This window comes from Dasypus novemcinctus, chromosome 14 (genome assembly GCF_030445035.2).
Source record: "Dasypus novemcinctus isolate mDasNov1 chromosome 14, mDasNov1.1.hap2, whole genome shotgun sequence".
Taxonomy (NCBI): domain Eukaryota; kingdom Metazoa; phylum Chordata; class Mammalia; order Cingulata; family Dasypodidae; genus Dasypus; species Dasypus novemcinctus.
In genome coordinates, this window is record NC_080686.1 from 47,771,397 (window position 1) to 47,893,292 (window position 121,896).

The 121,896-nt window shown below is 37.1% G+C and overlaps 1 protein-coding gene, 1 non-coding gene and 2 pseudogenes across 3 annotated transcripts; 2 read left to right on the top strand and 2 right to left on the bottom strand.

Annotated features, from left to right (window-relative positions):
* Positions 1-63,163: 63,163 nt before the first annotated feature.
* Positions 63,164-114,527, top strand: LRRCC1 (leucine rich repeat and coiled-coil centrosomal protein 1). Of its 2 annotated transcripts, none has more exons than XM_004474767.4 (19): positions 63,164-63,473; positions 66,419-66,624; positions 66,920-66,985; positions 71,259-71,426; positions 73,514-73,689; positions 73,778-73,987; positions 78,067-78,260; positions 79,174-79,321; positions 80,589-80,737; positions 83,012-83,216; positions 83,687-83,826; positions 85,124-85,325; positions 87,656-87,841; positions 88,575-88,749; positions 90,062-90,225; positions 92,357-92,565; positions 92,654-92,791; positions 112,236-112,371; positions 114,077-114,527. In XM_004474767.4, the coding sequence occupies exons 1-19, from the start codon at positions 63,379-63,381 to the stop codon at positions 114,197-114,199; spliced, it is 3,090 nt and encodes a 1,029-aa protein (XP_004474824.1). In that variant the 5' UTR covers positions 63,164-63,378; the 3' UTR covers positions 114,200-114,527. The 2 variants fall into 2 exon arrangements, with proteins under 2 accessions (XP_004474824.1, XP_058131672.1); XM_058275689.2 differs by having other exon boundaries at positions 63,292-63,929.
* On the top strand, positions 96,272-96,378 carry LOC111759494 (U6 spliceosomal RNA). Its single transcript, XR_002793462.1, has one exon. It is a non-coding gene; the product is annotated as a U6 spliceosomal RNA (small nuclear RNA).
* On the bottom strand, positions 99,241-99,870 carry LOC139436460 (AN1-type zinc finger protein 3 pseudogene; annotated as a pseudogene).
* A 4,957-nt stretch (positions 114,528-119,484) lies between the features above and the next one.
* On the bottom strand, positions 119,485-119,964 carry LOC111759487 (large ribosomal subunit protein eL24-like; annotated as a pseudogene).
* Positions 119,965-121,896: the final 1,932 nt, after the last annotated feature.

Below are 121,896 nucleotides of genomic sequence, written 5' to 3' on the forward strand. Positions count from 1 at the left end.
TTGCTGTATAAATAAATCTCTCCTATTGATGTGGGCTATGGGTGGAAGGCTCTTTGTCTCTTCAGAGATAACCTAAGCTGTTTGACTTGTGGGTGTGGAACAGTAAGAGGCTGCAGTCCTGCTCTTAGTGACAATGGCAAGGACTCCAGTCCCAGGAAACAGTTTAACAATGCAAGGTCTATAAACTTTAAGTATTTAGGGGAAATGCAAACAAAATATGCTAAAAGCTTACCTAGAATGTCTGAAGTCCATGCTAAAAGCTTACCTAAGATGTGGAAGACATATATGCTAATTCAAGCCTATTGAGAACTGAAACAAAGGGACCATTTGGGCTTTCCTCTGTATAAAAGAAATTTGAAAATCTTGTTTGTGGCTCGGGATTCAAACAGAAAGCTCCCAAGTCCGGCCGGCCGTCAATAAACCATTTTTCCTTCTCAAAATCATTCCTGAGTCCTGGCCTCTCTATCGCAAATAACTGAACCTCTCTCAAATTCTACAACATTTTTGGCGACTGTGGCTGGACTGCAAACGAAGGCCAGAGACGGTAGCATTTTGCTGCCCCTTCCAAATCCCCAAGGAAGCCGGGAGGACCCGGGTGAACCCCAAATTTGGGCGCCCCTGGATTAAATTTAATCCAGAAAAGATGTGGGCTCCACCAAAATCTTCCCGACAAAAATTGAGGGCAATGGAAGAGCTGAAGAGGAAGATTCTGGGAATGAAAAAGAACTCCAAACATGGAAGAAGGTAAGACTCCCTGGGTGAGCACAGTCTGGAAAGCCCTAGCTTTAATTGCTAGGAAGGGGAGGCTGATCACCTCCCGAGAGAACCCTAGTAGCCCCAGAAAATTGGGGGGAAGCCGTTCTCTCTAGGCCTGGGAAAAGGAAAAAAATCAGGGAAAAGCCCTGGTGTTTTAGGTTTGTCTAACTGCATGTTAAAAGCTGGTACTGGTCTCACATCCACTGAAGGAGTGGAGTCTTGATTTTAATAGGAAGGGTTGTTTATAGGTTTGAGTCCTAATGTCCTGGAGGAAAACTGGGAAAAAGCCCTGGTGTTTTGGGTTTGTCTAACTACATGTTAGAATCTGGTACTAGTCTTATATTCACTAAAGGAGTGGAGGCTCGATTTTAATAGAAAGGGTTGTTTATAGGTTCAAATCCTAACATCCTGGAAATTGGTCTAGATTGGAAAAAAAAAAAAACTTGGTTACAGAAAAATGGATCGGCTTTTCTAGTGGAGCTTGGTCTGGGTGTAAAATTAAACAGTGGAAAAAGTCTAGCTGAAATCTTTTGTTATGGTGCTAAATTGTGAATGAATTCATTTTATACCAAATGTTAAGTGTTCTGAGGTTTGTGATGGCTGTGGGGGCAGCCATGCTGAAAATATATATATAGAACTTGTAGTTCAGATTAGTAACCTTTGTGCTTCTGTCTGTGTCAGCTCAATGCTAGTTGTGTGGTTATGTAAAGAAGAATTCAGGTGAGCTGGAGCCCTCCCTTGCCATTGGCAAAGGGGTGAAATGATTATGGGGCAAAACTGTGAGGAGTCTGGATGTTCGCAGAGTCTAGACGTTTGTGCATGCTCTGCTGTCTTGTCTCTGGTCTGCCCCTTTGCCGGGACTTGGAGGCTGTCTGTGTCTGTACCACACACCCGTTTGTTGGGGCTGCCCCAGTCAGGGTGGTTGGGTCCCTGGGAGAGTTGCTGAATTTGAGTAGGTTCTGTCTGCCCATTTTGGCCTGAAAGCTGGAAAGGGGGGAGGGGCTTGCCCCTTTCCAGTGAGTTCACACTTCCTATTCATAAGCTGCATTCCTGTTTAATTGTTGTGCACCCCACTGCCTGGAAGGGGGAAGTGAAGGGGGTGAAAAGCTGAATCAGAATAAATGCAGTAAAGTTCCCTCCATAGGATGTCAAAGCCAAAATACGTTTGCATTCTGCCCAGGTTCTTAGAAGGTATTGTAGTAACTTTTAAGTGAGAGAATGTGTTCTGTGAAGGTAAAATTTGTCTTAAAGGTATAAATAATTACAAAAGTTTAACAAAGCATTGTTTAAATTAAGGTATTTAAGTAGCTAATTGCAGAAAGTCATTATTAAACAAAACCTGAATTGATAATAATAATAAAAGGTAATTTTGTAACAAGAAAATGTTTCTTCGGCAACCAGCCTCCCCTGCCAACTTGCTTCCAAAAAACTTTCTGGTATTACATGCTACTAAGTATTTAAAATGAAGAAAAGTTCATTATTTTAACAAGCTTGTTTAATATTAATAGCAATTATATGTTGTAAGAAATTTGCCTGGTAACTTAGTATGTGGGATATATGGAATGTGTTTTTATTGTTAGGAAACAGAAGATGATTTTGTCCTAAGATAAAATGATTGATTATTGGAAAGAGTAGAGTGTGGGACAAAACCTGAATGAATACTGAAAGTGTAGAAGGTTTGTGGAAGGAAAATTTTTATGATTAAAATTGAGTAAGATCAATATACAAAGAAAATCTTTTATCAAAATAGCTTCTTATGCTTTAACCTCATCATTTCCTCAGTGTTTGAAGAAGAAAGGGTCTTATCTCTTTTTAAAAAAAAAACAAAAAAACATTATGTTCTAGAAATCAAATCCTGAAAAGTAGCTTTTTATTTCAAACTAACTGCAAGAGATTTATTCTTTTACCTTAAAAGAAAAATTAAAGTAATGGTTAAGTTCATTTAATACGCTATAAGTTGAATAAAGGTGTTTAAAGGTGTTATAAAATTAACAGGTTTTTAAAAAAAATTAATAAAAACTGTAACTAAGAGTTAAAATCATTTATAAATGCATTTATATTATAAAACAGTGAAAATAACTGAAATTATAGCTGAGTGAATTTAGGCTGAAACTATTATTTAAGTGTAAATTCTACACTAACCTTTCCTTTGTTTATGGTTACTTCAAGCCTAACCTCACCCCTTGCCTTTGCCTCTGGTTATTTCATAATAGCTTCTGCCCCTACAGGCCAGAGAAGAGCTGGGACATCACTGTCTCCTGTCCTGGTATTAGTAACCCTTTCTCTCATGAATTCAAGTGTAAACTAAATAAATTGCTTCCTGATGGAATAAGGTTAAATGACCACTGGAGTTTTATTATCTCCAAAATCAGAAGGGGGCGGAGGGGGAGAAGTCTCCTGCCCTACCGGTCAGTGTTCCTAAGAGTAGTAATTCATGAGAGAAACCAGTCTGTCTCCCTGAGGCTTCAAATAGCCTCAGTAAATACATATAAAATTAATCTTGTTGCTTATCCAAAATTCTGCTAAATTCAAAGTAAAATATAAAGTTCTGAAACAAAAAATAGTGCTAAAGCATTGAGAACATTTTGGTTACAATCCATTAATTAAGAAGGAAAATTCTTGTGTAAAACTGAATGGTCAAAGTGTAAAACTGCACAGTCATAGTGCAAATTAAGAAAAGTTTCAGGAGTCTTTGAAATGTTTTGCAGTCACACTTGTTTTGTAAAAATTAGAAGTTTAAAGTAACTAAAGTTATGTTTTTGTGTCAAACTATTCATGTCTGCCTATTTGCTCAAATTGTTGAGGTTAAATATGCAGTTATATAAGTAATATATATTTCTGGACCCCATATTAAGCTAAAGAGTACATAAAATAATGCAAATTATAAGTAATATCAATGAGTTGTGTTTCTGTGTCTAACTCTTTGTGTCTGCCCATTTGCTCAGTGTATGCTTCATAGATCAGGATAATATCAAATTAACAAATGAAAATTCTTAAAAGAGCTCTATTCAAATTGTTAAAAATTAAATATACAGTTATATATGTAAATTATTCTTAAAGCCCAAATCAAACTAAGCAGGACGAAAAAGTCATATAGAAATCTGATTATAGAAACAATTGGGAAAGGGCCTCCTCTTTGCAAGAGCTTTAAAGGCAAGACTAGGTATGGCAGATTAAACCTATCTACTAGGCTAGGGAATTAAGAATCAGTTTGCCAGGTAATTTCCCAGTTTAAACCTTTTGTCAGCCATAAAATGTAAAAAAACAAAGATTAGGTTAGTTTTCACATTTAAAAAAATGTTGATTGGTGTAACCTGGTGGCCTGCTGTCTCAGTCTCCCACTCCCGGGTTGGACAGCAGTGGAGGAGACCAGCTTAGGCCAGTCCTATGGGCAGTGAAAGGATGCCCAAGAAGGAGCTAGGTCGGTGCCATTTCAGCACTAAATTCTATTCCTTATTTAACAAAGGGAAACAGGTAAAAACTAGAGGAAGCAGTTAAATCACAAACTTTTGCACAGGAAAGTTAGATCTTCTCAGATAAGCTGTAACTTCTGAAGTATCCAATCTATGGAGAAACAGAGGAAGAGCTTGCATGCTAGGCTTAGGGGTATAAATTGTGTCATTTTTCTTTGTTCGGGGCGCCAGCCATATCTGGCTCTGCGCCCCTTCTTGCAAGATTGAGAATAAATTATTTTCTTCTTCTCCACAATCTGGTGAGCCTTATTTTCTTTCTTTCCAACAAAATAAAGGTAATTAGTGGCTCTATTAACAAATTTCAGAAAGTGAAGTCCATAAAAACTATGGAGAGATCTTCCCTGGATTATGATTAAACAAATTAAGTAATTGTGTAATGTGTTTTAAAACCTGTTAGTCAGTATGCTTTTAAGTTATTCATTTTCATAACTTAAAGAAAAGAAGTTTTTAGCTTCCTGTAAGGGAAAAAGAGAACATTCCTTGCATAAACTATAATGGTTTCAATTTTATCTAACTTGAGTGTAATCTTCCATAGTTGATTTATAAACTAAATTAACATTATATGTACGAAATCTTTAGAGTAATGAAATTGTAAATTCACACTGGTGAAATTAGGCTAAAGGAAAAAGATTGTAGATATGCTCTCTTAAATAGATAAATTTCTTTGGTTGGTAATTGTAATTTAATAAGTTTATTTAAACATGAGGTGGCTAGTCAATGTGCTTATAGTAAATTATAAGGAGTTTGTAAAACATCTTCCAAACTGAAAATGTTTAAATAGTTCTAGAAGTCATTGTTAACTAAAAGCTTAAATTGGTATTTGTAGCAGAAATAACTTCGTGATAATAAAACCTGTCTGAAGGTCACCACAAAGTACATATTTAAGTAAATGGTAATAAAAAGTTATCTTGATTCTATTAGAAATCTTCTGTTTTCATTTTAACAATGAAAAATAATTTTTTTCCTCTATTACTAAAGTAAAGTACCTACTGTTATCTTCATGGTAAATTTGTGTAAGTAAACAGTCATTTGATATATGGTGTGTTGCATTAAATTGTTTAAAATATATATATATAAACAAGGAATAAACTTTAACATTATCAGACTCTTTTGTGCATTCAAACCAGGCCTTGTATACACATTGCATTTTGCCTCTCCATGTGAGTTATTGGCTAGGCTGGTCACTGACCCCTCAATTAAAATTATTTGCTATATCAGCCTCTGGTTCTGCTCCTGAAGTCAATGGAAACTACTTTTGCAGTTTCAAGCTCCTGCAGCAGCCAATGATGACTCAGTACCGCCACGTGTACAATGGACATCTCCTCCAGACTGGCCCTGTTCCATAGTGCCAGAGAGCACTATGCACCAGGCTAGTAGAACACTGGAAACTCTCTCTAGAATCAACGATGCTGCCACTTGCTCACTGCGTGAAGAACATGCTAAATGGAGCCATGGTACCAGGATACTACTGTAAGTGAAACTTAAACACAATTGGCATTATGGCCTGCTCTCATGGAGAGATAACATGTAAACTATTACAAACCTGAAACTTAAAACTAATAATTGCAACTCTGAATCCTTATGCATTAAGTAATACATTAGTTAATATTAAGTGCTGTACTTTTATCTTGTACTAAATATATGCCTAATAATTATAACATTATCTTTTCTATTTTCGATCAAGTGCAGAAGTATATTAGATATGTTAAATTCCTAGTAAATTCCTTTTCTAAACAGTTAATAAACATGTCTATAGAATAAGGTGGCAGTCTCAGCCAGGCTCAGTCAACTTACTATATTCTACTGTACTCTACTGTGTAGCAAAGGTGAGGCTTGCTTGCTGATGGGAGTCACCTATTGAACAAGCCAAAATTGCTAGAAATTGTACAATTAAAACCAAGATGTAAAAAACCTTTATTCTGTAGTTCTGATCACTCCCACAGCTGAAAACTAAGAGAATTTCCAACTTAGTGTTCTAATCCTGAATGAAGCCAGTTGCCCAAGGAGTGCCAGTTCACCAGGAGCATCTGACAGAGCAAATGAGTGCCAATCATTGAACAACTTGGAATGTGTCTTCAGACAAAGCTAAGTGTCTGCTGCAATTTCTCTCTAAAGATGAATAACTTAAAAAGAATGTATATGCTGTTCCCACCAGCTTTTAAGGAGTGCCATCTTTATAGGCACCTAACCTTGTCTACCTCTGTAATCCAATGTCCTCTTTTAAAAATGGGTATTCCAAGTTTTTAATTAAGTTTGTTTCTTTCAGAGTGAACATCTTATTAACCATATGAAAACTTCATCCAACTTCGTACAAAATGCCGGATCCATCTTCCAGTTAAAATAAGAGGTTTATACCTTGTTAGTCAATGACTACAGCCCATGGCCAGCGGGAAGCAGTTACAGAAAAGAGATCATCTCCCTTCAGCACCCCTTTTAAATTAAAGGTGTAAACTCTTTAAGGGTAAAATAAAACTAATAGATGGATCTGGAACCTGACTGGAAATCCACGTGAGCGCCAGTGGTCGCAGGATAACTGCAGGAGGCCCCTGCCCCAAGATTTTGCTGTCCAGAATGAAAAGTTCTAACTTCTAAAAACAGTCCTGGATGCTGCACTAAAGAATGATAAATAATCAATCAAAACAACAAACAGCCATCCACCTCATAGCTCCAACAATAATTATGCCAAAGCTTAGCAAGTTAAACTTTGGCAAAGGGGGGAAATGATGTGGGCTATGGGTGGGAGGCTCTTTTTCTCTTCAGAGATAACCTAAGCTGTTTGACTTGTGGGTGTGGAACAGTAAGAGGCTGCAGTCCTGCTCTTAGTGACAATGGCAAGGACTCCAGTCCCAGGAAACAGTTTAACAATGCAAGGTCTATAAACTTTAAGTATTCAGGGGAAATGCAAACAAAATATGCTAAAAGCTTACCTAGAATGTCTGAAGTCCATGCTAAAAGCTTACCTAAGATGTGGAAGATATATATGCTAATTCAAGCCTATTGAGAACTGAAACAAAGGGACCATTTGGCCTTTCCTCTGTATAAAAGAAATTTGAAAATCTTGTTCATGGCTCAGGATTCAAACAGAAAGCTCCCGAGTCCAGCCGGCCATCAATAAACCATTTTTCCTTCTCAAAATCATTCCTGAGTCCTGGCCTCTCTATACGCAAATAATTGAACCTCTCTCAAATTCTACAACAGTATCCCTTATGACAAAGTGCATACATTTACAAAATGTATAGGGTGAGATCAGAAATATAGTCTGGTCCCTAAATAGAATTTTCAAGTCTATTTCAAATCAACTGACCTATTTTGTGATCCAACTTATTAACCTGTACTTATTATAATACTACATTCCAATCCAGTAAGATAATAGTTAAGCCTTACAAAGACTTGGTAACTGATAATGATAGCATAGAAATGCAAAAAAGAGCTAAATTCATTTGTTAAAATACATCATGCATTAAGAATTTTTCCAAAATATTACTTGTTAAACACAGGAAACAAAAGTAGATTTTACTGCATGAGTAAGTGGTGGTTTAATGTTAACAAGGCTGATCAAACTTTGTTCTTGGCATGACTTGAGGCTGCCTTGACCAGGAGTGCTAGACCTTAAGCCCTCTCTGAGCTTCCCTCACTGTTTCATCTTGAGCCCAGACCTCTCCCTGTCCCCTTCCAGCTTCATATTCCTGACTGGAAACATTTCCTGCCTTGATTTTCCTGTTATTGCTAAGTTTGACTCAGTTCTTTTTAAGTTTTACAGCCCCTCTAGCTGTTTTTAAAACCTTTCCACACCCACCTATCACATGATTTCCATGGATAAAAACTTTGCAACCCACACCTTCCCTGAGATGTTTCTAACTTAAACTTTGACTATCTCCCTATTGTGACAGTCCCTATAATAATGTCTTTCTTTACTAATTAATATCTGCATTTGGATTTTTTTCATCAATTATATAAAATTCTCTAAGCAATCTAGTCTTTCACCTTCTTCCTTCCCAGTTTATGGGAATGCAGTGTTACTCTGAGAAAACAACTCCTCCTCTTGAGACCTCTCGATTTACTTAATAGGGTGATGTCAGCAAGATGGCAGAGTAAGAAGATTCTAAACTCAGTTCCCCCAGGGAAACATTGAAAAACAAGCTGAAATTGGCAGAACCAACTTTCTCAGAGCTCTGGAAAGCCCTCAAAGGGTTACAGTAACTAATTAAACACTGTAGCAGTTTAATATTATTGATGAATTCCAAAAAGAAATATTGGATTATGCTTATAATCTGATCTGTACCTGGACATTGAGGTATGATTAGGGCACAGTCGGTGGGGACTCACAGATAAAAAGCATGGCAAAGAACAGACTTGAGAGTTTCTGATGTTGGAATTTTGATGTTGGAGTTTGATGCTAAAGACTTAAGCTGGAGCCCCAGGAAGTCAGTATGCAGAGGAAAGAGAAGCCAGCCCCAGGAAGAAAGGAAGCTTGGACCCAGAGAAAAGCAAGCCCCAGGAGTGTAGGAACCCAGGAAGCCTAAACCCTTACAGACGTTAGCAGTCATCTTGCTCCAAATAGACTTTGGTAAGGGAAGTAACTTATGCTTTATGGCTTGGTATCTGAAAACTCATACCCCAAATAAATACCCTTTATAAAAACCAACCAATTTCTAGTATTTTACATCATACCCCTTTGGCTGACTAATACAAACACCAAATCAAGGAAAAAGCAACTTAAAAACTGTAGGAAAACCTCTTGATGCCTTTACTAGCCCATTCCCCAAGACTTACCTGGCTGTGTGTGGCACCAGCCTGTGCTTCCTCTAGGGGTCCTTGGCCCAGGGTTCCAGAGGGAACAAGTAGCCCTTCTCCACATTTTGGGGTCATGTATATCTGCACCTGGTTGGGCTAGCAGGACTCAACTCTGAAAAGGGGCGACCAGGCTCTTTAGAACTTGGCCTCCACGAGCCCACAGTCAAAGTAAACATTGGGGGCCAAACAATGACTTTCATGGTAGATGCTGGAGCCGAACATTAGGTAGTAGCCATGCCAGGTGTCCCCTTTTAATGGACAAAGAGCTAATATCATAAGGGGAACTGGAAATCAGTCCAACCAGCAGCTTTTCTACCAGTCCAGAACCTGCCAGTTGGGTGGCCACAAAGTAACTCATGAATTTCCGTATCTACCTGACTGCCCAATTCCACTGCTGGGCACAGACCTTCTAACCAAACTGGGAGCCCAGATCACCTTTAGACCTGAGGGGTCAACAAGTTTAAACCTAGGGACCAGCCTTACTCTCCTTGTCACCGTTCCCCGGAGCAAGGAATGGAGACTGTACAAAGAAGAAACTTCAAGTCAAAATCCAGAGAGATTATTAGAACTGTACCTTGAGGTCTGGGCTGAAAATAATTCACCAGTAATGGCCCAGAACCTTGCTCCTCTCATCATAGACCTAAAACCTGCGGCCACCCTGGTCCAACAAAGGCAATATCTGATCCCCTGTGAGGCGTAATTGGGCATGGTTGAACACATAAACTGCCTAAGAAAAGAAGGGATCTTGATCAAATGCCAATCACCCTGGAATGCTCAGCTGCTGCCAGTGAAAAAGGCTGACATGTCGGGATATCATCCATCCAAGACCTGCGGGCCATCAACAATGCTGCAATCATCCAGTATCCAGTAGTTTCTAACCTATATACCTTAATGGGGCAATTACAACCTGGGCTGCCTGGTTTACTTGCCCAGATTTAAAGGACACTTTTTTTCTGCCTGCAGGTAGCTCCCCAGAGCCAGTCACTATTTGCTTTTGAATGGGAAAATCCCAGGACACAACAAAAGACTCAATTAACTTGTACTCGACTCCCACAGAGTTTCAAGAACTCTCCTACCCTTTTCAGAGAGCCCTGGTGATGGATCTGACTTCCTACCCACAGGAAAGCTTAAATTGCACTGTACTTCAGTATGTAGATGACCTCTTGCTGGCTAGCAAGACAAAAGAAAATTTCTGGGAAGGAACTCAGGCTCTTCTGCAACTTCTAATGCAAACTGGCTATAAAGTGTCTTGGGAAAAGGCTCAGATTTGCCAGCAACAGCCTAGGTGTAGGGTGGCACCATGTGGGAGCGCAGCGACAGCAAGGGTCGGCTCGTCTCCAGGCGCCAGTGCGAGTCGGACCCGGGTGGCGGGAACAGGCGTTAAGGCCCTCCACTTGGGGTTCGGGCGTACTGCCCGCCCCTCTGCCCAGCTGCACCCGCTTCCCCCTCGCTGGCCTAACCCCGCCTCTCCCCCGAGGGCCACCGCCACGCCATGACAGCCCCGCCTCGCTGCCGCCGAGAACCCTGGCTACCCTGTCTTCTGCCCGCAACCAGTGATGCACCCCTGCACGAACCTATCAGCCGTCTGCCGCCCCCCGGCCACGCCCCCTGCCCCTCCCCCATCTTCGCCCTATATTAACCGCTGTACTTCCTGAATAAATCAGACTTGCGCACAGATCCTGGTCTCCTCTGTAGTCTTCTTCCTACCGCGCGTCCTCCGCACCTTGCCGGCCCTGGAGCGCCTTCTCGGAAGGCCCCTCCATGTGTTGCAGCCCTCCGCCTGAGCCCACACCGCCCCTGCAGCGGCCCTCCGGGCGAGCCCACACTGCGACAGCTAGGTATCTAGGGTTTGACATTTCAAAAGGGCACCAGACACTAGGCGGGAATGAAAGTAATTTGCACTATCCCAACACCTACCACTAAAAGATAGCTCCGTGAATTTCTGGGGGCAGCAGGATTCTGTCACATCTGGATCCCCAGTTTTGCGGACATGGCTAAACACTTTTACAAAGTCCTCACAAGCCCAGATAAAGAACCTGTTGCCTGGAGCATAACCCAACAGAAAGCCTTCAGAGAAATTAAAAAACAGCTCAGTGGGACCCTGCCCTAGGACTTCCAGATATATCTCAGGACTTTAACCTGTTTATGTAGGGAAAAAATAAGGTGGCCTTAGGAGTCCTCACTCAAATGGTCAGCCGTTGGCAGAGACCTATTACCTATCTATCAAAACAGTTAGATACTATAGCTGCCAGGTGGCCTCCTGCCTGAGGGCTTCAGCAGCAGCAGTAGCCCTTGTCAAAGAAGCCAACAAGCTGACTCTTGGGCAAGCCATTCATGTTATGGTGCTGCACGTTGTTACCACTTTAATGAACTCATACAGTCACATTGGCTATCCAACCCCAGACTTACTCATTACCAAGGACTGCTTTGTGAAAATCCCAGTATAACAGTAGAAACCGCGCACACCCTGAATCCTGCCACTTGCCTGCCAACCGAAAGAGGAACTCCTGAACACGACTACACAGAAGTAACAAAAGAAGTGTATGCCAGTTGCCCCAACTTCCAGGACAGGCCACTTCCTTGCCTAGACCAAACCCTATTCACAGACGGCAGCAGTTTTATCAGAGATGGAGAGAGGCTTGTTGGATGTGCAGTGACCACAGCTGAACAAGTAGTAGAAGCAGCTCCCCTACCTAAAGGGTGTTCTGCACAACAAGAAGAACTCTGGGTGCTAATTCAGGCCCTACACTTGGCTGCCAGGCAAACAGTAAACATGTACACTGACTCTAAGTGTGCATTTGCTACTGTACATAGTAATGGAGCAATTTCTAAGGAGAGGGGACTCCTAACTGCAGGGGGAAAATAAATTAAAAATGAAGAAGAAATCCTTCAACTATTGGATGCAGTCTGGAAGCCAAGCCAGGTTGCCATCATCCATTGTCAGAGACATCAGAAGGGAATGGATGCAGTTACTAAAGGTAATACCCTAGCCAATGAGCCGTTCAATGGGCAGCCAAGGAAGCCCTCAAACTACAAGCCACATCACCGTGTCTCCCCTGCCCCTTTTAGGGCAACACATTGAAAACCTAAACTATACCCAGGAGGAACAGGAGTGGGCAAAGAAAGAAGGAAGGCACCAGACCCCAGAGGGAAACTGGTTACTCCTGTATGACCAAGTCTTCATCCCATAGGGGGACACCTACACCCTAGTTCAACAGTACCACCAGCTCACCCACCTGGGATAAACTGCTTTAGGAGCCCTGCTCAGAAAATATTACTACATTGACTGGATGACATCACTCTGCACCACCATTAGCAGCTGTTGCCAAACCTGTGCTAAAAACAACCCCTCCCAAGGTCCCCAGGCCCAGGCCGGCATCCACCACACAGGAACTGCCCCTTTTGAAAACTTAACAATGGACTTCACAGAAATAAAACCAAGTCGAGGGTATAGATACTTACTAGTAATATTGTGCAGCTTCTTGGGCTGGGTCTAAGCCTTTCCTGCCCGCACTGAAAAAGCAAGAGAAGTAACTAAAGCTTTACTGAGAAATAGTTTTCTGGCATGGGATACCCTTGCCCATATGCAGGACAATGATCCGGCTTTTGTAGCAGCCATTGTCCAAGAGCTAGAAAAAACGTTAGGAATTAAGTGGAAGCTTCACACAGCATATAGGCTCCAGAGCTCAGGGAAAGTAGAACTCATGAATCAAACCCTCAAAACCACTTTGCCAAGTTCTGTCAGGAAACTAGCCTCCCATGTGTAGATCTGCTCCCATTAGCCCTCCTTAGAGTTACATTCACCCCCAGGCCCTCAGGCTATTCACCTTTTGAAATTCTGTTTGGATGACCACCCCCAATTATTCAAACCTTCAAGGGAAATCTCAGACTCCTAGGAGAGACTAGCCAGGATTCCACCCTCCAGCAGTTGGGAAAAACCCTGGCACAAATACACAAAATTGCCCTGTCTCAGGATCCCATCCCATTAGGCCACCCAGTACACCCACACTTAACTGGAGACCTAGTTTAGGTAAAAGACTGGAAAAAGGAGCCCCTCCAACCCACCTGGACAGGTCCACATACCATTATCCTTGTAATCCCCACTGCTCTCAAAGTTTTAGGTATTGCCTCTTGGATCATCATACTAGAGTTAAAAGGGCACACTCCAACGAGAAACAAGACAACTGAACAACTCACCCCATACCTGACTGTCCCTTGAAAATCCAAATTATCTGGAGCCACCCAGAATTGCCATCATCAGACTAGAAGGACTCCTGTTCCCTGTGGTTCCTGCTCCTCTTTGGACTGCTCGGCTTACTGTTTGGGACTGGACTGTCAGCTACAGCTCCCAGAAACTGAAGTGTAACTGAAAAGATACTAATCTTAATAGTTTACTTGTGTCTTGTAGGATGCTTTGCTACTTTAAGTTGTTTTTCCTCACTTGGCTTGGGGCCACTGTCAACCCCTACCCCCACTGTACTGGGTGCTACAGAGCCATAGTATCTACCACTATGCAGAGGCTAAAGCAGCTCAAGGGACAATGGTCTGCTGTCCCTGCCTTTAGCTATCACATCTATGTGCCAGCAAAATGTTATGATATCTGAACTGTTACCCTATGTTCAGAAAACAGGCAAAAGTTCTGGACAGGTGCAATGAAACACCGGGGCAACTGCAAAACCTGGGGTGACCCAGGGGAAACTATATGCTGGACCTATCTCCCACAAATAGGCATGTCCAATGGGGGAGGGGTGCAGGGCCAAACCCAAGAAAAGGTCTTAAAACAGGTCCATGCCAAACTTGTCCAACTAGCCAAAGGCCCCAAATATCAGTATCAGCAGGCAAACCTCACAGGACTCCACCAACTTACTCAACTTATAGCCCCCATTCAGCAGGTGGAGCAGCTAGTCAACACCACTTAAATCCTCCTACTTAACACTCACCCACACGCCAACATCTGTTGGCTGTGCCTGCCCCTCTTGAGAAAACCTTTATAGACACCCCACCTCCTCCAGGGTGGACCCCCAACCAAACCTTAGCTAAGATTAGAAATGAAATTGCCCCTATTGGCCCCCTGGCCCTCAACATCTGGCTAGTTCTCTCAGAAGACAATAAAAACAATATAACCTTTTATCGGGGTAAAAACTCCGATCTAACATCAGAATCGGTCAGAACCATCCTTGCAAACCTGTGTACTGCCAATAGAACCCTAGCAAACATCCTGAACCAGTGTAGCCTCCCAGGATTGTTCTTCCTATGCAGAAGTACTGCATATAGATGCTTAGAAGCCAATTGGACAGGGACTTGCATCATGATGTTCTTAAGACCAGAAATATCATCATATTCTGAAAATGAGCTAGAACAAGCCCTAAACCTGCACCAAGAGTAGGCCAAATGAGCTCTGCTTGCCACCGTCACAGAAATAGGAACTGGACTGGGAGGATTAGGTTCTTCCTTTGACTTTTATTACAAACTCTCCTGAGAATTAAATGAGGACATAGAACGAGCTGCTGACTTCTTAATTTCCCTCCAGAGCCAAGTTAACTCAGTAGCCATAGTAGCCCTGCAAAACAGGAGAGCCTTAGACCTATTAACAGCAGAAAAAGGAGGAACATGCATCTTCCTCGGGGAAGAATGCAGTTACTACATCAACCAATCAGAATAGTTTATACCAAAGTAAAAGAGCTAAGAGACTGGATTCAGAGAAGAAGAAGGGATCTAGAGGACTCATGGAGTTGGAATCTGGGACAATTGTCCTTTGGTTCCTTCCCCTAGCAGGTCCCCTAATCACTTTACTCATGTTAGACACATTTGGCCCCTGCATAGTTAATGCCCTTATGAGGTTCATTGAAACAATAGTAATCCAGAGAGCAACAGCAAGAGTCTGGCCCTAAGAGAATATGAGACACTTAGCATGAGTGATGCCCTATAAAAAAACTTTTAGGGGTGGCAGACTTGGCCCAGTGGTTAGGGCATCCATCTACCACATGGGAGTTCCACAGTTCAAACCCCAGGCCTCCTTGACCCGTGTGGAGCTGGCCTACGCACAGTGCTAATGCGCGCAAAGAGTGCTGTGACACGCAGGGGTGTCCCCCGCGTAGGGGAGCCCCACATGCAAGGAGTGCACCCCATAAAGAGAGCCGTCCAGTGCAAAAGAAAGTGCAGCCTACCCAGGAATGGTGCTACACACACAGAGAACTGACACAACAAGATAACACAGCAAAAAGAAACACAGATTCCTGTGCCACTGACTACAACAGAAGCAGACAAAGAAGATGCAGCAAATAGACACAGAGAACAGACAACTGGGGTGGGGGGGAAGGGGAAAGGAATAAATAAATAAATCTTTAAAAAAAAAAAAACGTTTAGGGACATTAAAGGGTAGGAAATGTTGAGAAATAAAAGCATAGCCTTACAAAAATATCTAACAAGTTACTTCTGCCCCTGCTTCTGTAAATCAACTTGTGAAAACATGGCCTTGCAGGAAAATATCAAGTGAATGACTCCTGCCCCCTGCTTCTGTAATCAGCCTGTGAAAACATGGCCTAGCAGGAGGATAGCTAGCATGTAACTCTTGCCCCCATGTCTGTAAATCAGCCTGCAAAAGCACAGCCTTGCACCTGAATTCTGCTTCTGTAACCCTGCTTGCAAAATTTCACCTAGCAATGCATTAGCCAATGAGCAAAAGTTATGCTGATCCCACCTGAAATCCTATATAAGCCTATGGAAACTGAAAAATGGGCCTCAGAATTTGGAGATTGACTCTCCTCTGGGCCTGCACATAATATATCAGTTCCTCCACTTCTCCTGAGTGCCAGATTTGGATTTCTCTGTGGTTCAGTACTCCTGGCTTTGCTACAACAAAACAACCATGCACATGTGTGGAATTCCCATAGAACATCCTTCTACCAACTACATTGTTGTGGAACATTTGTTACAGATCATGAGAAAATATCATCAGATTATTACCATAACTATAGTATACATTTGGTATATTTTTTCTATACTATAGTATACATTTGGTATATTTTTTTCCATACCTTCCTATTTTAACATGGTACATCTTTGACATTGATGTAAGAATATTAAAGTATTGCTATTAACTATAGTCCATAGGTTACATTAATTGTATTTTCCCATGTTCTCCACATTCTTAACACCTTGCAGTAGTGATGTACATTTGTTGTAGTTCATAGAAGGAAATTCTTGTATTTGTATATTAACCACAATTCTCATCCACCTCTGGGTTCACTATGTTATTCAGTTCTTAGATTATTCTCTAGCTTTCTTTCAATTGACATTTACATCCCTAACCTACCCTTTTTAGCCACAATCCCATTTATAGACTAGCAGCAGTAGTTCTGCTCACTATAATGTGTTACTGTCAACTCTATCCATTTCTACACTTTTATAGTCACATTAATTAAAACTTCTACATACATTAAGCATCAGTACCCCTTTGCAGCCCTCCTCTTATCTCCTAATAACCTATACACTGGGTTTGAACTCCATGCATTTATTCTTCATTTACTTCCTATTAGTAAGACCATGCAATATTTATACTTTTATGTCTGGCTTATTTTACTTCAAGGTTCATCCATGCTATCATACATGTCCCAATTTCTCTTCTTCTCACAGCAGCATAGTATTCTATTGTATGTCTATATCACATTTTGGTTATCAATTCATCAGTTGATGAACACTTGTATTGTTTCCATCTTTGCAGTTGTGAATAATGCTGCTATGAACATTGGTATTCAAATGTCTGTTTGCGTCACCATTTTCAGTTCTTCTGGATGTATTCCTAGTAGAGGAATTGCTGGATAATACAGCAGTTTTATATTTAGCTTCCTGAGGAACCACCAAACTGTCTTCCACAGAGCCTGAACCATTTACATTTCCACCAACAGTGAAGGAGTGTTCCTATTTCTCCACATCCTCTCTAGCACTTATTGTTTACTGTTTTTTTAAATAGTGGTCATTCTATGCTGTGTGAGATGATATCTTACTGAGTTTTAATTTGCATTTCCCTAATAGCTAGTGATATGGAATGTTTTTTTCCATGTTCTTTTTGGCAATTTGTATTTCCTCTTGGGGAAAATATCTATTTAACACTTTTGCCCATTTTTAAATTGGATTGTTTGCTCTTTTATTGTTGAATTGTATGATCATAGAATGGAAAGCAAACCCTATTCAGCTATGTGGTTTCCAATGATTTACTCCCATTTGAGTGGGCTGTCTTTTCACCTTCTTGAAGTAGTCCTTTGAATCATAATAGTGTTTAAGTTTGAGGAGGTTCCATTTACCCATGTTTTCTTTTGTTGCTCATGTTTTTGGTATAAGGTTTAAGACCTACCACCAGGTCTTGAATATGTTTCCCTACATTTTCTTCTAGGAGCTTTATGGTTCTAGTTTTTATATTTAGGTCTTTGTTCAGTTTGTTAATTTTTTTATGTGTGAGACTGGGATCCTCTTTCTTTCTTTTGGATATGGATATCCAGTTTACCCAGCACCATTTGTTGAATAGACTATTCTGGCCCAGGTGGGTGGGTTTGAAAGCCAAAATTATTTGACCCATAGATGTGAGGGTCTGTTTCTGAACAATAAATTTGGCTCCATTTGTCTATGTGTCTATCTTTATGCCAGTACCATTCTGTTTTTAACCTCTGTACCTATGTAATATGATTTAAAATCCAGAAGTGAGAGTCCTGCAACTTCTTTCCTTTTTTTTTAAATAAGTTAATTTTATTGAGAGATATTAATAAAGCATACAATTTATCCAAAGTGCACAATCAGTGGTATTTGGTATGATCACATAATTGTGCATTCCTTACTTCACTCATTATTAAAGCATTTTCATTATTTCAATAATAATAATAATAAACCAAAAACAGACAAACAAGAAAATTCCTCACCCCTCAATCTCTCTATTTCCCCTGCTATACATAGCTACTATTTCTGGTTATTTTGCATAATTATTTATTTGTTTATTAAGCAGTTTTACTGAGATACATTCTCATGCCAAATGATCTATCCAAAGTGATAATCAATGGCTTTTTTTTTGTAGCTGATAAAAAGTTTTTATTGTAAAATTGGAAAATAAATAGAAAAATAGATTAAAAGAAATTACAAATTTTAAAAGCAAATGCAAGGCCAGGTTAGATTTAATATAATCGATTACTTAAAAAATAGCAGAGCAACAAAACTTTATAATCTAAAAAATAATTCAAATGCAATAGAAATTAATTATAACATAATTCTAATTTCTATATTATAGCTCTAACTATTGGACATAATAATCTCCAAAAATGAAATTAGGTATTGGTTTAGTTATTTAATTTCCATTTAGGCCATAATTCTTTCTAGATAATCAAATTCCTATTTGGGAATTCGTCACATCTTATTAGAATGAATTACAGCAGAAAACAATTTCCCAATTCATAATTTTATGAGGCAGAAAAATCCAAAGTTTTGTTCAACAGTAGTCATGCTAAATCATTATTGAACCAGATAGATTATTTTGATTAAAGAGTATGAATAAGAAAGATTTAAAGAAAAATGAAGTATCCAAAATTATATTTCTTCTCCAGGTCTCCTCAGTTAAAAGCAAGTGTTTATTTTGTATCTTAAAAATTACAGAATACTGATCACAGGAACAATTTGCCAGTTGCACTGAGTAGCTAATGTTCATATAATACAATGTTGTTATTTTACATTTATCTGGTCTACTCTAGCTCTTTTTTGGTTACTATTTGCATAGAATTCCTTTTTCCAAACTCTCACTTTTAACCTGGTTTTTTCCTTACATCTGAGATGGGTCTCTTTTAACAACAACAGACGGCTCATATTTTTTTGTCCATTCTATCAGTCTATGTCTTTTGATTGGGAAATTCAATCCATTAACATTCAATGTTATTACTGTAAAGGCATTACTTTGCCCATTTTGGACAATTACTTTGTCCATTTTGTCCTTCAGCTCTCTGCTCTCACGTTGTTCTATTGTTTGTCTTCTTATCCTTAGTTTACCCTTCCTAATAATCTTCATTTCCATATCTCTCACTCTCATTTTTTCCTTTCAGGCTGCAATACCCCTTTAGTATACCTTGTAAATTTGGTCTCTTGGTAACATATTCTGTCAGTTTTTGTCTGTTTGTGAAGACTTTGAACTCACCCTCATTTTTGAAGGATAGATTACACAAAATTCTTGGCTGGCATGTTTTCTCTCTCAGGACCTTAAGTACATCATACCACTTTCTTCTCTCAGTCACAGTTTCTGATGAAAGGTTCACACTTAATCTTATCGAGTTTCCCTTGTATGCTATGCTTTGCTTTTCTCTTGCTGTTTTCAGAATCCTTTCTTTTTCTCTGATATTTGTCATTCTGCATAGTAGGTGTCTCAGGGTAGTTCTATTTGGATTTTTTCTCTTTGAGGTGCATTTTCCTTCTTGGATATTGATATTTAGGTCCTTCATAAGGGTTGGGAAGTTTTCAGTTATTATTTCCTCAAATATTCATTCTGTCCCTTTTTCAGTCACTCCTACCTCTGGGACACCAATAATGTGAATGTTTTGCATTTTACATTGTCATTCAATTTCCTGAGACTCTGTTCCATTTTTTCCATTCTCTTCCCTTACTATTCTCCTCTCTTTTCCAGCTCAGATGTTCTGTCTTTGAAATCACTAATTCTGTCTTCAAGCAATTCAAATCTGCTTTCATATGCCTCTATTTTTTTTTAATTTTTCTTTTTTTTTTCTTTTAAATGTTACATCCAAAAAATATGAGGTTCTCATTTACCTCCCACCCCCTCTACCCCACTCCTCCCACATCAACAACCTCTTCCACCATTGTGGCACATTCACTGCACCTGGTGTATACATTTTGGAGCACTGCTGCACCACATGGACAGTGGTCTGCATTGCAGTCTATACTCTTCCCCAGTCTACCCAGTGGGCCATGGCAGGACACACAATGTCCAGCATCTGTCCCTGCACCACCCAGGATAACTCCAAATCCTATGATGTGGAGGCATTTTCTAATGTATTTTTAATTTCATCCATCATGTCTTTCATTCCCATGAGATCTGTTAATTTTCTTTGCAGGCTTTCAAATAGCTCTTTACACTCTCCCAGTGTCTTCTCTTACTATTCTTTATTTCTTTAGTCATATTTTCTTTAAATTCTTTGAAGTGATTTAGGAGAATTGTGTGATTATCACTGATTAATTGTATTAAATACCGTATCTCTTCAGGATATTTGTTTTGGTCTTTTTGCTGGGCTGACTCTTCCTGTTCCCTAGTATGCCTTGTAATTTTTGCTGATGTCTAGGCATCAGAATATGTTGATAAATTTATTCTGATGGCTAATTTCTCTCTCTTGCCTGTTTTTTTCCACAGCTCTTCTTTAATATTTGGTTCAACTTAGTCTCTATCTTCAAAATTGCCCAGCTTAAGTTGTCAAAATTGGGCCAGGGATTCACTAGTGGGGCACAGATTTTCTGCCAGGGTTGGATACAGAGATGGTGAAGAACAGTTTTTGTCCATGCAATTTCCAGGTGAGCCAGGGGATGACACTAGTCAGTGCACCTTTCCAAGGAGGTGTTTCAGTCTTGGCTTTCCTGTGTTCCTTTTTTCAGTCTCTAGATAAAAGATTCAAAGTGGGCTCTGCTGACTGAATTCACTGAAGGAAAGAACCCCGACCTCTCCTCCCTTTTCCCTTTGAAACAATTGACAGGAGGAAGATGTCTCTTCTCCTCTCAGTCGGCTGCAGTGAACCAGATGTTCTACCCCAGTTTAATATTTTGGTAAGTGGGGACAGGAACCTTTCCAGGCCCTCATGGGGGCTTGGTAACTCATGTTTGTCATTTTGGCTTCTTTGTCTTTCTTTCCACTCTCTTGTAAAGCACTGACCTGGTCTGCTGACCCCCACAGTAGGTCCCTCAGACAGCTTTTGGCTCTTCTCCATTGTTTTTGTGAGATTATTCAGCTCTGCCTGTTAGTCCATTACCATCTTCCCACAATCCTCCCAACTTCACTCTTTTTAAAATGTTTCTGGCTATTTGGGGCCCATTGCCCTTCCAAACAAATTTAATAATTAGGCTTTCTGGAATTTTATCACAACTGCACTGAATCTATACATCAATTTGGGTAGAATTGCATCTTAATAATATTTAGTCTTCCAATCCATGATCTCAAAATGTTCTTCCATTTATTTAGGTCTTTTTAAATTTTCTTATAACAAAGCATTGTAGTCTTCTGAATACAAGTGTTTTATATACTTGGTTAAATTCATTCCTAAATATTTGATATTTAGTTTCTATTGTAAATGGAATTTTTTTTCCTGACTTCCTCCTCAGATTGCACATTGTGTATAGAAGTACTACTCATTTTTGTGTATCAATCATATATCCTGCCACTCTGCTGAAATTGCTTATTAGCTCTAGAAGCTACATTTTATGGGATTTTCTCATATTATTTTTGAATAGCAAAGTTTTTATTTCTTCCTTTCTCATTTGGTCACCTTTTATTTCTTTTTCTTACCAGATTGCTATACTTAGAACCTCTAGCACTATATTGAACATCACTGGTGACAGTGAGTATCCTTGTCTTGTTCCTGATCTCAATGGGAAAGCTTTCAATCTTTTGCTATTGAGTACAATGTTAGCTGTGGGTTTTTCATATATGGCCTTTATCATGTTGAGAAAGTTTCCTTCAATTCCCTTCTACTGTAGTATTTTATCAAAGGAGAATGCTGTAAGGAAGAGGATGTGGCTCAAGTGATAGAGCTTCTGCCTACCATATGAATTCAATCCCTGAGGTCTCCTGGTGAAAAAAGAACAAGAGAAAGTGTGCCTGCACAATGAGCCAGCACTCATGCAAGTGCCCATGTGGTGAACATGAGTGCCCACATGGTAAGCATGAGTTCCCACGCAGTGAATGCAAGTGCCCATGTGGTAAGCCAGTGCCCACACAAGTGAGTCACAAAACAAGATGCAACAAAAGAGAGACAAGGGAAGAGTCAAGATGAAGCCCAGCAGAAACCAGGAACTGAGGTGGCTCAACTGACAGGGAAACGCTCTCCACATCAGGAGTCTCCAGGTCAAATCCCAGTGAATCCTAGAAGGAGAGAAAATGAGAAGAGAAGACAACACAGACAGCAAAAACAGCAGGGTGGGTGGAGGGGAAGGGGGAAAAATAAATAAATAAATAAATAAATCTTTTTAAAAAGAGAGAGAGAATGCTATATTTTGTCAAATGCCTTTTCTGTGTCAATCAATAAGATCATGTGGTTTTTCTTCTTTGATTTATTAATGTGGTATATTATGCTGATTGACTTTCCTGTGTTGAACCACCCTTGCATGCCTAGCATAAAACCCACTTGATTATAATGAATAACTCTTTTAATGTGTTGTTGGATTTGATTAACAAGTATTTTGTTGAGGATTTTTCTTCAGTATTCATTAGGAAATGTGCCTATACTTTTTTTTCTTTGTAATGTCTTTATCTTGCTTCAGTATTAGGGTGATATTGGCTTCATAGAATGAGTTTGGTAGCATTCCTTCTTGTTCAATTTTTTAGAAGAGTTGAGTAAAATTGATATTAAATTGCTTTGTAGAACTCACCTATGAAACAATCTGGTCCTGGGCTTTTCATTTGGAGAGTTGTTTGATGACTGTTACAATCTCTTTGTTTGTGATTGGTTTGTTCAGGCCTTCTATTTCTTCTAGGGTCAGTGTAGGTTCGTACATTCATAGATTTTTTTCCATTTCATCTACAATGTCTAGTATGTTGGAATACAGTTGTTCATAGTATCCTCTTATGAGCTCTTTTATTTCTGTGGGCTCAATAGTAATGCCCTCATTTTAATATCTGATTTTATTTATGTGCATCTTTCTTTTTTTCTTTGTTAGTCTAGTTAAGTGTATGTCAATTTTTTTAATCTTCTCAAAGAACCAACTTTTGTTTGTTTTTAATTCTCTATACTGATTTCTTTCTTCTCAATTTATTTATTTCTACTATGATCTTCGTAATTTCATTCCTTCTGTTTCTTTGGGAATAGTGTGCTGTTCTTTCTCTAGTTTCTCTAGCTGTGTAGTTAGTTAATTTATTTTGTCTCTTTCTTCTTTTTTAATGTAAGCATTGAAGGCTATGCATTTCCCTCTCAGCACTGCCTTCACTGCATCCCATAGGTTATGATAAGTTGAGTTCTCATTTTCATTTGTTCTGAGATACTTACTGATTTCTCTTGCAATTTCTTTTTTGACCCACTGATTATTTAAGAGTGTGTTGTTTAATCTCCATATATTTGTGAATTTTCTCTTTGTTTATCTTTTGTTGATTTCCAACTTTATTCCATTATGATCAGAGAAAGGGCTCTGTATAATTTTGGTCTTGTTGAATTTATTGACATCTGTTTTGTGACCCAAAACACTTGAGAAGAATGTATATCCTGCTCTTTGATGGTTCAATGATCTGTATATGTCTATTAGGTTTAGTCCATTTATAATATTATCCTCTGCCTCTCTGTTTTTTACTGACCTCCTGCCCAGCTGTTCTATCCAATGCTGAGAGTGGTGTATTGAAGTCTCCAATTATCACTGTTAAGGCACCTATTTCTCCCTTCAGTTTTGCCAGTGTTTGTCTCACATGAGTAGGAAATCCTGGTTAGGTGCATATACATTTATGATTGTTATTTCTTCCTGAATAATTGTCCCTTTTATTAATATACAATGTCCTTCCTTGTCCCTAGTAATAGTTTTGTTTTTAAAATCTATTTAATTAGATAAAAGTGTAGCTAATCCAGCTTTCTTTTTTGTTCTTGTTTTGTTTTGTTTTGTTTTTAACTGCATGTGTGGAATATCTTTTTCCAGTCTTTCACATTCAGTCTTTTGATATCCTTGGGTCTAAAGTGAGTCTCTTGTAGACAGCTTATAGATGGATGATATTTTCTTATCCATTCCACCAGTCTGTGTCTTTTGATTAGGAAGTTTAATCCATTAACAGTCAATGTTATTACTGTATAAGCAATTCTTACTTCAACCATTTTGACAATTGGGTTTTACCTGTCATATTTTATTTTCACTGTTCTTTTTTTTTTAATGTGCTCTTTTTTTAAAAAAGATTTATTTATTTCTCTCCCCTCCCCCACCCCACCCTGGTTGTCTGTTCTCTGTGTCTATTTGCTGCATCTTGTTTCTTTGTCCGCTTCTGTTGTTGTCAGTGGCATGGGAATCTGTGTCTCTTTTTGTTGCGTCATCTTGTTGTGTCAGCTCTCCATGTGGGTGGCACCATTCTTAGGTAGGCTGCACTTTCTTTCACGCTGGGTGGCTCTCCTTACAGGGTGCACTCCTTGTGCGTGAGGCTCCCCTACATGGGGGACACCCCTGAGTGGCATGGCACTCCTTGCGCGCATCAGCACTGCACATGGGCCAGCTCCACACAGGTCAAGAAGGCCTGGGGTTTGAACCACAGACCTCCCATGTGGTAGACGGATGCCCTAACCACTAGGCCAAGTCCGTTTCCCATTTTCACTATTCTTTTTACACTTTTAGTTATTTCTACTGATATAAGCATTTCTAGACTTCCTTCCAAGCCTCTCTCTCCTGTATTTTCTTTTTAGGCTGTAGCATTCTGTAGCAGTTTGATATGGTTATGAATTCAAAAAATAGATATTGGATTATGTTTGCAATCTGGTCTGTACCTGGGCATGATTATATTGTGATTAGGGCTTTGATTGGGCCATGTCATTAGGACGTTGCATTCCCACCCTTTGATGGGTGGGGACTCACAGATAAAAGGCATGGCAAAGGACAGAGTTGAGGGTTTTTGCTATTGGAGGTTTTTTTTATTTTTTATTTTTATTTTTATTTTTATTTTTATTTTTTTTATTGACTTTGTAATAATATTACATTAAAAATATATATGTGAGGTCCCATTCAACCCCACCCCCCCACCCCCCCTCTCCCCCCCCCCAACAACACTCGTTCCCATCATCATGACACATCCATTGGATTTGGTAAGTACATCTTTGGGCACCTCTGCACCTCATAGACAATGGTTCACATCATGGCCCATACTCTCCTCCATTCCATCCAGTGGGCCCTGTGAGGATTTACAATGTCCGGTGATTACCTCTGAAGCACCATCCAGGGCAGCTCCATGTCCCAAAGACGCCTCCACCTCTCATCTCTTCCTGCCTTTCCCCATACCCATCGTCCACCATGTCCACTTTTCCCAATCCAATGCCACCTCTTCTATGTGGACATTGGATTGGTTGTGTCCATTGCACCTCTATGTCAAGAGGAGGCTCAAATTCCACATGGATGCTGGATGCAATCCTCTCATTTTCAGTTGTAATCACTCTAGGCTCCATGGTGTGGTGGTTGTCCTTCTTCAACTCCATCTTAGCTGAGTGTGGTAAGTCCAATAGATCAGATTGTAGGTGCTGGAGTCTGTTGAGGCTCAGGACCTGGCTATCACATTGTCAGTCCAGAGATTCAAATCCCCTAAATATATCTTAAACCCCAACATTAACTGCACCTCCAGCACATTAGCATGAAAGTCTTATGAAGGGAGATCCCATCTGAGTCCAGATTCATCACACATAAACACCATTTCCAAAGAGGGGCCATCTGCCCTGGTAGTTAACCCCATCGGCCATGACCATAACTCCCATGGGTCTCTTTAGCCCTCAAAGGAACCAATATCTGGGGGTTGTATCTGCTTTATCTGTCTCTCTGACTCTTCTCAGTTGTGCATGAGGGCAATCCTTCTGCCAGCCTCCAGACTCTTTTTTAGAAACTCGTAGCCATATAGACTCATTTCTCCTTTCCATTTCCCCCTTACTTTAGGTCAAACAGCATTTTAAAGTCATGGTATTTTATGTAGAGTTTTGATGTTAGAGTTTGATGCTGAAACCTTAAGCTGGAGCCCCAGGAAGTAACCTCACAGAGGAAAGAGAAGCCAGCCCCAGGAAGAAGCAAACCCTGGGAAGAGAGGAATCCTGAACACAGAGAGAAGCAAGACCCTGGAAGGGAGGAACCCAGGAAGCCTGAACCCTTGCAGATGTCGGCAGTCATCTTGCTCCAATATGTGAAAATAGACTTTGGTGAGGGAAGTAACTTATGCTTTATGGTCTGGTACCTGTAAGCTCCTACCCCAAATAAATACCCTTTATGAAAACCAACCAATTTCTGGTATTTTGCATCAGCACCTCTTTGACTGACTAACACACTCCCTTTAATATTTCCTGCAAATCTGGTCTCTTGGTTACAAATTCTCAGTGTCTCTTTATCTGTGAATATTCTAAACTCACCATCATTATTGAAAGATTGTTTTGCTGGATATAAGATTCTTGGCTGGCAGTTTTTTTTCTTGCAGTACTTTAAATAGATTATACCACTGCCTTCTTGCCTCCATGATTTCTGATCAGAAATCAGGACTTAAACTTATTGAACATCATTTGTGTGTGATGCATCACTTTTCTCTTGCTGCTCTCAGAATTCTCTCTGTCTTTGGCATTTGACATTTTGATTAACAAGTGTCTTGGAGTAAATCTATTTGGATTTATTCAGATAGGAGTACGTTGTACTGGATATCTATGTCTTTCAATAAGATTGGGAAATTTTCTACCATTATTTCTTCAAATTCTTCTTTGTGCTCACCCAGTGTCTTCTTAATTGATTTAATATCTTCAGTCATCTCATTGAATTAATTAAGGAGATTTGTTTGACCATGATTAGTTGTCTCAACTCCTTTATGTCATCGGGAAGCTTATCTTATTCCTTTGACTGGGCCATATCTTCCTGTTTCTTGGTATGGATTGCAATTTTTTTTTTTTTTTTTTTTTTTGGTATCTTGGCATCTGGTTTACTAGATGTATTTATTCTGGGCACAGTTTCTCTCTTTTGTTTAGGGCTTTCTTGCCCTTTCTCCCTGCTGATTGTGTAGCGGAAGCTGAGGATGTTGTTGTTACTGTAAGCTGTGGAAACTTGAGCTTCCTGCATTGCCCCAGGAACTGATGAAGCTTCTTTCAACTTTCTCCTCTGCCAGGGTTAGGGATGGAGCAATGGCTGTGTGTAGTAATCCAAGCTGTGCAGGACAAGATTGTCTGTAGTTGCCCAGAAAGACTGATGAAGCTTCACGCCCCTTCCTTCCCTGTCTGGGGCAGGATGGATCTGCAGGTCTGGCCAGCAAACTAAGCTGTGCAGATCAAAACTGACTACAGTTGCCCAGATAGACTGACATAGCACCGGCCCCCCTCTTCCCCTGCCAGTGCCCAACAATCTAACCTGTCTGGGCTGAAAGCACCTGCAGTTGCCCTGAGAGACTGAGGGAATACTGTCCCTTCTGACCTTTAAGGGGTGGGAATGGAACCACAGGCATCCAACAAATCAATCTGTTCAGGCCAAAAGTACCTGCAGTTGGACAGGAATAGAGCCCCAGGTGTCTGACTATCCAGTCTGTGCCAGCAGAAAGTACCTGAGAGGCTGGTGCAGGTCTCCCCAGCTTCCTCCCTGTGGTGGTGGAGCTGGAGCCTAGGCTAGGGCTGCAATCCAATCTGGGTGGAAAGAAGCTAGTCCCTACCATCACTGTGATTTTCAATCAGCTCCGCTTTACCTCATGTTGGTGGCAGAGATAAATGGCAGCTACTAGCCTCTTTCCAACTTGGACAGGTTCAAAACTTTAGCTGTAAATATTATACTTTAGCTGGCTGAATTTACTAATCAGTGGGTAAAGTTAGGGCCCGGCTGTCTCTTCCTTCCCCGTTTTTGGGAATTGGAGCTTCCAAGTCCAGCCACAGAATAGCTCCCAAGCCGGCTTTTGTGCCGTCAGTGAATGTTGGGCACCAGCCTCTGTGGCATGGAATGCTCTACTCAAGAATCTTCCTGCAGATGTGCAGGCTTCTCCTTCCATTCTTTCAAAAATGTTTCAGGATGCCCTTTGGGTCTCCTGGGCCCCCACATAAGTGCTTTAGATAGCTCTGGAAGATTACTAACTACCCTGTAGGATGAGCTGGCCAGGATCTTGTTCTTTTTTCCTTGGGTTGTTTTTCAGGCTCACTATAAGGCTGGCTAAACACTGGGGGAGAGCACCAGAACAGAGACAATATGCAGACTGAGAAAGTCTTTTGTTGCTGTTGTTTGCTCCTGGCATTCAAGGAACTCTCTGCACAATACTAGCTGAATACAAGCTTAATAAACAGAGGCTTTAGTTACTACATACATCAAGGGATATAATATTTGCAAAAATAGTTCAGGAAAGCCACTAAACAAGTACACTTCCATAGCCTTCAACAAAAGAAGAAAAAACAAAGCCTGAAAAAAAGAGAAAATATGATTTCCAGAGATAACACATTAAAATATTCAAACCTCCAGATTTTTAAAAACCATTACAATGTATACAAAAATCAAGAAGAGATGGCCTCACGTGCAGTGCTGCCACAAGCAAGGAGTGCTGTGCCATGCAGGGGTGTCCCCCATGTAGGGGTGCCCCACGTGCAAGGAGTGCACCCCGCAAGGAGAGCCACTCCATGCAAAAAAAGCACAGCCTGCCCAGGAGTGGCGCCGCACACACGGAGAGCTGATGCAGCAAAGATGATGCAACAAAAAAGAGACCCAGATTCCCGGTGCCACCGACAAGAATACAAGGAGACACAGAATAACACACAGCGAATGGACACAGAGAGCAGACAACAGGGGAAGGGGAGCAAAATAAATAAATAAATCTTAAAAAAAAAAAAAAAAAAAGAAGAGCTGGCCAATTCAACAGAACAAAATAAAGTGACAGAAAACATTGAAGAGAACACTCAGACATTGGGCACAACAGTAAAAGACTTAACAGTCTTAAATATTCTCAAGGAACTAAGGGTAAACATGAACAAAGCAATGAAGGAAATCAAGAAAATTATATATGAAAAAAAATAAGAACTTCAATTTCCTCACTAGAAAAATGGAATTTGGATGGGAATTAAGTAGTCCCTAGGGTTCTCTCTTACACCACGGTTCTATGAATCTGGCATAGCAGTTGTCCCCAGGGTAATCCAAGATCAGTCTCACAACAAAGAATCAGGTTTTACCTGCTTTGCTTATTGCTGTCTCCATAAACCTTGTTGTTTGCTCCTTTACACTCTAACGGATTTAAGTTGCCATAATAATCTATCCTTTATGGAATGGGGGAGAGTGTGGGCCATGATGTGGACCAATGACCATGAGGTGCTGAGATACCCAGAGATGTACTTACCAAATGCAATGAATGTGTCACGATGATGGGAGTGAGTGTTACTGGGGGGGGAGGGGTGCGGTGGGGGTGGTGGGGTCGAATGGGACCTCATATTTTTTTTAATGTAATATTTTTACAAAATCAATTAAAAAAATAAAAAAAAAAAGAATTAAACAATAAAAATAAATAAATAAATAAATAAATCTATCCTTTAAGGAGCCTAAATTTCACAACTCAGGGAACACATGCTAGAACACAAACAAAATGTTTGCATGCCACACAAGATAAACAGATGAGGCAAATCAAGGATGGAGACAAATATTCCAGGGGGCCCTGCTCCCACCAGGGTCCTCGTGTAAGAACCAACCCCTCACCACATCTGTATTTCACTAATAGTACACCAGTGCACACTGGTACAAAGATCAGAAAGCTCTTCTGATCTGGAATGTTGGAGCCTGTTCTGTACATTCAAGTATACAAGGACAGGTCTGGAAAATCAGTTGTCTTGATTGATCTCTCTGAGATTGATCATTCCCCCAAAGTTTGAAATCCCATGAAATGAGAGAATTTCATGAAGTCTTTTAGTGTGCCTAAATTGCTTTGGAGATGTAAATGTAGTGAGGACCCTCTTTCATCTTTCCCCACAGCTTTTTCCTCAAATGCAATTGTGAATTAAAAGAGAATAGCACAATTACCAAATCAGAATATGACTGTGGTACTGAGGATAAAAGTCCCCATATTTGGAAACAGACAAGTTTGGGCTCTTAGATCAGACAGATGCTAATACAAATCCCAATTCCTCCTTCTATTGAGTGAACCTAGGTAAATTAACTAATCTCTAAGCCACAGTTTCTTCATCTCTAAAGTAGAAAGAGGGCGGCGGACTTGGCCCAGTGGTTAGGGCGTCCGCCTACCACATGGGAGGTCCGCGGTTCAAACCCCAGGCCTCCTTGACCTGTGTGGAGCTGGCCCATGTGCAGCGCTGATGCGCGCAAGGAGTGCTGTGCCACGCAAGGGTGTCCCCCGCGTAGGGGAGCCCCACGCGCAAGGAGTGCGCCCCGTAAGGAGAGCTGCCCAGCGCAAAAGAAAGTGCAGCCTGCCCAGGAATGGCGCCGTCCACACCGAGAGCTGACACAGCAAGATGACGCAACAAAAAGAAACACAGATTTCCGTGCCGCTGACAACAACAGAAGTGGACAAAGAAGATGCAGCAAAATAGACACAGAGAACAGACAACGGAGGGGGGGGTGGGAGGGAGAGAAATAAATAAAATCTTTAAAAAAAAAAGGGTAGAAAGAATGATAAAGCCTACTTCTTAGTGTCATTTGGCAGATTAAATGAGAGAATTCAACGTAAGTACTTAGTAAAGGTGGCTTACAGAAAGTCTTCAATAAGTTTACTTCCAGTTTCAATAGCTAATTCTCTTTCTCTGCTTCTTAGATTTCTGTCTTTCTTAACAATGATTAAACTGTGCAAATAGTATTTGATCGTACAGCTTCTACATAGAAAAACATTACTGAAGTGTGAAGATTCTAAACAGGAATAACCTTTATTGAGATTCAAATACTGTCAGGATTTATTCAAAGTTTAATATAAACCAGGCTCTTCACTTGATGCCTCCACATATTCATTTCATTTAATCCTAACCACAAATCCGTATGGGGTATCTTTATGCCATTTATAGAAACAGAAACTTAAAGTCAGAGATTTAAAGAAGGTCCCAAAACTAATAAGGGGAAATGTCAGACTTCAATACTTTACCAGGGATTCTAAAGCTTGTGAGAGAGTCCATAAAGAGAATTTTTCCCACTTGTCCCTTTTCAGAGAGCAGAAAATGTCTCCTACCTAAGTAGTGAGGTCTTTGAACAGCGATATAAGTAAAGCTTTCTTCAAATTCAAAGTTCAAGGAAGTATTTTAACTACCTTTCTGAGCTCCTTGGTCTAGGTGTTACATTATAGTTCAGTCTATTTCTGTTCAAATGGCTCAAGGATCAGCATCTTCTCCCTCCTCCCAACAATACAGTTTTACATACATTTCCTGCACAAATTGATTCTCTGGCAGAACGAGGGAAATTTCAGGAAGGAAGGAAGATGAGAAACTTCAGCACAAGCTGACTGCTTCCCCTTCTCTCTTAAAATTTCCTATCTCTGAGACCAGCATCTATACCATTTGGATCCAAATATACTATGATTTTTGCTTCCTGTTTCTCCTTCCAACCCCATGTGTACCTTGTCCTGGCTCCTATACTCACTTCCCACTTTTTTCATCACTGTATCTGGCTCTATCTCCAGCCATAGGTGCATCTACATGCAATTTTTAAATTGTTAAAATAAAATCACTTATTTTAGATGATGCAATTTTTAAAATAAGATCACTTGAAAGTATGAGAAGGACCAAGGTCTGTGTGACTCTCTCTTTCTACCATTTCTTGCTGTAGATAGAATACAGTCTATGAGACAAAACTAAGATGAAGGACCTGAAAATATATGCATGCCTAAAGTTCAGTAAGAATTTCTCATTTGTATTGTGGAATGACAATAATCAAAGAGCTTATCTTTGGCTGTTCTCCTTTCTGTCATCAACTGTGTCCTCCTCTCTCTTGTGGATGGGTTAGAGGGACAGGCATTAAGGTCAACGACAAGGTCACTCCGTTGGAATGGTGTATATTCTTTCTCCATGACTTTCATTTCCCTAATCGAAGTTGAGCAGAGTAAGGAACTCCTAGAGTCAGCTAGTGCTACAGGGCAGTTAGTAATCATCCAGAGCTATCTACAACACCTGTTTGGGTCTCTAGGAGACCAGAAGAGCACCCTTCAACATCCTTGAATGAATGGAAGGAGGAGATAGCTTATCTGCAGAGAAAATTCGTGAGTAGAGCACTCCAAGTCCCTACCCAGAGGCTGGTGCCCATTCTCCCCTGGAGGCACAAGCCGCCTCAGGAGCTATTCTGTGACTGGAATTAGAAATTCCACTTCCCAAAAATGGGAGAGGAAGAGATGGTTCAGCACCAACTTCAGCTACTGATGAGTAAATTTGTCTGGCTAAAGTATAATCCTAAGAACAGCTAAAATTTGAACCTGTCCAAGTAGGAAAGAGGCCAGTCGCTGCCATTTTAACTCTGCCCCCACCATGAGGGGAAGTAGGGCTGACTGAAAATCACAGTGACCATAGGGACCAATTTCTTTTACCCAGATCAGCCTGCAGCCCTAGCTTAGGTTTCAGCCTCAACTCTGATGGGGAGGAAGCTGGTGGGCCCTGCACCAGTCTCTCCCAGTAACTGCAGGTACATTTGGCTGAACAGAGTCAGAGGTCTACTGGGGCAACTGCAGTCATTTTGGACCCAAACAGCATAGATTGCTGCCCATACGTGCAGCTCCATTCCCACCCCAGGCAGGGGAGAAAGGGGTGTGAAGCTTCATCAGTCTCTGGACAACTAAAGTCTAGGTCTGCACAACTTGGATTATTACACACAGCTGGGGCTCTGTCCTTACCCCTGGCAAAGGAGAAAGGTGAGAGAAGTTTCATCATCCCCTGGGGCAATGAGGGCAGCTTAAGCCTCGGACAATTTACAGTAACAATTACATCCTTGGCTCTACTATACAACCACCAAGGGAAAAAGGCCAAGAAAGCCCTAAACAAAAGAGAGAAATTGCACCCAGAATAAATACATCTAGTAAGCCAGATGCCAAGACACCAACAAAAAATTACAATCCACATCAAAAAACAGGAAGATAAGGCCCAGTCAAAGAAAAAAGATAAGCCTTCAGATGACATAAAGAAGTTGAGACAATCATAGACGTTCAAACAAGTCTCCTTAATAAATTCAGTGAGAAGGTTAAATAGATTAAGGATATTAAGAAGACGTTGGTAAACACAAAGAAGAATTTGAAAGCATACATAGAAAAATAGCAGATCTTATGGGAATGAAAGGTGCAATCAATGAAATTAAAAATACACTGATATCATATGATAGCCAATTTGAGGAGGCAGAAGGAAGGATTGGTGAGCTTGAAGAAATGGCCTCTGAAAGCAAACATACTAAAGAACAGATGAAGAAAAGAATGGAAAAAATTGAGCAAGTTCTCAGGGACCTAAACAACACCAAGAGACATGCAAACATACATGTCATGGGTGTCCCAGAAGGAGTAGAGAAGGGAAAAGTACCAGAAGGAATATTTCAGGAAATAATGGTAGAAAATTTCCCAACCCTATTACAGGACATAGATATCCATGTCCAAGAAACACAATATACTGCTATCTGAGCAAATCTGAATAGACCAACTCTAAGACACATACTAATCAGAAAGTCAAATGCCAAAGACAAAGAGAAAATTCTGAAAGCATCCAGGGAAAAGCAATGTATAATATATAAGGGATACCCAAAAACATTAAGTGCCAATTTCTCATCAGAAACTATGAAGGCAAGAAAACAGTGGTATGATATATTTAAGATACTGCAAGAGATAAATTTTCAGCCAAGAATCTTGTATCTGACAAGATTTTCAAAACTGAGGGCAAGTTTAGAATATTCACAAATAAACAGAAACAGAGAGTTTGTAAACAAGAGACTGGCTTTCAGCTTTGCAGTAAACACTAAAGGGTGTGCTACAGCCTGAAAAGAAAAGACAGGAGAGAGAGGCTTAGAAGAGAGTCTAGAAATGACGATTACATCAGTAAAATTACCTAAAAGTACCAAAAGGTGGTGAAAGTAAAATATGACAGATAAAACCCAATTATTTAGGAATAAACTTAACCAATTATGTAAGCACTTGTATCCAGAAAACTACAACTCATTGTTAAAAGAAATAAAAAAGACCTAAATAATTGGAAGAACATTCCATGCCCATGGATTGGAAGACTAAATAGCATTAAGATGTCAATTCAAAAAAAAAAAAAAAAAAAAAGATGTTCTACTCAAATTGATGTATAGATGTATAGATACAATGCAATCCTGAATGATAAAAAAATTCCACCACCATTTTTAAAATAAATGGAAAGCATGATTATCAAACTTATTTGGAAGTGTAAAGGGTCCTGAATAATCAGAAACATCTTAAAAAGGAAAAGCGAAGCTGGAGGACTCTCACTTCTGTACTTTAAATTATATTACCTAGCTACAATGGTAAAACAGCATGGTACTAGCATAAAGAAAGACACATAGACCAACAGAACAGAATTGATGGTTCAGAAACAGACCCTCACATCTATGGTCAAGTAATTTTTAACTAGCCTGTCAAACCCACCCAGCTTGGGCAGAACAGTCCATTCAACAAATGCTGCTGGGAGAACTAGATATCCATAGCCAAAAGAAGAAAAGAGGACCACTATCTCACACCTTATATAAAAATTAAGTCAAAATGGATCAAAAACCTAAATATAAAAACAAGAATCATAAAGTTTCTAGAAGAATATGTAGGAAAATATCTTCAAGACCTGGTGGTAAGTGGTGGATTCCTAAAGGAGATAAGAGGAGAACTGAGATGAACTACTGATGTTTAATGCATGTAGAAGTAGAAGTTTTAATTAACTTTACTGTAAAAGTATAGAAACATATAGAGTTGGTGGTAATATATTATAGTATGTAACAACTGATTTATAAATTAAAACAGGTGAACTCAAACTTAAGCAGCTTAAAATTCCATGGCAGTTGCAATTTTTTTTCAATTGAGCAAATATTTTATCAGTCTACCCTATTCTGTTACATGAATATCTGACCATTAATATTATATTTTAAAGATTCATTTTTTTATTTCTTTCCCTTTCCCTTCCCCCCCCCCCAAGTTGTCTGCTCTCTGTGTCCATTTGCTGTGTGTTCTTCTGTGACCACTTCTATCCTTATCAGCGGCACCAGGAATCTGTGTTTCTTTTTGTTACATCATCTTGCTGTGTCAGCTCTCCGTGTGTGCAGCACCATTTTTGGGCAGGCTGCACTTTCTTTGGCGCTGGGTGGCTATCCTTAAGGGGGGCACTCCTTGCATGGGGCTCCCCTACGCGGGGGACACCCTTGCGTGGCAGGGCAGTCCTTGCACTCATCAGCCCTGCATCTGACCATTATTTAACTACTCTCCTATTGTTGGATCTCAAAGTTGTTTCCAGATTTTTTTTATACTTTTAAATTTTATACATATTACTGATCAGCATCCTTCTATATAAATCTTTATTGGAGCTCTGATTGCTTAATCAGAAAAAGATCTTGAAGAAAATTACTAAGTGAAGGAAATGAATGTTGAGACATATCTTAAGAAATATTGCTAAATTGCCTCCCAGGAAAGCTCTAACAATATACCTACTAGAGTGGATTAAAATGACATATTATTTTCATTCTTCTGCCACTTAGATTTACAGAGATCATATCTCAGTATTAGAATTCTCTTTTTCTTCCATTACTAATGAGTGAAGAGTTTTGCAAATATTTATGACTATGTATATTTCTTCCTTGTAAGAGGGCATTCCAAAATTATCCCATGTGTTCTTCACTTTTCAACTTTATTCAAGTTTTTTACACTATAATTATAATGCCTGTAATATCAAGCTATAGATCTTTTAATGTTTCAGTGTTTTTATATTTGAAAAATCTTTCCCCATCTCAAGATCTAAATTAATATATATGTCCACATTTTTTCCTAAATCTTTATTGTCTTGCTTTTTACTCTTTAACACATATGAGTTATTTTAAGGGGTTTGTGGTGTGAATTAATGATAAAATTTTTTGTTTTCCAAATAGTTAAAAACTTAAGTCAGCGATTTGAAATCATGCAAATCACTGTTTTGCTGAAGGCAATGTACTCCCAAGTTTGGTCCAAGATTTAACTAGTCAAAAAATGGAATCTAGGGAATAAAAAGAGCAGGGAATGTATTATCTTACTGATACAAATTAATTAGAATAAAGAGAAAAGATCAGGGAAGACTACCGTAATGTCATAGAACATTATAGCAGGAAAACAAATAAGCTAGTCTAACTCGTCATTCAATGTAATCACAATTCTATCGTCTTGGTTACAAGGTAGAGGGAGATTAGCTCCCGTTCTCCTGACCTAAACTTCTCTATTCTCAACCAAAAGACTCCTTTTGAGGATCTCAGGGACACAGTATTGAAATCTCAGTACTTAACACAATTCTGATGGTGCTTGAATCAATAATTCACCCAGCACCCAGGACATAGTAAGCATTCAGTGCATCAAATTATCTCTTGCTGTTAGTGGTCATTTTCTTTCCAAATTATATATTTTAGTGAAGTCACTTTCAAAAGTTATACAAGAAGGCGTTTTTGAGTGTTTTTTTTTTCCAGAAGAGCTGAAAAAGCCTAGTGAAAATATGTTCAAGTGTGTGATTGCTGCAACTACCCTTGAGTCACTGATCTACTTATTGGTTAATATTTCCCACTTAACTGTTCTGACTTCAAAGGAAATTATGTCCTTAGGTCTGACTACATAGAACCAAAGGGAAGATACTCTCTCTCCTATTATCCTCAAGAAAAAGGTCTCTGATGTATATTATGTCTCTTTGCATACTATAGGTCATAAGAGAAATATACTATATTTGTTCATGTGTGGGTTACTTGTTTATTTAAAGATAAAAGTTTAGAAGTTCTAATCAGTATTTAATTTGAAGCATATATTAATGGCATAGTTTAGCAGCAGAAAAATGGAAAGCATCAAGAATTGGAAAAGGGAAAAATAGCAGACTACACCAGAGTAAATATAATAGAAGAGGAAATATAATACTATCTAACAAAACCCTTTGGGACACACTCTTTAAGGCCGTCATGGACTGCTCTGAGTTAACATCTGCTTTCCAGGAACTCATATGTTTTATCTCTAGGCACATTCCCCCAAATCTTTAGGGGTGATGAAGTTTAAGTACTTAACTTTCCTATCACTAAATGTATGAATTCTTCTGCACTACAAAACTATATGTATGTGAGTGGATGCAGCTCAAGCAGTTGAGTAGCCACCTCCCACATGGGAGGTCCCAGTTCAGTTCCCTGTGCCTCCTTAAAAAAAAACAAAAAAACAACCAAACAACAAGCAAAACAAACAAAAAAAACAATGTAGCTCAATGGTTGAGCACCGGCTTCCCACACACCAGGTCCCAGGTTCAATCCCCCATCCCTAGTACCTCAAAAAAAAACCCAAAACTATAGGCATATAATTTCAGTTTACCATAAATTATTCATATTTCCAAGATTTGTTTTAATTACAAATTTATAGTTAAAGAAATGGAATTTTATTTTCCCTAAAAAATAGACAAATTAAAGGAGCCTCAATTCTTAATTGAAACTAACATATCTTGACAAATATATTTTTAAAATTTTATGCCTTTTATCACAGTATCCTAAAAGTAAAGGATAATTGGAAGTCAACTCTCAGGAAAATGAAAAAGAGTAAAAAAAGAATATAAGGTTTAATACTACAATATGGTATAAATCCTAGTCCCACATCCAAACTTTCTATTCCTCAATTATCTCAACTCTGAGATGAGATACCAGTGTCTGGTTTGCTCACCTTACACATTAGTAGCGATAATCAAATGAGAAATATATGTGAAGATACTCTGGAAATCCTAAAGCATACGAATATTCTGCTATGGGAGCATGGCTTAATGAAAACAGCCATATATTTGGAATAAGATAACCCAATTTCAAATGTTGCTTTTCAGAGTTAACATCTATGTAGAGTGGATAAGCATACAATGACTCTTGTTTTCAATTCTCAAATCAATGAAATGGGGATTATAATACTTCCCTTCCTATTGCATGGGATAATTAAGTTAAAGTAAGGAAAATAAATTTACAAAATTTATAAAATTGAGTTATGAGAGTTACATTTTTTTCTAATACTGAAGTGTAGGGTTTATAAACTACATAGATGTAATATATATGCCAATAACAGTGCAAAGGAAAGGGGAGGAAATGAGCTATATTGGAACAAAGGTTCTGTATTTTACTGTAATTAAACAATTAGCTTTAAATCAATCCTGATGTATTGAAAGATACATATTATAATTACCAGACTGACCATTAAGAAAATAATTACAAAAAATATAGATTAAAAATTTAACCGAGGGGAAACAAATGTGGCTCAAATGACCGAGCTCTCGCCTACCACCATGGGAGGACCTGGGGTCAGTTCCCAGTCTCCCCTGGAGAAGACAAGCAAGATAGTGAATTGGCACAACGGGCTGGTGTGACAAGCTGATGCAACAAGAAGACACAAAGAAACAATGAGAGACACAGCAAAGCAGAAGGGAAACTGGCTCAGGTAATTGAGTGCCTCTCTCTCACTTGGGAAGTCCCAGGTTTGATTCCCAGTGCCTCCTAAAGAGAAGACAAGCAGACACAGAGAGTGTATAGTGAATGGACACAGAGAACAGACAGTAAGCACAAACAGTGGGGTGAGCAGTTAATGAATCTTTTTTAAAAATCAACAGAGAAAAACAAATAAAAAAGAAAAAAAGAAAAAATCAACAGAGAAATTAAAATGGCAAATTTAAAATATGTGCTTACTACAAAAGAAGGTAGTAAAGAAAGAAGAGAAAAAGAAAAAAGATATGACAGAAAAAATAGTAAAATGGCAGATGTAAATGCAGGATCAAAATTTAAATTAAATGGAAATGTGCTAAACACTCCAACCAGAAGGCAGACATTGTCAAACTTATAAAATAATCAATCCAACTATATGCAGTCTGCATGAGACACACTTTAGATTTAAAACCACAATAATAATCATAAAAAAGCTGAAATGGTTATATTAATAACAGAAAAAAATATACTTTAAGGCAAAAAATATTACAGGAAACAAATAATTACCTTTCATAAAGATAAAAGGGTCAATGCATGAGGAACATGTAACAATTATAAATGTTTATACACCTAACAACAGAGGCCCAAAATACATAAAGCCAAACAAACACAACTGTAAAGAAATAGTCAAACCAACAATTATATTTGCATATGCCAGTATAGCACTCAAAAACTAGTTAGGACAACTATACAGAAAATCAGTAAGAGTATATATGACTTGAGCAGCACTATTAACTAAACTAATCTAATTCATACGTATGGAAGACTACATTCAATTGAAGCACACGTGTAACATTTGCTAGGATGAATCACATGCTAGGATGTAAAACAAGTATCAAAAAATGTGAAGAAATTGAAATCACACAAACCATGTTCTTCAACCACAATGAAATCAAATTAGAAATCAACAACAGAATTTGGGAAATCCCAAATATTTGGAAATTAAAAAACATGCTTCTCTAAACCTAAGGGTCAAAGAAGAAATCACACAACTCTCAAGAACAGTAAAAGATCTAAGACGTAACCCTTAGTGCAAGCTAACAAAGTGGGTCTCCACAGTTTTGTGGATACTGGCAGAAACACACAACCTGGGATGAAGACTAATATGATTTATTATTCATCTCAATAACAGTAGCTAGAATGTCTCATTTTTGTGCTGGGTGACCACACCTCAGTTTTCACCCAGCAATGTGAAGAGAGTCAGATGAGAGTTGAACATGTCAGTAGAGAAAGCACAGTTTAAGAAACCCATATCATTTACAATGTACAACAGGCTTTCCTGAACTTTGCCCTGAATAGAAACATTGTCTTTATTGTACCGGACAATAAAGAAACCTGCCCTTTGACCCAGAAACCTCTTTCTTACACAGTTATTCACTATACAGACATCCTTGAAAATACAGTCCAAGACAAAGGCAACCAGTCCTTTTCCTCAGTTGCTGTGCAAAAATACTGGAGACCCATGAAAAACTAACTTCCAATAATATCCTCCTCTCTTGTCTGAACTTGACTTCTGGCGAATTTTCCCAAAGTGTGCTACTCTACCAGCCATTCTGACAACTCTGACTACCAGAGGCAGGGACTAATTACATTTATTTTGTTTCAACTTTTGTTTGATGCTATTAACAAGATTCCAAGCAGCAAGATGAGACTAGCTGGCAGTATTGACCTCAACTATGAGTTTCAGACCCAGCCAGATGTAAAATATCCATTATCCATTAGAAACTATTTTAGAAATCTAGGCGGCTTTCCTCTTAAGTTTCTGTATTGACTTTTCTTTTGGCCTGAGACATTAATTCAGCTACAGCAGGTGATGGCATAGCAATTGCATAGACCTCCGCCTTGATCTGCAAGAAGGAAGTCTGTTGTAATTCTATCATACATGACAACCCTGGCCAGTAGTGCTTTCCAGGGATGCGGTGATGTCATTGATCGCCTCAGGTAAAGTCAAGAACAGATTTTATACCATATTTTCTAATTAGATGACTTCCATTGCAAGGAAAACAGCAGAGACAACCTGTTGATATGGGCCCCAATCAAAGAATGGAGCTTGTGAGTTAGCCGGTAACTAGACTGATGTGGAGGGAGGCAGCCACACCCTCAGTCTTCATCTGGACACAGTTTTCAGGGACTTCCTGCCCCTTTTACCTCACTCCAGTTCTCTGGCCACTGAACTCCCATCCCTTCCAGGCCCCAAGCATAGGAGCAGCATGTGGAAAGACGAGCAGCTGGGCCCTGCTGCTCCCCATGACTGAAGGGACAATACGTGGAGCTGTGGAATGAAAGGGCTGCGATCATGGGCAGTATTCAAACTGGTTTTTCATATGGTCAATAAAGCTGTTTAGGAAAAAAAGTGGCATTCTAGATGAGGGACCTCATGACCTGGCATCTCACTTTTTTATAGAAAATTTGGAGCAGAGTAGGGTCACCCAACTATGTAGGAAGACTCTGAGCTTAACTGTTGGAGTGTCAATCATCAGTCATGACCTAGGACAACTAACATGGAAGAGACGATGGACAACTACCATACCAAGGAACTGAGAGAATCTACAACTGCAAGCAAGAGAGTCCCACCCATCAGCTCTATGGGATCACAGCCCCCTCATTAGAGGTGGAGTGGACATCACCATCCCAGAATCCTCAGGATTGGGGAATAAAATACAGACTAAAGTAGACTTACTGGTATTCTACTATAGACTTGCTGTGATTCTAGCAATGGAATAAATTATATTACTGATGTGGAGGCAGTGGCCTCTGCAGGTTCTGAGGGCAGGGAGAGGGAAAAACAGGTGTAATACAGGGGCATTTTGGGGACTTAGGAATTGTGCTGAATGACATTGCAATGACAAATACAGGGCATTATAAATCTTGCCATAACCTACAGAATTGGGTGGGAGAGAGTGTAAACTACAATGTAAACTTTAATCCATGTTTAGTGGCAGTGCTCCAAAATGTGTTCATCAATTGCAATGAATGTACTTCACTAATGAAGGATGTTGTCAATGTGGGAAAATGTGGGAGGTGTGGGTAGCAGGGCACATGAGAATCCCCTATATTTTTTATGTGACATTTGTATAATCTAAGTATCTTTTAAAAAATTAAATAAAAAATAAAATAAAACAGAGGGAAAAAAACAAAAGCAAAAAAAAACCCAAAGTCATGAGCAATGTCCCAAATATAAAATAGTTTTATCATTCCACAGTTCTCCCCCTCACTCCTGGCTAATGTAGCTCATTAAACAGAAAAGGAGATGTCAAGGCTGATATGTAATAAGAAGGTTGAGAGAGTCATTCCTATCTATTTCATTTTCCAGGTTTGTGATGTGCCCATGCCTGACCAAAGTCTGTCATCCCACTCACATTGATCCAGCCCATCCTTTCCCTGGAGGAATGTCCACATAGTTATACTCAGTCAGAAAAGCAAGAGCCCTAGCCACAGGTTAGGCAGGAAAAAACATTACCTGAATCTCCCATTCACAGGTAACACCACCAGTCCTAAAACAAAAAGGAATTAATTTACTGGAGGGCTTTTCAAAGTCAGGGATAACAGTCACTTAGGATCCTTTCTCAGGCTACCCTAATATTGCATGGGATTACCCACATTTTCAAAATACATGTAGCCCTGGAGAGTCAATGTATAAGGCCCAGTTTTGGGTTGAAAGAACTCAAATCAAGGCATGGGGTGCTCTAACATCTGGACTAGGATACTCATTGGGAAACAGTGTGGGAGTTCTGGATTATCCATCAGCCAAGAATTCAAGTAAATGAAAGGAACAAGAACAAATGACTTTAATCCCTAAAGGAGAATCCTCCCCAGCATCTTTGTCCCAATCTTCCACTTGTGCCTCTTCTAATAATTGCCTTTGGCGTTAACTCCTTCCATTGGTCAGTGCTTTCCTTGAACCCTCCTTTGGTCCCTTTTGCAAAGAGCCAACATCATACCTTTTTGTGTGAGAGAGCATCCTTGGAGTATCCAGTCCTACAGCCATTCCTCTTTTTTGCCACCGCCCCCTCCTTTATTTCCAGCTCAGACATAGACCTGAATCTTCTGAATTCTGTCTCCACCTTTGGTGCAGGGTATATATAGGCCTAGAAAGCAACCCATTTGCCAGTGCAGTAATGGGAAGTTCTGTCTGTTCACTGGGCTTCAACAGCAAAATCATAAGCTGCCTTATAATTCCCACGTTTCCCTTGCATGTTGGACCCACCGCTCCAGAGTTTCAGTGTTCCAGAGACAAAGGTTCGGAAACCAACAAGTCACTGACCAGGCTACTTGGCCAAGTGTCTTGTCCTTGCCTTCAAGAGCAATTTTTCCCAAACCCTAAATAGCCTAGTTAACCATGATGCTGCTTCCAAAAGGCCATTTCACCAGGAAAATATATCTACATATACATCTCAAGGTGCACAGAGTAAAGTCACTATCAACACTGTATATGGTACAGGGTCAAAGAAGCTTATAGCTATAGGGCTGGTGCATAACATGAGGCCCCCCAGCTCTTGACAGTCCATGGTACCAGGAATGTGCCCTGAGAAGAAGCCCTCACTCTTATATCACGTCATACACTTGTAGATGAAAAAGTGGGAAGAGGGTTCACCCAAACAATTCCAAAACCTCTGACTTTGGCCATGAGAATTCTAATTCTCCCTTTAAATGCATCCTTACTGAAATACATGTAAAATCTCTTCGGCAATATAAAGAGTCAGTCCCTTTATTTCTGCCACCAACCAGTAATTGCTAAATTGAAAAAAAAGGGGAAAACTGTCATTATTTACAGATGTAACTATTATCTATATTTATTAGAATCATTAAACAATTATTCAGCAATGAAGTTGGGTCTAAGACCAAGATTATACAAAGATAAATTATGAATTATATATTAGCAATGAATAGTAAGAAAATGTTTAAAAGAATTTGCAAATGAGAATAAACATAATGTACCTAAGTCTAAATTTAACCAAAAAAAAAAAGGAAGGATATTGTGATTTACTTTTAGAGAAAGGGCCAGAATCTAAAGCTGATAGATGAGTTCACTGAATTTTTACAGTTACCCAAGAGAAAAGTGATAGTGACTGAGACAAAGATGTTTGAAGTAGAATTTTAGAAATAGTATCAAGAAGATTTGGTGATGGATTGAATGTAGGAAGTGAAGAAAACATCACAGATATCTGAATATGGTCTTGAGTAATTGAGTGATAATGAGTTCTACTGAGACTTTGGGTGAGGAGACATTGGAATAGTGACAAGAGTTCCACACTGATGTATAAATGTTGAAGATATACAAGTAGATATACCACATTGAGATTTCTTCTTCCAATGGCGTGAATTAGTTTGTATCAAAATAATCCTCTCACACAAAAAAGCAATTAACATTGCTGGTGGCAATGTAAAATGGTGCAGCTGCTGTGGAAGACAGTTTGACTGACGGTTCCTCAGAAAAATAAGTATCAAACTACCATGTGATCCAGCACTCCCACTTCTAGGTATACACCCCAAAGAATTGAAAGCAGGGACTCGAACAGATATTTGCACACCAATGTTCATAGCGGCATTCTTCACAATCACCAAAAGATAGAAGCAACCCAAATGTCCATCAACCAATGAATGGATAATTCAGGTGTGGTTTATACACACAATGGAATATTATTCAGCACTAAAAAGGAATGAAGTCCTGATACATATGACAACTTGGATGAACATACTGAGAGTAATAAGCCAGACACAAGTGGATAAATATCATATGATTTTACTGATTTGAAACAATTAGAATAAGTAAACTCATAGAGCCAGAATCTAGAATCTGGGTTACCAAGGGACAGAATGGGGGTAGGGAATGGAAGTTAAGGCTTAAAAAGTACAGGGTTCCTATTTGGAATGATGGAAATATTTTGGTAATGGATGGTGGTGATGGTAGCACAACAATGTGGACACAATTAACAACATTGAATTATATATCTCAACATGATTAAAAGGGAAAATGTTAAATTGTATATACAATAACAGAACAAGAATATTTTAAAAATCCATGAAACTACACTACACAGTGAACCTTAAGTAAACCATGAACTTTAATAATACAATTTATAAAAATGTGCTATTATCAGTTGTAACAAATATTCCATACCAATGCAAGGCGATTGATGGGTGGTGTATGGGAATCCTGTATTTTATGCATGATTGTTCTGTAAACCCACAACTTCTCTAAAAAGGGGGGGAAAAGCTGTATAAAACATAAAAATACTGGTTTGAAGGAATTAGAAAGAAAGCAAAACTGCAAGGATTCAAAGGATCAAAACTCTAAAGAAAAGGAAAACCTAGAGAGGTGAACCTCATGTTCAGCATCACTTTTCCATAGAAGCATTTGCCAATTTGTAATCAATGAACTAGAATATACATCAGAATAAAATAACTAGGTAGAATCATGGATAGAAAAAAAAATTGGAAAACAGAAGAAAGAAGAAGAGGTATGTGTAACATGGGAAAAAAGATCTAATATGCTTTACATCCAAAATCTGAGAAAGGGAGGATAAAGAATGGAGAAAAAGTTTTATTTGAATAGGTAGTGACCAAAAATTAAATTTCATTATCAAGAAGCAGGACCAAGCTGTCAAGCAGTTGTTTGGAAATACGATAACAGAGATCTTGAGCAAAGTCTGGGTGTAAATATAAATCTGTGCAGTATCAACAACATTTGATCATATTTACAGTCATGGAATTGAATCAAACAGCCTACAGTAAAAGTATATGGAGAGAGAAAAAGGAGATCCCTACAGCGCTCCAATATTTATAGGTCCAAAATGATAGGAGAAACCAGTAAATATGTACTCAATAAGATGAGGAAAATAAACAGTGTGAGGTGTGATGCAAGCCAAAAGAGGAGAACACTTCAAAGAGAAATAAGTGGACACCTAGATTAATGCTGCTGTCAGCTAAGTATATCAGGACAGAAATAATTTCAAGAGGTTTGGCTTTGTGGAACTCAATGCTAATTTTAAAAGGACAATTTTGGTGGGATGGTGGAAATGGAAAGCAAAGAGGAGTGTTTTGAAGATTGAACATGCGTATAAGAGCAGCGTAAATAATAAATTTTAGTCTTTAACAGCAGCAACAACAAAAAAATTGGGCAATGTAATTTTTAAAAACATAATAGCACCAGAGAAGATATCTATGAATAAAAATCTAAAATCTATATGTTTAAGCTCTTTATGTATGCAATTAAAAATTTTTATTAAAAAAATCCAAATTAAAGGAGCAAGTCCATGTTTATGGATGGGGAGACACAATATTATAAAAATTTAAATTCACAAAATAGTCTAAAAATTCAGTGAAATTCTAAACAAAACCCAAATAAGGTTTTTGTATAACTTAACAAAAGCCAAAAATATTTGAACAAAAAGAAGTTAGAAAGACAGATTCTTGCATTTATCATATTTTATTATAAAAATAAAGCAAATAAGAGGGGCAGTTTTAGGACATGGATAAATGAAGGACAAACAGAACTGGGATCCAAAAAAAATGCCTATCCATATGTAGATATTTGAAGTGTGCCAGAGATAGCATTACAAAGCAAAATAAAAGCAAGACATGATGCTGGCACAATTGATTATGCTCAAGGAAGAAAATGAAATTAGATCCCTAAATCACATTAGATACAAAAATAAATGCCAGATGTAATAACTAAATGTGAACAGTTTTAAAATTAAATTTAGAAAGAATCATATGAGAATAAATTAAGATATTAGAATAAGATGGATTTGTCAAGCAAAACACAAAAAGAAAAAATCATAAAGGAAAATGTTGATACTTTGAACTACATTAAATTTAAATAATGTTTAAACAGAAAGGATAGCATAAACAGTGAAAATGCAAGCAATGAACAAGTAAAATATATTTGTAATTAAAAGTAAAATGGATTGATATCTGGAATATATATATATATAGAACTCTTACAAATCAATTGGAAAAAAAGCAAAGAGCTCAGAAGAAAAATGAGCAAGAAGAGCACATGACCAATAAATATAGGAAAAGATGCTTAAAAGCAGCAAAACATAGGAGAGACAAAATAAAAGCATGGTGGTATCTAATTTCACTCATCACATCAATAAAAACTAAATCTGACAATACTAAGTATTGACAAAGATGTCCAATTTGGAACTACCTTATGTATACAACAGTAGTACCATAGGTACCAGCAATTCCACTCCTACAAATATTCTAGAGAAACAAAAATGTGTATCTAAGAAGAAATTATTAAAAATATTCCCTGGGGGAGAGTGTAGACTACAATGTAGACCACACCACTGTCCATGTAGTGCAGCAGTGCTCCAAGATGTATGTGCCACCATGATGGAAGAGGTTGTTGATGCGGAAGGAGTACGATGAGGGGTGTGGGCTCTAAACTTAAATACTCATTAGGACTCTATTACTTGAAAAGATGCATACCCAGATCACGGTTCCCGTAGAAAAACTACAAATTATACAGCAAATAATCCAGACAACCAGCTTCAGTATGCTTAGGAACATCCTTGGGTAAGTATTCAGTACAGAACAAAATCAGCATGCCCTCATTCTTTCCAATGGATCCAATTCCCTTTTGATATTGCAAAAAGTTCAATTCAGGGTAAAACTGTCTTCAAGTGTCCCTTTTTCTGTGGTTGGGGTGGGGCGGAAACTAACTGTTAACCCTTTCCTTGCACACAAGCACCACCATTACCACCACCATCACCATTCGTTACTCACCCCACATATTATATATGTATATGCTTGTGTGTTTACTTCTCTCTTTTCTCTGTCTAGGATACAAAAATTTCTGTCGATTTAGAGCCTCCAGTTCCGTGCAGGCCAGCCTGGTCCCAGATCCCACCTGCTGAGATGGGCTTGTGCCCTGGCTCCCTTTTGGAGGTTCCTGGAGCCCTAAGAAGTTCCATCTCAAAAGATGTAGTAGCATATGTTGAAGTGTGGTCATCCAATGGAACAGAAAATTATTCAAAGACATTATAAACAAACCTACAGATATGAGGGCAATGGTCTCAAAAACTTTTAACAAGCAAGAAGCTCATGCTGCATTCAAAGATGGATACCAGAGCGCTTGGGACAATGCACAGAGGAAAGGGGTAAAGCTGTTTCAGTGCTCAGAGTTGAAAAAGCCATTTAACGGTGAATTCTGGATTTGTTAGACTCAAGTTCTTTATTCAACAAATAAACCAGCAAGTCCATGATAGGTGCCCTGGAAAACTGGAATGAATGTGTTAAGAGGACAGAAGAATTTATAACCTAGGTGAGAGAGGCAAGTAAAATACCAAGGGTGAAGCTGTCAGACCACTGTGATATACAACACCCATTTACACTGTGCAGCCTCAACCTGGAGACATTTACTTTAAAAGATAAAAGTTCCTCCCAGGGTTGAATGACCATGACTTATTTTCACTTTGCTGCTTTAATTTAAGTATATTCTCATATCCTAAAAGGGCAACAGTATGACTCCTCTTCATCTGTAGATTTCAAGATATATTCCGGTGCATTCTTCAGAGCTATTTATCATAGTTTACCTATCACCAAAGACAGTCAGAAAATTGCCACTATTAGTTGTTCCTATCTTGAATAGTCAGTTAAGGGAACAGGGCAGAAGGAAAACCCCACAGAGATTCTAATTATTGTAAGATTCGAGCATCATTTTGCAGTCTATTTTTTAGAGGAGTTGTAGGTTTACAGAGAAATTATGCAGAAAACACTGAGTTCCCTCTATACACATACACACAAGCGCAGACAACTTCCCTATTATAAATATTCTGCATTTTAATGTGCTACATTCGTTATAACTGAGGAACCAAAGTTACTAGAATTATATTACTCACTAAATTCCATAGTTTACATTAGGGTTCATTCTTTATGTTATATGGTTCTATGGGATTTTTTAAAATTTTTATTGTGATAATGTATTACAAAAAAAAAATTGTCAAATTGGCCACTTTCAAATACACAATTTAGTGGTGTTAATTGCATTTACTATGTTATGCTACCATTACTACTATTATCAAAGTTTTTCCATCACTCCAAACAGAAACTCTGTACCCAACTAAGCAATAATTCCCCATTTCCCCTCTCCCCACTGCCACATTGATACTTGTAATCTACTTTCTGTCTCTTTGAATTTGCATGTCTAGTTATTTCATATGAGTGGGATCATGCATTGTCTGTTTTTTTTGTGTCTGCCTTATTCCACAAAGCATGATGTCTTCAAGGTTCATTCTTTCATTTTGTAGCATGTCTCAAAATGTCATTGTTTTTTATGGTTTAATAATAAATATTCCATTGTATATACATAAAAATATATTTCTGTCTGTCTTGACTAGAACATAAAATCTCTTTGTCTTTGACCTTGCTCATAGCAGGTGTTCAATAAGTATTGGTTGCATTAAGTGACCAAAACACCAAAACAAAAACAAAGCGTAAGTTAATTTCCCTATAGCCTATCCTACTACAAAAAACTAATGGATGAATGAATACAGGAATTGAACAAGTATACATTGGATGAATGCATACACATATACAAATTATGCTTACCAGGGGTCTGAGTAGGATAGGGAATAGAGAGTTAATGTTTAATTGGTACAGAAGTTCTGTTTGGGAAGATAGAAATGTTTTGGTATGGATGGTAGTGATGGTTACTGCACTGTGAATGTAGTTAACACAACTGAATTGTATATTTGAAAGCAGTTAATTTTAGGTTGTACATATGTTACCACAATAAAAATGTATAAAAGTCATATGAATTACAACACAGTGAACCCTAATATAAACTGTGAACCAACGTTAATAGTATAATTATAATAATATTTTTCCATCAATTGTAACAAAAGTACCACATTAATGCAAAGGTCAGTAATAGGGGAAACCAGTGTGTGTGAGGGGCTGATATATGGGGACTGTATATTTTCTGAATTTTTCTGTAAACCTACAATTTCTCTAATAAATGATACAGTAGAAATTTTAAAATTTAATAGAAGAATAAGATAATAAACAAGGAAATCTCACAGAAACATATAAAATTACCATGAGATTGATAACAGAGAAGATAAACTTATATCAGTTTAAAAAGTCCATAAGTGGGAACAAAGAATATGAGACAATGTAAGAAATTTTCCTGTAACTGAAAGCCTTCAGTCTCCAGACAAGTAGAGACCAGAGTGCCTACACCAGAACAAGGCACATTCTGCTGGAATTTCAGAACTAAACATTTCCAAAGAAAAGCAAATTGCCTTTTCTAAAAGTTATAACAATTTACTTGGTAAAGAGAATGAAACTGATTATACTAAGCATCATTATTTTGTTTTTATTCTTTGACAATAAGGTTTGTAGAAATAAGATCTTAGGTTTAAAACTCATTTTTCTTCAATTACCATAAGTTGAAGAGTTTTTCTTATGTTCTTGACCCATTTAGAGTTCTTTGTGAAGAATACATGCCATTGTTGTTTGCTTTCTAATTTTTGTTTAGGTGTTTTTAACACTGTAATGTTTAATTTCCATAGGATCAAAACTGTCAAACTTTGAATTTTTATCCTTTTCCCATGTTTATAAACCTTGCAAGCCCTTCCCTACCCCATGACTTAGATAAATATCAGTTTATATATTTTTCCTAATCTCTATGATCTCAATTTTATATTTAACTCCATAATACATGTGAATTACTTTAAGGGATTGTAAGGTGCGAGTTAATAATATATAACTTTATGTTTTCCAAGTGAATAAACACTTCTCTCAATGATTGGAAATGCATCCTTTATTAGTTTGTATTTTCATTATCAACAGTGTACTGTCAAGTTTAATCCAAGGTTTAACTAGTTTAGAGGCCAGTAGACTGGAGAATAAAATGAGGACAGACTGCCCGCAAGTCCTGGAATACTTTGAGGAGCTATTATTCGATCAGCTATTCTAATCCTTCATTAATATGTAGTTACAATTCCACCATGTAGCCACAGGGTCAAAGAAATTTAGCATCAGCTCAAAACTCTGTCTCCTAGATTAGGTTTTCAGGGTTTCTAAGCTTTTCTATTCTCATTCAAGAGGTTCACGTTGAGATCCTTCTGGATACAATAGTGAGAGACTGGAAGAACAAAACCTAATTCTCATGCTCCGTGATTCATAATTCACCAGGACATGGTAAGTATTTAACAAAAATGATCAAGTGAGCTCTTGCTATTTGCAAAACTAACGTTCTTTTTTTTATTATATGTTGTATTGAAGATATTCTCAAAGTTTGTCATATTTTTAATAAGTGGCCTTTATATAATTAAAGGAGAGCTTAAAAACCCTAGTGAAAATATCCCCCAGCGTGTGGCTACTGTACGTACCCTGTGTTTCTGATCTACTTAATGGTTAACATTTCCTGTCTATCAGTCCTGAATCAAAGGAAATCATGTCTTCAGCTATGGCTATAGAGAACCAGAGGGAAGACTCTTCTGTCCCATTTTCCTGAATAAAAGTGTCTCTGATACAGAGTAGGTCCCTTTTCATACCTTAAGAGAAATAAATAGACTATATTGCTTCAAGTCTGAGTTACTTGTTTTTTAAAAGAGTTAAAAGCTTAAAAGACCCAATCTTACACATTAGGATAATGTCTAACAGAAGAATATGGAAAACAAACACAAAAGGACAAATACAGTATGACTGTGTTACTATGAACCAAATACATTGTGTAACTTAATTATATGATTCCATTTATGTAAAATATAAATATAAAAGTTATATTTTCTCTTTCCTGTAGTCTATTAAGTATGCAATAGCAATATGTTTAGAAAAAATCAATTATATATCTTGATTAACATGTGACACAGGGGGAAAAATGGAAAAAGGAAAAAAAGCAGAATAAAATAAAATAAAATAAGACACAAGAATTTCTGTCACCCGGGGATGAGCCTCCCTGGCAACGAGGGACCACTATCAACTACCAACTGATGATGCAACTGGAAAATGACCTTATACGGAAGGTTCAATGTGGATCAGCAGAATATCCCTGTCTACATAAAATAACATGACTTTAAAATGCTGTTTGACCTAAAGTAAGGGGGAAATGGAAAGGAGAAATGAGTTTATATGGCTACGAGTTTCTAAAAAAGAGTCTGGAGGCTGGCAGAAGGATTGCCCTCATGCACAACTGAGCAGAGTCAGAGAGACAGATAAAGCAGATACAACCCCCAGATATTGGTTCCTTTGAGGGCTAAAGAGACCCATGGGAGTTATGGTCATGGCCGATGGGGTCAACTACCAGGGCAGATGGCCCCTCGTTGGAAATGGTGTTTATGTGTGATGAATCTGGACTCAGATAGGATCTCCTTTCATAAGACTTTCATGCTAATGTGCTGGAGGTGCAGTTAATGTTGGGGTTTACGATATATTTAGGGGATTTGAATCTCTGGACTGACAATGTGATAGCCAGGTCCTGAGCCTCAACAGACTCCAGCACCTACAATCTGATCTATTGGACTTACCACACTCAGCTAAGATGGAGTTGAAGAAGGACAACCACCACACCATGGAGCCTAGAGTGATTACAACTGAAAGTGGGAGGATTGCATCCAGCATCCATGTGGAATCTGAGCCTCCTCTTGACATAGAGGTGCAATGGACACAACCAATCCAATGTCCACATAGAAGAGGTGGCATTGGATTGGGAAAAGTGGACATGGTGGACGATGGGTATGGGGAAAGGCAGGAAGAGATGAGAGGTGGAGGCGTCTTTGGGACATGGAGCTGCCCTGGATGGTGCTTCAGAGGTAATCACCGGACATTGTAAATCCTCACAGGACCCACTGGATGGAATGGAGGAGAGTATGGGCCATGATGTGGACCATTGTCTATGAGGTGCAGAGGTGCCCAAAGATGTACTTACCAAATCCAATGGATGTGTCATGATGATGGGAACGAGTGTTGTTGGGGGGGGGAGAGGGGGGGTGGGGGGGTGGGGTTGAATGGGACCTCACATATATATTTTTAATGTAATATTATTACAAAGTCAATAAAAAAAAAAAAAGGAAAAAAAAATAAAAAAAAAAAAGAATTTCTGTCAAAATCTGTTGGAACATATTCCATAAGGGCATCTCAGGTGTTCTGGGTTAATCTCTTCCTTCCAGGAAATGCAACACATATGCTTTGTCTCCAGGCACATCCCCTATACTTAGAGAGGAGGCACAGCTTGAGTTCTTGACTTTTCCTATTATTGAATACATACACACACACATATCCTTCTGCAACATAGATCTGCATTTATATAATTTCAGTTGAGCATAAATTGGTACTATTTACAGAGTTTTAAAAATTACTTTCAGGTAAAGAAACTGGAGTTTTATTATACATTTCCTTCCACATAAACACCACCACAATCACCATCTATCATTCATCACCATTTGACATATTATTTGTTTGTTTACTTCTTTCTCCCCTGATTAGGATATAAAAGCATTTCTGTCTGTCCTGACTAGAACATAAAAGGTTTTTGTCTATTTTGAGCTCTCACATACTATCTAGTAGATAAATATTTGTTGGGTGAAATGAACAAAACATCCCAACAAATTAATCATATACAAGTTAATTTCTTTATGTCATGCTGCTATAAAATTAATGGATGAATGAATGCATGCATTATTTAACACATATACATTGGATAGATTATTTCCCACAGATTAAGATAAATTAGGGGAAGAGCAGTGACCTATATACTTTTTGTGCTAGAGGGGTTTACATCTAGCCACAGGGCCAATATAGATAAATTAGTTATAATAAAATTAGGAAATGAATGCTATTTACTAAATCTTGATATGTGATGTAATCCAATAAGTATTTTAATACCATGGAGCTGATCATATGATAATAGGAAATCATTATCCTCACTTTATATATGAGAAAATATGTATTCCAAAAAGTTCCAAACTTGCTAAAAAAGCATACACCTAGTAAGTGGTAGAGTGCAATTCAAATCTTTGCCCACTTGAACCTAAAGTTTACATTAAACTAGTTTCTTTTTTTGTACCCATCTATAAAGTTTTGATTCAGAATTAATACCAATTACACTTCCAGTGGAGAATTTTCTGTCCAAAACTTCTGAAATCTTCCTTTCTCAATGAACTGTGACTAACTTTTTCAGTGGCACAAGTGATTTTTGAAAAATAAATAACACATAAAACATTTTAAGTCTGGCATTAAAAGGGGTCACCAAGTCTTAGAACAATTCATAAGTTAATCATTTTAAAAATCAAGTTAAGTTATAAATCAAACAATAATAAAAAGCTGTGTACAGATGATGATTAGAGAACATCGCTGTTAGTGGAGCTTACAAAAACATAAGAAAGAATAAAAATTAGCAATCCATAGGAAATTTTTAAATTATTTTTCAGGTTAGAGAAAATAGAAAAGAAGCCAAAGGATGCAACTCCAGAGCGCAGTAGGTTCTTCCGTGGATAATTTTATTATTTAGTACCATAATAAATTCAGGAATTTTTGTGTCTCCTAAAGAGATGTTAAAATACTCCTTACCAAACATGGATGTCTCCGTGAGCATTTGGACTGTTTATGCCATGCAGTCTGTAAATCACTCCACATTCTCTAGAAATGCAGCATAGGACTTTTTCCTCAGAACAAGAAATACTATTGTTTTACTCTGTTTTTGGATCAAACGTTTTGTTTGTCCTTTAACGATTGCTGCTCAAACCTTGTTACTATCTGACTATATAATCCAGACTTTCTATGCTAGGTGCTCAGCTCCAGAGCTACCAAAGGAAAGCCTAGCTTTGGCTATTTTGTGATCATTAGGAATTCTAAATGTTCTATGTTTGGTAGAAGTGATTTGGTTTCCAACTATCAGTACTTTGTTCCATTTCCTTAACTGAAATTGTGCTCTTAGTGGATGGGGAAAGGGAGAATGTAACCAGGTTTGAGGACACTTTTTATACTGCATTTCCAAGTGCCTTGCAGATTGCAGAAGCCTTTCTCCTAGAATTGGTGTGTTCTGCTTGGACAATCCATATTTACACAGCAAGCAAAAAGCATTTCAGAAAAAACTTTTGTAGCAGGCATAATATTTTATCCACAACACTAGAGAGAAAAACATGTCTGATTCATTTCTTGAAATCAATTTTAATTTGCCCAAGGACAAAGGTAACAAGAAACTCCAGCTCAGTCATCATCAAATATGAATTTATTTAGCTTTTCATATTCTTCAAAGCATGTCCCTTATTAAGTGTTGGAAATTTTATAAAAGTTTTCAGAAGAAAATTAAGATCACCTGATCTTACTTCTTTTTCTCCTATGAGTTTTTTAGATAGTTTGAGTTAACTATCAATTACACAAATCTTCTATTTGAAAAAAATTTAGCAGATCACAAATTTAAAGCTCAAACCCAGATCCCTCCCCAGAGGTAACCAGAGCCATCAGTTTGATGTGGGTCCTTATGCATTTTCTATGCATTTGCACTTAGAAAACACCTATTATGGTGTTGTATTTATCATACTAGCATCAGTAATTTGCCATACCCTAATTTTCACTTCATCATGTGTCTTAGAGATCTTTCCATGTTAGTACAGAGGGATCCAAGCCACGCTTTTACACTGCTACATAATATTCTTTTATATGGCCTTTCCATAATTTATTAAGCAATTTCCCTATTAATGGATATTATAGATGTTTCCAGTTTTTCACTGTAAGAGAGTGATGTAATGGCCATGACTTCTTGTGCACCTGCAGGATATTCTCTAGGGAAGTGATTCCACATCTCATGTCATATAGAGAAAATGATAACATTTACATAGCTCTCTGGAGTAAAGCAGATCAATATGTGACTATGAAAAAAATCCATTATATGTGAATTATATTATGTAAGTACAATAAGAAAACATAATATAATGTTTTAGGGAAGATATTAAATATTTAACTTATAAAAAACTTCTAAAATAAATCTCAAAGATTTTAATGAGAAACTTAGCTACCTTTATGCAGAACGTTTGAAACTTGCTCCAATGTGATGCCCTGGGTTTAACCAAGGAGGTGTTCCAACACCTGGAAATTTATTGCCCCCTTTTACAAATGGGCCTGGGAACTATTGGAGGAATTCTGGTTCTAGATGCCCACGGAGCATGGAACACAACCCAATATGCAGCTAGGGGAATAGGAGGCCAGGTGGGACTCCTGGAGGTTGCAGCAGAAAAGGACTAGGAAAATAAGAATTTTATACTTTTTTAATCATTTACTTGTGTAAGCAAAATTTATGGATAATAACTGTTAAAAATTGTGACAGACTATTCTTCCCTCCATTTAATATGCTTGTCACCCTTATCAGAGAACAGTTGGCCATAGATGTCGGTGGATTCATTTCTGGACTCTCAATTCTATTCTGTTCGTCTATTTGTCTTTCTATATGCCAGTTCCACACTATTTTGAATACTGTGAATTTGAAGCAAGTTTGAAATCAGGAAATGTGAGAACTCTAACTTTGTTCTTTTTCAAGATCAGTTTGGCAGGAAGTGGATTTGGCTCAACTGATAGAGCATCCACCTACCACATAGGAGATCCAGGGTTCAAACCCAGGGCCTCCTGACCCATGTGGCGAGCTGGCCCATGCACACCGCTGATGCACTCAAGAAGTGCTGTGCCATGCAGGGATGTCCCCCGTGTAGGGGAACCCCATGCACAAGGAGTGCACCCCTCAAGGAGCCACCCCACGTGTAAAAAGCACAGGAGTGGCACCTCATACACGGAAAGCTAATGCAGGAAGATGACACAACAAAAAAGAGACACAGATTCCTGGTGCCACTGACAAGCATGCAAGTGTACAAAGAAGAACACACAGTGAATGGACACAGACAGCAGACAATGGGGCAGGAAGGAGAAATAAATTTTAAAATCTTTAAACAAAAAAAAAAGATCATTTTGGCTATTCAGGTTCACTTGTGATTCCATATGAATTTGAGGATTAGCTTTTCCACTTCTGCAAAAAAATGCTGCTGGAATTTTGGTAGAGACTGTGTTGAATTTGTAGGTAGCTTTGGGTAGTATGAGAATCTTAATATTAAATCTTCCAATTTATGAACACAGGATGTCTTGCCATTTACTTAGGTCTTCTTTAATTTCTTTCAGCAATGTTTCATAGTTTTCAGTATACAAGTCTTCCACCTATTTATTTATTCCTAGATTTTAAAAATTCTTTTAGATGCTATTGCAAATGAAATTATTTTCTTGATTTCCATTTCAGATTGTTCATTGCTGATGTACAGAAACACAACTGATTTTTGCTTGTTAATCTTCTACCCTGAAACTTTGCTGAATTTATTAACTCCACTAGTTTTCTTGTGAGTTCTTGGGAATTTCCTACATAAAGCATCATGTCATCCATGAATAGAGATAGTTGTACTTCTTCCTTTCCAGGCTGGATGTCTTTTATTCCTTTTTCTTATCTAACTGCTCTGGCTAGTATGGTGAGTTGAATAGCAGTCATAAAGGCAGTCATCCTTGTTTTGTTCCTGTTCTCAGGGTGAAGGTTTTAGTCCTTCATAATTGAGTATAATGTTAGCTGTGGGTTTTTCATATATGCCCTTTATAATGGTCAGGAAATTTACTTCTATTCATAGTTTTCCTGAGTGTTTTTATCATGCAAGAGTGTCAGATTTTGTAAAATGTCTTTTCTGCAACAATTGAAATGGTCATGTGAGATTCCCCCCCCATCATTCTATTAATGTGGTGTATTACATTGATTGACTTTCTTATGTTGAACCACCCATGCTATCTTGGAATAAATCCCCTTTGATGAAAATGCATAATCCTTTTACTAAGCTGGTGGATTCAGTTTGCTATATTTTGTGGAGAATTTTTGCATCTATAGTCAAAAGGGAAATGGGTCTAAAATTTTTTCTCCTCATTATCTGTGTCTGGCTTTGGTATCAGAGTAATGTCAGCCTCATAGAATGAGTTAGGTAGAGTTCTCTCCTGTCAAATTTTTCAAAACACTTTGAGAAGGATTGCTGTTAATTTGCCTTTGAATATTTGGTAGAATTCAACAGTGAAGCCATTCGATCCAGGGCTTTTCTTTGCTGGGAGATTTTGATTATTAATTCAATCTCTTTACATGTTATAGGTCTGTTGAATTTCTTCTTGAATCAGTTTAGGTAAATTGTGTGATTCTAGGAATTTGTCCATTTCATCTAGATTATCTGATTTCTTGCAAACAATTATACAGAGTATTCTCTTTAATGCTTTTAATTTCTGTGACAACAGTAGTAATATCTCTGCTTTCATTTCTGATATTAGTTGTTTGTATCTTTTTTTTTCTTTGCCAATCTAGCTAAAATTTTGTCAATTTTATTGATATTTTCAAAGAACCAAATTTTGTTTCAATTCTTAATTATTTTTCTATATTCTCTTTCATTTATCTTCATTCTAATCTTTATTTCCTTCCTTCTATTAATTTTTGGTTTAGTTTACTCTTCTTTTTCTAGTTCCTTGACTTGTGAAGTTAGGTTATTGATTTGAGATCTTTCTTTTAAAATGTATGTGTTTCAGCTATGAATTTCCCCCTGCATTATGAATGTAATCAATACCACTTGGAAGTGGTTAAATGAGAAATTTTAAGTTGTAAATATGCTACTACAATAAGAAAAAAGAAAATTTGAAAAGCTCACTAATATGTTTTGATTAAAAATGTATAGCCATTTCAAATATAAAATATTTTGTTCACCATTAAAATGAATTTTTAAATCAATATATTTTAGAATAATATTGTCCAATCTCCATAAATGATTCAGTGAGAATTCTTAAATTCAAGGAGTTTTATGTATATTTGGGGAGAATTGACATCTTTACAATAATAATTATGAAGTTTCTCTTTTTGTCCTTTACAGTTTAGTTTTCTCCATAAATTTTTGCACATTTCATGCTAAATTTATTTTGTGTCCTTTATAACATTTGTTGCTCTTAATTAGAAAATCCAAAGAGAGTCCGTTATCTAGCAAATCACAGGCAAATAAGGCAGTTTACCTCTTCCATTTAAAATTTTTTTAAAGATAGACAATGTTGGTTTTTTTAAAAGATTTATTTCTCCCCACCCCACCCCAACCCATCCCCCATTGTCTGCTCTTTGTGTCCATTTGCTGTGAATTCTTCTGTGTCTGCTTGTATTTTCATTAGGAGGCTCCAGGAACCAATCCTGGGACCTTCTGGAGTAAGAGAGAGGTGCTCATTCTCTTGAATCACCTCAGCTCCCTGGTGTGCTATGTCTTTTCTTGTCTCTCCTCTGTGTCTTTTTTTGTTGTGTCATCTTGCTCTGCCAGCTCTCCTGTGTGAGCCAGCACTTCTATGCAGGCCAGCACTCCATGTGGGCCAGCTCTCCTCTCAGGCCAGGTCGCCGCACGGGCTGGCTTGCCTTCACCAAAAGGCCCTGGGTATTGAACCCTGGACCTCCTATATGGTAGACCGGAGCCCAATTGCTTGAGTCACATCTGCTTCTTCATTTAAATTTTAAAAATATATTTATCTTTCTTACAGCATCGGTCATTGCTCCTTTTAAAACAAGAGCAGGAATCCTTGTCTTGCTCATGATTCTAATGAAAATACTTCTAATGCTTCATACTAGGTATAAAGCTTGCTCTAGGTGTTTGGAAGATATCATTTATTTAGTTAAGGCACCATCTTCTCCTAAATCAAGACATTTCTCCTAATTATGAATGGTTATTGAATTTATCAAATAACCTTTTGGTCTCTTTTGAGATTATTATGTTGTTTTTTTCTTCTCTAATCAACTAATTTAGGGTAAACTTCTGCCTTTTTTCTGGTTTATTGGATTGAAGGTTTGTTCACTGATTTTCAATCTTTTGTTTTTTTTTGCTGTTCTTGTCTAATAAATTCATTTATTGTGCCAATTTTCTCCGAAGAAATTTCTGGCCCAATACTACAGATTTTAATAATGATTGCTTTAATTATTCAGCTATAAATAGTAATTTACCTTCATTTTTGAGTATGATTTTAAATGTCCAGTTAAGTAGTCTTTTAGTGGGAGCTTCGTTTTGTTCAAGTGTACAGTAATGCAGTCAATGAATGTGTTGTGAGTTTTGATGAGATTTCTTTGTAGTCCAGTGTATACTCAATTTTATTACAACCAATTTTATTATGTCTTATATTCTCATATATATATAAACATAACTAAATGGAGATATAATGTAAGATTAATAGTAGTGGCTTTCTTTGAATAGTAAGATAAAAAGTGATGTTTTTATTTCAATTGTTATACTTTACATTTTCTATAGTTAGTATATCTTTTATGATTATGATTTCTAATGTAAAAAGCTATGTTTTCACATAATACAGTAATAAATTGGCATGACAACAATAGCATTTAAAGAATGAATTATATTATATTTGGTATAATTTTAAGAATACAGGACAGCATAGAAAATACATTAAAACATATTATGTCAAAATTAAAATTTTTAGAACTAATTGCTGCTGAAGGAAGAGTAGTTCAATTATATCCAGATAATTCATTTTCTGAGAACAACTGACTCTCAAAATATTCGGGATAAATGAAGTCAGATACCAACAAAACTCAAACTACAAATATATAAAGGCTGACATAGATAGGTGTACACAACCATGTAAAAACATTGTGTGTGTGCGCGCGCGCACGTGTGCAGTAGGGCAGGAATGTGAAGACAAGTAAATAACTAGATTTCCACAGTAACACAAATATTTTCAAGGGCAGACATCATAAAGGAGAATGATCCAATGTGCCGGCATCATTGACCTGATCATATGCCCTCAGATCTGTATGGCTAAAGTTATCATAAAGATAAAAAACTTTGGATTTTATTTTGAGAAATAAATTATATTTATTATATACAATGTATATTATACATAAAAAGATTAAAAGTTAAATGGTGGTTTTTTGCAGGGTTATGCTGATTCTATAGAATAAGACTAATTACACCACTTAGTACCACCATTATCCCTTCCCACAATTTGTTCTCACAGGAATGCAGTAAAATACTAGATGATTTTTTTTAAGATTTATTTTTATTTATTTCTCTCCCTTCCCTCCACACCACGCCCCCCCCCCCCCCCCCCGCCTCAGTTGTCTGATCTCTCTGTCCATTCCCTGTGTGTTCTTCTGTGACCGCTTCTATCCTTATCAGCGGCACCGGGAATCTCTGTCTCTTTTTGTTGCGTCATCTTGCTGTGTCAGCTCTCCATGTGTGCAACACCATTCTTGGGCAGGCTGCACTTCCTTTCGCACTGGGCAGCTCTCCTTACTAGATGATATTTTAAAGTTATGAAGATGAGGTAAAGAAAGAATAAACAATTGTAGTTTCCCTTATACTCCTCATATAAATCAGTCAACAAAGCTTATAAAATCTACATTATTAATCTGTCTCCAGATATTTCTCCCTCTGCATTCCCACCCCTACGGTCTTGGTCTAGACCCTCATTTTCTTACCTGGTTTACTGCAGGAACCTCTTACCTTATTCTCTCACCTTTAATCTTCCTTCCTCCAATTCAGACTCCACTAAGTTTCTAATGATAATTTTATAAAACACAAAACCAATCCTGTCACTTCCCTGCTTACTTCATTGTTTTGTTTTCTTGCATATACTCCCAATCTCACCCTCACACCCGCTGCAACCACCATCCTTCAAAGCAAATATCAACTACTTAGCTCATCATAACAGGTTCTCCAAGATCTGATCCAGGCCTAACTTCTGTCCTCATCCATTGCCTTCTACACACACACCATCAACATCATCATCATCATCATCATCTTCTTCATCTCTCCACACATCAGGCATTCTAAACACCTTACCATTTCCAGAATAGACACTGTTATTTCTGCCTCCCCCACAATACAATCTTGTTGCACCACCAGACTCAGATGCTTAGCTCATGCTTGAAATTGTACTGGTATTATTCTTTTTGCACCCCACAAATGCCTCCTAGATACTATGTAAAGCTATTCCTAGGCAGACCAAAATACAGTTTAAATATGTTATTTTGGAAAAAAAAAAAAGTGAAATAACACTTTGGAGTATAATAATTGAACCTAAAATGTTGATTGTAGATAAAAAATAGTAATGATAGGCTCTTTCAATTGTAGAACTGAGGTTTCCTATAGAAACTAATTACAATTTTGCAGATAAAGAATTAGGGGCAAAGTATTTTGATAAAATGTTTATTTTTTATAAAAAAATCAAGTCAACAATAGAAATATTAATACAGCTAATGATAATTGAAAAAAGAACTGCAAACCTTAAGTTACTGAAGCAGTTGATAAACAATCTACAATTTTTGAACTCCACTTTAACCATAACCAATATGTAAAATGCCCAAAATTGTCAAGGAAACATACATTTATTATCCTTACATAATTTAATGATTCCAATGTCCATTATTTGTCTTGAATAAGACTATAATACTCATCCCCATTGAAAATCTTCTCTATTTTAATTAATATTTAATTGTAGTATAAGTGACTGTATCAGTCATCTATTTCTACATAACAAACCTCCCCCAGAATTTTCTGGTTTAAACAAACCCATGTCTCCTAATTCTGTGATTTGGTAATTTGGTTTGTGTTCACCTGGGCAGTTTTACTATTCTCTGCTAGCCTCATTCGTCTATCTGTATGTCCTCAGCTGGGATGACTTCTTTCTAATTCACTCTGTCTCTCATTTTCCAGCAGGCTAGCATGGCTTTGTTCAAATGGCCATCAGGCAGTCTTCCAAGAAAAGGAGCAGAAACATACAATGCATCTTGATGTCTTCGTTTTGGCGTGGGACTAACATATTACCACTTCAATGCATTCTATTGCTGAAAGAGTCACAAGCTTAGATCAGAAACAAAAAGTCAGTAAAGATTCCACCTCTACCTCTTGGTAAAAGGAGCTGCAAAGACACGCTGCAAAGTTTGTGATTAGAGGAGAGTGGAAAATTGCAGCTCTGAGTTTTTAGAATGATTGTAAAGCTGAACCATAAGGCAGTTAAGTCTGGAATATCTTCAGTGTTAGATATGGTAATTGAACTTTTATTTGGTTCTTAATGAGGTGCTACCTAAGATTTTAGTTTAAGATAGCTGAGAGGTTCAGAGTTGATATATATGTCTCCATTTTTAAATATTCCCATGACCTTAAGGAGCACTTTAGTCAGGAGATATTCGTATTGTTTTCACACCTAGAATGTCATTCATTCCCAGAACTTGACTTAAAACTGCTCAGTCATCAATCACTTCCATTTAGGAAACTTCCCAATACACACATGACTTTACAGTTGGCTTTGATACCCTTCTGGTATTCCTAGCATTCCTCATATGTGCGGCAATTCTGTTTCCTTCGTTGAACTGTTAAAGTTTCCAGGAATGAGAATAAGCTTCATCTTAGCCCTCATTGCATAGGGCTCTCACTGCAGAGGCGTGCCTGGCACTTCGCAAAAGTTTAACGAATCAAAGACATGAGTGGGGGAACAACTATAGGTATTAAAAACAAGAGGAATGAAAACAAACTGTCGTGAAAATGCTTTAAGAGATCAGTCAAGTATAACGCAAAAGTAACTATCGATTCTCCAAAGCCTGCACGCCCACAACGGAGCTACACTGCACCTCAGGCCTCAGATGCCGTAAAAATAATGGCTGCTGTCGGTAGAGCAGATACAGCTTCTGGCTTTACGGCACCATCCGGGCGGGAAAGTGCCCGGCTGTCGGTTGGAGGGAGGGTCTTCGCCCCGCCCCCTCGCGTCTGTCTTCCGCGCATCCGGAAGGCGTGTTCCCGGCTCTCGGACCCAGTGCTGGGTGCCGGTTGAGACCCCGGTCCCCGTCGCCGGTGCCATGGAGGCCGCGGTAACTGCAGAAGTTGAAAATGAGGACGGCGACGGCGACAGCAATTGCGGGGACCTATGCTTCATGGACAAAGGCCTGCGAAGGTAAAGGGCGCCCCAGAGCTGGGACCGTGGCAGGAGGTGCGGCCCTGGGGACGGCGGGCGGCCTCAGCCGAGCCTTGGCGTAGCGCTGCTTTACTAAGAGGAGACACACTGGTCTGATTTCATCCTGCATTGCTCAGCCAAAAGTATCTTCTTCAGTGCCAGACCAAAGGAGCTTCTCCCCTCCTTTCCGCCCTTGACCTCTGCGCAGCTGTGCACACGGCTCTACCTACCTTGGAAAGTGTTTCACGACCTCCACCGCTTTCTGACCGATCCGCCTCTCTTCTGCTGGTTCTTTCCTCACTCGTCCTTGTTTCTTTGCTTGCGTTTTAAATGTTGGTCTTCTTGGGTTCCTGTCTTGTTCTCTCTGCTCCTTTTTACCTGACAAAAAATGCCAGCGTGGTGGAACGAGGGTTCGCGGCTCATCATTAGTTTTGTCGCATTTCTCTTTATTCCCAGGTAATTTCTTCTCCACAGAGCGCTGCCGTATATATATTAATATACTTTTTAAGTGATAAACAGGTACTTAGCTCACGGTTACCCTCTCTCGTGCAGCCCTACTGGTCATACAAGGTTTAGTTATGCGTTATTGATTTGTCCCTGTCTACCTTTCCAATCTCATCATGTACCATTTCTCTCTCCAGTTACACTGTGGTCAGCCACACTGAACAACAAGCTGTTGTTCTCCAAATACGTTTCTCTGTGCCTTTGAATATGCTGTTCTTTTGTGGCGTGCCTTCACCTGTTAAAGCATCTTGTCCTGGATCCTGATCCGAAATTCACCGAAAGACCCCAGGAAGATTTTTCAAAAGAAATATTTACATTTATATTCAATAATAATAGCTTCCATTTACTTAGTAATCTCTACTCATACGTTACCTGTAGTCCTTACAGCAATTTTGTAAGGTAGTCATTTACTCATTTTACAAATAATGAGTTTAAGACTAAGATTTAAACATCTTGCCTGACTTCATGCAACGACCAATTGAGCTTCAACCCATTTCTGTCTAGTTTCAAAGTCTTGTGCTTTTTTTACTGTACCATATTAACTGCACAGTATCAATTTACAGAAACTGAAACAAGTCAAAATAACTGGTTGTGTTAAGAGCCATTTAGAATATGTTAATAAAAAAACAATAAGAATTCAGTAAGGATAACAAGCTAGATAATTAGAAAATGGTTCAGTCACATCTAGAGGTTTCATATTAGGAAATCCTTTGTCTTCTGCCATCATGTGCTAACTCTGAAGACCAGGTCATGCGCTGGTGACTTGATGTCACATGCTGAATGTTTGTCTTTGTTTTTAAATTTGTGATTTTTTTTTAAGATTTATTTATTTCTCTCCCCTTCACACCCCCCCCCCCCGTCTGTTCTCTGTGTCCATTTGCTGCGTGTTCTTTGTCTGCTTCTGTTGTTGTCAGTGGCACAGGAATCTGTGTCTCTCTTTGTTAAGTCATCTTGCTGCGTCAACTCTCCGTGTGTACGGCGCCATTCTTGGGCAGACTGAAATTTCTTTCGCGCTGGGTGGCTCGCCTTACGGGGCGCGCTCTTTGCATGTGGGTCTCCCCTACGCGGGGGATACCCCTGCATGGCACGCATCAGCGCGCACATCAGCACTGCGCATGGGCCAACTCCACACGGGTCAAAGAGGCCCGGGGTTTGAATCACAGACCTCTTATGTGGTAGACGGATGCCCTAACCACTGGGCCAAGTCCGCTTCCCAAATTTGTGATTCTTAATGCTAATTTGGAGGCAAACCAGAATTGCTCATTTTCCCTTTGCTCTCTACTACCAGATCTTGGCTGCTAGATTTCTCACTTCCCTGCTTGCCAGTATCAGCTTTCTCTACAACTTTATGGTAGCTGCTGCAGTACCTACAACAAGTGCCAGTGACATTTTATGTCCCTTTTCCTGTCTTCCGTCTACCTATTTAGCAGCTCTGAACTAAGTGTCCTATAGTTCCTGTTCCTGTAACTACTATCATCAGGAGAGGTTCCAGTTATAAATAGCATATTTGAAGAAGTGAAGACTTGAGTTCTGTTTAGAGGAGGTACATTCTAAATTCCAACAAGGGAAAACAAAGATTTGATCGTTAAAAATAGCAGTAAATAGTAGTTTCTTTTGAGTGCAACTGCTTTCTGGATTAAACACCATTTGTAGACAGTGGAGAAAATAAGATCGTAAAGTCTGTTGTTGGATTTGGATTTATACCTGGGCTCTGTCCCATAATAACTACATGAACTTGAGCAAATTACATGAGTTTCATAAACTTCAGTATCCTCATTTGTAAAATGTGGCTGGTAATGATAACTACTGCTAATAGTTTTGTGAGGATTAACTGAGATGAGAAATCAGGCCAGAAAGGTTGTCATTTGCTTAGGAAACACACAAAGAAGTGGTGGAGTGCAGACTTGAATAGGGCATTATTATTCCAGTCTTTACAATTATTGAGTACTCTTCAATACGCCTTGCCTATATGCTGATCTGATAACCTTGTTTGCATATAGAAGGTAGGAAGGACCTGGGTTGGTGCCTCACTAGGTTGAGTTTCTTGTTTGTATGGTCCAAATACCTTTTGTATCAACTAAAATTGTATATTGTTTTTACTTTCTTTCCTTGATTAGGTATTTCTTTCAGCAGTCACCCTTAACCCTAGAAGAGAAAGGAAACTTAATGCTGAAACTGTTCTACTTCTTACCGTCAGACCTCTTATATTTTGTATTCTTCCAATCACGTCATTTGTCTTTATTATAAATACTTAGTTTTAAACTTATAACTATGCTGAATCTTATAAGGCATTTCAAGGCTACCACAATAGGAAAGAGTTTATTCTAGAATAAATAGCACATACTTATTATCTACATGCTGATTGGTTAATTGTAATTATTTGGTCATGCTTTTAAAATCCAATTGTACTTGTTTTTTATAATGTGTATTTTCTTTTGTAGCATATCAGAGTTATCTTTAGATTCAACCGTTCATACCATCAATCTTCACTGCAACAATATCTCCAAGATTAAGGCCATTGATCATGTTTGGAATTTACAGCATTTAGACCTGTCATCTAATCAAATAAGTCAAATTGAAGGGCTAAATACACTGACAAAACTATGCACTTTAAATTTGTCCTGCAATTTGATCACAAGAGTAGAAGGTTAGTGATTTTCATGTAATACTTTGCATAAGGCAAATTATTTAAGTTCATTTTTCTTCTTGAAAAAATGGAATAAATGCTATTATAAACTTTTGAAAACTAACCCTAAATTTATTACATAACAAAGTTTCAGGTAAGTATCAATTTTTTAAAACATTTTTCAAAATCCCATTAAACTTTATTTTACTATTGTCAGACTGTAGTTGTTTTGTGATCTGATTCTCTCTGTAATTAATCTCTTAAATCCGATAAAGACTTTTTACATTTTTATTTTATCTATTTTATTTTATTTTAGGACTTGAAGCACTAACTAATCTGACTAGACTGAATTTATCTTATAATCACATAAATGATCTTAGCGGTAAGTAGGTATGCTTATGTTTTCTGTAATGCTAAATATTTACCACATATGATGAATTACTCTTACCCAGAATGTTGGAATACTGAATAATAATTTAATTTTTGACAAAAAAATCTCATCTAGAGAGTGTGTTTCAGTTGTAATTTCTTTTGGGTAGTGCCAAAGCTACAGGTGATTAAAAAATAGGAGGAATAAAGACAGTGGTGGTTTGTAGCTGTGGCTCAATCAATTGGACTCCTGTCTACCATAGGGAGGCCCTGGGTTCCTGTCCCAGGGCCTCCTTGTGAAGGCAGGCTCGCCCACATGCATTGGAGTGCTGCCCGGCCGACCAGCGCTGCAGAGAGCCAACTCAGCAAGGTGACGCAACAGAAGAAGAGCACATAGTGAATGGACACAGAGAGCAAAAACAACAAGCAAGCCGCAAGTGGGGGGGGGGGGCACGTGGAATAAATAAGTAAAAAAATTTAAAAAATTTAAAAATACAGAGGAATGCACAGCAAATGGACACAGAGAGCAGACAGCAAGCAAGCCACAAGTTGGGGGGATAATAAAAAAAAAATGGGAAAGGACCAGTTTGGAGGAATCATGCCTTAATCTTAGGTAATTAATCAAGATACTGTTATATAGAGAATGATAGTTCCTACAGAACTTTATGTGAGGATGATGTTTTTATCTGTACTGTCCAGTGTAGCAGACTTTAGCCATATGTTGCCGTGTGTGGATACTGAATACTTGAAATGCAGCCAGCTCAATAAGGAGCTAAATTTTTAATATTTCATTTTAATTGGATTTAAATAGCTAAACGTGGCTATTGGCTACCATACTATACTGAACAGTGTATATAGAGTATTCCAAAGACTTTTAAAATAAGGATATTTGAAAATTATTTTTTCTTTTTGTCTGTAGCATGTCCAAGAAGTTAAAAATTATGGTTTTTTTTTCATTGAAAAGGTAACTGATAAAATACATGAAGTTTCATGATTATTCTTACAACAAGTAAAAATTCCTTTAATTATCATCATAGTTCTTTTCAGTGTTTAAAATGATCTTATTCAGTTCACTTGTTTTTCTCCCTCACTAGAAAAATACTACCCTATACTAGGTCCTTAGAATACAAAAAAAAAACACAACAAATTAGTTCCTACCCTTAATTGAAGTAGCAACAATATTTTCATTTTTTAAACATTTTCCCCCAAAGACTTGGAAGTATTAGAAAGGGATTTAACCCTAGGTCTGTCACTTCTTTGTGATATTGGGCATTTTACTCTTTGATTATAATTTTCTAATCTTAAAATGAATATTGGACTAGATAGTTGATTAATTCATTCAGCAAATATTTATAGGAGATCACTGTTATCAAACATTCTGTAGTGATGGGGTGGAGGTGGGAGAAGCAACAACAAAGTCCGTGCTGTCACAGAGCTTGCTTGCATTTTAGTGGGGAAGAAAAATAAGTCATGTTAACATCCTTACCCCTCCCCCAAATGAGCAAAAGATATGATTAGAAACCTCACCAAGAAAATATACAAATGACAAGTAGGCACATGAAAAGATTTGCTATCCATTAAGTACTAAGAAAATGCAAATTAAAACCACAATGAGGATACCACTCACACCTGGAATAGCTAAAATAAAAAAACGGATAAAACAATGTGTTGGTGAGATTCTGGCTCAACAAGAACTTGGATACATTGCTGATAGATTTCAAAATAGTACACCCACTTTGGAAAAGAGTTTGACAGTTTCTTATACTGTTAATACACTTAGCGTACAACCATATAATCTCACTGCTAGGTATTTACCCAAGAGCAATAAAAACACAAGTACACACAAAGACCTGTACATGAATGCTTGTATGATTATATAACTTTTCATTTAATCATGTTTATATCACTATTATCTCCAAAAAGTGGAAACCACCTATGTATCCATCAACTGCTAAATGAATAAACAAATTAGCAATCAATCCATACAGTGGAACACCACTTGGCAATAAAAAGAATTGAACTGTCGATACGTGCAGCAACAAGGGTCAATCTAATAGACTAAATGAAAGGAGCCAGTCATATAAGGCTTGTCTAATTCCATTTATATGACATTCTGACAAAGGCAAAGCCAGTGGGGCAGAAATCAGATCAGTGGTTACCAGAGGCTGGAGATGGGGGGAAAATACAAAGGGACACAAGGAACTTCTGGGGGTGATGGAAGTGCTCTGTGTCTTGGTTGTAGTGGTGGCTACACAACTGTATATGTTAAAGTACAAAGAGCTCAACACCTAAAAAAGGTAAATTTTAGAGTGTGTAAATTAAAATTCAATAAACTTGACCTATCAGGTAGTGATAAGAACTATATAGAAAGCAGTTGTGGCTCAACTGATCGAGCATCCACCTACCATATGGAGGGTCCAGGGTTCGATACTCAGGGCCTCCTCACCTGTGTAGTGAGCTGGCCCATGCACAGTGCTGATGCACCCAAGAAGTGCTCTGCCACACAGGGGTGTCCACTATGTATGTGTGCCCCACACGCAAGGAGAGCTGCCCTGCGCAACAAAAGTGCAGCCCGCCCAGGAGTGGCGCCACACACACAGAGCTGGCACAGCAAGATGACGCAACGAAAAGAGAGACATTCCCGGTGCCGCAGACAAGAATGCAAGCGGACACATAAGAAATACAACAAGTGGACTCAGAACAGACAATGGAGGGGAAGGGGAGAGAAATAAATAAAAATAGATCTTAAAAAAAAAAAAGATGCAACCCTGTAAGTTCTATGTAATTCTAAGAGTAATATTTCATATGTTCAAAAACATTTCAATAAATAACAGCCACTTACCTGATAAGAATGTATAAAGACACTAAGGTGGGATCAAGCTTTGCATGTGAAAAGAACATTAGGAAGGCTAGTATGTCTGGAGCATAGCAAATGAGAGGTTAGAATGCCAAGAAGAAATGGAAAAGTAGGCAGAGGCCAGATCACACAGGATTTCATAATTAAGGTAAGTAATTTGCATTTTACTCTAGGTGCTGTAGGAAGATAGTTTTAAGCAAGGGAATTACACGATAGAATTTATATTTTATTTTTTATTGTTTCTTTTAAAAAAAAAATAGATCACAGAAAATGTTACATTAAAATGAGGTTCCCATATACCCTACTCCCCACCCCCAGAATTTATATTTTTAAAAGATCACTTTGGCTGCTGAATGGAGAATGAATTTAGGTGGGCAAGAGTGGTAGTCAGGAAATCAGTCAGGAAGCTATTCTAACGGTCTTAGATGTGAAATGATGGAGAGATGGACTAGTGTGAAAATATAGGGGGGGGAGATAAGGTTTTGCAGGTGGAGTTGCTGCTCAATTGGGATGAGGAAGTGTAAGGGAAAGGAATCAAAGAATGAGTTTTCTCTGGAGTAACGAGGAAATGATGGTATTGTTACTAGCATGGGGAAGATGAGAGCAGGAGGAGCAGAATTAGAGATGAAAGAATGAGAATCAAGGATTCTATCCTTGAAATCCCTGTTGCACATATGTGTATATGTTAAAAGGTTAATACAAGGCATATTGAAGTAACTGATAATGGTGAGTAATGTCACATGTATGGGGAGTGCCACACTAAGCAAACTATAAAAGGATTCTTTGGGGAACAGTGTAGAATACATCACAAACTCCTTCCATTAAGAAGATTGCTCTGAGGCAGGAAAGGAAAGTGTAAATGCATGAGGGCCTATGCTGGCAGTGTACATGGCACCTCTCTACCACTGCTACAGTGGAAATCAGCGGTGGGCCAAGGAGATGAGGTACCAGGCACCAATAGCGTTAGCTGCAAACCAATTTCCATCATAAACCTATTTCCATAAACCAATGTTCTGGATAGTCTCATGCAAGAAATCTTATCAGGGAACTAAATCAAGTGGGTGCTATTTGTATTTATCTTAGCTGAAACTAACAAAATTGAAGTGCATCACAGTATTAAGTCTGTTAATCAAAAATGTTGTGACAGTTTAAAGCCATTGCTTTATGCTTCTCAATGTAATTGTATGCATTGGCCTTGGTGGGGGGAGAGGGGGCTGCATACGTTTCTTCTTTTGTTTGAAAAGTACCAGAGCTTGGGAATTGGGGCTGAGGCCTCAGAAAGATGCTATCCTTGTGTTTCTTCAAAACAGCCAAAAGCTTTGGTGTTGTTCCTTTGTCTCTCAAAATATAACACATGTAACGTTTATTTTTAATTAGCTGTCAGAAAAATGATTGCTGTGGCATCAAAATAACTTTTTTCCTATTGCAGGGTTTATGCTTCTCCATGGACTGAAGCATAAACTTAGACATATTGACCTACATAGTAATTGTGTAGATAGTATCCATCACTTACTTCAGTGTATGATAGGATTGCACTTCTTGACTAATCTTACTTTGGAGAAAAACGGAGACGATAATCCTGTCTGTCATTTACCAGGTATGAACAATTTAATACTTTTTAAAATGGTTGATATTCAAGGCTTCTTTATTTTCTCAAATTGGTGTTTTGATCCCCTTTTATTTATTCTGTCTGTAGAAAAACATAGTTGCAAATAAAGTAAGACGTATTGCTGTTAAAAAAAACATAAGGCTAACAGACTAGTAATTCTCTTATTTAGACAGTTTATATTTGATAAACGAATGCCTCAAAATTATATTACATCATTATTGTATATTCTTATAATACTTTGCAGCCATAAAGAATATACAGAAGCTCTATCAGCTGATAGGCAATTGTCTCCAAGATACATTGTTAAGTAGAAGAAAAGCATACAAGTTGCAAAATTTTATAATAATCAGCTAAAATTTGTGTGAAAATGGGTAACTTATATACATATTTGTTGAGTATATAAATAAAATTTCTGCAAGAATACACAAGAGACTAATAATGACTTCTAGAAAAGAGAACTTGTAACTGGGAATCAGGAAATGTTTGGGAAACTTTTTACTGTGTTCCTTTTTGAAATTTATGCCATGTCAATGTATTACATTATTGAGAAGTAAATGGCTTTTGTAAAAAAAAAAAAAAAGCTTATATCTAATGTAATGTATAAATAATGCTACCAAAGTGCCTTGTGATCTAATTTCAGATCATTGAAGTTGGTAAAGATTGCAAAGATAAAGCAAAACAGACTGCCATTTCTAGAGCTTACTTATTTTGAATTGCTTTACCAAACCATAAGACAGAAATGAATAGAATATGAATATATGTTCTGAAGATCTGCTGGGGTAGAAGTTGGCTACAGAGGCTCCATTCTTTCACTAATATGTAGCTATAAGAAGGCTTTTCCCAGCAGGGAAACCTTTTTTTTTAAGGAGATACCAGGGATTTAACCCAGGAGGACTCATACATGGGAAGCAGGCACTTAACCACTGAGCTACATCTACTCCCCAATGAGAGTTGGTTTTTTCATTTGTTTTGAGAGTTGGTTTTTTCATTTGTTTTTAAGACATACTGGGGATCGAACCCAGTACCCCATACATGGGAAACAGGTGCTCAACCACCTGAGCTACATCCACTTCCCAGAAACCTATTTTGATAATTTTATTTCACAAAAGAGTATAATAGATTTGAGATAAATTTTCCTAAGGCCATATAAAATGATGAAGTCTTTCTGAAAATCAGAACAAATAAGTTTTGAAGAAAACCTTATTTTGAGAAAAACTTTATTTTTCTTTTCTGTGCTAGCCTACAGGTTGGATTTTTTTCTGTAACAATCTTGCCTCAAGAACTTCTAATTCCTACATTTGAGCCTTTGTTTTTACTTTCTTTCCTTGATTGGGTATTTCTTTCAGCAGTTACCCTTACCCTAGAATAGAAAGGAAACTTACTGCTGAAACTATTATACTTCTTTCCATCAGACCTCTTATATTTTGTATTCTTCCGATCACTTCATTTGTCTTTATTATAAATACTTAGTTTTAAACTTATAATTAAGCAAAATTAAAGTGTTCCTATTAGGTCAAATACCAAATTAATATTAATCAGACATTTCTTATGTTTAATTGTTGTTAAGGAAAATAAAATAAACATATTATTCTTGAATACTTAATAGAGTCCCTGTCTTTATAAAGTTACTCAGTTTAAGGGGGGAAGGAGAGGATGTTAATTTTACTAATGCTTAAGGCTTCACTGGGGAAATTATGGCTCTTTGGTTATGCACATCATCCTGGTTTATGTTTATATTAGATTAAAAATAAGACATTTTTTACTTCCTACCTAGAGTAAATTGTTGCTGGTGTCAGACATTTCTAATGAAAAGTTAAATCCAGAGGGTAAGAGTTTAACTTTCTGACCTTCCTCAGGAGGGTTTTTTCCAGAGGGTATTTTCTTTTATATTTCATTATTACATGCTAAAGAAGGAATACATAACCTTTATTACAAGTATATTAGTTGAATTTGAAATTAATTTTATCATCCAGGTTATATCTGGTAGTTGACTGATTTATTAGCTTACTCTAAAAATAATTAACGTCTTGGTATTTTAATGTTTGAGTTTTTGTTTTGAATGATTTGTTTCCAAGGATACAGAGCGATTATCCTCCAGACTTTGCCTCAGCTTAGAATCCTGGATTGCAAGAACATATTTGGGGAACCATTAAATTTATCAGAAATAGATACATCACACCTACAGTGCTTTGAAGGTCTTTTGGATAATTTAGTTTCTTTTGATTCTCCCCAAAATATAAGTGAAGATGAGGTATAGTAATTGTGTTTTTTTCTAATATAAAAGATGCCTTCTGATAGTAATAAATGTAAATTAAGATTTTGGTTTGTTTCTGTTGCAGATCGTTGATAGTATACCAGTGGTAACATCGAACATTGATCAGTTAGCACCTTTGGATCAATTTGAAAGCACACCTACAAATACTGCTTTGACATCTTTTGTATCTGTGTGTCCATCTTCTGAACCAGAGAAAATTAATCATAAAAATGATTTTCAGGATGAAATGCAACTTGAGAAATTAGATAATCAAATTTTGCAGCTTCTCAGTGAAGTAGGTATTTTTCCAACTTTTCCAAAGTAATATGTGCTTATTGAAGAAAAGATATTTAAAAAGATGTAAAATAAAACAACCTGACCAACCAGAAACAATTTATAATTTAAATCATGGGCATATGTATTTATTTTTGCCTTTGCAGAGATAGAATTCTATTATAGTACTAATTGTACAGAGTGAGGTAACAATTTTTTCACTTATTTTCCGTTAATGTTGAGAGATACATATATAAAAATCTATATATTTCTTAGGAGAGTTTTTAATGTCCACTGATTTAACTAATCCTATTGCTGAATTTAGAAATTCTTAGCAGTTTTTGTGCTACTAAAAATATTTTGAAGCTATATCTTTGTTCACAAACATGATTATTGCTTTAGAATAAATTCTAGAGATAGGAGGGAAAGATAATGTTATTACATTTCTGGCCTAATTTGGATACTTACTGCTGTATTGCCCTATAAAGATCCTACCAGGCTCCTTAGGACTTTCTTTGTGACAAACCGTTCTTAGTCCCTCTTACCAATTGTACTGTTGTCTTTCCTTAAATCTTCATTATGTAGTTTCTTTGCTTTGTTATATAGCACTTTACATGGCTTCTACCTTCCTTAACTTGTTTCACCTCAAGTAAGCTGAGAGCTCTTTGAACTCAATGTTTATCAATACAGAGGATATATGAGTTATTTTTGGCCTTTGCTGTCTCTTCATTTTAATTGTCAAAACCACTTCTAGAACTCATAACAAGAATGACAAGTTAATTTACATAATTCCTGCTTCAATTCTCCTTTCCCAGCAGGCATTCACCTAATTAATCTCTGCTTTCCAGATATATAATCCTGCTCATTCTCTGGTCTTCAGAATCTATGGACTATGTAAATGAATAAAATTCTCAGAATTTACTGCTATCTGCCTCTCCACCCCTCACTCAGGATTCTTGCTTTTGTTCACAGTGACATTTGTTTTGTGTGGCAGCACACCTCCCATAATGCAATGGAGTATTATTTTGTTTTCCCCCTACTTGGATGTGGGATTAAGAGATAGTGGTATAGGCCAGAGAGGCTATTAATCAAATATCAGTTTGACCTAGAAATTTGTACTTAAATTTTAGTATTCAATTTTTTTTCCTCAAAATAAGAGGGGAGAGAGGAAAATACCTATGGGATAATTATAAGTCAGTGGGTTTCTAATAATCCTGAACTATTACAATGGCTATACTACTAGCAATGCTGAACTTACTCTACCAGTCTTCGCGAATTACTATAAAGCAACAGAAATGAAGAAATCAAGACGGTGTGCTTTTGGCATAAAGTTTTAAAATATTTATCAAAGAAACAGGAAAAGAAACTGAAGATATACTCAGCAATGTGCAAAGTAACTTGACTTATTTAACTAAAGCACCAGAGTAATATATTGGTGAAAAAAAGCCTTTACAACAAGTGGTGCTGGGATGACTGAATATCTATATGGGGGGTGGGGGTGATGACCTTGAACCCCTACTACACACCATATACAAAGACCTAAGTGCGAAAGTTAAAACCATAAGTTTTTAACTTATGGTTAAAAGATAACACAGACGTATAGCTTCTGTGATTTGGTATACACAAAAGTCAAAGGAAGCAAAAACCATGAAAGAAAGAAAAAGATGATAAACTAGACTTCATCAAAATTAAAAACTTTTGCTTTTCAAGAGAATACTAAGGAAATCAGTAGACAATCTACAGACTGGAAGAAAATACTCACAAAATATATATTTGAAAAAATGCTATCTAGGATATATTTATGTTCCATCTTCCTCCCAATATTACTTTGTGTATTGTATAGATAGCTACTTTGCAGTTCTGTAAAATTTTAGAATTGGCTTATTGATTTCTACAAACAAACAAAAACCCTGCTGACATTATGGTTCAGATTGCATTGAATCATTAGATCAATTTGAGAATTGATAACGTTAATAACTCGGATCTTTGAACATGGTCTGTATCTGTACTTGTTAAGATTTTTTTACATTGCTCTCAGCAATATATGTAATTTTCAGCATAGAAGTTCTTTACATCTTTTGTTAAGCTTATTTTGAAGTATTATATGTTTATTAGCATTATCGTATATCAGACTTTTTATATTTCATGTCCCAACTGGTTGCTTCTCGGATATAGAAAGATAACGGATTTTTGTATATATACTTTTTATCCTGTGAGTTTGCTGAACGTACATAGTTTAGTAGTTGTTTGGTAGCTTCTTAATGATTTTTTATATAAATAATCATACAGAGACAATTTCCCTTCTTTCCCTATTTTATGCCACTTATTCCTTTTATTCTTTATTGTAACAGTTTAAATGCCCAATGTATTACTGGAGAGAAATGGTGAGAGTGGGCATCCTTGCCTTGTTTCTGATCTTAGGAGGAAAGCAGTCAATGTTTCACCATTAAATATAATGTTAACGGTATGTTTTTCATAGGTGAACTTATCAAATTGAGGAGTTTCCTTCTATTCCCGTTCGCTGAGTTTGCTGAGGTTGTTGTATATCAAATACATTTTCTGCATGTCTTGAAACAATCATGGCTTTCTTTTTTTTTTAAGATTTATTTTTTTATTTATTTCTCTCCCCTTCCCCACCCCCCAGTTGTCTGCTCTCTGTGTCCATTCGCTGTGTGTTTGTCTGTGACTGCTTCTATCCTTATCAGCGGCACTGGGAACATGTGTTTATTTTTGTTACATCATCTTGTTGTGTCAGCTCTCCGTGTGTGGGCAGGCTGCACTTTTTTTTGTGCTGGGCCGCTCTCCATAACTTATGGGGCTCATTCCATGCGCGTGGGCCAGCTCCACACGGGTCAAGGAGGCCCGGAGTTTGAACCGTGGACCTCCCATGTGGTAGGCGGACGCCCTATCCATTGGGCCAAGTCCGCTTCCCTTTCATGGCTTTCTATTGATTTCATTGATACATCTTTGAATGTTCATGCATTTCTAAGATAAACTCCGCTTAATCTTTTCTTCCACATTCTCTCTTTCCCTCTTTTTAGGATTCCTGTTACACACATGTTAGAACTCTTGATATTGTTCTTGAGGACAATTCTCTAAGGCTGTGTTCATTTATAACATTTTTTCTCTCTAGTCTTCTTGTTTAATATTTTCCATTGACCTTGTTTTCAAGTTCACTTACTCTTTCCTTTATCATTTCATTAGGTGGTGAAGGCCAGCCATTCAGTTTTTACTTCAGACTTTGTATTTTTGAGTTGTTGGGATTTCCATTTTTTAATAGTTGCTGCTGAGTTTTCTTTTCATTCATGACAAGCATATTTCCTTTTATCTCATTATTATAGCTATGATCATTGTTTTAAAATTTTTGTCTGCTTTGTTCTACCATTTGGGTCATCTCAAGTTTGCTTTCCTTTGATAGCCTTTTCTCTTGAGAATTTGTCATATTTTCCTGTTCTGCATGTAGTGAGTAAATTTGGATTGTTGTGAATGTTAGTAGTGGAGACTTTTGGGTTTTTTTATTTTTTATATTCCTCTAAAGAGAGTTGATATTTTTGTTTTAGCAATTATTTACCATGTTTTTGTCAAACTATAAATTTATCTCTTGAGAAGCAGTTCAAATCTCAGATCATTTATTTTATCGTTCACTGGGCTACTTCCAGTCTACTCAGTACTGCCCTCTCTTTGTCTTCAAGTGCCAGAGTTTGGTTTTCTTACCTACATGGTGTTTAGACTTCTTACATGGTGTTGATTGGGGTATACTCTCAGACCGAAAACCATAAAAAAAAGACATACCCCATTTAGTCAGATACCCCCTAGATTAAACCTGCTTTTGTTTGTCATCTGGGACCTTCAGGTAGTTTTTGTTCATTCTTATTTTGTTTAGTTTGTGTTTTCTCCAGAGTTTATAGTTTTTATCTGTGGGAGGATAGAAGTGTAATTGTCCATACCTGAAACTGATTTCTTGTCTTTAATTTCAAATATATCTAGTTTTCTAAATCCTTAATCTGATAAAAACTCATAATATTTTAGGAAATTTGGTATTTTAAACTTTCCTACTGAACTGAATTTTTAACAAACTTTGTTGTCATATTTTTCTCCTAGACTTCCAATTGTTTATTAGATAATGTTCCTGAGAAAGATGTTAGGCCAAAAGGAGACACAGATGTGACTTCTGAAAGTGACTTTGGAAACAGAAAAGAAAGCAGTAGAAAAATTCCTCGAAGATCAAAAATCCCGTATTATTCCAGAACTACTCAAAATTTTAAGCACCACAGTAAAAACAGCTCTTTTATAAGGTACCTTTTGTGGTTTTAGAAAATTCAAATAAGGCATACAGTCAGAAGTAAATATGGCTGGCTGCTTCTTAAAAGCTATCTCATGCTCATATTTATTACTTTACTAAGGTCAAAGATTTGACTTTTTAAGCCTGGCCAGCTTAAGTTTGGTCAGCACATTCATAAAAATTTATAATAGAGGATCCATTATTCTGTGATAGATTGTCATTGCCTAAGTTGTAAATTAACATGTAAAATCAAAATACCACTGTATTCACTTACAGTTGGAAATAGACTGTCATAGGAGCCAAATTCACTTGGGTCTACATGACTAGCCTTTTCTCTCTCTGTAGGCAGATCTAGATGGGAAGCCAAATCCTAATCAGATGGTACTTACTGAGCTTAAGATCAAAGGTGAATAAGGTGATCCTGTTTATTTCCATCAGGGTAAGATAGTCTGATGCTTATATTTTCACAATAGGGATCAATCATTCAATTTAGTTATTATGGTCAGGACATACTACCCTGGAATTTCTCTGGTCTCTGGCTATTAACATTATCTATCCCAATCCATTATTGTCCATTTTAAACTATTTTTCCAAATTCTTGGGGATCACCATACCTTAGCCCCAAGTATTGACAGTACTTTGTAACTTATTCAAACCATGTCCAAGAATTCTACCCTACTTCCAATATGTTGAACAGTGAATATTGAATAGTGAATATTTATAGAATAGTCATCTTTTAAAAATCTTAAGGTTCTTCCTTACTAATCATTAACAAAGCACTCATAAAATTCACGAAGCAGTTTGTCTAAGTTACTTTTTTTGATGAATATCCTTTTTTTAAAAAGCTGTTTGCATATGTGACTACAAATGTAAAAAAGAACACCATACTTTTCTTTGAGTTATTTCTTGTGTTTTATTCTTTGCAGTTGTAATCGTAAAATAAAACAACCTTACCTTAGAGATTTATATGTAAGAACATCTTTTGCTAACTCTAATACAGTAGAAGAATCAGAAGAGCAGAAGACTGAAGTAATTAAAGTAGATCCAAGTAGCTCAGAAGACACCACTTACCGGGTATGATTTAGGAGATTAAGAAAAAATGAATTAGAATAATCTTGGTTTTAAAACAAATAAGTCCCCTAAAGTTATGCATGTTTTTCTATGATTAAAAACTATATATATTGGTTATAATTTTATGGGAATGATGAGAATGGGTTATGTTTCCCCTCCTGATAACCAAAATTTGTGTAATGTCATTATTTTTGTAATTTTAAAAGGAATGGAAATTATGCATCTATTTAATATCAGGTTTAGGTACAATCGTGTATTATAACCTGTAGAGGGAAAATAAATTTTTTTTCCTTCATTTAAATAAAATCTAAATGTTTTCCCCAAGAGTAAATTTAGAGTAAAATCTTAGGTTACAAATAAAATCTGAACTATGGCAAAATTTTAGTAAGATATCCCTAATTTTCTTTTTCTTCTATAATTCCGAAGTATGAAAATTTCTACACAAGTAGCTTATTATTGTAATGGGAAGTTTGGTAACTTTTGGCAAGTCACTTAACTTCTTTGGTCTTATTTTTCTCATTTTGAGGAAAAGAATAGATGGCACTAGGTAATATCAGGGGTCCTTTTCAACTTAAAAGTTGCATTATCTACATTTTCATATAATTATTTTTTAAAGCATTGGTTCCTAGCTTTTTTGTGTCTCAGATTCCTTTAAACATCTCAAGAATTCTACAGGTACTCTCCTCAGAGTCATCTGTTTTTAAGCACACTTAACTTTTAAAGAAGCTGTGTGTAATTTCAGAGTTTTCATGGACTCTCCTAAAACTCTATTTTGGACTGATGATCCCAGGTTAAGAGATTATAGAAGAATTTAAAAATTCTTCACTATTTGCTTTAGCAATTCCATGTTGTTTATAATTTTATAATACAGGTTAGTTTGCTATTTTGTATTTTTTGTTAACTTGCCCTTATTTTGATTGTTGAAATATTTTATTGTAATGTGTACCACTCTTCAAATAATAGAATTGCCTTTTAAAATAATTATTTCACACCTTTTGTGCCTGTTGGTCTCTTCCCCCGTTCTCAAGTTTGGGTGCTCTAAATTGAGAGAACTGATGATGGTAATGATGACATTGATATTAATGGTAACTAACTTTTTATTTTGTGGTTATGTTCTAGGCACTATTCTGTATGTTTTGCTTACATTAATTTGTTCAATACAACAATTCTCTGAAGTAGATACTATTATCCCCATATTTTAAATGAGAAAATTGAGGCATGAGAGGTTAGGTAACTACTCCAAATTCACATACCTCTTGTTTTCTTTCAGTCCCTTGTTGAACAACTAGATCAAGAGAGAGAGAAGAGATGGAAAGCTGAACAAGCTGAAAAGAAACTTATTGATTATATTGATGAACTGCATAATCATGCAAAAGAAAAAACAGATATTCATAGCCTGGCTCTACTTACCACAGATAGGTAAGAGAAAAGTATATAAACTCAGAGAGACTTCATAGTACAAAGAATACGGAACTTGAAATTGGAATACCTTACATTAAACCTACTTTAATTTAAAACACCATAGTGTGACTAAAAATAATATACCTGGTTTTAGTTTGATTTGAACTAATTCTTTTAAGAGATTTAGTGCTTTATTACCTTGATACATAAAGTGATTTAATTATTTGAATCTTCAAATGGCAAGTTGTCAGTTGTATGAACAAATAAGTAAATAAAGAACAAAGAGACTAGAGCAGGGCTTGGCAAGCTTTTTCTGTAAAAGGCCAGATTGTAAATTTTTTAGCCTTTGGAGGAGCCAGAGTCTCTGTTACAACTATTCAAGTCTACCATTGTAACACAAAAGCAAGGCAAATGTGTAAATGAATGGGTGTGGCTGCATTCCAGTAAATTTTTATTTACAAAACTAGTGGGTTGAATTTGGCCTACAAAAGGAACAGTTTAGCTCCTGTGACAAATAATTCACATGGGACTATGAAACAAAATCTCCCTCAGGTTATTTTGAACTTATAATAGTTCTTAATGGGGAAAATGTTAAGAAAATTACAAATAATTGCTTTGTCAAAAATAATTATTCTGGGGAGTGAATGTGACTCAAACGATTGAGTGCCTGCCTCCCACATGGGAGGTCCGGGTTCGGTTTCTGGTGCCTCCTGGAAAAAAAAACAAAAACAGGCAGAACAAATGACATATTTCTCAGTTCTTTATACAATCTGGAGATCTCTTGTTAGGCACATATATGTTTGTAATTTATAAGGGTCAAATGGATGGCTGGGAAGAAACAGTTGTTATTATGCCTTCTTGAGAAACTGACCCTTATATGTCCCTCTTTCTCTCTGTCTTGTAGTCTATTTTGTCTATATTAGTAGAAGCACTCCAGCTCTCATTTGCTTGATATTTGCAAGGAGTATCTTTTCCATCCTTTTACTCTCAACGTCAGTATGTCTTTGTATCTAAAGTGAGTCTCTTATAGATAGAATATAGTTTTTGTTAGTTTGTATTTGTGCTCTGTTTTGAGTCATTGGGGCCTGGGATTGTTACCTGGGACCTTGTACATGGGAAGCAGGCATTGAACCCACTGAGCTACACGCGCCCCTCCCCCTTTTTTCTTTTTTTTTAAAGATCTATGTGACCTTGAGCAAAATGCCTTAAAGTCAAATTCTCAATTTCTTTTTTGTAAATTAAGAATAATTCTAGGCTAGGGTATGTCCAGATATGGTTCTTCCCATTTACTTTATTATGTTTGTATTGTTCTGGAATATATTCATCACTCTCTGATGCTTACACAGAGTTTTCTTCAGCTCCAGAAAGTTTCCATGTTTTGTTCATCATTGTTGCTTTTCTAATTTTCATCATTTCTTTAAGATAACCTATCATTCTCCAGAATAATCTGTTTTCTGCCATCTGTTATCTATAAACCTGTCAACTGATTGGTAGATGTAGATCGATGTATCTTTTGGGGGATTACATGTTCATCCTTAGAACAGTTGATTAGCTAAAGAATAGAACTCAGTGAATGACCCCTAGGGTCCAGACATTGGATCAGAAAAGGGTCAAATGGATGGCTGGGAAGAAACAGACAACACTACAATGGACTTTGGTACCAGATAGCTCAGAATTATTCATTCAGATGTTTTTATTTTTCTATCTTATCCATGCCATATTCCATTTTTTTCTGTTTTAATTTATTTTTTATTCCATTCTGTTCTTTAAGTCAAGTCTATCTTTCTCCATTCTATAAGGATACCAAACAGTTTTTGGAAGTTAAAATAACTTAATTCTATTTCCTGTAGGTAATTATTTCTAAAGTTACGCTTTTTCTCAGTGTGTTAAAAGATTTTCCCAAAGGGATCCTGTTGGTTTTTCTCTCTTCTTATCCTTGATTGAACACTAAGTTTCTAGATTTGATGTTTGCCAATAAATAGGGTTTTGTCAGCCCACATATAGCACAGTGCCTGAAAAAGTTAGGTGTTTATTAAAGTTTTGCTGTTGAATAGTAAAGTTCACATCAGATATAGTTTCATTAATTTATGTAGAATATTTTTCCCTTTCAGTATAAAGGTAATTTCAGGGATAAGAGAAAGGTATATATCATTATTTGTAAGCTACTTTTACTCTGTGAGTTTGAAACATACTTCAAATCTTCCTTTCTATGGGAAACTTCAATATTTACTATAATTTTTAACATTTTTATATGTATAATGTAGTTAAAGCCACTTTTGATTTCTGTTTAAGGCTAAAGGAAATTATTTTTAAAGAGAGACGTTCCAAAATGGAACTTGAATTTATGGTTCACAAACTTCAAAATGAAATTAAAAAACTAACTGTTGAATTAATTAAAGCAAGAGATCAACAAGAGGATCACCTTAAAGCCCTAAGAACTATGGAAAAAACATTAGAAAAAATGGAGAGGCAAAAAACCAAACAACAGGCGGCACAGGTATTTCTCTTAATCAGTTATGTGGATTATTTCAAATGGATAATTTCTATTCTGAAACAGATTATACCATTTAATAAACCTAAAATATGTTAGGCATATGCAAAAATTAATTTAAATACACCAAAAGCTTGTTAAATGATTTATAAATTCAAAGCAGTTTCAAGAAGCATTTAATGGAAATATTGCAAGTTGTTAGGCCTGTACTCTGTGAGAGATGGTTTTTAAAGGTTTCCCTGGTATGATTGGAAATTATCATTAGATATTTGTGATGCAAGTAAACAGTAGTTAATGCTAGTGTATTCCACAGCTATATTTTGTGTGACGATAGCATCAGTAATTTAATACATTTTGAAAATCAACTAAATCACTAGCTCCTGTCATTTTTATAAGGCATTTTTGGGAACTGACATTAAAATAAAAAGCAGGAATAATTATTATCTAAATAATATAATTGTATGTATTTTATTCAGATGAGACTTTTTCAGGAAGTGGAGCTCAAAGCTTCAGCTGCTGATAAAGAAATAGATTTACTTAGAACATCCCTTCATCAAGAAAAGGAAAAAGTACAACAACTTCATGAAATTCTTGCATTGAAAGAAGAAGGACACAGGTAAATGAAAAATATGTCAGAAAAATATTGATGTTTAAAAAAAAATAAGTTTACGTGTTTTTTCCAATATCTAAAAATAGATGGTGATTCAGCATTGGCAAAGTCTGACAAAATTAGTGCATATAAAATATCAAGTTTTTGTAATATGCATTAGAATTAATTCTGTAGCAAAAACAAGTAGCTTAAAGACACTTAATAGTTACCTTTATTCTTTTCTCAGTCTCAAGGTATGGGCTTAGAACATTGAAGCTTATTTTGCGTTTCTTCAGACCCAGCCAAAAGTACTTTAATTTGTGGGATCTACAGAGCAAGGGTGTACTGCCCATTTTATTCACAGCCCTGCCTGTTTTATTTATGGCTACTTTTGTATCATAATAGCAGAGTTAGGTATGGCCTAAAATATTTACTATCTGGCCCTTATCAGAAAAAGTTTGCCAATCCCTGAATTGAGAGCAATAAAAATGTTGATTAATTTAACAAGTGGTTACATGGAAGTTAGTTAAAACAAATTTCTCTGTGTATAGTTAGAATACTTTCAGCTAGTTTTCTGTTTATTGCCTCACCCGTTGAATTGTCTGATTGCCATGGGTTAATTTAATTTGTTTCCAAACCTGTTTTGTTTATGTACTTCTATAAATTAACTTTTGCATGCAGAAATTAAATTGTAATGCTTTGAGGAAAATTACCATATTAAGTGTGGGCAAGACAAGATTGCACTTAGTTGCTTCATAGATATTCTTTTTTTAGTTTAAAGAAACCAAAACTGGAATTATCAGTTACTGTATTATAGGTTTGATTCATGCAAGAAAAATGGTGGAGAACTCCAAAGAATGAACTCACCTTTAAGTAAAAATCTTTGGCTTCATATCAAAAGACTAGTAAATAATTTCACAATTTAACTGATTGTCAATTGGTTAACCAACCAATATTGCAAATCAGACTGTATTTATCTAATGTCAAAGACTCAGCCAAAGTAGATGATACAGTGAAGCAGAGTTTGACTTCTGCAAATGTGCCTAAAGAATTTCAGAAGCTGTACAATGATTCTGAACTATTTTGGTAAAGTTAAGATTTGGTATGCATCTCTTATCCATATTACCATTGAATACACAAGCAAATAAAAATCATATTCTTTTCCTATCTAACATCCTATGCCGAATTTCTGTTTTCGAAAGTGTGGCCCTGATATTAAATTAACAATAAGACATATAGCATATTTAAGAACTCTTTAAAGACTTATGAAATTTTTTTTCAGGTTGAGCGGCATCCTGTGATTTTTATTTATTTCTTATTCCAGGAAAGAACTTGAAACAAGGGAATTTTTTAGTGATGCTGAGTTCCAGAATGCTTTAGCAAAGGAAATTGTCAAAGAAAAGAGAAAGCACGAGCAAACTATAAAAGAATACGAGGAGAAAATTGATATATTAAGCCAGCAGTATACGAATCTAGAAGATGAATTTCGTGTCGCTTTAACTGTTGAAGCCAGGAGATTTAAAGATGTAAGAATTGACATTGAGCTCTTTCTTGAAAACAGGATTGGCAAAATAGGGTTTGATGAGAGGACTACATTTTAGAATCCTGGCTCTAGTTACATACTGGGAATAAGACCTTGAGCTAATTACTTAAATTCTTAGAGCCTTAATTTCCTTACCTAAATTATAGTTATTCTTTAGTGCTGTTGCAAAAACTAAGTAAGGTCATAAACGATGATGTAAAGAGCACTGGAATAGGAATTGGGAAACCTGAATTCCTTCCTATTACTATAAAGAGACCCCATGTCAGATCTGGTCCACCATCTGCTTTTGTAAATAAAGTTTGTTTGGAATGCAGCCATTCTTATTTATTTACATATTGTCTGTGGCTGCTTTTGTGTTGTAACAGCATAGTTGAATGCTTATAACAAAGACCATATAGGGCCTGCAAAGCCTAACAATTTACTGTCTTACTATCTGTCTCTTTACAGAAAAAGTTTGGTAATCCCTACTATAACCAATTCCTCTAGGTATATACTAGATCCCATCTTGCCTACTCAAGAGTATAGCACCTGCAGATCTTCCCCCTTACCCTCACATCATCAGCTTTTCCCTCTCTATTAGATCACTCCCTTCAGCATATAAACATGCTGTTATTTCTCTCATCTTAGGAAAACTGTCTTGCCCCATTTTCTCTTCTTGGTTAATACCTCATCTCTGCTTCCACTTACAGCAGAAGTTCTCAAAAATGTGTATTTACTGTCTGATTTCTATCCTTCACCACTTTCTAACTTCCAGGCAGGCTTTTATCTCTACTTCTTCACCAGTGCTGGTGAAGGTCACTAGTGACATCCATCCTGTGGAAATCATCAGTCAATTTAGTATTCATCTTATTTGACTTGTGAGCACCATTTGCCAAAATTGGTGCCACTTCCTTGAGACTCTTATCTTCACTTGTTTTCCTTCACACCACATCTCTGGGTTTTCTTGGTTTTCAGTTACTTCACTTCTTTTCAGTCTATTACATTAGTCTCTCCTATTTTCTCCATAATTGCATTATTGGAATGCCCAGTTTCAGTCCTTAAATAAACCCTTTTCTTCTTTAGACACTTACTCTCTCGATAAATCCTCAGCCTCATGATTTTAAATAGCGTCTATATGCTGAGAATTTCCACGTTTATAGCTCCATCCTGGACCTTTTGCCTGAATTCTAAACTTATGTTTAACTACCTATTTAACATCCCTACTTAAGAGAACTAAAATTGACTGATCTTCCTCCTAAACCTGCTTACTTCAGTTTTACCCATCTCAGTTAATGATAACTCCATCATTTTAGGTGCTTAGGCCAAAAACATTAGTCACTGTCTTAAGACTTGACTCATTAGATATCTTTAACTCATATTTCATTTCTGGTATCTCTAGAGGTTATTCTAATTTAAGAATATATCTATTTCTTACTGTCTCTACCACTGCTACCCTGTTAGAAGTCACATTATCCTTTCACCTATATTATTTCAAGAGTTTCCTAAGTGGTCTTCCTGCTTCCATCATTGCCCTCCTTTCTCTGTGTGCTCCACAGCAGCTGGAACATTCTTTTAAAATGTAAGTTAAATTATGTTACTTTTCTGCTCAGAGACTTCCAGTGTCCTCCCATTTTATTCAGAGTAATATTCAAAACCCTCCAGAGTCTAGCCCCCTGCTACCTCTTTGATTTCATCTCCTTACCCTTCCCTTGACCGATGCCATACCAGTGATGCCAGCTTCCTTGCTGTTCCTGAAACGCGTCATAGGCACATTCCCGCCTAGAGCACTGTTTTCTGAAATATCTGGATGACTCCTTTCCTTGCCTCCTTCAAGTCATTTCCCCAGTGTTAACCTTCTGAACCAGCATCACTGAGCATTTCAGTCCCTCTTAACCCTGTTTTTTTCCCACACACACACAAAATCATCTAAGATGATATATAATTTACTATGTTCATTGTTATATTGTTAGTCCCTACGCACTAGAATATAACCTTTTTTTAAAACTGAGATTTTTATCTGTGTTGTTTATTGATGTCTTCCAGCACCTAGAACAATGTCTGACATAAAAGAGAACTTGAGGAAATCCTGAATGAATGAATGGATTCTTGTTTGAGGTTGACACTAATTCCTTGGGTGATTTGGGCAAATATATATCTTCCTGGGTCACTTTCATCTGAAAATGAGTGGGTTGAAATAAATTTAAATTATCTCTGAGTTTTATTCTTTTGCTTAAACTCTGATTCTACAAACGAAAGAAATAAACTATTTCCAGAATCAGATATTTTTCCAAATATATGGAGAACTGCTATTTATAATGCAATTTTGAAATATAGGTTCAAGATGGTTTTGAAAACATTGCAACTGAGTTAGCAAAGAGCAAGCATGCTCTTGTTTGGGCTCAACGAAAAGAAAATGAGTCTTCCTCTTTAATTAAAGATCTGACCTCTATGGTGAAAGAACAGAAGATAAAACTTGCAGAAGTTTCCAAATTGAAACAGGAAACAGCAGCAAATTTACAGGTGAGACTGTAGCATTATATTTCTTTTAAACTTTTATATCAGTTTTTTAAGTGTACTATGATTTTAGGAAGTACACAAAATAAACTTTTAAATGATATAAATTATATGCTTTGACATGTACAAGAAAAGTAATATAACTAGGGCATCAAACCTATGATTTCACAGATGACATTGCTTTCAATAAAGTATATAAGTGAAATAAAGGAATTAATTTTAAGATATATTAAGTAAATAGGTACCAGTTATACAGAGACAAAGCAAAAATTATGAAGGTAATACTCAAATGTTTGAAGTTTGGGAAACACCATTTGAATTGCTAATAATAATTTTGTCATGGTAGTGATTGTTTTTAGATACATTTCCCTATAATAATTTTAAAATTAATCTCTTTTTTACTGTTGTCTCCATTTTAAACATTAGCACCCTTTTGCCCAAGATAACTTACTTACTGAAAGATGCTTTTAGGGTTAGTGATATACTTGATGAGAACTTTGGAGGTATTATAAGGTGCTTGCTCTTTTAAAATATTAGCATAAAATTTAGTATTTAAAGAGTGGTCTCTTAAATGACATTTTTCTTTGGTTAATAAAAAGCATGAGTTTTTATGATGTAAAATTTTCTAATTTTTACTTTGTGTTTAACATTTTTCTCATAAAATTAAAAAATTAGAAAATAAAAAAGCACTTCATAATTACATTATTGAATTTTTTCCCATATTTTGGGGGGTATACAGAATCAAATCAGCACCCTTGAAATTTTGATTGAAGATGACAAGGAGAAGAGTATTCAAATAGAACTTCTCAAGCATGAAAAAGTCCAGCTTATTTCTGAGCTAGCAGCCAAGGAATCACTGATTCACGGTTTAAGGACAGAAAGAAAAGTATGGGGACAAGAGCTGGCACAACAGGGTAAAACTCTTAAATTTTCAAGGGGAAAATAGCCCATTACTCTTAAAAACTAACATATCTGGTTATTGGAGAGAGAGAAGAACTTAACTTTGCCACTAAACCAAAAAAGGTTTTCAAAAGACGGTGACACTTGATCTGAAAGACTAAGTCAGCATTGGTCAACTAAACAAAGTGCCACTTAGGAAATAGGAAATAGTTTATTATACCAATTAAGAAATCATAGCCCTGATTTGTTTTTGTAATTTGGCCACATTTCTGGACAGGTATATCTTTGAAATATTACAACTAAATAAGTCATTAAGATATTTCTTATACAGTAATTTTAAATTCTTCGTACAGCATGCAGTCTTTTTTTTTTCCTTCAGGTACTTATAACATCCCACTTTGCATATAGAAATGTAAAATAGTATAAGGAATGGAAACTGCTTTAAGTGTAGGAAACCCTCAATCTCATTTTCTTGCTAATCATTGTAAGATATTCTGTTTTAATCCGTTATGAATTATGAATAGCTAGATGTCTTTGTTTTTTTTTTCTTTTTTTTTTTAAGATTTATTTATTTATTTATTTCTCTCCCCTTCCCCGCCCCCACCCCGGTTGTCTGTTCTCTGTGTCTATTTGCTGCATCTTCTTTGTCCACTTCTGTTGTTGTCAGTGGCCCGGGAATCTGTGGTTTTTTTTTGTTGCATCATCTTGTTGTGTCGGCTCTCTGTGTGTGCGGCGCCATTCCTCGGCAGGGCAGGCTGCACTTTCTTTCGCACTGGGCGGCTCTCCTTACGGGGCGCACTCCTTGTGCGTGGGGCGCACTCCTTGTGCGTGGGGCTCCCCTACACGGGGGACACCCCTGCGTGGCAGGGCACTCCTTGCGCACATCAGCACTGCGCATGGGCCAGCTGTACACGGGTCAAGGAGGCCCGGGGTTTGAACCGCGGAGGAGGTAGACGGACGCCCTAACCTCTGGGCCAAGTCTGCCGCCCTAGATGTTGGTCTTAATGTAGCATTGTTCATTTGTTCACTTCATGTAGGATTTTTAAAATATTTTTTTTTGTTTGAATGGCATAACATGTCTAATTAAATAGTACATATCTGAGTTAAATTGTTCTTGACCTTATTCATGACTTTAGATTTAAAAAAAAAAATAGCAGTTAATCTTTAAAAACCTCTTGTTCTCTTCCCTTTTCTTCCTTTTCATTTATATTATTTTTATTCAGTATTTTTTTATTGTATTTACTGTGTTATATTTTGTTAAATTTGTTTTCATAAAATATAAAACCTGCACAGTCTGAGTGTTTCTGATAATGTTTATTTCTTTAGGAGTCTCTTTATCCCAAAATCGTGGAAAATTAGAGGCCAAAATTGAAAATTTATGTAGTGAGAATGAATCTCTGCGAAAGACAAATGAACGTGATTGTGATACATTAAGAATTAAGAACAAAATCATAGAAGATCAAACTGAAACCATTAGAAAATTAAAAGTTGTAAGTTTGACATTTTGCTTTGGGAAAAGTGCAAATAGCAGGTTTAGGAATTAGTGGATCAGAATATCCAAAATAATTTTGTCACAGTGATCCCTAGCTTTCATTGAATTTAGAACACAACTATCCTGTGTTTTCTTTTTTGATATTTGCCTCTTTCCTCTTAAAAGTCCCATATTTTTCTTTGTTAATTTTTACTTCAGAATTTTATAGTGAATGCTGTATCAACCCTTAAAATGACTGGAGAGATAGGGTTAGGACTAACAAGGAAATAAGCATTTTGTTTAAGAGCATATGAATAGATTGTGAAATATTCCTACTTACTCTGGGGAGAAGCTGTTTTTACCCTTTTCTTCGATATGATCTATCTTAAAACAATACTAGTTGCCACTTATTTCAAAATACTTTATCTGAAAATTCTTCAGAGAAATTTTCTGAAAAGTTATCTTAGGCACTGAATAAATTTGATTCTAAAAATTTCTCCTAGAGATTATCTTTTTAAAGGGTTTTTAAGAAACTTACACATGGCTAAGCCACAAAGTTAGGAACTTATCTTTCAAAGTAGGTAAGATTTGATTTTTTTTTTCCTTTATTATTTTCAGGAAGCTCTTCGAGAACTTAATTAAATTCAGATAGTAAACAAATTTATCACTTTGCTATATCTAGAGTTATTAGTATATGAACTCAAGTTTTGTTTTTAGTATATTTACAATTTCAAGGCTGTCATATATGCCAAGCTGCACAAAAAGTTGTTAACTGAAAATTTTTTAGCAGTGAACCTTTTTTCTTCTTTAAAAAAACGTAAGCAATTGTATTTTCCTTCGAGTTAAGCTAAATATTCAACAAACTGGTGATTTGCATTCATATTCATTGCACAGAGAGATGATACTGAGATATAACACATTATTTCTGACATAGCTGACCAATTCCACAGTAAGATTGCTTTCCTCTTTTCAGTCTCTGAGCAGTTTTAGAAGGGGAAAAAAATGTGTTTTCAGTTTAGATTTTTAATAAAAAAGAAAAGTTTTCCAAAATTTAACCCAGCATTGCAGTAACATAAGTGCATATCCTAAAGTTGAGCCTAAGATATACTATGAGTATTGAGGATAGTTTCCAGCTAATCACATAAACTACAAAGATAGTTCCACTCAAGTGCTTCAGATAGTCGTGGCAAAAAAATAAATAATTCAAGGCTTTTATGAAATATTGGTCGAGACTAGACTACCTGACATCTTTACTTAGAATTTTTAGATTCATAAGCACAGTGAAGAATACAATGCTTAAATAAGCCTTGTCTAATATGTGTTTGAGTGCTTTCATCTTTTACTTTCCCAAAGAAACAATAACAGCAACCACAAAAAATGAGGAGGGTTGGGAACGAGGTAAAAATTATTATTAACCAATTTCATACAGCCTCACTTGCAGCAAAATAACTGATTTCAGTAGTATTTGATATATTGCAGAGCTTGTTCAATACTTAGGGTGTACCCTCGTAAGGCTGGTAAATGTTCAATAGAATAAATATATATGAGGCCTAATACCTAAGAATGTTAATAGTGCCTTTTTTTGCTTATTCTCTAATTTCTAGTATGCAAATACAGGATAAACTCTGACTTGTAGCATAGAAGATATAATAAAAAAATATTCGGAGGTGTTACTTTTTAATAGTGGTAAAATCAGTATTTTAAAGTAACACATTTGCTTACCATAATGCAGAAAACACTTGTTTTAGCACACTAGAAATAGTATAATTTGTAATATTATACATGCATACATAGTAAACATTATTAGTCCTTGATGTATACTATTGAAGCTTACAATTTTCTGTTTCTATCATGAAAATACAGATTTTTTCATACTCAATATTATGTTGAATTTTCTTCAAACTTTACACATACCTCCTGAGATTTTTATTGTACTGCTTTCTTTTCCTTCCCTCTTCTTCTTCCTCCCTGACTGATAATTACTGGCCTACTAAAATAAAAAGTATAAATAGAATAAAACTTATCATTCTTAATTACATGTAATACAAAGTGGTAGAGATGGTTTTAATTGTGGGGAAAAAAAGTTTTGTAAATCTTTTATAAAACACTCTAATATTTCAAATAAAGGCCTGGTTTTTTTTTCTTGGAAGTGTTTACAGGAAAGAGAGGAACAAATTAAAACATTACAAGCACAGGTCACTGAAATACAAAAATGTACTCAAGAACAACTTGAGGAAAAATCTTCACAGCTGTATGATGTAATGGGGAAATTGGAAAGGCACAATGAAAGAAAAGAAAAACTAAAACAACAGTTGAGAGAAAAGGAAATTAAACTTGAGGAAATTAGAAAAGCTTACAGGTATACACATTTTCCATTAAGAGATAAAATACTGTGGCTCAATAATTTCATGTGACCAATTTAATATTTTTAATTATTCTCATATCAGTACCCTTAACCAGAAGTGGCATGATAAAGGAGAACTTCTATGTCATCTTGAAAAACAAGTAAAAGATGTGAAAGAAAAATTTGAAAACAAGGAAAGGAAACTTAAAGAGGAAAGAGACAAGAGTATTGAACTACGGAAGTAAGTATTAAATCCTAAAACATGTGATATCATTAAACGTAAACACTGAATTTTAATGGGTAAAATGTGCATATAAAGAAAGGAAGGCTAAAAACATGTGGGACATAATTATTTGCCAAGTACTTTATTTCTATCCATGAGAGATATAGTTGATGTAGTAACAGAATTGCTTCTGCACCTCCTGCTCAGGCAGGTTTATGCTGAATGCATTCCCCACTAGAGGCTAGGATTTGAGCTGAGAGGTCTGTTGAAGAGCACTATCTGCTGATAAATCAGAAAAGTGCATGCAAAGAAGGGGAGAATAGCAATAAATTAAAGGTAATCTGGTACCTTTACTGCCCCTGTAGCAGTTTGATATTATTTATGAATTAAAAAAATAGATATTTAAACATGTTTGTAAACTGGTCTGTTTCTCTGATCATGATACCCTTTGTATTAGATTCAACTGAATGCCTTGGATTAAATCATTAAGATTAGTGCTTTGATTTGACTACATCATTAGGACATGCTGGGTTGAGTCCCTGCCCCCTTGGTGGGCTTTATAGATAGACAGTCAAGGACACAGAAGAAGTAGACACAAAGAGAAGATAGACAGAAGATCCTGTGGCCCTTGGAATAGAGATGAGCCTGATAGTTTACAGCTGATCTTGTGAAAGCAACTGAGCCCAGAAAGAAACACATGGTAGAGGAAGAGAGATGAGCCCTGTGCCACCCTTCAGCTGAGATCGGAGGATGCTGGGACCATGGAGCCTTAGAGGAAAGCTGAATCCATGCAGCCATCACCCACCATCTTGCTTAAAACATGGCAGCGGACTAAGGAAGTATTTCTTAAGGTACTTTGCATTGGATTCTTTAGGGCCTTGTAACTGTAAGCTTCTACCCTAAAGACATACCCTTTATGAAAGCTAACAGATTTCTAGAATTTTGGATCAGACTAAGCCCCCTTCTCCAAGACCCTTGGAAATAGACATGCACTCCATTACTGGATCCTTGGCCCTGGTTTGAGCAGTTAAACAGAGGAAATCCTAAAGATATAGAAAAGATTAACCAAGAATCAAAGAACAGTGATAGCACACAGCCAGTTAACAGTAAATCCCTAGGAAAGAGAAAACTCAACATCAAAATCAGATGCTTAAATATCAGCAAAAAATTGCAAGCCATATTAAGAAAAAAGATCTGGCTCAGGCAGAGGAACAAATCAAAGCTGCAGATGAGACACAGTTCTTAAAACAGTGAATCAATAGGGTTCATAAAAATCTCCTGAATCAAATCATGGATTTGAAAGACGGCATGGCTAAATAAATAAACAACATTAAGATACTGGGCAAACACAAAGAAAAATTGAAACCATGAATAGGAAAATAGCTTATGGAAATGAAAGACAGAAATGAGACTAAAAATACAATAGAAGCATACAACAGCAGATTTGAAATCATACAAGAAGGCATCAGCTATGTAGAGGACAGAGCAGCTGAAATTGAAAAAAGAGAACAGAGGGAAAAAATAATGCAAAAAATGAGCAGGATCTCAGGGAGTTGATGACAGCATGAGGTGCACCAACATACATGTTAGGAAGTTCCAGAAGGAGAATAGAAGGGAAAAAGGACAGAAAGAGTACTTGAAGGAATAATGGTGGAAAATTTCCCAAATCTAATGAATGTACAGGTCCAAGAAGCACAACATACTCCAATTAGAATTAATCCAATTAGAACTACTCTAAGACACATAGTACTCAGGATGCCAAATGCCAAAGAAAAACAAAATTCTGAAAATAGCAAGGGAGAAGCAAACCATCACATACAAGGAACACCTAGTAAGATTTCATGCGAATTTATCTTCAGAAACTGTGGAGGGAAGAAGGTGGTGTTATAATATAATTAAGGTACTGAAGAAGAAAAACCGCCTGCCAAAAATTCTTTATCCGGCAAAACTGTCCTTCAGATATGATGGTGTGTTTAAAATATCTACAGATTGGGAAGCAAATGTGGCTCACTGATAGAGCTTCTGTCTACCATATGGGAGGACCTAGATTTGATCCCTGGGACCTCCAGGTGAAAAAGAAGATGAGAAAGCATGCCCACTCAGCAAACCAATGCCCAGGCAAGTGCCCACATGGTGAGCCAGTGCCCGCATGAGTGCCCACACGAGTGCCCACATGTTAAGCCAGTGCCCTGCGCAAGTGAGTCACTCAGCAAGATGATGACGCATCAAAAGAGAGACCAGGGGAGAGTCAAGGTGAAGCACAGCAGAAACCAGGAACTGAGTTGACACAATTGACGGGGAACAACTCTCCCCATCAGAGGTCTCCAGGATTGAATCCCGGTGAATCGTTGAGGAAAGAAAATGAGAAGAGATGACAACACAGCAAAAACAGCAGGGTGGGAGGAGGGAAAAGGGGAAATAAATAAATCTTTTAAAAATAAAATATCCACAGGTAAAGAGAAACCAAGAGAGCTTGTGAACAGGACTCTGTCCCTGGAAGAAACACTGAGGAAAGTTCTACAGGAGAAAAGATAGGAAAGAGAGGCTTGGAAAAGAGTGTAGAAGTGAAGGCTATCAGAAAGAGTAACCAAACAAGTAAAAAGACAGACATATGAAAGCCAAAGGATAAAATAATTAAAGTAAACTCCCCAATCAAAAGACATAAAATGACAATAGATTTTTTAAAAAGCATGAGCCATTTGTATGTTGTCTGCAGGAGACTCACTTTACCTAAGTTTGCAACTAGACTGAAATTGAAATGTTGGAAAAAGATATTTCACACAAACAGTAATCAAAAGTGAGCAAGAATAGCTATACTGGTGTTGGACAGAAGAGAATTTAAATGGAAAAATATGATAAGAGATGAAGGCCATTATGTATTAATAAAAGGGACAATCCACAAGGAGGGAGTAACAGTCATAAATATCTATGCATCTAAGCAGGGTACTCCAAAATACATGAGGCAAATTCTGGCAACACTGAAAGGAGAAATAAACATCTGTACAATAATAGTTAAAGTCTTCAAAACACCACTCGAAATCAATAGATTGAGCAACTAGACAGAAGGTCAGCAAGGAAACAGAACTTGAACAATATGATAAACAAGCTGAACCTGACAGACATATAAAGAACATTGCACCCCAGATCAGCAAGTTAAAATTCTTCTCGTGTTTTTCCAGTTTAGATTACATGTTGGATCACAAAACAGTTCTCAGTAAATTTTAAAAGATTGAGATTATGCAAAGCACATTCTCCAGTCATAATGGAATGAAACTGGAAATCAGCAATAGGTGGGAAAAGGCGAAATTCTCAGATATATGGAGGCTCAACAACACACCCCTAAACAGTCGGTGGGTCAAAGAAGTAATTGCAAAAGAAATTAGTGGATATCTCAAGATGAATGGAAATAAGAATACAAATTATCAAATTGATGTGATAAGGCAAAGAGTGAACTGAGGGAAACTTATAACCCTAAATGCTTAGATTTAAAAAGAAGGAGTGTTCACTTCAGCAGCACATATACTAAAATTGGAACGATACAGAGAAGATTAGCATGACCCCTGTGCAAGGATGACACACAAATTCGTGAAGTGTTCCATATTTTTTATGTGCTAATTAGAAAAATTTAGACCATTGTTCTGTTCAAATGCTTTTACGCTTTTACTGGCATTTCATGTTTTACATATTGACTGAATTGTATTTAAATCTCCAATTTTGGATAGTTTGATTGTCCTTTGTGTTATATCATCTTATGTAGTATGTATATATAGATGTCATGATAGTAGGTACATACAAGTTTGGAAGGATTATATCTTACTATAAAATACACTTATACAACTTCTGAACCCACATATTTACCCCATCAGTATTTCTCATTCCTTCTTGCTTCTAGTGTGTCCATGTGGAATGATTCATGTTTACAGTCTGAAAAACTTCTAACATTTCTTGTACCATCAGGATGATGGCATTGAATTTTCTCTTCTGTTTGCTGAATATATCTTTATTTTTCACATTTTTTGAGACTTTCATAAGTATCCATCATTTTGACTTCTGACATTGAATAGTATGATTACTCAAACTTCATATAATTTTATATTATGAAAAAATAAAAAGCTAAAATCAAAGGTCTAACTGAACCCCTGGAGAAACTGGAAAAAAAAAAAATTCCAAAGCAAACCAGAAAGAAAGAAAGATTAGAGCAGAAATTAATGAAATTGAGAACAACAACAACAAAAAAAACAATAGAGAAAATCACCGAAACCAAAAGCTAGGTTTTTTGAGAAGATCAGTAAAATTTTTAAAAACCTTAGCTTGACTTAGGAAAAAAAAAAAAGATGCAAATCAAATGAAAGAGGAGACAATATGACTGACCCCACAGAAATAAAAATGATCATAAGAGGATATTATGAGAAACTTTGGGCCAACAAATTAGGCAGCCTAGATGAAAGGGACAAATTCTTAGAAATGCACAACTGCAAGAAATACTGGAACTCAACAAACCAATCACAAGTAAAGAGATTGAAGCAGTCATCAAAAATCTTCCAACAAAGAAAAGTCCAGGACTAAATGGCTTCACAGATGAACTCAACCAAACGTTTCAAGAAGGATTAGTGCCAATCCTGTTTAAACTCTTCAAAACAATTGAAAGGAGGGACAATTACCTAACACATTTCATTAAGCCAGCATCACCCTGGTACCAAAGCCAGATACAGCACAAGAAAAGAAAATTAAAGACCAATCTCTCTAATGAACATAGATGCAAAAATACTCAACAAAATACTTGGAAATCGAATCCAACAGTATATTAAAAGAATCATATACCACAATCAAGTAGGTTTTATTTTTGGTATGCATGAGTGGTTCAAAATAAGAAAATCAATTAATATAATACACCACATTAACAAAATGAAGGAAAACAACAGATGACATCTTGATTGATGCAGAAAAAGCATTTGACAAAAATCCAGCATCCTTTCTTAATAAAAACACTTCAAAAAATAGAACATAAGGAAAGTTCCTTAATATGATAGAGTATATATGAATATCCCACAGCCAACATCGTACTCAATGGGGAGAGGTTGAAAGGCTCTCCTCTAAGATCAGGAACAAGACAAGGATGCCCACTGTCACCACGGTTCAACATTGTGCTAGAAGCTTGAGCTAGAGTAATTAAGAAAAAGAAAAGTCTTCTACATTGGAAAAGAGAAAGTAAAACTCTGAACATTCTCAAATGACATGATCCTGTATTTAGACATTTCTGAAATATCTATGACAGGGCTATTATAGCTAATTAAAGAGTTCAGCAAAGTGGCAGGATATAAGGTTAATACGACTTAAATATTTAGAAAATAATTTAACCAGGAATATAAAGATCTATATTCAGGAAACTAGAACACTAGTAAAAGAAATCAAAGAAGACCTAAATAAATGGAAAGACATTCTGGGTTCATGGATTGGAACACTAAACATCATGAATATATCAATTCTACCGAAAATGATTTATAAACTCAACATAATCCCAATCAGAATTCCAGCAACCTACTTTACAAATATAGAAAAGTCAATTACCAAAGTTATTTGGAAAGAAAAGGGGTCCTTAGTAGCCAAAAACATCCAAAAAGTAATAATAGAGTCAGAGATTTCATGTTTCCTAATCTTGAAGTGAGTTATAAAGCTACAATGGTCAAAACAGCATGGTATTGTCATACAGATAGGCACATTGTTCAGTGGACTCAAATTGAGAGTTTAGAAATAGACCCGCACCTCTATGGCCAACTGATTTTTTTTTCTTATTCTTCACGTTTTAATTTTATACAATGGCTAGTTGGCAACTTAGTAAACCAGCCAGAAATCAGTCACAACCACCATCAGCTCCTAAATTACAGTACCAGGATGGCTGTCTAAAGAAAGGAAAGGGACTGGCTGTGGTTTGATATGGGCCCAATACATGGTGTGTGGCTGACTTTGTCCTAAATAAAGTTAACTTTAGTAAGCTAAGAATAGCATCATGGGGCAGCTGTGCCTGGTCTTCAAGAGCACTGCTCCTCCTGGGAAGTGGACTTGGCCCAATGAATAGGGCATCCGCCTACCACATGGGAGGTCCACGGTTCAAACCCCAGGCCTCCTTGACCGTGTGGAGCTGGCCCATGCGCAGTGCTGATGTGCACGAGGAGTGCCATGCCATGCAGGGGTCTCTCCCGCGTAGGGGAGCCCCACGCACAAGGAGCACGCCCCGTAAGGAGAGCCGCCCAGCATGAAAGAAAGTGCAGCCTGCCCAAGAATGGCGCCACACACACAGAGAGCTGACACAACAAGATGACACAACAAAAAGAAAGACAGATTTCCGGTGCCACTGATAAGGATAGAAGCCGTCACAGAAGAACAGTGAATGAACACAGCAGACAGCTGGGGGGGGGGGCGGGAACGGAAGAGGAAAAAAAAAAAGAGCACTCCTCCTCAATGTGCTTTCAGGAGCACCCTACTTTATAGTCCATTATCTCCATTTTCATTATGGCTTCCTCTCAGCAGCCACCCATGTGGTCAGACATACAGTCATACTGCTCAGGGAGGCAATGTAACATACAGAACATGTGACTGCAGCGATATGATCCAGTTCCTTCTGCACCACTCCATTTGGTTTGGCAGTGGTAGCACTGACATCTATTCGTCTGTTTAGATTGATTGGTTTTCTCGGACCATGTGGTCACGGTCATTTCACTGGTGAAGCCACATTCTCAGACTGAATCTGTACCACAAGATCTTTTGGTTAATATAATTAATGAGACATGAGCTGCATCTGTGCATGACCCACATTCCTCTGTTAGTTGGTGATGTTACATTCAGTTCTGTCTGCAGTAGCTACTGGCTGGGACTAAGAGTTGGTGTGGTTATCAAGCTAGTAGTGTCACTGGTGGTTTCTTCAGAGAACAAATATGATTGGCTGTCACTTGGAAGTGGAATCATCATCTGGTTGTTTCTTTTGAAAATCAGGAAAGCATTTCAAACAGATTTACAGTCTTGCTGGGCCCCCAGAAGCCGCAGCGACAGTGAGGTGGCAAGCTGGGCACTTTGATACGATTGCTCCTGGCATCTCCCATAGTGCTCAGTGGCGGTGGAGTTTGGCAGCAGGCAGGGTTTGGGGGGACTGGTGCTGAGGACATAACTGATTTTTGAAAAGCCTACCAAGACTACTTTTCTGGAACAGAAAGGTCTCTTCAAAAAATGGTGCTGGGAGAACTGGGTATCTATAATCAAAAGAATGAGAAAGATCCCCCATCTCGTTCCCTCACTTCAAAATGGATCAAAGATCTAAACATAAAAGCCTAAACTATAAAACTCCTAGAAGATAATATAGGGAAACACTTCAAGGTCTTGTAGTAGGTAGGGGTCTCTTAACAATAAAAAGACAAATGACTTAATTTTAAAAATGGATAAAAGCTAAATAGACATTTTTCTAAAGTACAAATACAAAGGGCAAATGAACACATGAAAAACATGTTCGTCATCACTGGCTATTAGGACAATGCAAATTTAAACGACAGTAAGATATTTCACACCTACTAGAATTGCCACTATTTTTAAAAAACAACAGGAAACTGCAAGTGTTAGAGGGTTGTAGAGAGGTAGGAACACTTTTACAACATTGGCAGGAATGTAGAATTGTATAGCCCCTGTGGTAGTCTGTTTGGTAGTCCCTAAGAAGTTAGATATACATCTGCCATGTGACCTGGAAATACCACTCCAGAAGATCTGAGAGCAGTAACATGAACAGACATGTATACACTGATGTTCTTAGCAGAATTATTCACAGTTGCCAAAATATGGAAACAACACAGGGTTCCATCAACTGACAAATGAATAAGCAAACTCTGGTTATATGCATACTATGAAATATTATTCAGTTGTAAGAAGAAGTGAAGTCATGAAGCATATGTCAGAATGGATGAACCTGTAGGACATTATGTTGAATGAAGCAAGCCAGAGACAAAAGGTCAAATATTGTATAGTTTTGCTGTTATGAGCTAGAATTTAAGTTACCAGAGAATAGAATGTGGTTAGAGAATGGAAAACTGAGGTTTAATCTGTGCAGAATTGTTAAAAGAAAAAAAAGGTTGTGAATCTTTGGAAAATGAATAGAAGTGATGAAAGCGTATCATATGCTTTATATCTAGTAGCACTTGTTAGTGGTATGTTATGGGTATGATCGTGTTTGAAGGGGGAAGTCTGAGGACGAGTATATCACTAGAAGGAAAGCTAAAAAGCAGCATGAGACTGTGTAGCATAGCAAACCTTTGTGAAAAATGAAAATAGTTAATAGTATATATATATATATATATATATATATATATATATATATAAATGTTTTACTCTGAAACAGAACAAATGTATGTTAATGTTACAAGAGGTTAACACCAGGGTGATATTTGTGCAAAAATATAACCAAAACAAACTAGATCATAGTGTATAGTAACACATCAATAATCTTTCATCAATGATTTTAAAAAAGGGAGTATGCTAAGTAAAACTAGACAAAAAGTATGACATTGTTTGAGTCCATATGCGCAAAATGTAAATACAAAAATAGACACGGAAATAGATTAGCAGTTAAGTATGGCAGGGAGAGGATAGAGAAATTGAGGTGACAGATAAGGGGTAGGGTTTTTTGGGTTTGTTTATTTTTGTTTATTTTTTTTTTGAGTAATGAAAATGCTCCATTATGTTTTAAGTAATGAGTACACAACTCTGATTATACCAAATTCTCTTCATTGTATTTGATGAATTGTATGGCTTATGAATGTTTTAATAAAATTGGTTTTTTTAAAAATCAATTGCCTATAGATGTGAAGGTCTATTTCTAAAGTCTTAATTTACATCCTTTAGTCTATATATCTATTCTTGTGCCACTACCATGCTGTATTGACCACTGTAACTTTGTAGAAAGTTTTAAAGCCAAGAAGTATGACTTCTTTTTCAAGATGGGACCTTTTTTTTTTTTTTAATTAAAATTATTTATTTATTTTTAAAAATTACATTAAAAAAATATGAGGTCCCAATCAACCCCACCGCCCTCATGCCCCACTCCCCCCACAGCAACACTCTCTCCCATCATCGTGACACATCCATTACACCCAGTAAGTACATCTCTGAACATCACTGCACCCTGTAGTCGATGGTCCACATCATAGCCCACACTCTCCCACGTTCCATCCAGTGGGCCCTGGGGGGATCTACAATGTCCCGTAATTGTCCGTGAAGCTCCACCCAGGACAACTCCACGTCAAGATGGGACCTTTCCAAATTAATTTAATGATTGCCTTTTCCATTTCTTTTGGAAGTGTGCTTAGGAATTTTGACTGGAATTTTTTTTTTAAGAAATCAGTTTTGTTGATACATATTAATAAAGCATAAATCCATCCAAGTGTACTCTTTGGTATTTGGTATAGTCGCATAGTTTTGCATTCATCATTTCATTCCTTATTAGAGCATTTTCTTTATTCCAGTAATAAAAAACAAAGCACATTACATCTCCATATATGCTTCCTCTGCCATACATTCCTGCTATTCTGTTTCCAACTCTAGTTTACTTATATTTTGTAAAGCAGTCTTACACATGCAATACTACCTGTATACCTATAGCACATGAGGTTACATTTTTTAGCTTTCCTTTTAGTAATATACATGTCCTTAGACTTCCCTTTCAACCAGTCATACTCATAATAATTCTGCTCGTCACAGACACCATTGTGTGCTCTTACCATTTCCATTCATTTCCAAAGATTTACAAACAACCTTTTTACCAGTTCTGCACAGATTAACCCTGGGCTTTCCATTCTCATCCCTCATTCTATTTTCTGGAGACCTACATTCTAATTATTAACTCGATGAGTTTGCACAATATATTTAGTTCAAAATAGCACAATCACATAGTATCTGCCATTTTATGTCTGATTTGCTTCACTTGACAATGTCCTCCAAGTTCATCCATGTTACCATATGCTTTACTACTTCATTTCTTCTTAGTGCTGCATAATATTCCATTGTGTGTATATACCACAGTTTGCTTATCCATTCGTTGGTTGATGACCACCTGGGTGGTTTCCATCTTTTGGCAATTGTGAATAATGCCGCTGTGAACATCAGTGTGCAGATGTCTATTTATGTCACTGCTCTCCATTCTTCTAGGTATATACTAGTAGTGGTATTGCAAGGTCACATGGCAAGTCTACATTCAGCTTCCTTAGGAACTGTCAATCATCCACAGTGGCTGTACCATTCTACAACATCCTCTCTAGCACTCACAATTTTCCAACTTTCTAATAGTGGCCATTCTAATAGGTAGTGTAATGATATCTCATTGCAGTTTTGATTTGCTTTTCCCTAATTGCTGGTGACATTGAACATTTTTTCCTGTGTTTTTTCACCATTTGTATTTCTTCTTCGGGCAATTAATAGTCTTTTGCCCATTTTATAATCAGGTAGTTTGTCTTTTTATTGTTGAGTTGTATTGTCTCTTTGTATATCATAGGTATTAAGTCCTTATCGGATATGTGATTTCCAAACATTTTCTCCCGTTGACTCAGTTGCCTTTTCACCCTTTTGACAGTCTTTTGAGGTGCAAAAGTGTTTAATTTTGAGGAGGTCCCATTTGCCTGTTTTTTTCTTTCATTGCTTCTGCTTTGAGTGTAAGGTTTAAGAAACTACCGCCTACCATGCAATCTTGAAGACTTTTCTTACAGTTTCTCCTAGGAGTTTTAAGGTGGTGGTTTTTATATTTAGGTCCTTGATCCATTTTGAGTTAATTTTTGTATAAGGTGTGAGTTAGGTGTCATCTTTCTTTCTTTTGGCTATGGATATCCAGTTCTCACAGCACCATTTGTTGAAAGTCTATTCCGGCCCACCTGGGAATGCTTGACAGCCTTGTCAAAAATCACTTGACCGTAGATTTAAAGGTCTATTTCTGAATTATTGATTCAGTTTAATTGTTCAGTCTTTCTGTCTTTATGCCAGTACCATGCTGTTGTTACCACTGTAACTTAAGTAATATGTTTTAAAAGTCAGGAAGTGAGAGTCCACCAAATTAGTTCTTCTTCTTTAAGATATTTTGGTTATTCAGGGTCCTTTACCTTTTCAAGTAAATTTGATTATTGGCTTTTCCATTTCTGTGAAAATGGCTATTGGTATTTTTATTGGGATTATTCACTTTGACTCTATAAATCAGTTTGGGTAGAATTGATTTCTTGATGTTTTGTCTTTCAGTCCATGAAGATGGGATGCTTCCACTTATTTAAGTCCTCTTTGGTTTCTCTTAGTAGTATTTTGTAGTTTTCAGAATATATTTATAGAGGATATGTCCTTGGTTAATTTTATTCCTAAATATTTGATTCTTTTAGTTACAATTATAAATGGAATTTTTTTTCTGATTTCCACCTCAGATTTCTCATCAGTAGTGTATAGAAACACTATTAATTTTTGCCTATTAATCTTTTATCCCACCACTTCGCTGAACTATTCTATTAGTTCTAGTAGCTTCGTTGTAGATTTTTCAGGATTTTCTAGATATAGGATCATATCATCAGTGAATAATGCAAGTTTTACTCCTTCCTCTTCTATTTGGGTGCCTTTTATTTATGTAGCCTAATTGCTCTAGCTAGAACTTCTAGTACAATATTGAATAATAGTGGTGACAGTGAATATTGTTGTCTTGTTCCTGATCTCAAAGGGAAAGTTTTCTGTCTTTTAAACATTGAGTACAGTGCTAGCTGCAGTTTTTCTATATGTACTTTACCACATTGAGAAAACTTCCTTCTATTCCTATCTCTTAGAATGTTTTTCTCAAGAAAGGGTGCTGTATTTTGTTAAATGGCTTTTTCTGTACCAATCAAAAGGATCATGTGGTTTATCTTCTTCAATTTATTAGTGTGGATTTTTACACTAGTTGATTTTCTTGTGTTGAACCACCCTTGCATACCTAGGATATCATGTGGGTTTTAATGTACTTGATCATGTGGGTTTTAATGTGCTTTTGGATTGTCTTTGCTTGTATTTTGTTGAGGATTTTTGCATCTATATTCATTAAAGATATTGGTCTATAATTTTATTTTTTGTGTGTGGTATCTTCATCTGGTTTTAGTTTTAGGGTGATGTTGGCTTCATAGAATGAGTTTGGTAGCATGCTTTCCTGTTCAACTTTTTAGAAGCGCTTGAGCAAGATTAGTGTTAGATCTTCTTTGAATGATTGGTAGAATTCACCTATGAAACCTTCTGGTCCTGAGCTTTTCATCTTTGGGAGGTTTTTGATGACAGTTTCAAAACTCTTTCTTTGTGATTGCTTTGTTGAGATCTTCTGTTTCTTCTAGGGTCAGTGTAGGTTGTTCATTATTTCTAGTAATTTGTCCATCACATCTGCATTGTCTAGTTTGTTGGCATACAGTTGTTCATACTATACTCTTATCTCTCTTATTTCTGCAGGGTCAGTAGTAATGTTCCCCTTCTCATTTCTGATTTTATTTGTTTGTGTCTTCTCTCTTTTTTCTTTGTCATTCTAGTGAAGGGTTTGTTAATTTCATTGATCTTCTCAAAGAGCCAGCTTTTGGTTTTGTTGATTCTATTGTTTTTTGTTCTTGATTTCATTTATTTCTGCTCTGATCTTTACTATTTCTTTCCTTCAACTTGGTTTAGGATTAGTTTGCTGTTCTTTTTCTAGTTCCTCCGGGTGTGCAGTTAAATCTTCAGTTTTAGCTCTCCCTTCTTTTTAATTTAAGGATTGAAGGCTATGAATTTCCCTCTCTGCAGTGCCTTCCTTTGCAGTGTTCCATACATTTTGATACGTTGTAATCTTATTTTCATTTTTCTAAAGATATTTACTGAATTCTCTTGCAGTTTCCTCTTTGACCCACTGTTTATATAAAATATGTTGTTTAATCTTCATATTTTTATGAGTTTTCTATTTTTCTGTCCTTTTATTTCCCTTAAAATTTATGTATGTATGTATGTATTTATTTATTTATTTATTTATCCCCACCTCCTCATTCTTTGCACTTGCTGTGTTTGTCTCCCTTGTTTCTTTAAGAGGTACCAGGAACAGAACCTGTGACCTCTGATGTGGGAGGGAGGTGCCTAATCGCTTGAACCACCTCCATTCCCTGGTTTGTTGTGTCTCATTATGTCTCTTGTTGAGTCTCTTGTGTCTCTTCTTGTGTCTCTTGTTGCACCAGCTCGCTGTGCCTGCCTGTCTTGCCAACTCGCTGTCTTGCTCCTCTTCATTTATTTTTTTTTAAGATTTATTTATTTATTTAATTCCCCACACCCCCACCCCCACCCCCACCCCCGGTCTGTTCTCTGTGTCTATTTGCTGCGTCTTGTTTCTTTGTCCGCTTCTATTGTCAGCGGCACGAGAAGTGTGGGCGGCACCATTCCTGGGCAGGCTGCACTTTCTTTCGCGCTGGGCGGCTCTCCTTACGGGGTGCACTCCTTGCGCGGGGGGCTCCCCTACACGGGGGACACCCCTGCGTGGCAGGGCACTCCTTGCGCGCATCAGCACTGCGCATGGGCCAGCTCCACACGGGTCAAGGAGGCCTGGGTTTTGAACCGCGGACCTCGCATGTGGTAGACGGACACCCTAACCACTGGGCCAAGTCCGTTTCCCGCTCCTCTTCTTTAGGAGGCACTCAGAACCTCTGCTCCCTGCTTTGTTGGGTCCCTCATTATCTGTTTCTTCTTGTATCTTGTGTCAGATTGCCATGCCTGCCCGTTGCGCCAGCTCACTGTCTTCTTTGGGAGGCACTGGGAACCAAACCAGGAACCTCGCATGTGGTAGATGGGAGCTCAGTTGCTTGAACCACATCAGCTTCCCATGTCCATTATTGCTTTGTAGCTTCATTATGATCAGAGAAAATGTTGTTTATAATTTCAGTCTTTTTAAATTTCTTGAGACCTGTCTTGTGACCTAATATATGGTCTATTCTGGAGAAGGATCCATGAACGATTGAAAAAATGTATATCCTGCTGTTTTGGGGTGTAATGTTCTATAAATATCTGTTAGGTCTATTTCATTTATATTATTCCAGCTCTCTGTTTATTAATCCTCTTTCCAGATATTCTGTCTAATATTAAGAATGGTGTATTGAAATTTCCAACTATTATTGTAGAAACATCTGTTTTTCCCTTCACTTTTACCCTTCAGTTGTGCCTCATGTATCTTGGGTCACCTGGGTTAGGTACATAAATATTTTTTTTTGGTGAATTATGTATTTTATTAATATATAATGACCCTCTTCTTCCCTTATAACAGTTTCACATATAAAATCTTATTTTGTCTGATATTAGTATCACTACCACACCAGGTTTTTTTGATTGCTCTTTGCATGGAATACCTTTTTCCAACCTTTCATTTTCAACCTGACTATGTCCTTATGTCTGAGGTGAATCTCTTGTAGACCTCATTAGATGGCTCTTATTTTTTATCCATTCTATCTGTCTTTGTCTTTTCATGGGGGGATTAAAGCCATTAACATTCACCGTTATTATTGTGAAGACATTACTTCATCCATGTTTACCCTTTGGCTTTCCATTGTCATATTTTACTATTATCTGTCTTTTTACTCTTTAATTTACTCTTTCTAATAATCTTCATTTCTACATTCTTCTCCAAGTCTCTCACCCTTGTTTTTTCCCTTTCAGGCTGCAGCATTCCTTTAGTATCTCTTGTAATTCTGGTCTTTCGATAGCATACTCTCTTTTTTGTTTGTGAAGACTTTAAACTCACCCTCATTTTTGAAGGACAGTTTGCCAGATACAGAATTCTTGGCAGGTTTTCTGTTTCAGTACCTTAAAAATACATCATTCCACTTTCTTCTCACCTCCATGGTTTCTGATGAGAGGTCAGCACCTAATCTTATTGAGGTTCCTTGTATGTGATACTTTACTTTTTTCTTGCGACTTTCAGAATCCTCTCTTTATTTCTAACATTTGCCATTCTGAATAGTAGGTGTCTCATAGTAGGTCAGTTTGGATTTATTCTCTTTGGAGTTTATTGTTCTTCTTGCATATTGATATCTATGTCTATCATAAGGGTTGGGAAGTGTTGGTCATTATTTCCTCAGATATTCTGTCTCTGTCTTTTTCATCCTCTTCTCCTTTTGGAACACTGATAAATGTGAATGTTTGTGTGTTTTGCATTGTCATTCAGTTCTCTGAAATCTTACTCCATTTTTTCCATTCTTATCTCTTTGTCTTTTCCAGTTCAGTTGTTCTGCCCTCGAAATCACTAGTTCTGTCTTCAAGCAATTACCATCTGCTCTAATGTGCCTCTGATGTATTTTTTTTTAATTCCCCACCCCCTTGTGTCTTTTTTGCTTGCTGTCTGTTCTCTGTGTCCATTCACTGCGCATTCTTCTCTGTTGTTTTTTTTTTTTGCTTGTCTCACTTTTTGTTGCATCACCTTGCTGAGTTGGCTCTCTGCGGCACTTGCAGGCCAGTAGCAGTTGGCAGCGCTTGCACACCAGGCGGCACTCTGTGGTGCTTGTGGGCCAGTGGCTCTCTGCAGTGTGCAGGCAAGCCTGATTTCACAAGGAGGCCCCAGGACGTGAACCCAGAGCCTCCCATATGGTAGACGGGAGCCCAACTGATTGAGCCACAGCTGCTTCCCCTCTGATGTATTTTTAATCTCATCATCATGTCTTTCATTCCCATAAGCTCTGTTACTTTTCTTTGCAGGCTTTCAAATTGTTATTTATGCTCACCCAGTGTCATCTTAATAGTCTTTCTCTCTTTAGTCACATTTCCTTTCAATTCTTGGAATTGATTTAGGAGATTTGTGTTATTATCACTGATTAGTTGTCTTAAATACTGTATCTCTTCGGGATATTTGGTTTGTTCTTTTGGCTGGGCCATCTCTTTCTGTTTCCTAGTATTGCTTGTAATTTTTATCCTAAAATCTAGGTATCTGAATATGTTGGTGCATCGACTCTCTTGGTCAATTTCTCTCTCTTGCCTAATGTGTTTTTTTGCTTTTTTTTCCACACCTTTTTTTTTTAAGATTTGTTTATTTCTCTCCCCTTCCTCCCCCCCCCCCCCCCCCAGTTGTCTGTTCTCTGTGTCTGTTTTGCTGCAAATTCTTCTTTGTCCGCTTCTGTTGTTGTCAGTGGCACGGGAATGTTTCTTTTTCTTGCGTCATCTTGCTGTGTCAGCTCTGTGTGTGCGGCGCCATTCTTGGGCAGGCTGCACTTTCTTTCATGCTGGGCGGCTCTCCCTATGGGACGCGCTCCTTGCGTGTGGGGTCCCCCTACGCGGAGGACACCCCTGCATGGCTTGGCATTCCTTGTGTGCATCAGCACTGCGTGTGGGCCAGCTCCACAGGGGTCAAGGAGGCCCAAGGTTTGAACCACGGACCTCCCATGTGGTAGACGGACGCCCTAACCACTGCGCCAAGTCTGCTTCCCTCTTTAATTTTTGATTCAGCTTATTTTAAGTCTTAAAATTGCCCAGCTTAATTTATCAAAATTGGGTTAGGGTCTCACTAATGGGACACAGATCTTCTCCCAGGGGTACAGTATTGGAGACCTAAAAGTAGTTTCTCTTTGCAGTTTCCTGGCTGGCCAGCAGATGGCACTCTCAGAGACCCTTTCCATGGAGGTGTTTCCTTCTCACCTTTCCAGTGTTTCTGGTCTGGCCAAAGCCGAGATTCATCACAGGTTCTGCTGGCCAAATTCAGGGAAGAGATGCCCTCTGTCTCATCCTCCCTCTTCCCTTTTAATACCTAACAGGCAGGAAGATGTCTGTTCCCTCTTTTGGCTACAGTGAGCCAGGGGTTTTATCCAGGCTTAATGTGTTGAGAGTGGGGCATGGGAGTACTTCCCGCCTGCCACTGGGGTTTAGTAACTCACATTTTTTATTTTAGGTTCTTTGACTTTCTGTCGCTCATCCTCCTAGGGGTTTTACAGCCCTGTCCTGGTCTGGTGACTCCCAAAGCAGGTACCTCAGAAAGCTTTTGGCCCTTTCTCTGTTGTTTTTGTGAGAGAGTTGAGCACTGCTTACCCACTCCTGTGCCATCTTCTTGGCCCTCCCTTTGATTGAGATTTGAATGTGTAATTCATTTTGGGTAGAATTAACATCTTAACAATATTTAATCTCCCAGTCCATGAGCATGGAATGTCTTTCCATTTATTTAAATATTCTTTGGTTTGTTTTACCAAAGTTCTATAGATTTCCTTGTGTAAGTCCTTTATATACTTGGTTAAATTTATTTGTAGATATTTGGTTCTTTTCATTGTTATTGTAAATGGATTTTTTTTCTTTAATTCCTCTAGACTTCTCAGTCCTAATGTATACAAACACTACTTTTCTTTTCATATTGATTCATTGATCTTGTACCCTTCCACTTTTGGGGACTTTCTATATATAGGATCATGTCATCTGCAAATAGTGAAAGTTTTACTTCTTCTTTCCCAATTTGGATGGCTTTTTTTCCTTTTCTTTGACTCTTTGCTCTGGCTAGAACTTCTAGTACGTGTTAAATAACACTAGTAACAGTGGGCATCCTTGTCTTTTTCCTGTTCTTAGAGGTTAAGCATTCCATCTTTAACAATTGAGTATGTTAGCAATGGGATTTTCATCTATCCCCTTTATTACGTTGAGGAACTTGCCTTCTATTCCTATTTTTCTAATAGTTTTTATCAAGAAAGGATGCTGCATTTTGTCAGATAACTTTTCTGATTCAATTGAGATGATCATGTGGAATTTTTCTCCCTGTTTTTTGTTAACATGCTATGTTACATTAACTGATTTTCTTATGTTGGACCACCCTTGCATACCTGGGATAATTTTATTGTGTATAATTCTTTTAATATGCTCTTTGATTTTATTTGCAAGTATTTGTGAGGTTTTGGGATCTATTGTCATGTGGGAAATTGGTCTATAATTTTCTTTTCTTGTAGTACCTTTATCTGACTTTGGTGTTAGCTTAATGTTGGCCTCATAAAGTGAATTAGGGCATGTACCCTCCTTTTCAATTTTTTTTGAAGACTTTGAGCAGGATTGGTTTTAATTCTTTGAATGTTTGGTAGAATTCACTAGTGAAAGCCATCTGGTCCTGTACTTTTCTTTTTTTGGGAGGTTTTTGGTGACTGATTTAATCTCTTTATTTGTAATTGGTCTGCTGAGATCCTCTGTTTCTTCTAGGGTCAGTGTAGTTTCTGCATGTGTTTCTAGGTATTTGTCCATTTCATCTAGATTGATTAATTTGTTGGCATGCAGTTATTCATAGTATCCCGTAATGATCCTTTTTATTTTTGTGGAGTCAGTAGTAATGATTCCCCCATTCATTTCTAATTATATTTATATGTGTCTTCTTTTTTTTCTTTGACAGTCTAGCTAGTAAGTTGTCAATTTTCTTAATCTTTCAAAAAATCAACTTTTGATTGTTAATGCTCTTTTTTTAATTCTTAATTTCATTGATTTTTGCTTTAATCTTTGTTATTTCTTTCCTTCTGCTTTGGGATTAGTTTGCTATTCTTTTTCTGTTTCCTCCAGGTGTACATTTAGGTCTTTGTGATTTTAGCTCTTCTTTTTTATTTTAAGCATTTAGGCCTATAAATTTCCATCTTAACACTGCCTTTGCTGCAAATCCCAAGCTAGAGTGCTGCCTCTGTGCAAATTGCAAGCTACATGTGACTGAGTGATGGGGAGGGGTCCAGACGGGGCACAAATTTCCCACCTGATTTGGTAGAGGTTTTTTTCTCGTTTTCTTCAATTCAGCATTCGTGGCATCCTTCAGTGGTCTCTGTCATACTCTAGTGATCCAAGGAAGTGGGATTTGTCCTTTTACTAGTTTATTTTGAGAGGGGATACTTTTCAGGGGAGTGTCTTACATCTTCCTGTTAATGATGTCATTCCTGGACTTGACTTTCTAGTATTCTCTAAGAGAAATTTATGTTTTATTTTAAGAATTTTTTTTTGCTTCTAAGATATCTTAAGCACTAAATTATTTAAGGTTACTATTTAATTTATTTATTGATATGAAGTGTCATCTATTAAGCATTAATATAGAGAAGTCAGACATACATGTTCATAAACTTATATGTAAGTTAATATATAAGTAATATACACCTTAGACTATCTCAGTGAAATATGAAGAGAAAGCATCAGTAATCATCTGTGAAGGGACTTTTAAACTATACCCTTATTCTGGAAATAAATGAGGAAACAGGATACTCTAACTTTCAGAAAGTGAAGTTGTAACAGGCCTTCCAGTAATGTAATCCAGCCTGGGTCCTGCTTTTTTCTAACACATTCTGCTAGATGAGGAACTGTTTAACTTAGTTACCATATGGTAGCCCTCTTTTTCCACTGCTGAGTGTATGTTAAAATGTGAATGCAAGAGCTGTCATCTGAGAAGAAAAACATTCTAATTTATACATATTCACACGTATGCACGCTTACATACATATATTTTATTCTTTTTAAGGGATGCGCTAGAAAAACTTCATAGTATGGATGATGCCTTTAAAAAACAAGTTGATGCAATTGTTGAAGCTCATCAAGCTGAAATATTACAACTCACAAGTGAAAAGCAGAAGTATATTGATTCTGCAAATGAAAAGGTACTGTAAGTAAAGGTAGACTTTGATTTTGGTAATCAAAATTAAATTGATATAACTAAATAATTTAGATCTATGAGATTTATAGAGAGAAGAGCAGGTTGCATTGATCAGATAGATATGAAGAATGTTGCCAAAACTGTCATTGGTAACACTTAAACTAGTTATGGAATGTCATTCTAATGAGAAAAATAATAATAAATTTGATCTTTATGTATACCTGCTTCATGATCTCTGGGAAAAAATCGCCATGTCTTTCACCAATCTCATGAATTCACTTTGATTACATGTGCGAGGATGTGAACATTAATATATTAGACAATTCATCACCACTTTGGGAAAAGTTCTCACAGAGTACTTTGTTATTAATTAGTGTTTGTTAATATCATTTTAGCATTTTGACATTATTGACAAAAGAATGTGTTTAGGATAGTGATACTAAATCAAAGACAAGCATCAGAATCACCTGTAGAGCTTTTTAATAGTACACATCCATGAGCTTCCCCTCAGACTTTCATTCACTAAGTCTGAAGTCATACCCACATATTTTTAAAACTCCACAGATGATTTTCATTAGAATTCTCTACTGAAATCCATTCTCTTAGGGGAAAGTTGTGAATTTCCATTTTTCCCTTATTTTGAATTAGTAATTAAAAAAAACACCTTAGGTATATGGAAGATGGTAGGAAGAATTCAACAATAGAAAGGCAAATTGATGCTTTTTAGCAATTATAATGAAGGTGGTGTGAGTAAGTGATATTACCCTTAGGAGTCTATGAAAAGAGAAATGAAAAAAAGTGAATAAAGTCTTATGAAATAACCACAATGCATAAAGAGGTATAACTTGACCAAAATACAGTCTTTTGTTTCATTTCAAGTCAACAGATGTTTCCCATATTTTATATAAAATACCATGTGCTTAACAGGGATATATCTGGTAAAACTAAATAAATTAAAAGATTGGCCCTTAGTTAAGAGGAAAATACTTAGTTCAATTTGGAACCTGTCAATTTCAAGAAACATCAAAGGGAAGTGTTGGAGAAATGGCACTAGAGCTTAAATATGATCAGATGAGGTAAAAAATGTGAAGTATATAGAGGTATACATTTAAATTAGGAGAGGATTAGTTCTCTAAAAGAAAAAAAAATTTGGAATAAATGTTAAAATGATCTCTACAAAAGATGGTAGTTTATACCATCAACAGCAATTTCAGAAATGCATTCAGGATGAAAGTTACATTAAAAACAGTTTTCTTTGGGGAGGCATGCCATTTCAATTCTGAAAGTCTGTAAGAAAGAGGTGTTTAGTTGAATTCGTGATCAGCATTCACAAGGAGCATAGGACAGAAAGAATAAGCCAACAGACTGGCTTTCCTTCCCAGCTGTGTTACTTAGAATCTTCACAACTATGAACAAATATTTTATTTGTAAAAACCTCAAATTTCTAAACTCTAGAGATAAATTGCCATCCCTTTCTTACAAGAACCTTATGAAAGCTAAATGGATAATATACATGAAAGTACTTTTTACTAAATTAATATTGCATTTTTCCAGTTAGCAATTGTAATGATTTTACACATATTTTACAAATAAGTAATATTTTACAGACCTCTTTATTCTAAATATCACAGATTGCAAAATATATAAGAAAAATATACTTTTTTCCTTCAGTTTGCATTTTTAAACAACCAATTTACATGTCAATTTAGGTGTCTCAAGTTGAAGAAGAAATGCGTGCACTTTTGGAAGAAACATGCAAGAACAGAAAGTCAATGGAAGAAAAAATTAAACAACTCTCTTTTGCTCTAAGTGAAATTCAGCAAGAATTGTGATACTGAGAAAGAAGTTCACTGAAATAGACCAGCAAACCTATTGTAAACTTGATTAAATATTGTAACCGTAGTAACTTCTGTGACTTTGAAATGTCTCTTTCTACCCATTTCATTCTGAATATATTTTTTTAACTTTTGATCAAGTATTTAATTGTATATAGTTTTTATAATAAATTGTTAATTGTGTGTATTAGAACAACCTATCAAATAACAAGACTTAAGATAATTTGTTTCTGTGCTATATGTTGTTTGGTAATTACACATTTGCCCATATATATATAAATGAAAATTATGATTAGTATTTTCATTACATGAGAGGTTATTTTAATCATTGTTGTTGCTTTGTGTTATTGAAGAATGAATTTATATTTATTGTCTTTTAGTTAATGTAACTCCATTCTTTTGCTCAATGCATACGTGTAGCCAAAAAAGATGTGCTGTTCTTAAGAAAGTACATGCAGAGAGGGACTCTCAGAAGATGGTAGGATAGTGCACTTGAAGATGATACCTCCACTGAAACAATCATTAACCTAACAGAAATTAACAGCATCAACTTTTAGGAAGTAAAAAATTGTGATATAAAATTAACAGTAACCAGAGAAGTGCTTAATGAAGAAAGAAGCTGCAAAATTTCGGTAAGGAAGTTTCTTGTGGCATTTTTGCTTACCATCCTACAATATTCCATTTCCCAGCTCAGCAGCAGCCATGGCAACATCATTCTACATTCTTGATGCAGCTTGCTGGTTCCAAGACCTTGTTCTCAAAGAAAATGTGATTGTTTTGATTATGTCTCATGTTTCCCTGAAGGACCATGGCAAAGGCTTCCCTATATTTCAAACCCATCAGACTCAGTCAGCTTCCTGGGAGGCATCTGTCAGCATCAAAGCCACCTGAGGAAGGGCCAGTGGATGGGGCAAGCCTCATGCAGACCCAAAAGCCTGGTAATATGGAGGTCAACAGAGGAGGATCCTTAGGAGAGTAAAGGCTTTGAAGGGTTACTAGTATACCAGGTGTCTTGATTTCCTAGGCTGCTGTGACAGATATCACACAGTGGATTGGCTTAGGCAACAAGCATTTCTTTCATGGTTTTGAAGACTTGAGGTCCAAAATTAAGGTATTTGCAGGGCTTGCTTTCTCCTGAAGTTAGTGTTCTGATGCTAGCTTGCTGTAATCCTTGGTGTTCCTTGACTTGTGTATCTGTTTCCTATCACATGGTCATCCATCTCCTTGTGGCTGCTCTTCCAGGTTCCTTCTGACTTCTGATTCATCCTTCTGAATTCTTCTCTTTTTTTTTTTTTTTTAAAGATTTATTTATTTAATTCCCCCCCCCCCCCAGCCCCCCTGGTTGTCTGTTCTCTGTGTCTATTTGCTGCGTCTTGTTTCTTTGTCTGCTTCTGTTGTCGTAAGCGGCACGGGAAGTGTGGGCAGCGCCATTCCTGGGCAGGCTGCACTTTCATGCTGGGCGGCTCTCCTTACGGGGCGCACTCCTTGTGCGTGGGGCTCCCCTACGCAGGGGACACCCCTGCGTGGCAGAGCACTCCTTGCGCGCATCAGCACTGCACATGGGCTAGCTCCACACGGGTCAAGGAGGCCCGGGGTTTGAACCGCGGACCTCCCATGTGGTAGACGGACGCCCTAACCACTGGGCCAAGTCCATTTCCCTGAATTCTTCTCTTTATAAGATCCCCAGTAATGCAGATTAAGACCTATCTTCATTCAGTTCAGACACACCTTAACTAAAAACAACATGTTCAAGAAGTACTATTTAAAAACAAATTCAGGGAAGCAGACTTGGCCCAACGGATCGGGCATCCATCTACCACATGGGAGGTCCACCGTTCAAACCCTGGGCCTCCTTGCCCCTTGTGGAGCTTGCCCACACGCAGTGCTGATGTGCTCAAGGAGTGCTGTGCACCCTGCATAGGGGAGCTCCACGTGCAAGGAGAGCTGCCCAGCATCAAAGAAAGTTCATCCTGCCCAAGAATGGCACCACACACATGGAGAGCTGACACAGCAAGATGATGCAACAAAAAGAAACACAGATTCCTGTTCTGCTGACAACAACAGAAGCTGACAAAGAACATTTAGCAAATGGACACAGAGAACAGACAACTGGGGGGTGGGGGGGAAGGGGAGAGAAATTTTTAAAAAAAATTCACACTCCCAGGAATGTAGATTAAGAATGGGTCTTTCATTGGGTACATAATTCAGTTCTACTATGCTAGGAAAATGGGAATGCAATGCACATGCCCAGTGACTGACACATGTTCAGAAGAGAGGCACTAGTACCTCTATCCAGTCCTTGGGTTTTCCCCTGGCAGGTGGTGAAAGTCAAGGCAGTGTCTTAAATATTCTGGCTAAGTTGGAGTGCCCTAGCTTAGAGACAGTCTATAAAGACTGGCAGAGTTTTTCTTTATGGTACCAGACATGTAAGGAAGTCTGTTACATCAGTGTCAGACTGCCAAGATAACAGACTTCAGTGAATATACATGACAAAAAAATACAGTCTTTGTAAAAATAATTTAGAAAAGTCACTAAAACAATTGCCTCCCTCAACAAGCAACAACAGCAAACCTTGGGGAGCAGGGAGAGCCTGAGAATCACATAACATTCAAAATGTCCAGTTTTCAACAAGAAATAATAAAACATGCATAAAAACAGGAAAGTCTGGCCCATTCACAGGAAATTGACCATTCCTGAGGAGCCCCAAGTATCAGACTTATTAGACAAAGGCTTTAAATCAACTGTATTAAAGATACTCAAAGCTAAAGGAAACTAGATAAGGAACCAAAGAAAAGCAGAAGAATAGTGTATAAACAAGAATATTAATATAAATTTTGAGAACCAAATAGAGATTTTTGAGTTGAGCAATATGTTAAATAAAAAATTTACTAGAGGATTTCAACAAATTTGAGCCTTAGAAGGAAGAAGTAATGAATTTAAAGGTAAGAACATTAAAATCCAGTTGAATGGAAAGGATAAAGTGAAGGAAACTGAAAAAGATTAAGAGGCCTATGAAACACCATGAAGCATACCAACATGTATTATAAAAGCTCAAGAACAATAGAGAAAAGGGAAGTAATATTTAAATAATCGCAAAAAGATTCCCAAATTTGACAAAAAGACACCAATCTACACATCCAAGAATCTCAACAAACGCCAGGAAAAACTTGAAAAGAGTTTTCTTCACCAAAAGACACAAACTAGGAAAACAAAGATTCTTGAAAGCAGCAAGAGAAACTACTAGTTGCTTAGAAGGATCTTCAGTAAGACTAACAGCTGATTGCTCATTGGAGATCATGGACATAAGATCTTGGGGTAAACTACCTAAAGGAAAAAAAAAAAGTCTATATTTGTCATAACTGTCCTTTAAGAATGAAGGAGAAATTAAGAGATTCCCAGATAAATTTTTAAAAAGTTGGTTTTACTGTATTTTTTGGTTTTTAATTTTGTACATGATATCATAGGCAAAATCATAAAATAATTAGAAATCTGTTAATGGTCATACAATGTATAAACATTTTGACAATGATAGGGGTTATGGGACTCTAGAGCATAAGTTTTTATATACTGTTGAAGCTAAGATGGTATAAATTCAACCTAGATTGTTGAATTATTTAAACAACCTATTAGGTTTGTTGTAATCATCAGGGTAACCCCTATGAAGATAAATTTTTTAAATGCACAGAAGTGAATACGAAGAAGGAATCAGTGACATCCTAGGAAAAAATCAAATGCAAAAATAAAGCAGTATTGGAGTCATACAGGAACAAAAAGGATATAAAATGTAGAGAAAACAAATGGCAAATTTTCAGGCCAAAGCCTCCATGTCAGTACACTAAGTGCAAATGGATTGGACTCACTAATTAAAAGTGATTGGAAAAATGTGTCAACTCGGCCAGGTGATTGTGCCCAGGTGTTTGGTCAAGCAAGCACTGGGCTAACTAATACAAGGGCATTTATGGACTTTAGTCACCGTTGACTTTACTGCAGCGGTAAATCAGAAAACTGATTACAGTTACATCAATCAGGGAGATTGCCATCAGCAATGAGTGATGCTTTACCCAGTCACTTGAATGCCTTAAAAGGGGAAGTGATTCCAGCATTGAATGAGAATTTCCCAGTTCATCTTTGTCCAGCCAACATCTCCCAGAACTCATCAAGGACCTTCATTGGAGTCCCCGGTTGCAGCCTGCTTGCAAAACCTGGACTTGTGCATCCATCCCCACAGTTACGTGAGAGACTCTGATAAAATCTCTTACTATTGACATATCTCTTGTTGCTTCTGTTTCCTTAAAGAACTCTAATACATACATCTGTATATATTTAAAAAGTGATTGGAAGATTGATTTTTTTTAATTAAAAAGCAAACTATATGCTACCTACTACAGACTCATTTTCCATCTAAAGACACATAGGTTGAAAGTAAAAGAATGTAAAAATATCCTATGAAAATAGTAACCAATAGTTTCGGTGGCTATACTAATCCAGACAAAATAGGCTAAGTCAAATATTGTTATGAGAGATAAACGTCAATACATTGATTTTTACAAAAAGGTTGATTCATCAGAAGTAGAATTATAAACATGAACCAAACAGCAGAGTCCCAATGTAGATAAAGCAAACATTGGCAGAACTGAAGGGAGAAATAGGCAGTTCTATAGTAATAGTCGGAGACTTCAATACACCACTTTTGATAGTGAATAGAACATCTAGATGAGCAATAAAGAAGTAGAGAACTTGAACAACAGTAAACCAACTAAACTAATACATAGAACACCTAGCAACAGAAGAACATACATCCGTCTAAATGCACAAAGAACATTCTCCAACACATCATATGTTGGACCACAGAATAAGTCTCAATAAATTTCAAAAGACTAGAATCATAAAGTATCTTCGGCTACAATGGACTAAAGCTAGGAATCAGTAACAGAGGAAATTAAAAAATTACAAATACATGGAAATTAGACAACAGAAGCATTGGGTCAAAGAAGAAATCAAGAAAACCAAGGAAAATTAGAAAATACTGAGGGACAAATGATAACACTGCAAAGCTTATGAAATGAAGTGAAAGCATTATGCAGAGTAAAATTTATAGCTAACTATAGGGTATATATGGAAAACCCACAGCTAACATCATAGTCAATAGTGAAAGGCTGAAAGCTTTTCCTATAAGGTCAGGAACAAAATGAGGAGGGCAAGTGGTCACTGCCACTCAACATTGTACTGGAAAAATTTTTTTTTTCTCAGCCAAATCTTTATTTAAAAATCTACTTGCCAACTTAGTGTTTTTCTCCAACTTGGGGAGCAGAAACCTTCACAGGCTTCACAATCTTGTTTAGGTGCTGCCTTTGTGGGAGCCTTAGCAGCAGCCATTGCTGTCTTTTTAGATGCCTGCTTAGCCTTTTTTGCTTCTTTGGCAGCCCTGATACCTTGTTCTCGCTGAGCCTTTCTAACTTAGGATTTCTGGTTCCTCTTGGCCATAATTTCAGCAAGGGATGCACCAGTGATAGCCCTCTGGAATTTGACTGCACAGCAAGTTCTCTTTTTTTAAATTTCTTCCTACTGTCCCGTTTTATGCTTTCTTCTGTAGAGGACAGTCCAGTTTATCTGCCGAGGGTTCCTCTGGGAAAGGAATGCCAATTCTCATTTTGCATTAAGAAACTGGAAAACCTTCCCGTCGGTCCTGGCATAGCACCTCCCATGTCCAGGATAGATCTTGTACCCACTGAAACTGCAGAGCTCGACCTTCATGCTTAAGGACACCGAGGAGCAAGGAGGATGGCGAAGAGCTTTACTGGAAATTCTAACCAGAGCATTTAAGTAAAAGAAGTGTCTCTAAATTGGAAAGGAAGAAGTAGAATTCTCTATTTGCAGATGATATGACCCTATGTATACAAAAATCCAAAAAAAAATTCACCCCAAAACTACTATAGCTGGTAAGTGAATTCAGCAATGTTGCAGCCTACAAAATCAACACACGAAAATTACCTGTGTTTCTATACACCTGCAATGAATCATCCAAAAAGGAAACAAGTCCATATAGAATAACACCCAAAAGAACAAATTACCTAGGAATAACTTAACCAAGGAGGTGAAAGACTTGTACACTGAAAACTACAAAACATTGCTGGAAGAAATTAAAGCAGGTCTAAAGATTTTAAAGAGGGAAGCAGATGTGGCTCAAGTGATAGAGCTTCTGCCTACCATATGGGAGGGCCTGGGTTCAATCCCTGGTGCCTCATGGTGAAAAAGGAGAGAAAGCATGCCTGCACGGCGGGCCAGTGCCCACACAAGTGCATGCAGGGTGAGCCAGTGCCCTACGCAAGTGAGTCATGCAGCAAGATGATGCCACATCACAAGAGAGACAGGGAGAGTCAAGATGAAGCACAGCAAAAACCAGGAACTGAGGTGGCACAATTGAGTGGGAACCTCTGTCCCCATCAGAGGTCTCCAGGATCAAATCCTGGTGAATCCTAGAGGAGAGAAAATGAGAAGAGAAGACTATGCAGACAGCAAAAACAGCAGGGTGGGAGGAGGGGAAGGGGGAGAAATAAGTAAATAAAAAGAAGTAAAAGAAAACCTAAAGAAATGGAAAGACATCCCATGCTCATGGATGGGAAGACAATATTGTTAAGAGAGAGTACTACCCAAAGCAATTTACAGATTCAACACAATCCCAATCAGAATTCCAACAGCCTTTATTGCAGAAATGGAAGAACTCCTCATCAATTCATATGGGATCTCAAGAGACCCTGAATACCAAAACAATATCAGGGGGAAAAAAAGTTGGAGGACTCACAGGACCCTCTTTCAAAACTCAACAGGAAGGTACAGTAACCAAAACAATGTGGTATGGGCATAAGGATGGAAATACAGACCAATGGAATAGAATAGACAAAGCCTTTCTGTTTTGATGAAAAAATTTTTTGTAATAGAAGATGGTGATGGGATCACAACATTGTAAAAGTAATTAATGACGCTGAATTGTACACTTAAAAATGGTTAAAATGGCAAATTTCTTGATATATAACCACAATTATAAAGGAGCTATAAGAAATAGAGAACACTAATGGTTGTTCCCAATTACCTCCTCTATTTCTTTTCTTAGAGATAGAATATTGCTGCTACTTAATAAAATTGGTGGGAAAAGAAAGAAAAGTCTTTTAGAATATCTGATATTATTACTTGAATTAAAATGATCAAAGGAGAAAAGAGAAGCTAACTAAGTTTTATTAAAATCTTTGTGTCTATACATTGCATTACGTGGATGCAAGCACCATTTTTGTCCAAGTGCATGCTCTGGAGAATAGAAATCTAAGACGGCTGTTTCAGTGTACCGAGGATCTGTGTTCTTATGTTATGGCTCAGTCATGCTGATATTCTCAATATTTATTACTACACCAATATAAGTATTGATTTACAGTCTGACCTAATGGCTTCCCATCAAATAGATCATACCTTGTCATTCCTAGAGCCCCTTAACAAATATTTCACCTCCCAGAAGATCTACTGAATCAAGCACACAGATACCCACCTACATAGCAAAATAAACACAAGCCTATTACAACTAATGGAAAAAAAAGCTAGAATCAGAACAAACAAAACAACCAACCTCCCTGTCCTTTACCTCAGGATCTTATTGAGGATATATTCATTTTTTGAAGAGATAATAAGAAACCTGTGATAGTTTG

What these genes read in the sequence shown, in the direction of transcription:
- LRRCC1 (XM_004474767.4), top strand. Translation starts at nt 63,379, where the DNA reads ATGGAGGCCGCGGTAACTGCAGAAGTTGAAAATGAGGACGGCGACGGC. An exon ending in TCCTGTCTGTCATTTACCAG is followed by an intron (nt 71,427 to 73,513) that starts GTATGAACAATT and finishes TTTGTTTCCAAG; the next exon opens with GATACAGAGCGATTATCCTC. An exon ending in ACAAGAGCTGGCACAACAGG is followed by an intron (nt 88,750 to 90,061) that starts GTAAAACTCTTA and finishes TTATTTCTTTAG; the next exon opens with GAGTCTCTTTATCCCAAAAT.